The sequence below is a fragment of the Oncorhynchus keta genome, chromosome 3 (genome assembly GCF_023373465.1).
Source record: "Oncorhynchus keta strain PuntledgeMale-10-30-2019 chromosome 3, Oket_V2, whole genome shotgun sequence".
Taxonomy (NCBI): domain Eukaryota; kingdom Metazoa; phylum Chordata; class Actinopteri; order Salmoniformes; family Salmonidae; genus Oncorhynchus; species Oncorhynchus keta.
Genome location: NC_068423.1, coordinates 33,394,722 through 33,508,363, shown reverse-complemented (window position 1 = coordinate 33,508,363; position 113,642 = coordinate 33,394,722). Strand labels below are relative to the sequence as shown.

General features: G+C 46.1%; 1 protein-coding gene and 1 long non-coding RNA gene across 4 annotated transcripts; both read left to right on the top strand.

Moving 5' to 3' along the window:
• Nucleotides 1–3,159: 3,159 nt before the first annotated feature.
• Nucleotides 3,160–83,252, top strand: b3galnt2 (beta-1,3-N-acetylgalactosaminyltransferase 2). Its single transcript, XM_052496802.1, is given in 13 exon segments — nucleotides 3,160–3,429; nucleotides 13,467–13,602; nucleotides 15,631–15,731; nucleotides 23,770–23,969; nucleotides 43,216–43,311; nucleotides 43,402–43,512; nucleotides 43,906–43,988; nucleotides 49,345–49,527; nucleotides 70,202–70,327; nucleotides 79,143–79,302; nucleotides 80,830–80,886; nucleotides 83,098–83,158; nucleotides 83,161–83,252. Coding segments are annotated over 13 exon segments (1,494 nt in total). The 5' UTR covers nucleotides 3,160–3,326; the 3' UTR covers nucleotides 83,238–83,252.
• A 475-nt stretch (nucleotides 83,253–83,727) lies between these two features.
• LOC127915929 (uncharacterized) lies at nucleotides 83,728–86,733 on the top strand. 3 transcript variants are annotated; one of them, XR_008092970.1, is made up of 8 exons: nucleotides 83,728–83,763; nucleotides 84,534–84,677; nucleotides 84,822–84,869; nucleotides 85,422–85,589; nucleotides 85,734–85,829; nucleotides 86,118–86,333; nucleotides 86,430–86,549; nucleotides 86,598–86,733. It is a non-coding gene; the product is annotated as an uncharacterized LOC127915929 (long non-coding RNA). The 3 variants fall into 3 exon arrangements; XR_008092971.1 differs by lacking the exons at nucleotides 83,728–83,763; nucleotides 84,534–84,677 and adding an exon at nucleotides 84,470–84,485 and having other exon boundaries at nucleotides 84,750–84,869; XR_008092972.1 differs by lacking the exons at nucleotides 83,728–83,763; nucleotides 84,534–84,677; nucleotides 84,822–84,869 and adding exons at nucleotides 84,927–84,989; nucleotides 85,230–85,301.
• The last annotated feature ends 26,909 nt before the right edge of the window (nucleotides 86,734–113,642 follow it).

Sequence of the window (113,642 nt, the reverse complement as noted above, 5' to 3'; positions counted from 1 at the left end):
CTGTAATGCCCTTTGGGTCCTGGTCAAAATAGTGCACTACTTTAGACCAGAGCCCTATGTAATGCCCTATGGGTCCTGGTCAAAATAGTGCACTGTTAAGGGAATAGGTTGCCATTTGGGAAACATGCATGGATTTCATGTCTCAAACATGAACTTTGCACGAATTTATTTCTGACTGAAGAATCTTATGATGAGAAATATTGCCTATTTGAATGTCTTTGTTCCAAACGGCACCTTATTCCCTATGGGCCCTGGTCAAAAGCAGAGGACTATAAAGGGAATCGAGTGCCATTTGGGATCCAACAATGTATAGATTATGGGTGCTTTACTTAATGCACATATTGTGTAGAGGTTTGGTTGCTTTAGACGCGCAGCTGTGCAAATCAATGGAATTACTTATTTTAAAAATAAAATGTATAAATTAATTGCAGGCTTTGTATTTACCCCGTAGCTGGATCAACATGTATTAAATGAAATGGCAACCCAAGTGGCCTGTGGTCCCTTTCTCTATCATATATTTGATTATTTCAATTCATGCACAGGACCAGTCAAAAGTCTGGACACACCTACTCATTTAAGGGTTTTTCTTTATTTTGTAAAACTATTTTCTACATGGTTGAATAGTGAAGACATCACAACTATGAAATAACACACATGGGAATCATTGTTTACAAAAATATATATATTTCACCTTTATTTAACCAGGTAGGCTAGTTGAGAACACCTTTATTTAACCAGGTAGGCTAGTTGAGAACACCTTTATTTAACCAGGTAGGCTAGTTGAGAACACCTTTATTTAACCAGGTAGGCTAGTTGAGAACACCTTTATTTAACCAGGTAGGCTAGTTGAGAACACCTTTATTTAACCAGGTAGGCTAGTTGAGAACACCTTTATTTAACCAGGTAGGCTAGTTGAGAACAAGTTCTCATTTACAACTGTGACCTGGCCAAGATAAAGCATAGCAGTGCGACAAAAACAACACAGAGTTACACATGGAGTAAACAAACGTATAGTCAATAACACAGTAGAAAAATCTATATACAGTGTGTGCAAACTGAGTAAAGAGGTAAGGCAATAAATAGGCCAATAGTGGTGAAGTCATTACAATTTAGCAATTAACACTGGAGTGATATATGTGCAGGTGAGGATGTGCAAGTAGAAACACTGGTGTGCAAAAGAGCAAAAACAACACAGTTACACATGGAATAAACAAAACATACAATACAGTATACAAATCTATATACAGTATTTGCAAATGAGGATAAGAGAGATAAGGAAATAAATGGGCCATGGTGGCGAAGTAATTACAATACAGCAATTAAACACTGGAATGGTAGATGTGCAGAAGATGAATGAGCAAGTAGAGATACTGGGGTACAAAGGAGCAAGATAAATAAATAAATACAGTATGGGGATGAGGTAGTTGGATGGGCTATTTACAGATGAGCTATGTGCAGTGATCTGTGAGCTGCTCTGACAGCTGGTGCTTAAAGCTAGTGAGGGAGATATGAGTCTCCAGCTTCAGACATTTTTTGCAGTTCATTCCAGTCATTGGCAGCAGAGAACTGGAAGGCGAGGCGGCCAAAGGAGGAATTGGCTTTGGGGATGACCAATGAGATATACCTGCTGGAGCGTGTGCTACGGGTGAGTGTTGCTATGGTGACCAGTGAACTGAGATAAGGGTGGACTTTACCTAGCAGAGACTTGTAGATGACCTGGAGCCAGTGGGTTTGGCAACGAGTATGAAGCGATGGCCAGCCAACGACAGTGTACAGGTCGCAGTGGTGGGTAGTATATGGTAGCACTGTGATAAACTGCATCCAATTTGTTTAGTAGAGTGATGGAAGCTATTTTATAGATGACATCGCCGAAGTGGAGGATCGGTTGGACGGTCAGTTTTACGAGGGTAAAAAAAAAAGTGTTAAAACAAAACAAAATATATTCTATATTTAAGATTGTTCAAAGTAGCCACCCTTTGTGATGATGACAGCTTTACACACTTGTGGCATTTTCTCAACCAGCTTCATGAGGTAGTCACTTGGAATGCATTTCAATTAACAGGTGTGCCTTGTTAAATGTTAATTTGTGAAACGTCTTTCCTTCTTAATGTGTTTGAGCCAATCAGTGGTGTTGTGACAAGGTAGGGGTGGTATACAGAAGACCAAGTCCATATTATGGCAAGAACAGCTCAAATAAGCAAAGAGAAATGACAGTCCATCATTACTTCAAGACATGAAGGTCAGTCAATACGGATAATGACAACTTTGAACGTTACTTCGTGCAGTTGCAAAAACCATCAAGCACTATGATGAAACTGGCTCTCATGAGGACCGCCACAGGAAAGGAAGACCCAGAGTTACCTCTGCTGCAGAGGATAAGTTCATTAGAGAGTTAACTGGCTCTCATGAGGACCACCACAGGAAAGGAAGACCCAGATTTACCTCTGCTGCAGAGGATAAGTTCATTAGAGTTAACTGCACCTTAGATTGCAGTTAACTCTAAAGGAGACTTGCTTGGGACTTGATTGGGCCAGTCTGTATAAGGGTTATTTGATCAAGGAGAGTGATGGAGTACTGCATCAGATGACCTGGCCTACTCAATCACCTGACCTCAACCCAATTTAGATGGTTTGGGATGAGATGGACCGCAGAGTGAAGGAAAAGCAGCCAAGAAGTGCTCAGAATATTTGGGAACTCCTTCAAGACTGTTGGGAAAGCATTCCAGGTGAAGCTGGTTGAGAGAATGCCAAGACTGTGCAAAGCTGTCATCAAGGCAAAGGGTGACTACTTTGAAGAATCTAAAATATATTTCTATTTGTTTAACACTTGTTTTGGTTAATACATGTCTACATATGTGTCATTTCATAGTTTTGATGTCTTCACTATTATTCTACAATGTAGAAAATAGTCAAATAAAGAAACCCCCTTGAATGAGTAGCTCTATCCAAACGTTTGCCTGGTACTGTATATACATGTGACAATACTAGCAATGCTTAAAGATCAGTAATAGCCTATGTGGAAATCTCAATGATAAAATAAGATCACAGGACAGCTCCCAGTTGTACAAATATTTTTTGTTTTAGCGACCTGTGGCGTAATGACTACAGTACTTCATATCCCAGAGAACATAGCGGTTCGATGTCTGCACTTCCATTGGTTGAATGACCATCGTCATCAGAACAGGAGCGGAGGCAGACACGAGACATTTAGCACACAAATGTACAGGAGGCACGTACCGTTTTATGCTACACACAGATAACATCACTACCGGATCCAGTTTATAGCCAACCCGTTAACCGTTGGAATCTCCACCAAGCGATCCGTCCATGCGAAGCCGAGCCTTGCTTCTAGTTCCGTGTGTTGTCGCGGTAGTGGTGCACTTCTGGTTGTGGACAAACAGAGCGACCATCTCGTTGGAGAAAGATTCCGGTACAGTAATGTTTTCTTCAGTCAACTTTTTATCTAGCTGTGTTGAAACCGCTCATTGGAATATACATTGTTTAGTTGGACTAGAAAAGTATAAAACTATACTGAAAATGTTTATACTGTATTTAGTCTCGTGGGTTTCGAGACCACGTCTTTATAACAATTTTAAATAGTGATGAGACCAGAATCACACTCACAAAATAAAAGGTTCCTGGAGTATCCTTTAGGGGTTGAAACTGGGGGGGGACACAAGTTCTACAAATAACCCCTTTTAATTGTTCCTCGAAGAACCTTTTGGGGTTACCCCCCCCCCCCTCGCCTATTATAGTTATTAATAATAATACGCACAACACCATATTTTAGTTCTCCGTTTTTATTAGGATTTTAGTGGCATAGCAGAATTACATCAATGGCAATATGAGGTAGACTCCCAGCAGAGCCTCAAGTCCAATGGGTATATCCTCTGCCGTGTTTGATGTTAATGTTCTCCGTATCCACAGCCAGAATGATTTTTGCAGTGCATGGTAATCGAATAGGTTTCCTGTTTATATTCAGCAGAGGTGTAGGGAGGGTGAAGTCTGTGCATTCTAAAAATAGTAGTTGTACAGATGATTAGCAAAACCATGCACACAACAGTATTCATACCGTGGTTTTTGTAGTGAATGTGAAACTGTTTTGCTAATGGTTTTCATACACTTACCTTGTCCATAATGTTGCAGAGGCCTGTGGGATATTATTTCAAGAGGTGAGGGAGGAGGATGGTACATGTGATCTGCATAGTATACCAATAGACACACCTTTGTATACCTCCTCGTCTGTATACCTACAGACACAAGAGTAGTTCAGCTATCTGCACCCAATACAGCTAACCGTCAACATGTTCTTATAGACTACATTTTCTTAACTCTTTGTTGATTGATATCCATTGAATTGTGTCCATTTCACTGTTTTTTTTTTTTTAGAAAGATAGATGGTGTCATCACAAAACAATATTGATTTAATGGTTTGTCGAGATCTGTGTGGAAGAACTTGACTGGCCTGCACAGAGCCCTGACCTCATTTGATCTAATCCCTTTGGGATGAGTCGGATTGCTGAATTCCAGATTCGCAGAGATCAGCCCGAGGTTTATTGGCAAGAATACAATTCAGTACTTTGCTAAAAGTTGCCCAGAATCAAGTTTTGTCCAATTTCTGAAGATAGGGTGGTCATATTGTTATGATGTTTTCAGGGCTGATGTAGAACACATATTCAGATAAAAGTAAAAAGGATACATTCAAATGTGGATTTATACAAATTGGGCACTTAATATGCAAATCAGGCACTTAATATGCAAATCAGGCACTTAATATGCAAATCAGGCAGTGTGGAATACAGTAATTTATGGTAGGGTGGTCATATTTTCTGTTATTTCCTTCCACAAACAAATAGAACATTGTACAGCATAAAAACATTGAGCATGACATCCAGACAGACATATCCTCCAACATATCACACATACAGTCAAATAGTATCTCACAAGCTACAGTACAGAACTAAATGGGTTCACAAGCTACAGTTCAGAACTAAATGGGTTCACAAGCTACAGTTCAGAACTAAATGGGTTCACAAGCTACAGTTCAGAACTAAATGGGTTCAGTTCAGAACTAAATGGGTTCAGTTACAGAACTAAATGGGTTCACAAGCTACAGTACAGAACTAAATGGGTTCACAAGCTACAGTTCAGAACTAAATGGGTTCACAAGCTACAGTTCAGAACTAAATGGGTTCACAAGCTACAGTTCAGAACTAAATGGGTTCACAAGCTACAGTTCAGAACTAAATGGGTTCACAAGCTACAGTTCAGAACTAAATGGGTTCACAAGCTACAGTTCAGAACTAAATGGGTTCACAAGCTACAGTACAGAACTAAATGGGTTCACAAGCTACAGTACAGAACTAAATGGGTTCAGAACTAAATGGGTACAGTACAGAACTAAATGGGTTCACAAGCTACAGTTCAGTAAAGAACTAAATGGGTTCACAAGCTACAGTACAGAACTAAATGGGTTCACAAGCTACAGTTCAGAACTAAATGGGTTCACAAGCTACAGTACAGAACTAAATGGGTTCACAAGCTACAGTACAGAACTAAATGGGTTCACAAGCTTCAAATGGGTTCACAAGCTACAGAAACTAAATGGGTTCAAAAGCTACAGTACAGAACTAAATGGGTTCACTAAATGGGTTCACAAGCTAGTTCAGACAAATGGGTACAGAAGAACTAAATGGGTTCACAAGCTACAGTACAGAACTAAATGGGTTCACAAGCTACAGTACAGAACTAAATGGGTTCACAAGCTACAGTACAGAACTAAATGGGTTCACAAGCTACAGTACAGAACTAAATGGGTTCACAAGCTACAGTACAGAACTAAATGGGTTCACAAGCTACAGTACAGAACTAAATGGGTTCACAAGCTACAGTACAGAACTAAATGGGTTCACAAGCTACAGGACAGAACGAAATGGGTTCACAAGCTACAGTACAGAACTAAATGGGTTCACAAGCTTCACAAGCTACAGGACATAACTAAATGGGTTCACAAGCTACAGTACAGAACGAAATGGGTTCACAAGCTACAGTACAGAACTAAATGTGTTCACAAGCTACAGTACAGAACTAAATGTGTTCACAAGCTACAGTACAGAACTAAATGTGTTCACAAGCTACAGTACAGAACTAAATAGGTTCACAAGCTACAGTACAGAACTAAATGTGTTCACAAGCTTCACAAGCTACAGTACAGAACTAAATGGGTTCACAAGCTACAGTACAGAACTAAATGGGTTCACAAGCTTCACAAGCTACAGTACAGAACTAAATGGGTTCACAAGCTACAGTACAGAACTAAATGTGTTCACAAGCTTCACAAGCTACAGTACAGAACTAAATGGGTTCACAAGCTACAGTACAAAACTAAATGGGTTCACAAGCTACAGTACAGACCTAAATGTGTTCACAAGCTACAGTACAGAACTAAATGGGTTCACAAGCTTCACAAGCTACAGTACAGAACTAAATGTGTTCACAAGCTTCACAAGCTACAGTACAGAACTAAATGGGTTCACAAGCTGCAGTACAAAACTAAATGGGTTCACAAGCTACAGTACAGACCTAAATGTGTTCACAAGCTACAGTACAAAACTAAATGGGTTCACAAGCTACAGTACAAAACTAAATGGGTTCACAAGCTACAGTACAAAACTAAATGGGTTCACAAGCTACAGTACAAAACTAAATGGGTTCACAAGCTACAGTACAAAACTAAATGGGTTCACAAGCTACAGTACAGACCTAAATGTGTTCACAAGCTACAGTACAGAACTAAATGGGTTCACAAGCTACAGTACAGAACTAAATGGGTTCACAAGCTACAGTACAGAACTAAATGGGTTCACAAGCTACAGTACAGACCTAAATGTGTTCACAAGCTACAGTACAGAACTAAATGGGTTCACAAGCTACAGTACAGAACTAAATGGGTTCACAAGCTACAGTACAGAACTAAATGGGTTCACAAGCTACAGTACAGAACTAAATGGGTTCACAAGCTACAGTACAGACCTAAATGTGTTCACAAGCTACAGTACAGAACTAAATGGGTTCACAAGCTACAGTACAAAACTAAATGGGTTCACAAGCTACAGTACAGACCTAAATGTGTTCACAAGCTACAGTACAAAACTAAATGGGTTCACAAGCTACAGTACAGACCTAAATGGGTTCACAAGCTACAGTACAGAACTAAATGGGTTCTAAATGGGTTCAAGCTACAGTACAGAACTAAATGGGTTCACAAGCTACAGTACAAAACTAAATGGGTTCACAAGCTACAGTACAAAACTAAATGGGTTCACAAGCTACAGTACAAAACTAAATGGGTTCACAAGCTACAGTACAAAACTAAATGGGTTCACAAGCTACAGTACAGACAGAACTAAATGTGTTCACAAGCTACAGTACAGACCTAAATGTGTTCACAAGCTACAGTACAGAACTAAATGGGTTCACAAGCTACAGTACAGAACTAAATGGGTTCACAAGCTACAGTACAGAACTAAATGGGTTCACAAGCTACAGTACAGAACTAAATGGGTTCACAAGCTACAGTACAGAACTAAATGGGTTCACAAGCTACAGTACAGAACTAAATGGGTTCACAAGCTACAGTACAGAACTAAATGGGTTCACAAGCTTCAGTACAGAACTAAATGGGTTCACAAGCTACAATACGAAACTAAATGGGTTCACAAGCTACAGTACGAAACTAAATGGGTTCACAAGCTACAGTACAAAATTAAATGGGTTCACAAGCTACAGTACAGAACTAAATGTGTTCACAAGCTACAGTACAGACCTAAATGTGTTCACAAGCTACAGTACAGAACTAAATGGGTTCACAAGCTACAGTACAAAACTAAATGGGTTCACAAGCTACAGTACAGAACTAAATGGGTTCACAAGCTACAGTACAGAACTAAATGGGTTCACAAGCTACAGTACAGACCTAAATGTGTTCACAAGCTACAGTACAGAACTAAATGGGTTCACAAGCTACAGTACAAAACTAAATGGGTTCACAAGCTACAGTACAAAACTAAATGGGTTCACAAGCTACAGTACAGACCTAAATGTGTTCACAAGCTACAGTACAGACCTAAATGTGTTCACAAGCTACAGTACAGACCTAAATGTGTTCACAAGCTACAGTACAGAACTAAATGGGTTCACAAGCTACAGTACAGACCTAAATGGGTTCACAAGCTACAGTACAGAACTAAATGGGTTCACAAGCTACAGTACAAAACTAAATGGGTTCACAAGCTACAGTACAAAACTAAATGGGTTCACAAGCTTCACAAGCTACAGTACAGACCTAAATGGGTTCACAAGCTACAGTACAAAACTAAATGGGTTCACAAGCTACAGTACAAAACTAAATGGGTTCACAAGCTACAGTACAGAACTAAATGGGTTCACAAGCTACAGTACAGAACTAAATGTGTTCACAAGCTTCACAAGCTTCAGTACAGACCTAAATGGGTTCACAAGCTACAGTACAGAACTAAATGGGTTCACAAGCTACAGTACAGAACTAAATGGGTTCACAAGCTTCAGTACAGAACTAAATGGGTTCACAAGCTACAGTACAGACCTAAATGGGTTCACAAGCTACAGTACAGACCTAAATGGGTTCACAAGCTACAGTACAAAACTAAATGGGTTCACAAGCTACAGTACAGACCTAAATGTGTTCACAAGCTACAGTACAGAACTAAATGGGTTCACAAGCTACAGTACAGAACTAAATGGGTTCACAAGCTACAGTACATTTACATTTAAGTCATTTAGCAGACGCTCTTATCCAGAGCGACTTACAAATTGGTGCATTCACCTTATGACATCCAGTGGAACAGCCACTTTACAATAGTGTTCACAAGCTACAGTACAGAACTAAATGGGTTCACAAGCTACAGTACAAAACTAAATGGGTTCACAAGCTTCACAAGCTACAGTACAGACCTAAATGGGTTCACAAGCTACAGTACAAAACTAAATGGGTTCACAAGATACAGTACAGACAGACCTAAATGGGTTCACAAGCTTCAGTACAAAACTAAATGGGTTCACAAGCTACAGTACAAAACTAAATGGGTTCACAAGCTACAGTACAAAACTAAATGGGTTCACAAGCTACAGTACAGACCTAAATGTGTTCACAAGCTACAGTACAGAACTAAATGGGTTCACAAGCTACAGTACAGAACTAAATGTGTTCACAAGCTTCACAAGCTTCAGTACAGACCTAAATGGGTTCACAAGCTTCAGTACAGACCTAAATGGGTTCACAAGCTACAGTACAGAACTAAATGGGTTCACAAGCTACAGTACAGAACTAAATGGGTTCACAAGCTACAGTACAGAACTAAATGGGTTCACAAGCTACAGTACAGACCTAAATGGGTTCACAAGCTACAGTACAGAACTAAATGTGTTCACAAGCTTCACAAGCTTCAGTACAGACCTAAATGGGTTCACAAGCTACAGTACAGAACTAAATGGGTTCACAAGCTACAGTACAGAACTAAATGGGTTCACAAGCTACAGTGCAGACCTAAATGTGTTCACAAGCTACAGTACAGACCTAAATGGGTTCACAAGCTACAGTACAGAACTAAATGGGTTCACAAGCTACAGTACAGAACTAAATGGGTTCACAAGCTACAGTACAGAACTAAATGGGTTCACAAGCTACAGTACAGAACTAAATGGGTTCACAAGCTACAGTACAGACCTAAATGGGTTCACAAGCTACAGTACAGACCTAAATGGGTTCACAAGCTACAGTACAGAACTAAATGGGTTCACAAGCTACAGTACAGAACTAAATGGGTTCACAAGCTACAGTACAGACCTAAATGGGTTCACAAGCTATAGTACAGAACTAAATGGGTTCATTAGACCCATTAGAGATGTAAACTGACCTGTTAGAGATGTAAACTGACCCGTTAGAGATGTAAACTGACCCGTTAGAGATGTAAACTGACCAGTTAGAGATGTAAACTGACCAGTTAGAGATGTAAACTGACCAGTTAGAGATGTAAACTGACCCGTTAGAGATGTAAACTGACCCGTTAGAGATGTAAACTGACCAGTTAGAGATGTAAACTGACCAGTTAGAGATGTAAACTGACCAGTTAGAGATGTAAACTGACCCGTTAGAGATGTAAACTGACCCGTTAGAGATGTAAACTGACCCGTTAGAGATGTAAACTGACCCGTTAGAGATGTAAACTGACCCGTTAGAGATGTAAAGATGTAAACTGACCCGTTAGAGATGTAAAGATGTAAACTGACCAGTTAGAGATGTAAACTGACCAGTTAGAGATGTAAACTGACCCGTTAGAGATGTAAACTGACCCGTTAGAGATGTAAACTGACCCGTTAGAGATGTAAACTGACCCGTTAGAGATGTAAACTGACCCGTTAGAGATGTAAACTGACCGGTTAGAGATGTCAGAGATGTAAACTGACCCGTTAGAGATGTAAACTGACCCGTTAGAGATGTAAACTGACCCGTTAGAGTTGTAAACTGACCCGTTAGAGTTGTAAACTGACCCGTTAGAGTTGTAAACTGACCCGTTAGAGCTGTAAACTGACCCGTTAGAGATGTAAACTGACCCGTTAGAGATGTAAACTGACCCGTTAGAGATGTTAGAGATGTAAACTGACCCGTTAGAGATGTAAACTGACCCGTTAGAGATGTCAGAGATGTAAACTGACCCGTTAGAGATGTAAATTGACCCACTAGAGATGTGAACTGACCCGTTAGAGATGTTAGAGATGTAAACTGACCCGTTAGAGATGTAAACTGACCCGTTAGAGATGTAAACTGACCGGTTAGAGATGTCAGAGATGTAAACTGACCCGTTAGAGATGTAAACTGACCCGTTAGAGATGTAAACTGACCCGTTAGAGTTGTAAACTGACCCGTTAGAGTTGTAAACTGACCCGTTAGAGATGTAAACTGACCCGTTAGAGATGTAAACTGACCCGTTAGAGATGTCAGAGATGTAAACTGACCCGTTAGAGATGTAAACTGACCCGTTAGAGATGTAAACTGACCCGTTAGAGATGTGAACTGACCCGTTAGAGATGTTAGAGATGTAAACTGACCCGTTAGAGATGTAAACTGACCCGTTAGAGATGTCAGAGATGTAAACTGACCCGTTAGAGATGTAAACTGACCCATTAGAGATGTGAACTGACCCGTTAGAGATGTTAGAGATGTAAACTGACCCGTTAGAGATGTAAACTGACCCGTTAGAGATGTAAACTGACCGGTTAGAGATGTCAGAGATGTAAACTGACCCGTTAGAGATGTAAACTGACCCGTTAGAGTTGTAAACTGACCCGTTAGAGTTGTAAACTGGCCCGTTAGAGCTGTAAACTGACCCGTTAGAGATGTAAACTGACCCGTTAGAGATGTAAACTGACCCGTTAGAGATGTCAGAGATGTAAACTGACCCGTTAGAGTTGTAAACTGACCCGTTAGAGATGTAAACTGACCCGTTAGAGATGTAAACTGACCGGTTAGAGATGTCAGAGATGTAAACTGACCCGTTAGAGATGTAAACTGACCCGTTAGAGATGTAAACTGACCCGTTAGAGATGTGAACTGACCCGTTAGAGATGTTAGATGTAAACTGACCCGTTAGAGATGTAAACTGACCCGTTAGAGATGTCAGAGATGTAAACTGACCCGTTAGAGATGTAAACTGACCCATTAGAGATGTGAACTGACCCGTTAGAGATGTTAGAGATGTAAACTGACCCGTTAGAGATGTAAACTGACCCGTTAGAGATGTAAACTGACCGGTTAGAGATGTCAGAGATGTAAACTGACCCGTTAGAGATGTAAACTGACCCGTTAGAGTTGTAAACTGACCCGTTAGAGTTGTAAACTGGCCCGTTAGAGCTGTAAACTGACCCGTTAGAGATGTAAACTGACCCGTTAGAGATGTAAACTGACCCGTTAGAGATGTAAACTGACCGGTTAGAGATGTCAGAGATGTAAACTGACCCGTTAGAGATGTAAACTGACCCGTTAGAGATGTAAACTGACCCGTTAGAGATGTAAACTGACCCGTTAGAGATGTAAACTGACCCGTTAGAGATGTAAACTGACCCGTTAGAGATGTAAACTGACCCGTTAGAGATGTAAACTGACCCGTTAGAGATGTCAGAGATGTAAACTGACCCGTTAGAGATGTAAACTGACCCGTTAGAGATGTAAACTGACCCGTTAGAGATGTAAACTGACCCGTTAGAGATGTAAACTGACCCGTTAGAGATGTAAACTGACCCGTTAGAGATGTAAACTGACCCGTTAGAGATGTGAACTGACCCGTTAGAGATGTCAGAGATGTAAACTGACCCGTTAGAGATGTAAACTGACCCGTTAGAGATGTAAACTGACCCGTTAGAGATGTTAGAGATGTAAACTGACCCGTTAGAGATGTAACCTGACCCGTTAGAGATGTAAACTGACCCGTTAGAGATGTCAGAGATGTAAACTGACCCGTTAGAGATGTAAACTGACCCGTTAGAGATGTAAACTGACCCGTTAGAGATGTAAACTGACCCGTTAGAGATGTAAACTGACCCGTTAGAGATGTAAACTGACCCGTTAGAGATGTGAACTGACCCGTTAGAGATGTTAGAGATGTAAACTGACCCGTTAGAGATGTAAACTGACCCGTTAGAGATGTTAGAGATGTAAACTGACCCTTTAGAGATGTGAACTGACCCGTTAGAGATGTTAGAGATGTAAACTGACCCGTTAGAGATGTAAACTGACCCGTTAGAGATGTAAACTGACCCGTTAGAGATGTGAACCGACCCGTTAGAGATGTGTAAACTGACCCGTTAGAGATGTAAACTGACCCGTTAGAGATGTTAGAGATGTGAACTGACCCTTTAGAGATGTGAACTGACCCGTTAGAGATGTTAGAGATGTAAACTGACCCGTTAGAGATGTGAACTGACCCGTTAGAGATGTTAGAGATGTAAACTGACCCGTTAGAGATGTAAACTGACCCGTTAGAGATGTAAACTGACCCGTTAGAGATGTAAACTGACCGGTTAGAGATGTCAGAGATGTAAACTGACCCGTTAGAGATGTAAACTGACCCGTTAGAGATGTAAACTGACCCGTTAGAGATGTGAACTGACCCGTTAGAGATGTAAACTGACCCGTTAGAGATGTAAACTGACCTGTTAGAGATGTAAATCTCGTCATAAGCAGCAAACTCTCCTCTCCCGCTGGTGGTAGGACTTCATAGCCATCTGCTTTAGGAATTTATTTTCCAGGTTTGAATATAATGTAGACTAGGTGAAGTTTTAAAATGGACTGTCTATACATGGTTCACATTTGACATACCCCCCCTTTCCCTTTACCATGCATTTACCTGTATGGTGATGATTTAAACTTAACAGATGAGGACTCGGCAGCATCTCCCTGTGGTGAGGTGCTGGTGGGGGTGTTGTCTGCCAGACATCACTATGATCTCAGACAGGCTATAAGAGAGACGTGGTTGGGATACCTCCGGGACCATACACACTACCAACGCAGGTATGGACCATAGATGTACCCTACATGTGTGTTTATATACATTGGTCTGAGTGGGGATACTGGTCAAAAGTAGTCCACTAATATAAGGGACAGGGTCCCATTTGGGATACAGACGTAATTATCTATACATGTGTGATACAGAGGGAGCGAGATGACCTTTTAGCAAACCATAGTAACCATGGTAACTGAAGAGAAGTGCCTTGGGAAATGATGTGTCTGAAATGGCACCCCATTCCCTACATAGTGCACTACTTTAGACCAGAGGCCTATGTAACCCTATGTCCTATATAGTGCACTACTTTAGACCAGAGGCCTATGTAACCCTATGTCCTATATAGTGCACTACTTTAGACCAGAGGCCTATGTAACCCTATGTCCTATATAGTGCACTACTTTAGACCAGAGGCCTATGTAACCCTATGTCCTATATAGTGCACTACTTTAGACCAGAGGCCTATGTAACCCTATGTCCTATATAGTGCACTACTTTAGACCAGAGGCCTATGTAACCCTATGTCCTACATAGTGCACTACTTTAGACCAGAGGCCTATGTAACCCTATGTCCTATATAGTGCACTACTTTAGACCAGAGGCCTATGTAACCCTATGCCCTATATAGTGCACTACTTTAGATCAGGGCCCTATGGCACCTTATTCCCTATATAGTGCACTACTTTAGTCCAGAGGCCTATGTAACCCTATGCCCTATATAGTGCACTACTTTAGATCAGGGCCCTATGGCACCCTATTCCCTATATAGTGCACTACTTTAGACCAGAGGCCTATGTAACCCTATGCCCTATATAGTGCACTACTTTAGACCAGAGGCCTATGTAACCCTATGTCCTACATAGTGCACTACTTTATTTTATACATTTCCCAAAATGTCATTATGGGGTATTGTGTAGATTTTAAAACTTTCTTTATCAATTTTAGAATGAGGCTGTAACATAAAAGAAAAGGTGTGGATAAGGTCAAGGGGTCTGAATACTTTCTGGATGCTCTGTACCAATTGGAAGCCTGTAACTCATCAGAGGTGCTAGAATAAGTGGAGGGGTGACTGTTTATATGGTGTTATGTTACAGGTATAGTGTTGTGTTACAGGTATAGTGTCATGGTGGTAATAGTGTTGTGTTTCAGGTATAGTGTTATGGTGGTAATAGTGTTGTGTTTCAGGTATAGTGTCATGGTGGTAATAGTGTTGTGTTACAGGTATAGTGTTATGGTGGTAATAGTGTTGTGTTACAGGTATAGTGTCATGGTGGTAATAGTGTTGTGTTTCAGGTATAGTGTCATGGTGGTAATAGTGTTGTGTTTCAGGTATAGTGTCATGGTGGTAATAGTGTTGTGTTACAGGTATAGTGTTATGGTGGTAATAGTGTTGTGTTACAGGTATAGTGTTGTGTTTCAGGTATAGTGTCATGGTGGTAATAGTGTTGTGTTACAGGTATAGTGTTATGGTGGTAATAGTGTTGTGTTACAGGTATAGTGTCATGGTGGTAATAGTGTTGTGTTACAGGTATAGTGTCATGGTGGTAATAGTGTTGTGTTACAGGTATAGTGTCATGGTGGTAATAGTGTTGTGTTTCAGGTATAGTGTCATGGTGGTAATAGTGTTGTGTTACAGGTATAGTGTCATGGTGGTAATAGTGTTGTGTTACAGGTATAGTGTCATGGTGGTAATAGTGTTGTGTTACAGGTATAGTGTCATGGTGGTAATAGTGTTGTGTTTCAGGTATAGTGTCATGGTGGTAATAGTGTTGTGTTACAGGTATAGTGTCATGGTGGTAATAGTGTTGTGTTACAGGTATAGTGTCATGGTGGTAATAGTGTTGTGTTACAGGTATAGTGTCATGGTGGTAATAGTGTTGTGTTACAGGTATAGTGTCATGGTGATAATAGTGTTGTGTTACAGGTATAGTGTTGTGTTTCAGGTATAGTGTCATGGTGGTAATAGTGTTGTGTTACAGGTATAGTGTTATGGTGGTAATAGTGTTGTGTTTTACTGTGGTCTTGTTGTGTTTCAGGGTCCAGGTGAAGTTTATCATTGGGAAACATGGCTGTCCCATTCCAGAGGAGGACAGAGAGGATCCCTACTCATGTTCCCTCTTGAACCTCACAGACCCAGGTAGGACCCTCACAACCCCCAGGTAGGCCCTCACAACCCCCCAGGTAGGACCTCACAACCCCCCCACCAGGTAGGCCCTCACAAGGTGACATGATGATCGAGATGCTCCTTTATAATAAATATCTGGGGTCTTATTCTGGTGACATGATGATCTAGATGCTCCTTTATAATAAATATCTGGGGTCTTATTCAGGTGAGATGATGATCTAGATGCTCCTTTATAATAAATATCTGGGGTCTTATTCAGGTGAGATGATGATCTAGATGCTCCTTTATAATAAATATCTGGGGTCTTATTCAGGTGACATGATGATCTAGATGCTCCTTTATAATAAATATCTGGGGTCTTATTCTGGTGACATGATGATCTAGATGCTCCTTTATAATAAATATCTGGGGTCTTATTCAGGTGACATGATGATCGATGCTCCTTTATAATAAATATCTGGGCTCTTATTCAGGTGAGATGATGATCGAGATGCTCCTTTATAATAAATATCTGGGCTCTTATTCAGGTGAGATGATGATCGAGATGCTCCTTTATAATAAATATCTGGGGTCTTATTCAGGTGACATGATGATCGATGCTCCTTTATAATAAATATCTGGGCTCTTATTCAGGTGAGATGATGATCGAGATGCTCCTTTATAATAAATATCTGGGGTCTTATTCAGGTGACATGATGATCGATGCTCCTTTATAATAAATATCTGGGCTCTTATTCAGGTGAGATGATGATCGAGATGCTCCTTTATAATAAATATCTGGGGTCTTATTCAGGTGACATGATGATCGATGCTCGACAAGTACAAATATTCTCTCTCTCGTCTATAATAATCCGTTTTACAGTGGACTGATGAACATCAAGGCTTGTAGAGATACTTTTGTAACCCTTTCCAGCTTTATGCAAGTCAACAATTATTAATTTTAGGTCTTCTGAGATCTCTTTTGTTCGAGGCATGGTTCACATCAGGCAATGCTTCTTGTGAATAACAAACTCACATTTTGTGAGTTTATTTTATTTTTATATGGCAGGGCAGCTCTAACCAACATCTCCAATCTCGTCTCGTTGATTGGACTCCAGGTTAACTGACTCCTGACTCCAATTAGCTTTTGGAGAAGTCATTAGACTAGGAGGGGTTCACATACTGTTTCCAACCTACACTGTGAATGGTTATGTATTCAATTATAGACGAGAAAGAAGTTAAAGCAGATTATGTTTTGTCTATTGTTGTGACTTAGATGAAGATCAGATTCAACATGTTTATGTTCCTGTGATATTCACCATGATATTCACCGTGATATTCAACATGATATTCACCGTGATATTCACCATGATATTCACCATGATATTCACCATGATATTCAACATGATATTCACCATGATATTCAACATGATATTCACCGTGATATTCACCGTGATATTCACCATGATATTCACCATGATATTCACCATGATATTCACCATGATATTCACCATGATATTCAACATGATATTCACCATGATATTCACCATGATATTCAACATGTTTATGTTCCTGTGATATTCAACATGATATTCACCATGATATTCAACATGATATTCACCGTGATATTCACCGTGATATTCACCATGATATTCACCATGATATTCACCATGATATTCACCATGATATTCACCGTGATATTCACCGATATTCACCATGATATTCAACATGATATTCAACATGATATTCAACGTGATATTCACCGATATTCACCGTGATATTCAACGTGATATTCACCATGATATTCAACATGATATTCACCGTGATATTCAACATGATATTCACCGTGATATTCAACATGATATTCAACATGATATTCACCATGATATTCACCATGATCAACATGATATTCAACATGATATTCACCATGATATTCACCATGATATTCACCATGATATTCAACGTGATATTCACCGTGATATTCACCGTGATATTCACCGTGATATTCACCATGATATTCACCATGATATTCACCGTGATATTCAACCATATTCACCATGATATTCACCATGATATTCACCATGATATTCACCATGATATTCACCATGATATTCAACATGATATTCAACATGATATTCACCGATATTCACCGTGATATTCAACGTGATATTCACCATGATATTCACCATGATATTCAACATGATATTCAACATGATATTCACCATGATATTCAACCACCATGATATTCAACATGATATTCACCATGATATTCACCATGATATTCAACATGATATTCACCATGATATTCAACATGATATTCACCATGATACCATGATATTCACCATGATATTCACCATGATATTCACCATGATATTCACCATGATATTCAACATGATATTCACCATGATATTCAACATGATATTCACCATGATACCATGATATTCACCATGATATTCACCGTGATATTCACCATGATATTCACCATGATATTCACCATGATATTCACCATGATATTCAACATGATATTCAACATGATATTCACCATGATATTCAACATGATATTCACCGTGATATTCAACATGATATTCAACATGATATTCACCATGATATTCACCGATCAACATGATATTCAACATGATATTCACCATGATATTCACCATGATCAACATGATATTCAACATGATATTCACCATGATATTCAACCACCATGATATTCACCGATATTCACCATGATATTCACCATGATATTCAACCACCATGATATTCACCATGATATTCAACATGATATTCAACATGATATTCACCATGATATTCACCATGATATTCACCATGATATTCACCATGATATTCACCATGATATTCACCATGATATTCAACATGATATTCAACACAATTTGAAAGCAGTTTGCTCCAGGAAAAGCAGATTATAATTCATGGACATTTTGCAGAGCATTCGAAAGTATTCAGACCCCTTTTCCTTCTTCCACATTCTGTTACGTTACAGCCTTATTCTACAATGGATTCAATTACATGTTTTCCTCGTCAATCTACACACAATACCCCATTAAATGTGCAAATAAACATCGTATTATGTCAGTATTCAGCCCCTTTGTTATGAGACTTGAAAATGGGCTCCGGTGCATCCTGTTTCTATTGATCATCCTTGAGATGTTTCTACAACTTGATTTGGAGTCCACCTGTGGTACATTCAATTGATTGGACATGATTTGGAAAGGCACACACCTGTCTATATAAACTCCACGAGGGCGAAAGAGATTGTTCAGTAGAGCTCAGAGACAGGATTGTGTTGCTTATGTTTGCATAAAACTATATCCCATAATGACAAAACAAAAAACAGGTTTTTAGAAATGTAAACTGAAATATCACATTTAACATACGTATTCAGACTCTTTACTCAGTACTTTGTTGAAGCACAAAGTGATTATAGCCTGGAGTCTTCTTGGGTATGACGCTACAAGCGTGGCACACCTGTATTTGGGAAGCTGTCAGGTTGGATGGGGGCGTCGCTGCAGATATTTTCAGGTCTCCCCAGAGATGTTAGATCGGGTTCTGGCTGGGCCACTTAAGTACATTCACAGCTGCGTGGTCTTGGCTGTGTGTTTCGGGTCGTTGTCCTGTTTGAAGGTAAACCTTCACCCCAGTCTCAGGTCCTGAGCGCTCTGGAACAGGTTTTCATCAAGGATCTTTCTGTACATCTTACCCTCAATCCTGACTAGTATCCCAGTCCCTGCTGCTGGAAAACATCCCCACAGCATGATGCTGCCACCAACACCATGCTTCACCATAGGGATGGTGCCAGGTTTCCTCCAGATGTGACGCTTGGCATCCAGGCCAAAGAGTTCAATCTTGTTTCTCATGGTCAGAATACTTTAGTGTCTTTTGTGTCTTTAGACAAACTCCAAGCGGACTGTCATGTTCCTTTTACTGAGGAGTGGCTTCCATCTGGCCACTCTACCATAAAGGCCTGATTGGTAGAGTGCTGCAGAGATGGTTGTCCTTCTGCAAGGTTCTCCCATCTCCACAGATGAGCTCTGAACTCCCTGACCAAGGCCCTTCTCCCCCGATTACTCAGTTTAGCCGGGCAGCCAGCTCTAGGAAGAGTCTTGGTGGTTCCAAACTTCTTCCATTTAAGAATGACAGAGGCCACTGTGTTCTTGGGGACATTCAATGCTGCAGACATTTCCCCCAGATCTGTGCCTCGACACAATCCTCTCAGTCTCTGAGCTCTACGGATAATTCCTTCGACCTCATGACTTGGTTTTTACTCTGACATGCTGTCAACTGTGGGACCTTTATATAGACAGGTGTGTGCCTTTCCAAATCATGTCCATTCAGTTGAATTTACCACAGGTGGACTCCAAATCAAGTTGTAGAAACATCTCAAGGATGATCAATGGAAACAGGATGCAGCTGAGCTCAATTTCGAGTCTCATAGCAAAGTGTCTGAGGACTTAAGTAAATAAGGTATCCGTTTTTATTTTTAGTACATTTGCCAAAATGTGTAAAAATGTGTTTTTGCTTTCGTGTGTAGATTGATGAACCGTATTGATTTCATCTATTTTAAGTCTGTAACGTAACAAAGTCAAGGGGTCTGAATACTTTCCAGAATGCCTTGTATAATAAACTTGCTACCTTTCAGTGTTTTTGGGTGTGGGGTTGGGCTGTTCCTTATCTTCTCTGGCTTTGTCTCTCTCTCCCTCCGCTCTGTCACTCTCTCCTCCGCTCTGTCACTCTCTCCCTCCGCTCTGTCACTCTCTCCCTCCGCTCTGTCTCTCTCTCCCTCCGCTCTGTCTCTCTCTCTCCCTCCGCTCTGTCTCTCTCTCCCTCCGCTCTGTCTCTCTCTCCCTCCGCTCTGTCTCTCTCTCCCTCCGCTCTGTCTCTCTCTCCCTCCGCTCTGTCTCTCTCTCCCTCTGCTCTGTCTCTCTCTCCCTCCGCTTTGTCTCTCTCTCCCTCTGCTTTGTCTCTCTCTCCCTCTGCTTTGTCTCTCTCTCCCTCCGCTCTGTCTCTCTCTCCCTCCGCTCTGTCTCTCTCTCCTCTGCTCTGTCTCTCTCTCCCTCCGCCCTCTCTCTCTCTCCCTCCGCTTCACTCTCTCTCTCCCCTCCGCTCTGTCTCTCTCTCTCCCTCCGCTCTGTCTCTCTCTCCCTCTGCTTTGTCTCTCTCTCCCTCTGCTCTGTGTCTCTCTCCCTCTGCTCTGTCTCTCTCTCCCTCCGCTCTGTCTCTCTCTCCCTCCGCTCCGTCTCTCTCTCCCTCCGCTCTGTCTCTCTCCCTCTGCTCTGTCTCTCTCTCCCTCCGCTCCGTCTCTCTCTCCCTCCGCTCTGTCTCTCTCTCCCTCCGCTCTGTCTCTCTCTCCTCCGCTCTGTCTCTCTCTCCCTCCGCTCTGTCTCTCTCTCCCTCCGCTCTGTCTCTCTCTCCCTCCGCTCTGTCTCTCTCTCCCTCCGCTCTGTCTCTCTCTCCCTCCGCTCTGTCTCTCTCTCCCTCTGCTTTGTCTCTCTCCCTCTGCTCTGTCTCTCTCTCCCTCCGCTCTGTCTCTCTCTCCCTCCGCTCTGTCTCTCTCTCCCTCTGCTCTGTCTCTCTCTCCCTCCGCTCTGTCTCCCTCCGCTCTCCTCTCTCTCCCTCCGCTCTGTCTCTCTCTCCCTCCGCTCTGTCTCTCTCCTCTGCTTTGTCTCTCTCTCCCTCTGCTCTGTGTCTCTCTCCCTCTGCTCTGTCTCTCTCTCCCTCCGCTCTGTCTCTCTCTCTCCTCCGCTCTGTCTCTCTCTCCCTCCGCTCTGTCTCTCTCTCCCTCCGCTCTGTCTCTCTCTCCCTCTGCTTTGTCTCTCTCTCCCTCTGCTCTGTCTCTCTCTCCTCCGCTCTGTCTCTCTCCCCTCTGCTCTGTCTCTCTCTCCCTCCGCTTTGTCTCTCTCTCCCTCCGCTCTGTCTCTCTCTCCCTCCGCTCTGTCTCTCCCCTCCGCTCTGTCTCTCTCTCCTCCGCTCTGTCTCTCTCTCCCTCCGCTCTGTCTCTCTCTCCTCCGCCCTCTCTCTCTCTCCCTCCGCTCTCCTCTCCTCCGCTCTGTCTCTCTCTCCCTCCGCTCTGTCTCTCTCTCCCCTGCTTTGTCTCTCTCTCTCTTTGTCTCTCTCTCCCTCTGCTCTGTGTCTCTCTCCCTCCGCTCTGTCTCTCTCCCTCCGCTCTGTCTCTCTCCCTCCGCTCTGTCTCTCTCTCCTCCGCTCTGTCTCTCTCTCCCTCTGCTTTGTCTCTCTCTCCCTCTGCTCTGTCTCTCTCCCCTCCGCTCTGTCTCTCTCCCTGCTCTGTCTCTCTCTCCCCTCCGCTTTGTCTCTCCCCTCCGCTCTGTCTCTCTCTCCCTCCGCTCTGTCTCTCTCTCCCTCCGCTCTGTCACTCTCTCCCTCCGCTCACTCCCTCCGCTCTGTCTCTCTCCCTCCGCTCTGTCTCTCTCGCTCTGTCTCTCCGCTCTCTCTCTCTCCGCTCTGTCTCTCTCTCCCTCCGCTCTGTCTCTCTCCGCTCTGTCTCCCTCCGCTCTGTCTCTCTCTCCCTCCGCTCTGTCTCTCTCTCCCTCTGCTCTGTCTCTGTCTCCCTCCGCTCTCTCTCTCTCCCTCCGCTCTGTCTCTCTCTCCCTCCGCTCTGTCTCCTCCCTCTGTCTGTCTCTCTCTCCCTCCGCTCTGTCTCTCTCTCCGCTCTGTCTCTCTCCCTCCGCTCTGTCTCTCTCTCCCTCCCGCTCTGCTCTGTCTGTCTCTCTCCCTCTGCTCTGTCTCTGTCTGTCTCTCTCTCCCTCCGCTCTGTCTCTCTCTCCCTCCGCTCTGTCTCTCTCTCCCTCTGTCTCTCTCTCCTCTGCTTTGTCTCTCTCTCCCTCCGCTCTGTCTCTCTCTCCCTCCGCTCTGTCTCTCTCTCCCCCTCTGCTTTGTCTCTCTCTCCTCTGCTCTGTCTCTCTCTCCCTCTGCTCTGTCTCTCTCTCCCTCCGCTCTGTCTCTCTCTCCCTCCGCTCTGTCTCTCTCCCTCCGCTCTCTCTCTCCCTCCGCTCTGTCTCTCTCTCCCTCTGCTCTGTCTCTCTCTCCCTCTGCTCTGTCTCTGTTTGTCTCTCTCTCTCCCTCCGCTCTGTCTCTCTCTCCCTCCGCTCTGTCTCTCTCTCCCTCTGCTTTGTCTCTCTCTCCCTCTGCTCTGTCTCTTGTCTGTCTCTCTCTCCCTCTGCTCTGTCTCTCTCTCCCTCCGCTCTGTCTCTCTCTCCCTCCGCTCTGTCTCTCTCTCCCTCCGCTCTCTCTCTCCTCCGCTCTGTCTCTCTCTCCCTCCGCTCTGTCTCTCTCTCCCCGCTCTGTCTCTCTTCCGCTCTGTCTCTCTCTCCCTCCGCTCTGTCTCTCTCTCTCCCTCCGCTCTGTCTCTCTCTCCCCTCTGCTCTGTCTCTCTCCCCCGCCGCTCTGTCTCTTCTCGCTCTCTCTCTCCTCTCTCTCTCTCTGTCTGTCTCTCTCTCCCTCCGCTCTGTCTCTCTCTCCTCCGCTCTCTCTCTCCTCCGCTCTGTCTCTCTCTCCCTCCGCTCTGTCTCTCTCTCCTCCGCTCTGTCTCTCTCTCCCTCCGCTCTGTCTCTCTCCCTCCGCTCTGTCTCTCTCTCCCTCCGCTCTGTCTCTCTCTCCCTCTGCTTTGTCTCTCTCTCCCTCTGCTCTGTCTCTCTCTCTCCCTCCGCTCTGTCTCTCTCTCCTCCGCTCTGTCTCTCTCCCTCCCGCTCTGTCTCTCTCTCCCTCTGCTTTGTCTCTCTCTCCCTCTGCTCTGTCTCTCTCTCCCTCCGCTCTGTCTCTCTCTCTCCTCCGCTCTGTCTCTCTCTCCCTCCGCTCTGTCTCTCTCTCCTCCGCTCTGTCTCTTCTCCCTCCGCTCTGTCTCTCTCTCTCCCTCTGCTTTGTCTCTCTCTCCCTCTGCTTTGTCTCTCTCTATCCCTCTGCTTTGTCTCTCTCTATCCCTCTGCTTTGTCTCTCTCTATCCCTCTGCTTTGTCTCTCTCTATCCCTCTGCTTTGTCTCTCTCTCCCTCTGCTTTGTCTCTCTCTCTCTCCCTCTGCTTTGTCTCTCTTTCTCAGCTCCAGGACAGGATAAGGAGATGGAGCTGGTGGAGTTGTCTGACCCGTCTGTCCTTGTCCCTGGGGAGGTCTCCTCTGTGGCCCTGGACTTTAAGGTCCTCCACCCCCTCGTCATCACCAGGTTGGGGGTGTTCCCTACTGGACCTCACATGGAGATAGAGGGGAATGTCACCGTCAGGCTGCTGCAGCTGGAACAACAGGTAGTGTGGAGGCTAGCAGTAGAACAGCAGAACCCAACAGTAGAACAGCAGAACCCAGCAGTAGAACAGCACAACCCAACAGTAGAACAGCAGAACCCAACAGTAGAACAGCAGAACCCAACAGTAGAACAGCAGAACCCAGCAGCAGAACCATAGAACCCAACAGCAAAACCCAACAGTGGAGGAGTAGAACCCTAGAAGAGTAGAACCCTAGCGCAGTAGAGTAGAACCCTAGCGCAGTAGAGTAGAACCCTAGCGCAGTAGAGTAGAACCCTAGCGCAGTAGAGTAGAACCCTAGCGCAGTAGAGTAGAACCCTAGAGCAGTAACCATAGAACAGTATAACCCAACAGTAGAACCCTAGAAGAGTAGAACCCAACAGAACAGTAGACCACAGATCAAGGATAATGTCACCATCAGGCTGTGAGTGAAGTCCTACTGTATAAATCATAATCACCACAGTTGTGATGGATACGGGTAGTTTCGGTACAATTTTATAAATGCCGACAGACAATTTGTTCGTTCGACATGATGGGATCTTTTTGTGTTAAAATGAATTATGTTTTCGCTTTGTCATTATTGTGTGTGTGTGTGTGTGTGTGTGTGTGTGTGTGTGTGTGTGTGTGTGTGTGTGTGTGGATTGCTGAGGATTGTATTATCCATTGTAGAATAAGTCTGTAACGTTACAATGAGGGAAAAAGTCCAGGGGTCTGAATACCTACCGAAGGCACTGTACATACAGCATTGTATATGGTTTATATACAGCATTGTATATGGTTTATATACAGCATTGTATATGGTTTATATACAGCATTGTACATGGTTTATATACAGCATTGTATATGGTTTATATACAGCATTGTATATGGTTTATATACAGCATTGTATATGGTTTATATACAGCATTGTACATGGTTTATATACAGCATTGTACATGGTTTATATACAGCATTGTATATGGTTTATACAGCATTGTACATGGTTTACATACAGCATTGTACATGGTTTATATACAGCATTGTACATGGTTTATATACAGCATTGTATATGGTTTATATACAGCATTGTATATAGTTTATATACAGCATTGTACATGGTTTATATACAGCATTGTATATGGTTTATATACAGCATTGTACATGGTTTATATACAGCATTGTATATGGTTTATATACAGCATTGTATATGGTTTATATACAGCATTGTACATGGTTTATATACAGCATTGTACATGGTTTATATACAGCATTGTACATGGTTTATATACAGCATTGTACATGGTTTATATACAGCATTGTACATGGTTTATATACAGCATTGTACATGGTTTATATGCAGCATTGTACATGGTTTATATGCAGCATTGTACATGGTTTATATGCAGCATTGTACATGGTTTATATACAGCATTGTACATGGTTTATATACAGCATTGTACATGGTTTATATACAGCATTGTACATGGTTTATATACAGCATTGTACATGGTTTATATACAGCATTGTACATGGTTTATATACAGCATTGTATATGGTTTATATACAGCATTGTACATGGTTTATATACAGCATTGTACATGGTTTATATACAGCATTGTACATGGTTTATATACAGCATTGTACATGGTTTATATACAGCATTGTACATGGTTTATATACAGCATTGTATATGGTTTATATACAGCATTGTACATGGTTTATATACAGCATTGTATATGGTTTATATACAGCATTGTACATGGTTTATATACAGCATTGTATATGGTTTATATACAGCATTGTACATGGTTTATATACAGCATTGTACATGGTTTATATACAGCATTGTACATAGTTTATATACAGCATTGTACATAGTTTATATACAGCATTGTACATAGTTTACATACAGCATTGTACATGGTTTATATACAGCATTGTATATGGTTTATATACAGCATTGTACATGGTTTATATACAGCATTGTACATGGTTTATATACAGCATTGTACATGGTTTATATACAGCATTGTACATGGTTTATATACAGCATTGTACATGGTTTATATACAGCATTGTACATGGTTTATATACAGCATTGTACATGGTTTATATACAGCATTGTACATGGTTTATATACAGCATTGTACATGGTTTATATACAGCATTGTACATGGTTTATATACAGCATTGTACATGGTTTATATACAGCATTGTACATGGTTTATATACAGCATTGTATATGGTTTATATACAGCATTGTATATGGTTTATATACAGCATTGTACATGGTTTATATACAGCATTGTACATGGTTTATATACAGCATTGTACATTTTATATACAGCATTGTACATGGTTTATATACAGCATTGTACATGGTTTATATACAGCATTGTACATGGTTTATATACAGCATTGTACATGGTTTATATACAGCATTGTACATGGTTTATATACAGCATTGTACATGGTTTATATACAGCATTGTACATGGTTTATATACAGCATTGTACATGGTTTATATACAGCATTGTACATGGTTTATATACAGCATTGTACATGGTTTATATACAGCATTGTATATGGTTTATATACAGCATTGTATAGGGTTTATATACAGCATTGTACATGGTTTATATATGGTTTATATACAGCATTGTATAGGGTTTATATACAGCATTGTACATGGTTTATATATGGTTTATATACAGCATTGTACATGGTTTATATACAGCATTGTACATGGTTTATATACAGCATTGTTTTTATATACAGCATTGTACAGGGTTTATATACAGCATTGTACATGGTTTATATACAGCATTGTACATGGTTTATATACAGCATTGTACATGGTTTATATACAGCATTGTATAGGGTTTATATACAGCATTGTATAGGGTTTATATACAGCATTGTATAGGGTTTATATACAGCATTGTACATGGTTTATATACAGCATTGTATATGGTTTATATACAGCATTGTACATGGTTTATATACAGCATTGTATATGGTTTATATACAGCATTGTATAGGGTTTATATACAGCATTGTATATGGTTTATATACAGCATTGTATAGGGTTTATATACAGCATTGTATATGGTTTATATACAGCATTGTATATGGTTTATATACAGCATTGTATATGGTTTATATACAGCATTGTATAGGGTTTATATACAGCATTGTATAGGGTTTATATACAGCATTGTATAGGGTTTATATACAGCATTGTATAGGGTTTATATACAGCATTGTATATGGTTTATATACAGCATTGTATATGGTTTATATACAGCATTGTATATGGTTTATATACAGCATTGTATATGGTTTATATACAGCATTGTATATGGTTTATATACAGCATTGTATAGGGTTTATATACAGCATTGTATAGGGTTTATATACAGCATTGTATAGGGTTTATATACAGCATTGTATATGGTTTATATACAGCATTGTATAGGGTTTATATACAGCATTGTACATGGTTTATATACAGCATTGTATATGGTTTATATACAGCATTGTACATGGTTTATATACAGCATTGTACATGGTTTATATACAGCATTGTATAGGGTTTATATACAGCATTGTACATGGTTTATATACAGCATTGTATATGGTTTATATACAGCATTGTACATGGTTTATATACAGCATTGTATATGGTTTATATACAGCATTGTACATGGTTTATATACAGCATTGTATATGGTTTATATACAGCATTGTATATGGTTTATATACAGCATTGTATATGGTTTATATATGTTTATATACAGCATTGTATATGGTTTATATATGGTTTATATACAGCATTGTATATGGTTTATATACAGCATTGTACATGGTTTATATACAGCATTGTACATGGTTTATATACAGCATTGTACATGGTTTATATACAGCATTGTACATGGTTTATATACAGCATTGTATAGGGTTTATATACAGCATTGTACATGGTTTATATACAGCATTGTATATGGTTTATATACAGCATTGTACATGGTTTATATACAGCATTGTATAGGTTTATATACAGCATTGTATGGTTTATATACAGCATTGTATATGGTTTATATACAGCATTGTATATAGTTTATATACAGCATTGTACATGGTTTATATACAGCATTGTATATGGTTTATATACAGCATTGTATAGGGTTTATATACAGCATTGTATATGGTTTATATACAGCATTGTATATGGTTTATATACAGCATTGTATATGGTTTATATACAGCATTGTATATGGTTTATATACAGCATTGTATATGGTTTATATACAGCATTGTACATGGTTTATATACAGCATTGTACATGGTTTATATACAGCATTGTATAGGGTTTATATACAGCATTGTACATGGTTTATATACAGCATTGTATATGGTTTATATACAGCATTGTACATGGTTTATATACAGCATTGTACATGGTTTATATACAGCATTGTATATGGTTTATATACAGCATTGTATATGGTTTATATACAGCATTGTATATGGTTTATATACAGCATTGTATAGGGTTTATATACAGCATTGTACAGGGTTTATATACAGCATTGTATATGGTTTATATAGCATTGTATAGTGTTTATATACAGCATTGTATATGGTTTATATACAGCATTGTATAGGGTTTATATACAGCATTGTATAGGGTTTATATACAGCATTGTACATGGTTTATATACAGCATTGTACATGGTTTATATACAGCATTGTACATGGTTTATATACAGCATTGTACATGGTTTATATACAGCATTGTACATGGTTTATATACAGCATTGTACATGGTTTATATACAGCATTGTACATGGTTTATATACAGCATTGTACATGGTTTATATACAGCATTGTACATGGTTTATATACAGCATTGTACATGGTTTATATACAGCATTGTACATGGTTTATATACAGCATTGTATATGGTTTATATACAGCATTGTACATGGTTTATGTACAGCATTGTACATGGTTTATATGCAGCATTGTATATGGTTTATATACAGCATTGTACATGGTTTATATACAGCATTGTACATGGTTTATATACAGCATTGTACATGGTTTATATACAGCATTGTACATGGTTTATATACAGCATTGTACATGGTTTATATACAGCATTGTACATGGTTTATATACAGCATTGTACATGGTTTATATACAGCATTGTACATGGTTTATATGCAGCATTGTACATGGTTTATATACAGCATTGTATATGGTTTACATACAGCATTGTATATGGTTTATATACAGCATTGTATATGGTTTATATACAGCATTGTATATGGTTTATATACAGCATTGTATAGGGTTTATATACAGCATTGTATATGGTTTATATACAGCATTGTATATGGTTTATATACAGCATTGTATATGGTTTATATACAGCATTGTATATGGTTTATATATGGTTTATATACAGCATTGTATATGGTTTATATACAGCATTGTATAGGGTTTATATACAGAATTGTATAGTTTATATACAGCATTGTATAGGGTTTATATACAGCATTGTATAGGGTTTATATACAGAATTGTATAGGGTTTATATACAGCATTGTACATGGTTTATATACAGCATTGTATAGGGTTTATATACAGCATTGTACATGGTTTATATACAGCATTGTATATGGTTTATATACAGCATTGTACATGGTTTATATACAGCATTGTATAGGGTTTATATACAGCATTGTACATGGTTTATATACAGCATTGTATATGGTTTATATACAGCATTGTACATGGTTTATATACAGCATTGTATATGGTTTATATACAGCATTGTACATGGTTTATATACAGCATTGTATAGGGTTTATATACAGCATTGTATATGGTTTATATACAGCGTTGTATTGTTTATATGGTTTATATACAGCATTGTATATGGTTTATATATGCATTGTAGCATTGGGTTTATATACAGCATTGTACATGGTTTATATACAGCATTGTACATGGTTTATATACAGCATTGTACATGGTTTATATACAGCATTGTACATGGTTTATATACAGCATTGTACATGGTTTATATACAGCATTGTATATGGTTTATATACAGCATTGTACATGGTTTATATACAGCATTGTATATGGTTTATATACAGCATTGTACATGGTTTATATACAGCATTGTATATGGTTTATATACAGCATTGTATATGGTTTATATACAGCATTGTATATGGTTTATATACAGCATTGTATAGGGTTTATATGTAGCATTGGTGTTTATATACAGCATTGTATAGTGTTTATATACAGAATGGTTTATATACAGCATTGTATAGGGTTTATATACAGCATTGTATATGGTTTATATACATATACAGCATTGTACATGGTTTATATACAGCATTGTACATGGTTTATATACAGCATTGTACATGGTTTATATACAGCATTGTACATGGTTTATATACAGCATTGTATATGGTTTATATACAGCATTGTATATGGTTTATATATGGTTTATATACAGCATTGTATATGGTTTATATGCAGCATTGTATATGGTTTATATACAGAATTGTATAGGGTTTATATACAGCATTGTATATGGTTTATATACAGCATTGTATAGGGTTTATATACAGAATTGTACATGGTTTATATACAGCATTGTACATGGTTTATATATGGTTTATATTCAGCATTGTATATGGTTTATATATGGTTTATATACAGCATTGTATATGGTTTATATACAGCATTGTATAGGGTTTATATACAGCATTGTATAGGGTTTATATACAGCATTGTATAGGGTTTATATACAGCATTGTATATGGTTTATATACAGCATTGTATATGGTTTATATACAGCATTGTACATGGTTTATATACAGCATTGTACATGGTTTATATACAGCATTGTACATAGTTTATATACAGCATTGTATATGGTTTATATACAGCATTGTATAGGGTTTATATACAGCATTGTACATGGTTTATATATGGTTTATATACAGCATTGTATAGGGTTTATATACAGCATTGTACATGGTTTATATATGGTTTATATACAGCATTGTACATGGTTTATATACAGCATTGTACATGGTTTATATACAGCATTGTACATGGTTTATATACAGCATTGTACATGGTTTATATACAGCATTGTACATGGTTTATATACAGCATTGTACATGGTTTATATACAGCATTGTACATGGTTTATATACAGCATTGTACATGGTTTATATACAGCATTGTACATGGTTTATATACAGCATTGTACATGGTTTATATACAGCATTGTACATGGTTTATATACAGCATTGTACATGGTTTATATACAGCATTGTACATGGTTTATATACAGCATTGTATATGGTTTATATACAGCATTGTATAGGGTTTATATACAGCATTGTATAGGGTTTATATACAGCATTGTATAGGGTTTATATACAGCATTGTATATGGTTTATATACAGCATTGTACATGGTTTATATACAGCATTGTACATGGTTTATATACAGCATTGTACATGGTTTATATACAGCATTGTACATGGTTTATATACAGCATTGTACATGGTTTATATACAGCATTGTACATGGTTTATATACAGCATTGTACATGGTTTATATACAGCATTGTACATGGTTTATATACAGCATTGTACATGGTTTATATACAGCATTGTACATGGTTTATATGCAGCATTGTACATGGTTTATATAGCATTGTACATTGTTTATATGGCATTTATATACAGCATTGTACATGGTTTATATACAGCATTGTATATGGTTTATATACAGCATTGTATAGGGTTTATATACAGCATTGTACATGGTTTATATATGGTTTATATACAGCATTGTATAGGGTTTATATACAGCATTGTACATGGTTTATATATGGTTTATATACAGCATTGTATAGGGTTTATATACAGCATTGTATAGGGTTTATATACAGAATTGTATAGGGTTTATATACAGCATTGTATATGGTTTATATACAGCATTGTATAGGGTTTATATACAGGTATAGGGTTTATATACAGCATTGTACATGGTTTATATACAGCATTGTATAGGGTTTATATACAGCATTGTACATGGTTTATATGCAGCATTGTATATGGTTTATATACAGCATTGTACATGGTTTATATACAGCATTGTATATGGTTTATATACAGCATTGTACATGGTTTATATACAGCATTGTATATGGTTTATATACAGCATTGTATATGGTTTATATACAGCATTGTATATGGTTTATATACAGCATTGTATATGGTTTATATACAGCATTGTATATGGTTTATATACAGCATTGTATATGGTTTATATACAGCATTGTATATGGTTTATATATGGTTTATATACAGCATTGTATATGGTTTATATATGGTTTATATACAGCATTGTATATGGTTTATATACAGCATTGTATATGGTTTATATACAGCATTGTATATGGTTTATATACAGCATTGTATATGGTTTATATACAGCATTGTATATGGTTTATATACAGCATTGTACATGGTTTATATACAGCATTGTATATATATACAGCATTGTATATGGTTTATATACAGCATTGTACATGGTTTATATACAGCATTGTACATGGTTTATATACAGCATTGTACATGGTTTATATACAGCATTGTATAGGGTTTATATACAGCATTGTATAGGGTTTATATACAGAATTGTATAGGGTTTATATACAGCATTGTATAGGGTTTATATACAGCATTGTATATGTTTATATACAGCATTGTATAGTGTTTATATACAGAATTGTATAGGTTTATATACAGCATTGTATAGGGTTTATATACAGCATTGTATATGGTTTATATACAGCATTGTACATGGTTTATATACAGCATTGTACATGGTTTATATACAGCATTGTACATGGTTTATATACAGCATTGTACATGGTTTATATACAGAATTGTATAGGGTTTATATACAGCATTGTATATGGTTTATATATGGTTTATATACAGCATTGTATATGGTTTATATGCAGCATTGTATAGGGTTTATATACAGAATTGTATAGGGTTTATATACAGCATTGTATAGGGTTTATATACAGCATTGTATAGGGTTTATATACAGCATTGTACATGGTTTATATACAGCATTGTACATGGTTTATATATGGTTTATATTCAGCATTGTATATGGTTTATATATGGTTTATATACAGCATTGTATATGGTTTATATGCAGCATTGTATAGGGTTTATATACAGCATTGTATAGGGTTTATATACAGCATTGTATAGGGTTTATATACAGCATTGTATAGGGTTTATATACAGCATTGTACATGGTTTATATACAGCATTGTACATGGTTTATATACAGCATTGTACATGGTTTATATACAGCATTGTACATGGTTTATATACAGCATTGTACATGGTTTATATACAGCATTGTATATGGTTTATATACAGCATTGTATATGGTTTATATACAGCATTGTATATGGTTTATATACAGCATTGTATATGGTTTATATACAGCATTGTATAGGGTTTATATACAGCATTGTATATGGTTTATATACAGCATTGTATATGGTTTATATACAGCATTGTACATGGTTTATATACAGCATTGTACATGGTTTATATACAGCATTGTATATGGTTTATATACAGCATTGTATATGGTTTATATACAGCATTGTATATGGTTTATATACAGCATTGTATATGGTTTATATATGGTTTATATACAGCATTGTATATGGTTTATATACAGCATTGTATATGGTTTATATACAGCATTGTACATGGTTTATATACAGCATTGTATATGGTTTATATACAGCATTGTATATGGTTTATATACAGCATTGTATATGGTTTATATACAGCATTGTACATGGTTTATATACAGCATTGTACATGGTTTATATACAGCATTGTACATGGTTTATATACAGCATTGTATATGGTTTATATACAGCATTGTATAGGGTTTATATACAGCATTGTACATGGTTTATATATGGTTTATATACAGCATTGTATATGGTTTATATACAGCATTGTACATGGTTTATATACATCATTGTATATGGTTTATATACAGCATTGTACATGGTTTATATATGGTTTATATACAGCATTGTATAGGGTTTATATACAGCATTGTACATGGTTTATATATGGTTTATATACAGCATTGTACATGGTTTATATACAGCATTGTACATGGTTTATATACAGCATTGTACATGGTTTATATACAGCATTGTATATGGTTTATATACAGCATTGTATAGGGTTTATATACAGCATTGTACATGGTTTATATATGGTTTATATACAGCATTGTATAGGGTTTATATACAGCATTGTACATGGTTTATATATGGTTTATATACAGCATTGTACATGGTTTATATACAGCATTGTACATGGTTTATATACAGCATTGTACATGGTTTATATACAGCATTGTACATGGTTTATATACAGCATTGTATATGGTTTATATACAGCATTGTATATGGTTTATATACAGCATTGTATATGGTTTATATACAGCATTGTATATGGTTTATATACAGCATTGTATATGGTTTATATACAGCATTGTATATGGTTTATATACAGCATTGTATATGGTTTATATACAGCATTGTACATGGTTTATATACAGCATTGTACATGGTTTATATACAGCATTGTACATGGTTTATATACAGCATTGTACATGGTTTATATACAGCATTGTACATGGTTTATATACAGCATTGTACATGGTTTATATACAGCATTGTATATGGTTTATATACAGCATTGTACATGGTTTATATACAGCATTGTATATGGTTTATATACAGCATTGTACATGGTTTATATACATTGTACATGGTTTATATACAGCATTGTATATGGTTTATATACAGCATTGTACATGGTTTATATACAGCATTGTACATGGTTTATATACAGCATTGTACATGGTTTATATACAGCATTGTATATGGTTTATATACAGCATTGTATATGGTTTATATACAGCATTGTACATGGTTTATATACAGCATTGTATATGGTTTATATACAGCATTGTACATGGTTTATATACAGCATTGTACATGGTTTATATACAGCATTGTACATGGTTTATATACAGCATTGTACATGGTTTATATACAGCATTGTACATGGTTTATATACAGCATTGTACATGGTTTATATACAGCATTGTACATGGTTTATATACAGCATTGTACATGGTTTATATACAGCATTGTATATGGTTTATATACAGCATTGTATATGGTTTATATACAGCATTGTACATGGTTTATATACAGCATTGTACATAGTTTATATACAGCATTGTACATGGTTTATATACAGCATTGTACATGGTTTATATACAGCATTGTACATGGTTTATATACAGCATTGTACATGGTTTATATACAGCATTGTACATGGTTTATATACAGCATTGTACATGGTTTATATACAGCATTGTACATGGTTTATATACAGCATTGTACATGGTTTATATACAGCATTGTACATGGTTTATATACAGCATTGTATAGGGTTTATATACAGCATTGTACATGGTTTATATACAGCATTGTATATGGTTTATATACAGCATTGTACATGGTTTATATACAGCATTGTACATGGTTTATATACAGCATTGTATATGGTTTATATACAGCATTGTACATGGTTTTATATACAGCATTGTACATGGTTTATATACAGCATTGTACATGTTTATATACAGCATTGTACATGGTTTATATACAGCATTGTACATGGTTTATATACAGCATTGTACATGGTTTATATACAGCATTGTACATGTTTATATATGGTTTATATACAGCATTGTACATGGTTTATATATGGTTTATATACAGCATTGTACATGGTTTATATATTGTACATGGTTTATATATGGTTTATATACAGCATTGTACATGGTTTATATACAGCATTGTACATGGTTTATATGCAGCATTGTATAGGGTTTATATACAGCATTGTACATGGTTTATATACAGCATTGTACATGGTTTATATACAGCATTGTACATGGTTTATATACAGCATTGTACATGGTTTATATACAGCATTGTACATGGTTTATATACAGCATTGTATATGGTTTATATACAGCATTGTATAGGGTTTATATACAGCATTGTACATGGTTTATATATGGTTTATATACAGCATTGTATAGGGTTTATATACAGCATTGTACATGGTTTATATATGGTTTATATACAGCATTGTATAGGGTTTATATACAGCATTGTATAGGGTTTATATACAGCATTGTATAGGGTTTATATACAGCATTGTATATGGTTTATATACAGCATTGTACATGGTTTATATACAGCATTGTACATGGTTTATATACAGCATTGTACATGGTTTATATACAGCATTGTATATGGTTTATATACAGCATTGTATAGGGTTTATATACAGCATTGTACATGGTTTATATACAGCATTGTATAGGGTTTATATACAGCATTGTACATGGTTTATATACAGCATTGTACATGGTTTATATACAGCATTGTACATGGTTTATATACAGCATTGTATAGGGTTTATATACAGCATTGTACATGGTTTATATACAGCATTGTATTGTACATGGTTTATATACAGCATTGTACATGGTTTATATACAGCATTGTACATGGTTTATATACAGCATTGTACATGGTTTATATACAGCATTGTACATGGTTTATATACAGCATTGTATATGGTTTATATACAGCATTGTACATGGTTTATATACAGCATTGTATATGGTTTATATACAGCATTGTATATGGTTTATATACAGCATTGTACATGGTTTATATATGGTTTATATACAGCATTGTATAGGGTTTATATACAGCATTGTACATGGTTTATATACAGCATTGTACATGGTTTATATACAGCATTGTACATGGTTTATATACAGCATTGTACATGGTTTATATACAGCATTGTATATGGTTTATATACAGCATTGTACATGGTTTATATACAGCATTGTACATGGTTTATATACAGCATTGTACATGGTTTATATACAGCATTGTACATGGTTTATATACAGCATTGTACATGGTTTATATACAGCATTGTATATGGTTTATATACAGCATTGTATAGGGTTTATATACAGCATTGTACATGGTTTATATATGGTTTATATACAGCATTGTACATGGTTTATATACAGCATTGTATATGGTTTATATACAGCATTGTATAGGGTTTATATACAGCATTGTACATGGTTTATATATGGTTTATATACAGCATTGTATAGGGTTTATATACAGCATTGTACATGGTTTATATATGGTTTATATACAGCATTGTATAGGGTTTATATACAGCATTGTATATGGTTTATATACAGCATTGTATAGGGTTTATATACAGCATTGTATATGGTTTATATACAGCATTGTACATGGTTTATATACAGCATTGTATATGGTTTATATACAGCATTGTACATGGTTTATATATGGTTTATATACAGCATTGTATAGGGTTTATATACAGCATTGTACATGGTTTATATATGGTTTATATACAGCATTGTATATGGTTTATATACAGCATTGTACATGGTTTATATATGGTTTATATACAGCATTGTACATGGTTTATATATGGTTTATATACAGCATTGTATAGGGTTTATATACAGCATTGTATATGGTTTATATACAGCATTGTACATGGTTTATATATGGTTTATATGCAGCATTGTACATGGTTTATATACAGCATTGTACATGGTTTGTATATGGTTTATATACAGCATTGTACATGGTTTATATATGGTTTATATACAGCATTGTACATGGTTTATATACAGCATTGTATATGGTTTATATACAGCATTGTACATGGTTTATATACAGCATTGTACATGGTTTATATACAGCATTGTACATGGTTTATATACAGCATTGTACATGGTTTATATACAGCATTGTACATGGTTTATATACAGCATTGTACATGGTTTATATACAGCATTGTATATGGTTTATATACAGCATTGTACATGGTTTATATACAGCATTGTACATGGTTTATATACAGCATTGTATATGGTTTATATACAGCATTGTATAGGGTTTATATACAGCATTGTACATGGTTTATATATGGTTTATATACAGCATTGTATAGGGTTTATATACAGCATTGTACATGGTTTATATATGGTTTATATACAGCATTGTACATGGTTTATATACAGCATTGTACATGGTTTATATACAGCATTGTACATGGTTTATATACAGCATTGTACATGGTTTATATACAGCATTGTATATGGTTTATATACAGCATTGTACATGGTTTATATACAGCATTGTACATGGTTTATATATGGTTTATATGCAGCATTGTACATGGTTTATATACAGCATTGTACATGGTTTATATACAGCATTGTACATGGTTTATATACAGCATTGTACATGGTTTATATACAGCATTGTACATGGTTTATATACAGCATTGTACATGGTTTATATACAGCATTGTACATGGTTTATATACAGCATTGTATAGGGTTTATATACAGCATTGTACATGGTTTATATACAGCATTGTACATGGTTTATATGCAGCATTGTACATGGTTTATATACAGCATTGTACATGGTTTATATACAGCATTGTACATGGTTTATATACAGCATTGTACATGGTTTATATACAGCATTGTACATGGTTTATATACAGCATTGTATATGGTTTATATACAGCATTGTACATGGTTTATATACAGCATTGTACATGGTTTATATATGGTTTATATACAGCATTGTACATGGTTTATATACAGCATTGTATATGGTTTATATACAGCATTGTATATGGTTTATATATGGTTTATATGCAGCATTGTACATGGTTTATATACAGCATTGTACATGGTTTATATACAGCATTGTACATGGTTTATATACAGCATTGTACATGGTTTGTATATGGTTTATATACAGCATTGTACATGGTTTATATATGGTTTATATACAGCATTGTACATGGTTTATATACAGCATTGTATATGGTTTATATACAGCATTGTACATGGTTTATATACAGCATTGTACATGGTTTATATACAGCATTGTACATGGTTTATATACAGCATTGTATATGGTTTATATACAGCATTGTACATGGTTTATATACAGCATTGTACAGGGTTTATATACAGCATTGTATATGGTTTATATACAGCATTGTATATGGTTTATATACAGCATTGTATAGGGTTTATATACAGCATTGTACATGGTTTATATACAGCATTGTACATGGTTTATATGGTTTATATGCAGCATTGTACATGGTTTATATACAGCATTGTACATGGTTTATATACAGCATTGTATATGGTTTATATACAGCATTGTACATGGTTTATATACAGCATTGTATATGGTTTATATACAGCATTGTACATGGTTTATATACAGCATTGTACATGGTTTATATATGGTTTATATGCAGCATTGTACATGGTTTATATACAGCATTGTATATGGTTTATATACAGCATTGTACATGGTTTATATACAGCATTGTACATGGTTTATATACAGCATTGTACATGGTTTATATACAGCATTGTACATGGTTTATATACAGCATTGTACATGGTTTATATACAGCATTGTATAGGGTTTATATACAGCATTGTACATGGTTTATATACAGCATTGTACATGGTTTATATACAGCATTGTACATGGTTTATATACAGCATTGTACATGGTTTATATACAGCATTGTATATGGTTTATATACAGCATTGTATATGGTTTATATACAGCATTGTACATGGTTTATATACAGCATTGTACATGGTTTATATACAGCATTGTATATGGTTTATATACAGCATTGTATATGGTTTATATACAGCATTGTATAGGGTTTATATACAGCATTGTACATGGTTTATATATGGTTTATATACAGCATTGTATAGGGTTTATATACAGCATTGTATATGGTTTATATACAGCATTGTATATGGTTTATATATGGTTTATATGCAGCATTGTACATGGTTTATATACAGCATTGTACATGGTTTATATACAGCATTGTACATGGTTTATATATGGTTTATATGCAGCATTGTACATGGTTTATATACAGCATTGTACATGGTTTATATACAGCATTGTACATGGTTTATATATGGTTTATATGCAGCATTGTACATGGTTTATATACATTGTATAGGGTTTATATACAGCATTGTATATGGTTTATATACAGCATTGTACATGGTTTATATACAGCATTGTATAGGGTTTATATACAGCATTGTATAGGGTTTATATATAGCATTGTGTATGGTTTATATACAGCATTGTATATGGCTAGTGAACTTGAGGTGGTTGATGGAGCGGCTTTTATTGGTAGACAGGAAGTGTTTGTATTGCCTTAAATCTAGTATTAAATCCATGGCAGAATATTTCATATCTCCATGTTTGTTGATTAGTAATGTTGTGTTTCCAGGTCTATAAAACATATACAATGTAGCTGTTCGTGGACTCGGGGTGTAGCTGTTCGTGGTCTCGGGGTGTAGCTGTTCGTGGTCTCGGGGTGTAGCTGTTCGTGGACTCGGAGTGTAGCTGTTCGTGGACTCGGAGTGTAGCTGTTCGTGGACTCGGAGTGTAGCTGTTCGTGGACTCGGAGTGTAGCTGTTCGTGGACTCGGAGTGTAGCTGTTCGTGGACTCGGAGTGTAGCTGTTCGTGGACTCGGAGTGTAGCTGTTCGTGGACTCGGAGTGTAGCTGTTCGTGGTCTCGGGGTGTAGCTGTTCGTGGTCTCGGGTGTAGCTGTTCGTGGTCTCGGGGTGTAGCTGTTCGTGGTCTCGAGTGTAGCTGTTCGTGGTCTCGGAGTGTAGCTGTTCGTGGTCTCGGAGTGTAGCTGTTCGTGGTCTCGGAGTGTAGCTGTTCGTGGTCTCGGAGTGTAGCTGTTCGTGGTCTCGGGGTGTAGCTGTTCGTGGTCTCGGGGTGTAGCTGTTCGTGGTCTCGGGTGTAGCTGTTCGTGGTCTCGGGGTGTAGCTGTTCGTGGTCTCGGGGTGTAGCTGTTCGTGGTCTCGGGTGTAGCTGTTCGTGGTCTCGGGGTGTAGCTGTTCGTGGTCTCGGGGTGTAGCTGTTCGTGGTCTCGGGTGTAGCTGTTCGTGGTCTCGGGTGTAGCTGTTCGTGGTCTCGGGGTGTAGCTGTTCGTGGTCTCGGGGTGTAGCTGTTCGTGGTCTCGGGTGTAGCTGTTCGTGGTCTCGGGTGTAGCTGTTCGTGGACTCGGAGTGTAGCTGTTCGCGGACTCGGGGTGTAGCTGTTCGCGGACTCGGAGTGTAGCTGTTCGCGGACTCGGGTGTAGCTGTTCGCGGTCTCGGAGTGTAGCTGTTCGCGGACTCGGAGTGTAGCTGTTCGCGGACTCGGAGTGTAGCTGTTCGCGGACTCGGAGTGTAGCTGTTCGCGGACTCGGAGTGTAGCTGTTCGCGGACTCGGAGTGTAGCTGTTCGCGGACTCGGAGTGTAGCTGTTCTCTGAGTTGAGGCTGTCCGCCAGATAACTTATTGAATGTCAAACTCCTGCTGGTGGTAGGAATTTATAGAGCTGAGGGAAAGCAAAACATATCAAGCAGAGGAATATTTTTCTGTACTGAGCAGTAGACCAGCAGCAGTAGACCAGCAGCAGCAGTAGACCAGCAGCAGCAGTAGACCAGCAGCAGCAGTAGACCAGCAGCAGCAGTAGACCAGCAGCAGTAGACCAGCAGCAGCAGTAGACCAGCAGCAGTAGTAGACCAGCAGCAGTAGTAGACCAGCAGCAGCAGACCAGCAGCAGAGACCAGCAGCAGCAGTAGACCAGCAGCAGTAGACCAGCAGCAGTAGAACCAGCAGCAGTAGACCAGCAGCAGTAGACCAGCAGCAGCAGTAGACCAGCAGCAGCAGTAGACCAGCAGCAGCAGTAGACCAGCAGCAGTAGACCAGCAGCAGCAGTAGACCAGCAGCAGTAGTAGACCAGCAGCAGTAGTAGACCAGCAGCAGCAGACCAGCAGCAGCAGACCAGCAGCAGCAGTAGACCAGCAGCAGTAGACCAGCAGCAGCAGTAGACCAGCAGCAGCAGACCAGCAGCAGCAGTAGACCAGCAGCAGTAGACCAGCAGCAGTAGAACCAGCAGCAGTAGAACCAGCAGCAGCAGAGACCAGCAGCAGCAGTAGAACCAGCAGCAGCAGACCAGCAGCAGTAGACCAGCAGCAGTAGACCAGCAGCAGCAGTAGAACCAGCAGCAGTAGACCAGCAGCAGTAGACCAGCAGCAGCAGTAGAACCAGCAGCAGTAGACCAGCAGCAGTTGACCAGCAGCAGTAGTAGAACCAGCAGCAGTAGGACCAGCAGCAGTAGAACCAGCAGCAGTAGAACCAGCAGCAGCAGTAGACCAGCAGCAGTAGACCAGCAGCAGTAGACCAGCAGCAGTAGACCAGCAGCAGCAGTAGAACCAGCAGCAGTAGAACCAGCAGCAGTAGAACCAGCAGCAGCAGTAGACCAGCAGCAGTAGAACCAGCAGCAGTAGAACCAGCAGCAGTAGAACCAGCAGCAGTAGAACCAGCAGCAGCAGTAGACCAGCAGCAGTAGACCAGCAGCAGTAGAACCAGCAGCAGCAGTAGACCAGCAGCAGCAGACCAGCAGCAGTAGAACCAGCAGCAGCAGTAGAACCAGCAGCAGCAGTAGAACCAGCAGCAGTAGAACCAGCAGCAGTAGAACCAGCAGCAGCAGTAGAACCAGCAGCAGTAGACCAGCAGCAGCAGTAGAACCAGCAGCAGCAGTAGAACCAGCAGCAGTAGACCAGCAGCAGCAGTAGACCAGCAGCAGTAGAACCAGCAGCAGTAGAACCAGCAGCAGCAGTAGAACCAGCAGCAGTAGAACCAGCAGCAGCAGTAGACCACCAGCAGCAGTAGAACCAGCAGCAGTAGAACCAGCAGCAGCAGTAGACCACCAGCAGCAGTAGACCAGCAGCAGTAGAACCAGCAGCAGTAGACCAGCAGCAGTAAGGCTCTAGAATAGTAGAGCGTACTGGATACAGAAGGTGAATCTCCAGAGTGTGTTGTTGATTCCTCAACCACCTCCTCTGTGTGTGGTAGGAGGCAGTGGTGACGGCCTGCTTCAGCCCGCTCAGTCCTGGGACAAGTCTGAACGGTGTGTGGCACAAACCAGTGGAGTGGTTCATTCTGCCCAAGGTGAGGTTTATGTCATGGTAAAGTCTCTAAACAGAGAATACTAATAGGGAATTGTCTGACTGGACTGTCGTGTCCTTCTCTCCTGTCCAGGGCTTTGAGGGGACTCTGGTCTGGGAGAGTCCTGACTTAGCTGGTCTGACTACGGTCAACACATCCCGGGTGAAGCTGAACAACGGGGGAGGAGTCCTCAAGTTTTCCTCTGTACCTTAATAGCTTCCCATTCGTTTTCACAGATATGCTACACTTTGTGTTTGTTCAATAGTCTTTAAAATATGACAATAGCTAAATCTAGCAATATTCCACAGTTAAATCTCCTGCAAATGTTCATGTGACAGAAATGTATCGTCTCCAATCTCTCTCCTGTGTGTCGACTCTCTCTCTCTCTCTCTCTCTCTCTCTCTCTCTCTCTCTCTCTCTCTCTCTCTCTCTCTCTCTCTCTCTCTCTCTCTCTCTCTCTCTCTCTCTCCTGTGTGTCGACTCTCTCTCTCTCTCTCTCCTGTGTGTCGACTCTCTCTCTCTCTCTCCTGTGTGTCGACTCTCTCTCTCTCTCCTGTGTGTCGACAATCTCTCTCTCTCCTGTGTGTGATGTTACAGATCGATGAGGGGACGTTGCCTCACAGGAGTGCTCTGGGCTTCCCAGGGTTGGCTGGAGGGTTCACCTTCAGAATCCATGGTGAGTCCAGTCCAATGGCGTGTGACTTCAGAACCAATCAATATATCCATTCATGGTCTTTGTGTTTAGACCAATCAATATATGAGACATGGTGAGAAAGAGAAGAGTTCATGCAGAAAATAAACAGAAGTAGTGCACTATATAGGGAATAGGGTGCCATAGGGCTCTGGTCTAAAGTAGTGCACTATATAGGGAATAGGGTGCCATAGGGCTCTGGTCTAAAGTAGTGCACTATATAGGGAATAGGGTGCCATAGGGCTCTGGTCTAAAGTAGTGCACTATATAGGGAATAGGGTGCCATAGGGCTCTGGTCTAAAGTAGTGCACTATATAGGGAATAGGGTGCCATAGGGCTCTGGTCTAAAGTAGTGCACTATATAGGGAACAGGGTGCCATAGGGCTCTGGTCTAAAGTAGTGCACTATATAGGGAATAGGGTGCCATAGGGCTCTGGTCTAAAGTAGTGCACTATATAGGGAACAGGGTGCCATAGGGCTCTGGTCTAAAGTAGTGCACTATGTTTATTTTTATTTAACCTTTATTTAACCAGGTAGGCTAGTTGAGAACAAGTTCTCATTTACAACTGCGACCTGGCCAAGATAAAGCATAGCAGTGTGAACAGACAACAACACAGAGTTACACATGGAGTAAACAATTAACAAGTCAATATCACAGTAGAGAAAAAAAAGAGTCTATATACATTGTGTGCAAAAGGCATGAGGAGGTAGGCGAATAATTACAATTTAGCAGATTAACACTGGAGTGATAAATTATCAGATGGTCATGTACAGGTGGAGATATTGGTGTGCAAAAGAGCAGAAAAGTAAATAAATAAAAACAGTATGGGGATGAGGTAGGTGAAAATGGGTGGGCTATTTACCGATGGACTATGTACAGCTGCAGCGATCGGTTAGCTGCTCAGATAGCTGATGTTTAAAGTTAGTGAGGGAAATAAGTCTCCAACTTCAGTGATTTTTGCAATTCGTTCCAGTCACAGGCAGCAGAGTACTGGAAGGAAAGGCGGCCAAATGAGGTGTTGTTATCTATTCTCTCATTGTTTCTCCTAGACATGGTCTGTCTGTCTGTATGTTATCTATTCTCTCATTGTTTCTCCTAGACATGGCCTGTCTGTCTGTATGTTATCTATTCTCTCATTGTTTCTCCTCCTAGACATGGCCTGTCTGTATGTCTTCTATTCTCTCATTGTTTCTCCTAGACATGGCCTGTCTGTCTGTATGTTATCTATTCTCTCATTGTTTCTCCTAGACATGGTCTGTCTGTCTGTATGTTATCTATTCTCTCATTGTTTCTCCTCCTAGACATGGCCTGTCTGTCTGTATGTTATCTATTCTCTCATTGTTTCTCCTAGACATGGCCTGTCTGTCTGTATGTTATCTATTCTCTCATTGTTTCTCCTAGACATGGCCTGTCTGTCTGTATGTTATCTATTCTCTCATTGTTTCTCCTCCTAGACATGGCCTGTCTGTATGTCTTCTATTCTCTCATTGTTTCTCCTCCTAGACATGGCCTGTCGGTATGTCTTCTATTCTCTCATTGTTTCTCCTCCTAGACATGGCCTGTCTGTCTGTATGTTATCTATTCTCTCATTGTTTCTCCTAGACATGGCCTGTCTGTCTGTATGTTATCTATTCTCTCATTGTTTCTCCTAGACATGGCCTGTCTGTCTGTATGTTATCTATTCTCTCATTGTTTCTCCTCCTAGACATGGTCTGTCTGTATGTCTTCTATTCTCTCATTGTTTCTCCTCCTAGACATGGTCTGTCTGTATGTCTTCTATTCTCTCATTGTTTCTCCTCCTAGACATGGCCTGTCGGTATGTCTTCTATTCTCTCATTGTTTCTCCTCTAGACATGGCCTGTCTGTCTGTATGTTATCTATTCTCTCATTGTTTCTCCTCCTAGACATGGCCTGTCTGTCTGTATGTTATCTATTCTCTCATTGTTTCTCCTCCTAGACATGGCCTGTCTGTCTGTATGTCTTCTATTCTCTCATTGTTTCTCCTCCTAGACATGGTCTGTCTGTCTGTATGTTATCTATTCTCTCATTGTTTCTCCTCCTAGACATGGCCTGTCTGTCTTGTCTGTATGTTATCTATTCTCTCATTGTTTCTCCTCCTAGACATGGCCTGTCTGTCTGTATGTTATCTATTCTCTCATTGTTTCTCCTCCTAGACATGGCCTGTCTGTCTGTATGTTATCTATTCTCTCATTGTTTCTCCTAGACATGGCCTGTCTGTCTTGTCTGTATGTTATCTATTCTCTCATTGTTTCTCCTAGACATGGCCTGTCTGTCTGTATGTTATCTATTCTCTCATTGTTTCTCCTAGACATGGTCTGTCTGTATGTTATCTATTCTCTCATTGTTTCTCCTCCTAGACATGGCCTGTCTGTCTGTATGTTATCTATTCTCTCATTGTTTCTCCTAGACATGGCCTGTCTGTCTGTATGTTATCTATTCTCTCATTGTTTCTCCTCCTAGACATGGCCTGTCTGTATGTCTTCTATTCTCTCATTGTTTCTCCTCCTAGACATGGCCTGTCGGTATGTCTTCTATTCTCTCATTGTTTCTCCTCCTAGACATGGCCTGTCTGTCTGTATGTTATCTATTCTCTCATTGTTTCTCCTAGACATGGCCTGTCTGTCTGTATGTTATCTATTCTCTCATTGTTTCTCCTAGACATGGCCTGTCTGTCTGTATGTTATCTATTCTCTCATTGTTTCTCCTAGACATGGCCTGTCTGTCTGTATGTTATCTATTCTCTCATTGTTTCTCCTCCTAGACATGGTCTGGCTGTATGTCTTCTATTCTCTCATTGTTTCTCCTCCTAGACATGGTCTGTCTGTATGTCTTCTATTCTCTCATTGTTTCTCCTCCTAGACATGGCCTGTCGGTCTGTATATGTCTTCTATTCTCTCATTGTTTCTCCTCCTAGACATGGCCTGTCTGTCTGTATGTTATCTATTCTCTCATTGTTTCTCCTCCTAGACATGGCCTGTCTGTCTGTATGTTATCTATTCTCTCATTGTTTCTCCTCCTAGACATGGCCTGTCTGTCTGTATGTCTTCTATTCTCTCATTGTTTCTCCTCCTAGACATGGTCTGTCTGTCTGTATGTTATCTATTCTCTCATTGTTTCTCCTCCTAGACATGGCCTGTCTGTCTTGTCTGTATGTTATCTATTCTCTCATTGTTTCTCCTCCTAGACATGGCCTGTCTGTCTGTATGTTATCTATTCTCTCATTGTTTCTCCTCCTAGACATGGCCTGTCTGTCTGTATGTTATCTATTCTCTCATTGTTTCTCCTAGACATGGCCTGTCTGTCTGTATGTTATCTATTCTCTCATTGTTTCTCCTCCTAGACATGGCCTGTCTGTATGTTATCTATTCTCTCATTGTTTCTCCTCCTAGACATGGCCTGTCTGTCTGTATGTTATCTATTCTCTCATTGTTTCTCCTAGACATGGCCTGTCTGTCTGTATGTTATCTATTCTCTCATTGTTTCTCCTAGACATGGCCTGTCTGTCTGTATGTTATCTATTCTCTCATTGTTTCTCCTCCTAGACATGGCCTGTCTGTCTGTATGTTATCTATTCTCTCATTGTTTCTCCTAGACATGGCCTGTCTGTCTTGTCTGTATGTTATCTATTCTCTCATTGTTTCTCCTCCTAGACATGGCCTGTCTGTCTGTATGTTATCTATTCTCTCATTGTTTCTCCTCCTAGACATGGCCTGTCTGTCTGTATGTTATCTATTCTCTCATTGTTTCTCCTAGACATGGCCTGTCTGTCTTGTCTGTATGTTATCTATTCTCTCATTGTTTCTCCTAGACATGGCCTGTCTGTCTGTATGTTATCTATTCTCTCATTGTTTCTCCTAGACATGGCCTGTCTGTCTGTATGTTATCTATTCTCTCATTGTTTCTCCTAGACATGGCCTGTCTGTCTGTATGTTATCTATTCTCTCATTGTTTCTCCTCCTAGACATGGCCTGTCTGTCTGTATGTTATCTATTCTCTCATTGTTTCTCCTAGACATGGCCTGTCTGTCTTGTCTGTATGTTATCTATTCTCTCATTGTTTCTCCTCCTAGACATGGTCTGTCTGTCTGTATGTCTTATATTCTCTCATTGTTTCTCCTAGACATGGTCTGTCTGTATGTTATCTATTCTCTCATTGTTTCTCCTAGACATGGCCTGTCTGTCTGTATGTCTTATATTCTCTCATTGTTTCTCCTAGACATGGTCTGTCTGTATGTTATCTATTCTCTCATTGTTTCTCCTAGACATGGCCTGTCTGTCTGTATGTTATCTATTCTCTCATTGTTTCTCCTAGACATGGCCTGTCTGTCTGTATGTTATCTATTCTCTCATTGTTTCTCCTCCTAGACATGGCCTGTCTGTCTGTATGTCTTCTATTCTCTCATTGTTTCTCCTAGACATGGCCTGTCTGTCTGTATGTCTTATATTCTCTCATTGTTTCTCCTAGACATGGTCTGTCTGTCTGTATGTTATCTATTCTCTCATTGTTTCTCCTAGACATGGCCTGTCTGTCTGTATGTTATCTATTCTCTCATTGTTTCTCCTAGACATGGCCTGTCTGTCTGTATGTTATCTATTCTCTCATTGTTTCTCCTAGACATGGCCTGTCTGTCTGTATGTTATCTATTCTCTCATTGTTTCTCCTAGACATGGCCTGTCTGTCTGTATGTTATCTATTCTCTCATTGTTTCTCCTAGACATGGCCTGTCTGTCTGTATGTTATCTATTCTCTCATTGTTTCTCCTCCTAGACATGGTCTGTCTGTCTGTATGTTATCTATTCTCTCATTGTTTCTCCTCCTAGACATGGTCTGTCTGTCTGTATGTTATCTATTCTCTCATTGTTTCTCCTCCTAGACATGGCCTGTCTGTATGTCTTCTATTCTCTCATTGTTTCTCCTCCTAGACATGGCCTGTCGGTATGTCTTCTATTCTCTCATTGTTTCTCCTCCTAGACATGGCCTGTCTGTCTGTATGTTATCTATTCTCTCATTGTTTCTCCTAGACATGGCCTGTCTGTCTGTATGTTATCTATTCTCTCATTGTTTCTCCTCCTAGACATGGCCTGTCTGTCTGTATGTTATCTATTCTCTCATTGTTTCTCCTCCTAGACATGGTCTGTCTGTATGTCTTCTATTCTCTCATTGTTTCTCCTCCTAGACATGGCCTCCCTGTATGTCTTCTATTCTCTCATTGTTTCTCCTCCTAGACATGGCCTGTCGGTATGTCTTCTATTCTCTCATTGTTTCTCCTCCTAGACATGGCCTCCCTGTATGTCTTCTATTCTCTCATTGTTTCTCCTCCTAGACATGGCCTCCTGTGGGAGGTGCTGCATGGCCGACAGGGGCGGATCCAGAGTCACGGCACCAGACTGCAGATGGAGGACAGGTCTCTGGAGCAGGAGGGTCTGCGATATGGAGACATAGTGTTTGTGGATGTAGTAGATACATACAGGAACGTGCCTTCTAAACTACTGCAGTTCTACAAGTGGTACGTACCCAGTGTGACTGGTCTAACTTCGCAACTACACTGCGAGAGTCGCTGTTTCCTCTGTTATCGTAGTTTTTGTCCTGCTATACCAGTAACATGGAAATGGACAGAAATCGTATAGTTTGGCTCTGCTGCTCGGGCTGCTCTGGGCTGCTCTGGGCTGCTCGGGGCTACTCTGGGCTGCTCTGGGCTACTCTGGGCTGCTCTGGGCTACTCTGGGCTGCTCTGGCTACTCGGGGCTGCACGGGGCTGCTCTGGGCTACTCGGGGCTACTCGGGCTGCTCTGGGCTACTCGGCTGCTCTGGGCTACTCGGCTGCTCTGGCTACTCGGGGCTGCTCTAGGCTACTCGGGGCTACTCGGGCTGCTCTGGGCTACTTGGGCTGCTCTGGGCTACTCTGGGCTGCTCTGGGCTACTCGGGGCTGCTCTGGGCTGCTCGGGGCTACTGGGCTGCTCTGGGCTACTCTGGGCTGCTCTGGGCTACTGGGCTACTCGGGGCTACTCGGGCTGAACAGGGCTGCACGGGGCTACTCAGGGCTACTCGGGCTGCTCGGGCTGCTCTGGGCTACTCTGGGCTGCTCTGGGCTACTCGGGCTGCTCTGGGCTACTCGGGGCTGCTCGGGCTGCTCTGGCTGCTCTGGGCTGCTCTGGGCTACTCTGGCTGCTCTGGGCTACTCGGGCTGCTCTGGGCTACTCGGGCTGCTCTGGGCTACTCGGGGCTGCTCTGGGCTACTCGGGCTGCACTGGGCTGCTCGGGCTACTGGCTGCTCTGGGCTGCTCTGGGCTGCTCTGGGCTGCTCTGGGCTACTCGGGGCTGCTCTGGGCTGCTCTGGGCTACTCGGGGCTGCTCTGGGCTACTCTGGGCTGCTCTGGGCTACTCTGGGCTGCTCTGGGCTACTCGGGGCTGCTCGGGCTGCTCGGGGCTGCTCGGGCTGCTCGGGGCTACTCGGGCTGCTTGGGGCTACTCGGGGCTGCTCGGGGCTACTCGGGCTGCTCTGGGCTACTCGGGCTGCTCGGGCTGCTCTGGGCTGCTGTACATCTATTCTTAAGCCTCTTGCACACCAAGGACGATTTTCTCTTCCAAAAATATTTGCATGAACTTGGTGAGGATTTATTTTACATTTTTATGATGGTCCTTCGCTGGAAGACAGTTTCTCAATTTCACCATTGATGTGAAAGCAGGAAACAGAGTCCTTCTGGAGCGACACCATTGACGTGAAAGCAGGAAACAGACTCCTTCTGGAGCGACACCATTGACGTGAAAGCAGGAAACAGAGTCCTTCTGGAGCGACACCATTGACGTAAAAGCAGCCATAAAGGAAGTCTTTGTGTCAATGATTGAAAGGAAACCGAGTCCTTCAGTAGCCTGACGCTACTGTCCCCAGCCTGACGCTCCTATCTCCAGCCTGACGCTACTGTCCCCAGCCTGACGCTACTGTCCCCAGCCTGACGCTACTATCCCCAGCCTGACGCTCCTATCTCCAGCCTGACGCTACCATCCCCAGCCTGACGCTACCATCCCCAGCCTGACGCTACCATCCCCAGCCTGACGCTACCGTCCCCAGCCTGACGCTACCGTCCCCAGCCTGACGCTACCGTCCCCAGCCTGACGCTACCGTCCCCAGCCTGACGCTACCGTCCCCAGCCTGACGCTACCGTCCCCAGCCTGACGCTACTGTCCCCAGCCTGACGCTTTACTGTCCCCAGCCTGACGCTACTGTCCCCAGCCTGACGCTACCGTCCCCAGCCTGACGCTACCGTCCCCAGCCTGACGCTACTGTCCCCAGCCTGACGCTACCGTCCCCAGCCTGACGCTACCGTCCCCAGCCTGACGCTACTGTCCCCAGCCTGACGCTACTATCTCCAGCCTGACGCTACTATCCCCAGCCTGACGCTATTATCCCCAGCCTGACGCTACCATCCCCAGCCTGACGCTACCGCCCCAGCCTGACGCTACCGTCCCCAGCCTGACGCTACCGTCCCCAGCCTGACGCTACCGCCCCCAGCCTGACGCTACCGTCTCCAGCCTGACGCTACTATCCCCAGCCTGACGCTACCATCCCCAGCCTGACGCTACTATCTCCAGCCTGACGCTATTATCCCCAGCCTGACGCTACCATCCCCAGCCTGACGCTACTGTCCCCAGCCTGACGCTACTGTCCCCAGCCTGACGCTACTGTCCCCAGCCTGACGCTACTATCTCCAGCCTGACGCTACTATCCCCAGCCTGACGCTACTATCCCCAGCCTGACGCTACCATCCCCAGCCTGACGCTACCGCCCCCAGCCTGACGCTACCGTCCCCCAGCCTGACGCTACCGTCCCCCAGCCTGACGCTACCGTCCCCAGCCTGACGCTACCGCCCCAGCCTGACGCTACCGTCCCCAGCCTGACGCTACTATCCCCAGCCTGACGCTACCATCCCCAGCCTGACGCTACCATCCCCAGCCTGAGGCTACTATCCCAGCCTATCCCCAGCCTGACGCTACCGTCCCCAGCCTGACGCTACCGTCCCCAGCCTGACGCTACCGTCCCCAGCCTGACGCTACCGTCCCCCAGCCTGACGCTACCGTCCCCAGCCTATCCCCAGCCTGACGCTACCGTCCCCAGCCTATCCCCAGCCTGACGCTACTATCCCCAGCCTGACGCTACTGTCCCCAGCCTGACGCTACTGTCCCCAGCCTGACGCTATTGTCCCCAGCCTGACGCTACTGTCCCCAGCCTGACGCTACTATCCCCAGCCTGACGCTACTATCTCCAGCCTGACGCTACTATCTCCAGCCTGACGCTACCATCCCCAGCCTGGCGCTACCGTCCCCAGCCTGACGCTACCATCCCCAGCCTGACGCTACTATCCCCAGCCTATCCCCAGCCTGACGCTACTATCCCCAGCCTGACGCTACTGTCCCCAGCCTGACGCTACCATCCCCAGCCTGACGCTACCATCCCCAGCCTGACGCTACCATCCCCAGCCTGACGCTACCATCCCCAGCCTGACGCTACCATCCCCAGCCTGACGCTACCGTCCCCAGCCTGACGCTACCGTCCCCAGCCTGACGCTACCGTCCCCAGCCTGACGCTTCACCGTCCCCAGCCTGACGCTACCGTCCCCAGCCTGACGCTACCGTCCCCAGCCTGACGCTTACCGTCCCCAGCCTGACGCTACCGTCCCCAGCCTGACGCTACCGTCCCCAGCCTGACGCTCCTATCTCCAGCCTGACGCTACCATCCCCAGCCTGACGCTACCATCCCCAGCCTGACGCTACCATCCCCAGCCTGACGCTACTATCCCCAGCCTGACGCTACTGTCCCCAGCCTGACGCTACTGTCCCCAGCCTGACGCTACTGTCCCCAGCCTGACGCTACTGTCCCCAGCCTGACGCTACCGTCCCCAGCCTGACGCTACCGTCCCCAGCCTGACGCTCCTATCTCCAGCCTGACGCTCCTATCTCCAGCCTGACGCTACTATCTCCAGCCTGACGCTACTATCTCCAGCCTGACGCTACTATCTCCAGCCTGACGCTACTGTCTCCAGCCTGACGCTACCGCCCCAGCCTGACGCTACCGTCCCCAGCCTGACGCTACCGTCCCCAGCCTGACGCTTACCGCCCCCAGCCTGACGCTACCGTCCCCAGCCTGACGCTCCTATCTCCAGCCTGACGCTACCATCCCCAGCCTGACGCTACCATCCCCAGCCTGACGCTACCATCCCCAGCCTGACGCTACCATCCCCAGCCTGACGCTACCATCCCCAGCCTGACGCTACCATCCCCAGCCTGACGCTACCATCCCCAGCCTGACGCTACCATCCCCAGCCTGACGCTACTATCCCCAGCCTGACGCTACCGTCCCCAGCCTGACGCTACCGTCCCCAGCCTGACGCTACCGTCCCCAGCCTGACGCTACCGTCCCCAGCCTGACGCTACCGTCCCCAGCCTGACGCTACCGTCCCCAGCCTGACGCTACCGTCCCCAGCCTGACGCTACCGTCCCCAGCCTGACGCTACCACCCCAGCCTGACGCTACCGTCCCCAGCCTGACGCTACCGCCCCAGCCTGACGCTACCGTCCCCAGCCTGACGCTACCGTCCCCAGCCTGACGCTACCGTCCCCAGCCTGACGCTCCTATCTCCAGCCTGACGCTACCATCCCCAGCCTGACGCTACCATCCCCAGCCTGACGCTACCATCCCCAGCCTGACGCTACCATCCCCAGCCTGACGCTACCATCCCCAGCCTGACGCTACCATCCCCAGCCTGACGCTACTATCCCCAGCCTGACGCTACTATCCCCAGCCTGACGCTACTGTCCCCAGCCTGACGCTACTGTCCCCAGCCTGACGCTACTGTCCCCAGCCTGACGCTACTGTCCCCAGCCTGACGCTACCGTCCCCAGCCTGACGCTACCGTCCCCAGCCTGACGCTACCGTCCCCAGCCTGACGCTCCTATCTCCAGCCTGACGCTCCTATCTCCAGCCTGACGCTACTATCTCCAGCCTGACGCTACTATCTCCAGCCTGACGCTACTATCTCCAGCCTGACGCTACCATCCCCAGCCTGACGCTACCATCCCCAGCCTGACGCTACCATCCCCAGCCTGACGCTACCATCCCCAGCCTGACGCTACCATCCCCAGCCTGACGCTACCATCCCCAGCCTGAGGCTACTATCCCCAGCCTATCCCCAGCCTGACGCTACTATCCCCAGCCTGACGCTCCTGTCCCCAGCCTGACGCTACCATCCCCGCCTGATGCTGCCATCCCCGCCTGACGCTACTATCCCCAGCCTGACGCTACTATCCCCAGCCTGACGCTACTATCCCTGCCTGACGCTACAGCTGAAAACTGTTGTTCTGATTAAAGCAACTATCCCCAGCCTGACGCTACTATCCCCAGCCTGACGCTACCATCCCCAGCCTGACGCTACCATCCCCAGCCTGACGCTACCATCCCCAGCCTGACGCTACCATCCCCAGCCTGACGCTACTATCCCCAGCCTGACGCTACTATCCCCAGCCTGACGCTACTGTCCCCAGCCTGACGCTACTGTCCCCAGCCTGACGCTACTGTCCCCAGCCTGACGCTACTGTCCCCAGCCTGACGCTACCGTCCCCAGCCTGACGCTACCGTCCCCAGCCTGACGCTACCGTCCCCAGCCTGACGCTACCGTCCCCAGCCTGACGCTCCTATCTCCAGCCTGACGCTCCTATCTCCAGCCTGACGCTACTATCTCCAGCCTGACGCTACTATCTCCAGCCTGACGCTACTATCTCCAGCCTGACGCTACCATCTCCAGCCTGACGCCACCGTCCCCAGCCTGACGCTACCGTCCCCAGCCTGACGCTACCGTCCCCAGCCTGACGCTACCGTCCCCAGCCTGACGCTACCGTCCCCAGCCTGACGCTACCGTCCCCAGCCTGACGCTCCTATCTCCAGCCTGACGCTACCATCCCCAGCCTGACGCTACCATCCCCCGCCTGACGCTACCATCCCCAGCCTGACGCTACCATCCCCAGCCTGACGCTACCATCCCCAGCCTGACGCTACCGTCCCCAGCCTGACGCTACCGTCCCCAGCCTGACGCTACCGTCCCCAGCCTGACGCTACCGTCCCCAGCCTGACGCTACCGTCCCCAGCCTGACGCTACCGTCCCCAGCCTGACGCTACCGTCCCCAGCCTGACGCTACCGTCCCCAGCCTGACGCTACCGTCCCCAGCCTGACGCTACCGTCCCCAGCCTGACGCTACCATCCCCAGCCTGACGCTACCATCCCCAGCCTGACGCTACCATCCCCAGCCTGACGCTACCATCCCCAGCCTGACGCTACTATCCCCAGCCTGACGCTACCATCCCCAGCCTGACGCTACCGTCCCCAGCCTGACGCTACCGTCCCCAGCCTGACGCTACCGCCCCAGCCTGACGCTCCCATCTCCCAGCCTGACGCTACCATCCCCAGCCTGACGCTACTATCCCCAGCCTGACGCTACCATCCCCAGCCTGACGCTACCATCCCCAGCCTGACGCTACCATCCCAGCCTGACGCTACCATCCCCAGCCTGACGCTACCGTCCCCAGCCTGACGCTACCGTCCCCAGCCTGACGCTACCGTCCCTGTAGCCTGACGCTACCGTCCCCAGCCTGACGCTACCGTCCCCAGCCTGACGCTACCGTCCCCAGCCTGACGCTCCTATCTCCAGCCTGACGCTACCATCCCCAGCCTGACGCTACCATCCCCAGCCTGACGCTACCATCCCCAGCCTGACGCTACCATCCCCAGCCTGACGCTACCGCCCCAGCCTGACGCTACTGTCCCCAGCCTGACGCTACTGTCCCCAGCCTGACGCTACTGTCCCCAGCCTGACGCTACTGTCCCCAGCCTGACGCTACCGTCCCCAGCCTGACGCTACCGTCCCCAGCCTGACGCTACCGTCCCCAGCCTGACGCTACCGTCCCCAGCCTGACGCTACCGTCCCCAGCCTGACGCTCCTATCTCCAGCCTGACGCTCCTATCTCCAGCCTGACGCTCCTATCTCCAGCCTGACGCTCCTATCTCCAGCCTGACGCTACTATCTCCAGCCTGACGCTCCTATCTCCAGCCTGACGCTCCTATCTCCAGCCTGACGCTACTATCTCCAGCCTGACGCTACTATCTCCAGCCTGACGCTACTATCTCCAGCCTGACGCTACTATCTCCAGCCTGACGCTACCGTCCCCAGCCTGACGCTACCGTCCCCAGCCTGACGCTACCGTCCCCAGCCTGACGCTACCGTCCCCAGCCTGACGCTACCGTCCCCAGCCTGACGCTCCTATCTCCAGCCTGACGCTCCTATCTCCAGCCTGACGCTACCGTCCCCAGCCTGACGCTACCATCCCCAGCCTGACGCTACTATCCCCAGCCTGACGCTACCATCCCCAGCCTGACGCTACCATCCCCAGCCTGACGCTACTATCCCCAGCCTGACGCTACTATCCCCAGCCTGACGCCACTGTCCCCAGCCTGACGCTACTGTCCCCAGCCTGACGCTACTGTCCCCAGCCTGACGCTACTGTCCCCAGCCTGACGCTACCGTCCCCAGCCTGACGCTACCGTCCCCAGCCTGACGCTACCGTCCCCAGCCTGACGCTCCTATCTCCAGCCTGACGCTCCTATCTCCAGCCTGACGCTACTATCTCCAGCCTGACGCTACTATCTCCAGCCTGACGCTACTATCTCCAGCCTGACGCTACTATCTCCAGCCTGACGCTACTATCTCCAGCCTGACGCTACTATCTCCAGCCTGACGCTACTGTCTCCAGCCTGACGCTACCGTCCCCAGCCTGACGCTACCGTCCCCAGCCTGACGCTACCGTCCCCAGCCTGACGCTACCGTCCCCAGCCTGACGCTACCGCCCCAGCCTGACGCTCCTATCTCCAGCCTGACGCTACCGTCCCCAGCCTGACGCTTACCGTCCCCAGCCTGACGCTACCGTCCCCAGCCTGACGCTACCGTCCCCAGCCTGACGCTCCTATCTCCAGCCTGACGCTACCATCCCCAGCCTGACGCTACCATCCCCAGCCTGACGCTACCGTCCCCAGCCTGACGCTACCGTCCCCAGCCTGACGCTACCGTCCCCAGCCTGACGCTACCGTCCCCAGCCTGACGCTACCGTCCCCAGCCTGACGCTACCGTCCCCAGCCTGACGCTACCGTCCCCAGCCTGACGCTACCGTCCCCAGCCTGACGCTACCGTCCCCAGCCTGACGCTACCGTCCCCAGCCTGACGCTACCGTCCCCAGCCTGACGCTACCGTCCCCAGCCTGACGCTACCGTCCCCAGCCTGACGCTACCGTCCCCAGCCTGACGCTTACCGTCCCCAGCCTGACGCTACCGTCCCAGCCTGACGCTACCGTCCCCAGCCTGACGCTACCGTCCCCAGCCTGACGCTACCGTCCCCAGCCTGACGCTACCGTCCCCAGCCTGACGCTACCGTCCCCAGCCTGACGCTACCGCCCCCAGCCTGACGCTACCGTCCCCAGCCTGACGCTACCGTCCCCAGCCTGACGCTACCGTCCCCAGCCTGACGCTACCGTCCCCAGCCTGACGCTCCCATCTCCAGCCTGACGCTCCTATCTCCAGCCTGACGCTACTATCTCCAGCCTGACGCTACCATCCCCAGCCTGACGCTACCATCCCCAGCCTGACGCTACCATCCCCAGCCTGACGCTACCATCCCCAGCCTGACGCTACCATCCCCAGCCTGACGCTACCATCCCCAGCCTGACGCTACCATCCCCAGCCTGAGGCTACTATCCCCAGCCTATCCCCAGCCTGACGCTACTATCCCCAGCCTGACGCTACCGTCCCCAGCCTGACGCTACCGTCCCCAGCCTGACGCTACCGTCCCCAGCCTGACGCTACCGTCCCCAGCCTGACGCTACTGTTCCCAGCCTGACGCTACTGTTCCCAGCCTGACGCTACTGTTCCCAGCCTGACGCTACCGTCCCCAGCCTGACGCTACCGTCCCCAACCTGACGCTACCGTCCCCAGCCTGACGCTACCGTCCCCAGCCTGACGCTACCGTCCCCAGCCTGACGCTACCGTCCCCAGCCTGACGCTACCGTCCCCAGCCTGACGCTACCGTCCCCAGCCTGAGGCTACCGTCCCCAGCCTGACGCTACCATCCCCAGCCTGACGCTACTATCCCCAGCCTGACGCTACTATCCCCAGCCTGACGCTACTATCCCCAGCCTGACGCTACTATCCCCAGCCTGACGCTACTATCCCCAGCCTGACGCTACTATCCCCAGCCTGACGCTCCTGTCCCCAGCCTGACGCTACCATCCCCCGCCTGATGCTGCCATCCCCCGCCTGACGCTACTATCCCCGCCTGACGCTACTATCCCCAGCCTGACGCTACTATCCCTGCCTGACGCTACAGCTGAAAACTGTTGTTCTGATTAAAGCAACTATCCCCAGCCTGACGCTACTATCCCCAGCCTGACGCTACTATCTCCAGCCTGACGCTACCATCCCCAGCCTGAGGCTACTATCCCCAGCCTATCCCCAGCCTGACGCTACTATCCCCAGCCTGACGCTACCGTCCCCAGCCTGACGCTACCGTCCCCAGCCTGACGCTACCATCCCCAGCCTGACGCTACCATCCCCAGCCTGACGCTACTATCCCCAGCCTGACGCTACTATCCCCAGCCTGACGCTACTGTCCCCAGCCTGACGCTACTGTCCCCAGCCTGACGCTACTGTCCCCAGCCTGACGCTACTGTCCCCAGCCTGACGCTACCGTCCCCAGCCTGACGCTACCGTCCCCAGCCTGACGCTACCGTCCCCAGCCTGACGCTACCGTCCCCAGCCTGAGGCTACCGTCCCCAGCCTGACGCTACTATCCCCAGCCTGACGCTACTATCCCCAGCCTGACGCTACTATCCCCAGCCTGACGCTACTATCCCCAGCCTGACGCTACTATCCCCAGCCTGACGCTACTATCCCCAGCCTGACGCTACTATCCCCAGCCTGACGCTCCTGTCCCCAGCCTGACGCTACCATCCCCGCCTGATGCTGCCATCTCCCGCCTGACGCTACTATCCCCAGCCTGACGCTACTATCCCCAGCCTGACGCTACTATCCCCAGCCTGACGCTACTATCCCCTGCCTGACGCTACAGCTGAAAACTGTTGTTCTGATTAAAGCAACTATCCCCAGCCTGACGCTACCATCCCCAGCCTGACGCTACCATCCCCAGCCTGACGCTACCATCCCCAGCCTGACGCTACTATCCCCAGCCTGACGCTACTGTCCCCAGCCTGACGCTACTGTCCCCAGCCTGACGCTACTGTCCCCAGCCTGACGCTACTGTCCCCAGCCTGACGCTACTGTCCCCAGCCTGACGCTACCGTCCCCAGCCTGACGCTACCGTCCCCAGCCTGACGCTACCGTCCCAGCCTGACGCTACCGTCCCCAGCCTGACGCTACCGTCCCCAGCCTGACGCTACCGTCCCCAGCCTGACGCTCCTATCTCCAGCCTGACGCTCCTATCTCCAGCCTGACGCTACCGTCCCCAGCCTGACGCTACTATCCCCAGCCTGACGCTACCATCCCCAGCCTGACGCTACCATCCCCAGCCTGACGCTACCATCCCCAGCCTGACGCTACTGTCCCCAGCCTGACGCTACCGTCCCCCAGCCTGACGCTACCGTCCCCAGCCTGACGCTACCGTCCCCAGCCTGACGCTACACCGTCCCCAGCCTGACGCTACCGTCCCCAGCCTGACGCTACCGTCCCCAGCCTGACGCTACCGTCCCCAGCCTGACGCTACGTCCCCAGCCTGACGCTACCGTCCCCAGCCTGACGCTACCGTCCCCAGCCTGACGCTACCGCCCCAGCCTGACGCTACCGTCCCCAGCCTGACGCTACCGTCCCCAGCCTGACGCTACCGTCCCCAGCCTGACGCTACCGCCCCCAGCCTGACGCTACCGTCCCCAGCCTGACGCTACCATCCCCAGCCTGACGCTACCATCCCCAGCCTGACGCTACCATCCCCAGCCTGACGCTACCATCCCCAGCCTGACGCTACCATCCCCAGCCTGACGCTACTATCCCCAGCCTGACGCTACTGTCCCCAGCCTGACGCTACTGTCCCCAGCCTGACGCTACTGTCCCCAGCCTGACGCTACTGTCCCCAGCCTGACGCTACTGTCCCCAGCCTGACGCTACCGTCCCCAGCCTGACGCTACCGTCCCCAGCCTGACGCTACCGCCCCCAGCCTGACGCTACCGTCCCCAGCCTGACGCTACCGTCCCCAGCCTGACGCTACCGTCCCCAGCCTGACGCTACCGTCCCCAGCCTGACGCTCCTATCTCCAGCCTGACGCTCTTATCTCCAGCCTGACGCTACTATCTCCAGCCTGACGCTACCATCCCCAGCCTGACGCTACCATCCCCAGCCTGACGCTACCATCCCCAGCCTGACGCTACCATCCCCAGCCTGACGCTACCATCCCCAGCCTGACGCTACCATCCCCAGCCTGACGCTACCATCCCCAGCCTGACGCTACCATCCCCAGCCTGAGGCTACTATCCCCAGCCTATCCCCAGCCTGACGCTACTATCCCCAGCCTGACGCTACCGCCCCAGCCTGACGCTACCGTCCCCAGCCTGACGCTACCGTCCCCAGCCTGACGCTACCGTCCCCAGCCTGACGCTACCGTTCCCAGCCTGACGCTACCGTTCCCAGCCTGACGCTACTGTTCCCAGCCTGACGCTACCGTCCCCAGCCTGACGCTACCGTCCCCAGCCTGACGCTACCGTCCCCAGCCTGACGCTACCGTCCCCAGCCTGACGCTACCGTCCCCAGCCTGACGCTACCGTCCCCAGCCTGACGCTACCGCCCCCAGCCTGACGCTACCGTCCCCAGCCTGAGGCTACCGTCCCCAGCCTGACGCTACCATCCCCAGCCTGACGCTACTATCCCCAGCCTGACGCTACTATCCCCAGCCTGACGCTACTATCCCCAGCCTGACGCTACTATCCCCAGCCTGACGCTACTATCCCCAGCCTGACGCTATTATCCCCCAGCCTGACGCTACTATCCCCAGCCTGACGCTCCTGTCCCCAGCCTGACGCTACCATCCCCGCCTGACGCTGCCATCCCCCGCCTGACGCTACTATCCCCCGCCTGACGCTACTATCCCCTGCCTGACGCTACAGCTGAAAACTGTTGTTCTGATTAAAGCAACTATCCCCAGCCTGACGCTACTATCCCCAGCCTGACGCTACTATCTCCAGCCTGACGCTACCATCCCCAGCCTGAGGCTACTATCCCCAGCCTATCCCCAGCCTGACGCTACTATCCCCAGCCTGACGCTACCGTCCCCAGCCTGACGCTACCGTCCCCAGCCTGACGCTACCATCCCCAGCCTGACGCTACCATCCCCAGCCTGACGCTACCATCCCCAGCCTGACGCTACTATCCCCAGCCTGACGCTACTATCCCCAGCCTGACGCTACTGTCCCCAGCCTGACGCTACTGTCCCCAGCCTGACGCTACTGTCCCCAGCCTGACGCTACCGTCCCCAGCCTGACGCTACCGTCCCCAGCCTGACGCTACCGTCCCCAGCCTGAGGCTACCGTCCCCAGCCTGACGCTACTATCCCCAGCCTGACGCTACTATCCCCAGCCTGACGCTACTATCCCCAGCCTGACGCTACTATCCCCAGCCTGACGCTACTATCCCCAGCCTGACGCTACTATCCCCAGCCTGACGCTACTATCCCCAGCCTGACGCTACTATCCCCAGCCTGACGCTCCTGTCCCCAGCCTGACGCTACCATCCCCCGCCTGATGCTGCCATCCCCCGCCTGACGCTACTATCCCCAGCCTGGCGCTACTATCCCCAGCCTGACGCTACTATCCCCAGCCTGACGCTACTATCCCCTGCCTGACGCTACAGCTGAAAACTGTTGTTCTGATTAAAGCAACTATCCCCAGCCTGACGCTACCATCCCCAGCCTGACGCTACCATCCCCAGCCTGACGCTACCATCCCCAGCCTGACGCTACTATCCCCAGCCTGACGCTACTGTCCCCAGCCTGACGCTACTGTCCCCAGCCTGACGCTACTGTCCCCAGCCTGACGCTACTGTCCCCAGCCTGACGCTACTGTCCCCAGCCTGACGCTACCGTCCCCAGCCTGACGCTACCGTCCCCAGCCTGACGCTACCGTCCCCAGCCTGACGCTACCGTCCCCAGCCTGACGCTACCGTCCCCAGCCTGACGCTACCGTCCCCAGCCTGACGCTACCGTCCCCAGCCTGACGCTACCGTCCCCAGCCTGACGCTACCGTCCCCAGCCTGACGCTACCGTCCCCAGCCTGACGCTACTATCTCCAGCCTGACGCTACTATCCCCAGCCTGACGCTACCATCCCCAGCCTGACGCTACTATCCCCAGCCTGACGCTACCATCCCCAGCCTGACGCTACCATCCCCAGCCTGACGCTACCGTCCCCAGCCTGACGCTACCGTCCCCAGCCTGACGCTCCTATCTCCAGCCTGACGCTACCATCCCCAGCCTGACGCTACCATCCCCAGCCTGACGCTACCATCCCCAGCCTGACGCTACCGTCCCCAGCCTGACGCTACCGTCCCCAGCCTGACGCTACCGTCCCCAGCCTGACGCTACCGTCCCCAGCCTGACGCTACCGTCCCCAGCCTGACGCTACCGTCCCCAGCCTTACGCTACCGTCCCCAGCCTGACGCTCCTATCTCCAGCCTGACGCTACCATCCCCAGCCTGACGCTACCATCCCCAGCCTGACGCTACCATCCCCAGCCTGACGCTACCATCCCCAGCCTGACGCTACTATCCCCAGCCTGACGCTACTATCCCCAGCCTGACGCTACTGTCCCCAGCCTGATGCTACTGTCCCCAGCCTGACGCTACTGTCCCCAGCCTGACGCTACTGTCCCCAGCCTGACGCTACCGTCCCCAGCCTGACGCTACCGTCCCCAGCCTGACGCTCCTATCTCCAGCCTGACGCTCCTATCTCCAGCCTGACGCTACTATCTCCAGCCTGACGCTACTATCTCCAGCCTGACGCTACTATCTCCAGCCTGACGCTACCGTCCCCAGCCTGACGCTACCGTCCCCAGCCTGACGCTACCGTCCCCAGCCTGACGCTACCGTCCCCAGCCTGACGCTACCGTCCCCAGCCTGACGCTCCTATCTCCAGCCTGACGCTACCATCCCCAGCCTGACGCTACCATCCCCAGCCTGACGCTACCATCCCCAGCCTGACGCTACCATCCCCAGCCTGACGCTACCATCCCCAGCCTGACGCTACTATCCCCAGCCTGACGCTACCATCCCCAGCCTGACGCTACCGTCCCCAGCCTGACGCTACCGTCCCCAGCCTGACGCTACCGTCCCCAGCCTGACGCTACCGTCCCCAGCCTGACGCTACCGTCCCCAGCCTGACGCTACCGCCCCAGCCTGACGCTACCGTCCCCAGCCTGACGCTACCGTCCCCAGCCTGACGCTACCGTCCCCAGCCTGACGCTCCTATCTCCAGCCTGACGCTACCATCCCCAGCCTGACGCTACCATCCCCAGCCTGACGCTACCATCCCCAGCCTGACGCTACCATCCCCAGCCTGACGCTACCATCCCCAGCCTGACGCTACCATCCCCAGCCTGACGCTACTATCCCCAGCCTGACGCTACTATCCCCAGCCTGACGCTACTGTCCCCAGCCTGACGCTACTGTCCCCAGCCTGACGCTACTGTCCCCAGCCTGACGCTACCGTCCCCAGCCTGACGCTACCGTCCCCAGCCTGACGCTACCGTCCCCAGCCTGACGCTACCGTCCCCAGCCTGACGCTACCGTCCCCAGCCTGACGCTACCGTCCCCAGCCTGACGCTCCTATCTCCAGCCTGACGCTCCTATCTCCAGCCTGACGCTACTATCTCCAGCCTGACGCTACTATCTCCAGCCTGACGCTACTGTCTCCAGCCTGACGCTACTGTCTCAGCCTGACGCTGTCCCCAGCCTGACGCTACCGTCCCCAGCCTGACGCCCGTCCCCAGCCTGACGCTACCGTCCCCAGCCTGACGCTACCGTCCCCAGCCTGACGCTACCGTCCCCAGCCTGACGCTACCGTCCCCAGCCTGACGCTCCTATCTCCAGCCTGACGCTACCATCCCCAGCCTGACGCTACCATCCCCAGCCTGACGCTACCATCCCCAGCCTGACGCTACCATCCCCAGCCTGACGCTACCGTCCCCAGCCTGACGCTACCGTCCCCAGCCTGACGCTACCGTCCCCAGCCTGCCTGGTCCCCAGCCTGACCCTACGCTACCGTCCCCAGCCTGACGCCTGCCTGGCGCTACCGTCCCCAGCCTGACGCTACCGTCCCCCAGCCTGACGCTCCGTCCCCAGCCTGACGCTACCGTCCCCAGCCTGACGCTACCGTCCCCAGCCTGACGCTACCGTCCCCAGCCTGTCCCCCCCAGCCTGGCGCTACCGTCCCCAGCCTGACGCTACCGTCCCCAGCCTGACGCTACCGTCCCCAGCCTGACGCTACCGTCCCCAGCCTGACGCTACCGTCCCCAGCCTGACGCTACCGTCCCCAGCCTGACGCTTACCGTCCCCAGCCTGACGCTCCTACCAGCCTGACGCTCCCCCCAGCCTGACGCCAGCCTGGCCTACCATCCCCAGCCTCCCCCTCAGCCTGACGCTACCATCCCCAGCCTGACGCTACTTCCTGTACTATCCCCAGCCTGACGCTACCTATCCCCAGCCTGACGCTACCATCCCCAGCCTGACGCTACTGTCCCCAGCCTGACGCTACTGTCCCCAGCCTGACCTACCGTCCCCAGCCTGACGCTACCGCCCCCAGCCTGACGCTACCGTCCCCAGCCTGACGCTACCGGCCCCCAGCCTGACGCCTTATCTCCAGCCTGACGCTATCCCCAGCCTCCCCAGCCTGACGCTACCATCCCCAGCCTGACGCTACCATCCCCAGCCTGACGCTACCATCCCCAGCCTGACGCTACCATCCCCAGCCTGACGCTACCATCCCCAGCCTGACGCTACCATCCCCAGCCTGACGCTACTATCCCCAGCCTGACGCTACTCCCCAGCCTGACGCTACCATCCCCAGCCTGACGCTACCATCCCCAGCCTGAGGCTACTATCCCCAGCCTATCCCCAGCCTGACGCTACTATCCCCAGCCTGACGCTACCGTCCCCAGCCTGACGCTACTGTCCCCAGCCTGACGCCCGTCCCCAGCCTGACGCTACCGTCCCCAGCCTGACGCTCCTATCTCCAGCCTGACGCTACGCTCCCAGCCTGATCTCCAGCCTGACGCTACTAGCCATCCCCAGCCTGACGCTACCGCCCCAGCATCCCCAGCCTGACGCTACCATCCCCAGCCTGACGCTACCATCCCCAGCCTGACGCTACCACGCTACCGTCCCCAGCCTGACGCTACCAGCCTGGCCCCCCAGCCTGACGCTACCATCCCCAGCCTGACGCTACCATCCCCAGCCTGACGCTACCATCCCCAGCCTGACGCTACCATCCCCAGCCTGAGGCTACTATCCCCAGCCTGATCCCCAGCCTGACGCTACTATCCCCAGCCTGACGCTACTGTCCCCAGCCTGACGCTACTGTCCCCAGCCTGACGCTACCGTCCCCAGCCTGACGCTACCGTCCCCAGCCTGACGCTACCGTCCCCAGCCTGACGCTAGCTACCGTCCCCAGCCTGAAAACTGCTACTGTTCCCAGCCTGACGCTACTGTCCCCAGCCTGACGCTACTGTTCCCAGCCTGACGCTACCGTCCCCAGCCTGACGCTACTATCCCCAGCCTATCCCCAACCTGACGCTACTATCCCCAGCCTGACGCCCGTCCCCAGCCTGACGCTACCGTCCCCAGCCTGACGCTACCGTCCCCAGCCTGACGCTGTCCCCAGCCTCTGTCCCCAGCCTGACGCTACCGTCCCCAGCCTGACGCTACCGTCCCCAGCCTGACGGCTACCGTCCCCAGCCTGACGCTACTATCCCCAGCCTGACGCCACTATCCCCAGCCTGACGCTACTATCCCAGCCTGACGCTACTATCCCCAGCCTGACGCTACCATCCCAGCCTGACTATCCCCCAGCCTGACGCTACTATCCCCAGCCTGACGCTACTGTCCCCAGCCTGACGCTACTGTCCCCAGCCTGACGCTACTACCATCCCCGCCTGACGCTACTGTCCCCAGCCTGACGCTACTATCCCCAGCCTGACGCTACTATCCCTGCCTGACGCTACTATCCCCCAGCCTGACGCTACTATCCCTGCCTGACGCAACTATCCCCAGCCTGACGCTATTATCCCCAGCCTGACGCTACTATCCCCAGCCTGACGCTGCCTGATCCCCAGCCTGACTACTATCCCCAGCCTATCCCCAGCCTGACGCTACTCCCCCCAGCCTGACGCTACCTCCCCAGCCTGACGCTACTGCCTGACGCTACCGTCCCCAGCCTGACGCTACTGCCTGACGCTACCCAGCCTGGCTACTCCCCAGCCTGACGCTCCGAGCCTGACGCGCCCCAGCCTGACGCTGTCCCCAGCCTGACGCTATCCCCAGCCTATCCCAGCCTGACGCTACTATCCCCAGCCTATCCCCAGCCTGACGCTACTATCCCCAGCCTGACGCTACTATCCCCAGCCTGATGCTACTGTCCCCAGCCTGACGCTACTGTCCCCAGCCTGACGCTACTGTCCCCAGCCTGACGCTCCTATCTCAGCCTGACGCTCCTATCTCAGCCTGACGCTACTGTCTCAGCCTGACGCTACTGTCTCAGCCTGACGCTACTGTCCCCAGCCTGACGCTACATCCCCAGCCTGACGCTACTATCCCCAGCCTATCCCCAGCCTGACGCTACTATCCCCAGCCTGACGCTACTGTTCCCAGCCTGACGCTACTGTTCCCAGCCTGACGCTACTGTTCCCAGCCTGACGCTACTGTTCCCAGCCTGACGCTACCGTCCCCAGCCTGACGCTACCGTCCCCAGCCTGACTACCGTCCCCAACCTGACGCTACCGTCCCCAGCCTGACGCTACCGTCCCCAGCCTGACGCTACCGTCCCCAGCCTGACGCTACCGTCCCCAGCCTGAGGCTACCATCCCCAGCCTGACGCTACTATCCCCAGCCTGACGCTACTATCCCCAGCCTGACGCTACTATCCCCAGCCTGACGCTACTATCCCCAGCCTGACGCTACTATCCCCAGCCTGACGCTACTATCCCCAGCCTGACGCTACTATCCCCAGCCTGACGCTACTATCCCCAGCCTGACGCTACCGTCCCCCGCCTGCGCTACCATCCCCCGCCTGACGCTGCCATCCCCCGCCTGACGCTACTATCCCCAGCCTGACGCTACTATCCCCAGCCTGACGCTACTATCCCTGCCTGACGCTACAGCTGAAAACTGTTGTTCTGATTAAAGCAACTATCCCCAGCCTGACGCTACTATCCCCAGCCTGGCGCTACTATCTCCAGCCTGACGCTACCATCCCCAGCCTGAGGCTACTATCCCCAGCCTATCCCCAGCCTGACGCTACTATCCCCAGCCTGACGCTACCGTCCCCAGCCTGACGCTACCGTCCCCAGCCTGACGCTACCGTCCCCAGCCTGACGCTTACCGTCCCCAGCCTGACGCTACCGTCCCCAGCCTGACGCTACCGTCCCCAGCCTGACGCTACCGTCCCCAGCCTGACGCTACCGTCCCCAGCCTATCCCCAGCCTGACGCTACCGTCCCCAGCCTATCCCCAGCCTGACGCTACTATCCCCAGCCTGACGCTACTATCCCCAGCCTGACGCTACTGTCCCCAGCCTGACGCTACTGTCCCCAGCCTGACGCTACTGTCCCCAGCCTGACGCTCCTATCTCAGCCTGACGCTCCTATCTCCAGCCTGACGCTACTGTCTCCAGCCTGACGCTACTGTCTCCAGCCTGACGCTACTGTCCCCAGCCTGACGCTACTGTCCCCAGCCTGACGCTACTGTCCCACAGCCTGACGCTACTGTCCCCAGCCTGACGCTACTGTCCCCAGCCTGACGCTACCATCCCCAGCCTGACGCTACCATCCCCAGCCTGACGCTTACCATCCCCAGCCTGACGCTACCATCCCCAGCCTGACGCTACCATCCCCAGCCTGACGCTACCATCCCCAGCCTGACGCTACTATCCCCAGCCTATCCCCAGCCTGACGCTACTATCCCCAGCCTGACGCTACTGTTCCCAGCCTGACGCTACTGTTCCCAGCCTGACGCTACTGTTCCCAGCCTGACGCTACTGTTCCCAGCCTGACGCTACTGTTCCCAGCCTGACGCTACCGTCCCCAGCCTGGCGCTACAGTCCCCAACCTGACGCTACCGTCCCCAGCCTGACGCTACCGTCCCCAGCCTGACGCTACCGTCCCCAGCCTGACGCTACCGTCCCCAGCCTGACGCTACCGTCCCCAGCCTGACGCTACCATCCCCAGCCTGACGCTACCATCCCCAGCCTGACGCTACTATCCCCAGCCTGACGCTACTATCCCCAGCCTGGCGCTACTATCCCCAGCCTGACGCTACTATCCCCAGCCTGACGCTACTATCCCCAGCCTGACGCTCCTGTCCCCAGCCTGACGCTACCATCCCCCGCCTGATGCTGCCATCCCCCGCCTGACGCTACTATCCCCAGCCTGACGCTACTATCCCTGCCTGACGCTACAGCTGAAAACTGTTGTTCTGATTAAAGCAATAAAATTGGCCTTCTTTAGACTAATTGAGTATCTAGAGTATCAGCATTTGTGGGTTCCATTACAGGTTCAAAATGGCCAGAAACAAAGACCTTTCTTCTGAAACTCGTCAGTCTATTCATGTTCTGAGAAATTAAGACTACTCCATGGGAGAAATTGCCAAGAAACTGAAGATCAGGTAGAACACTGTGTACTACTCCCTTCACAGAACAGAGCAATCTGGCTCTAACCAGAATAGAAAGAGGAGTGGGTCGCCCCGGTGCACAATTGAGCAAGAGGACAAGTACGACGAGTGCCTAGTTTGTGAAACAGACATCTCACAAGTCCTCAACTGGCAGATTTATTAAATAGTACCCGCAAAACACCAATCTCAACGTCAACAGTGAAGAGGCGACTCAGGGATGCTGACCTGCTAGGCAGAGTTGCAAAAAAGCTAAATAACAGGAAGATTGGAAAAAAAGTGTTATGGACAGACAAAAGTTTTGAGGTGTTCGGATCACAAAGAAGAACATTCGTGAGATGCAGAAAAGATGCTGGAGGAGTGCTTGACGCAATCTGTCAAGCATGGTGGAGGCAATGTGATGGTCTGGGGGTGCTTCGGTGGTGGTAAAGTGGGAGATTTGTACAGGGTCAAAGAGACCTTGATGAAGGAAGGCCATTTTGCAACGCCATGCCAATTTCCTCCTACAACAGGACAATGACCCAAAGCACAGCTCCAAACTATGCAATAACTATTTAGGGAAGAAGCAGTCAGCTGGTATTCTGTCTGTGCTTGCCACTCCATTATAGTCACTGGATCTCAACCCTATTGAACTGTTGTGGGAGCAGCTTGACCACATGGTACGTAATAAGTGCCCATCAAGCCAATCCAACTTGTGGGAGGTGTTTCAGGAAGCATGGGAGTGGCCAGCACAGACACCGGATCTCAACCCTATTGAGCTGTTGTGAGAACAGCTTGACAGTATGGTGCGTAGTGCCCATCAAGCCAATCCAATTCAAGCCAATCCAACTTGTGGGAGGTGTTTCAGGAAGCATGGGGTGAAATCTCTTCAGATTACCTCAACACATTGACAACTAGAAGGCCAAAGGTCTGCAAGGCTGTAATTGCTGCAAATGGAGGATTCTTTTACGAAAGAGAAGGTTGAAGGACAAAAATTATTTTATTTATTATTATTTATAACCTTGTCAACTTCTTGACTATATTTCTTATTGGTTTTGCAACTCATTTCATGTATGTTTTCATGGATAACAAGGACATTTCTAAGTGACCCCAAATTTTTGAATGGTAGTGTGGTTATGTTGTCTGACAGGTGAGTTAATTCATGATCTGTTGTCTGATAGGTGGGTTAATTCATGATCTGTTGTCTGATAGGTGGGTTGATAACTCCTGCTGTTTTACAGGTCGGTGGGAAACGCTGCGTTTGATCTGCTCCTGAAGACGGATGATGATTGTTATATTGACGTGGACAAGGTTTTAATGAAGATCGACCACAAGGGCCTGAAGAGAGACAACTTCTGGTGGGGAAAGTGAGTACTGTACAGATACAGTGTGGTAGACTGTGTCTGGATACGTTGACACGGCCTGGTAGACTGTGTCTGGATACGTTGACACGGCCTGGTAGACTGTGTCTGGATCGTTGACACGGCGTGGTAGACTGTGTCTGGATACGTTGACACGGCGTGGTAGACGGTGTCTGGATACGTTGACACGGCGTGGTAGACTGTGTCTGGATACGTTGACACGGCGTGGTAGACTGTGTCTGGATACGTTGACACGGCGTGGTAGACTGTGTCTGGATACGTTGACACGGCGTGGTAGACTGTGTCTGGATACGTTGACACGGCGTGGTAGACTGTGTCTGGATACCGACACGGCGTGGTAGACGGTGTCTGGATACGTTGACACGGCGTGGTAGACTGTGTCTGGATACCGACACGGCGTGGTAGACTGTGTCTGGATACGTTGACACGGTGTGGTAGTTGACGGTGTCTGGATGTGTCTGGACGGACACGGCGTGGTAGACTGTGTGGATACTGGGACTGTGTCTGGACGTTGACACGGCGTGGTAGACGTGGGATAGACTGTGTCTGGATACGTTGACACGGCGTGGTAGACTGTGTCTGGATACGTTGACACGGCGTGGTAGACTGTGTCTGGATACGTTGACACGGCGTGGTAGACTGTGTCTGGATACGTTGACACGGCGTGGTAGACTGTGTCTGGATACGTTGACACGGCGTGGTAGACTGTGTCTGGATACGTTGACACGGCGTGGTAGACTGTGTCTGGATACGTTGACACGGGCGTGGTAGACTGTGTCTGGATACGTTGACACGGCGTGGGTAGACTGTGTGTGTCTGGATACGTTGACACGGCGTGGTAGACTGTGTCTGGATACGTTGACACGGCGTGGTAGACTGTGTCTGGATACGTTGACACGGCGTGGTAGACTGTGTCTGGATACGTTGACACGGCGTGGTAGACTGTGTCTGGATACGTTGACACGGCGTGGTAGACTGTGTCTGGATACGTTGACACGGCGTGGTAGACTGTGTCTGGATACGGACACGGCGTGGCAGACTGTGTCTGGATACGGACACGGCGTGGTAGACTGTGTCTGGATACGTTGACACGGCCTGGTAGACTGTGTCTGGATACGTTGACACGGCGTGGTAGACGGTGTCTGGATACCGACACGGCGTGGTAGACTGTGTCTGGATACCGACACGGCGTGGTAGACTGTGTCTGGATACGTTGACACGGCGTGGTAGACTGTGTCTGGATACCGACACGGCGTGGTAGACTGTGTCTGGATACGTTGACACGGCGTGGTAGACTGTGTCTGGATACGTTGACACGGCGTGGTAGACTGTGTCTGGATACGGAGACGGCGTGGTAGACTGTGTCTGGATCGTTGACACGGCCTGGTAGACGGTGTCTGGATACGTTGACACGGCGTGGTAGACTGTGTCTGGATACGTTGACACGGCGTGGTAGACTGTGTCTGGATACGTTGACACGGCGTGGTAGACTGTGTCTGGATACGTTGACACGGCGTGGTAGACTGTGTCTGGATACGTTGACACGGCGTGGTAGACTGTGTCTGGATACGTTGACACGGCGTGGTAGACTGTGTCTGGATACCGACACGGCGTGGTAGACTGTGTCTGGATACGTTGACACGGCCTGGTAGGCGGTGTCTGGATACGTTGACACGGCGTGGTAGACTGTGTCTGGATACGTTGACACGGCGTGGTAGACTGTGTCTGGATACGTTGACACGGCGTGGTAGACTGTGTCTGGATACGTTGACACGGCGTGGTAGACTGTGTCTGGATACGTTGACACGGCGTGGTAGACGGTGTCTGGATACGTTGACACGGCGTGGTAGACTGTGTCTGGATGACGGACCTGTGCGGCGTGGTAGACTGTGTCTGGATACGGACACGGCGTGGTAGACTGTGTCTGGATACGTTGACACGGCGTGGTAGACTGTGTCTGGATACGTTGACACGGCGTGGTAGACTGTGTCTGGATACGTTGACACGGCCTGGTAGACTGTGTCTGGATACCGACACGGCGTGGTAGACTGTGTCTGGATACCGACACGGCGTGGTAGACGGTGTCTGGATACGTTGACACGGCCTGGTAGACGGTGTCTGGATACGTTGACACGGCGTGGTAGACTGTGTCTGGATACGTTGACACGGCCTGGTAGACTGTGTCTGGATACGTTGACACGGCGTGGTAGACTGTGTCTGGATACGTTGACACGGCGTGGTAGACTGTGTCTGGATACGTTGACACGGCGTGGTAGACTGTGTCTGGATACGTTGACACGGCGTGGTAGACTGTGTCTGGATCGTTGACACGGCGTGGTAGACTGTGTCTGGATACGTTGACACGGCCTGGTAGACTGTGTCTGGATACGTTGACACGGCGTGGTAGACTGTGTCTGGATACCGACACGTGGTAGACTGTGTCTGGATACGTTGACACGGCGTGGTAGACTGTGTCTGGATACGTTGACACGGCGTGGTAGACTGTGTCTGGATACGTTGACACGGCGTGGTAGACTGTGTCTGGATACGTTGACACGGCGTGGTAGACTGTGTCTGGATACGTTGACACGGCGTGGTAGACTGTGTCTGGATACGTTGACACGGCGTGTAGACTGTGTCTGGATACGTTGACACGGCGTGGTAGACTGTGTCTGGATACGTTGACACGGCGTGGTAGACTGTGTCTGGATACGTTGACACGGCCTGGTAGACTGTGTCTGGATACGGACACGGCGTGGTAGACTGTGTCTGGATACGTTGACACGGCGTGGTAGACTGTGTCTGGATACGTTGACACGGCGTGGTAGACTGTGTCTGGATACGGACACGGCGTGGTAGACTGTGTCTGGATACGTTGACACGGCGTGGTAGACTGTGTCTGGATACGTTGACACGGCGTGGTAGACTGTGTCTGGATACGTTGACACGGCGTGGTAGACTGTGTCTGGATACGTTGACACGGCGTGGTAGACTGTGTCTGGATACGGACACGGCGTGGTAGACTGTGTCTGGATACCGACACGGCGTGGTAGACTGTGTCTGGATACGTTGACACGGCGTGGTAGACTGTGTCTGGATACGTTGACACGGCGTGGTAGACTGTGTCTGGATACGTTGACACGGCGTGGTAGACTGTGTCTGGATACGGACACGGCGTGGTAGACTGTGTCTGGATACGTTGACACGGCGTGGTAGACTGTGTCTGGATACGTTGACACGGCGTGGTAGACTGTGTCTGGATACGTTGACACGGCGTGGTAGACTGTGTCTGGATACGTTGACACGGCGTGGTAGACTGTGTCTGGATACGTTGACACGGCGTGGTAGACTGTGTCTGGATACGTTGACACGGCGTGGTAGACTGTGTCTGGATACGTTGACACGGCGTGGTAGACTGTGTCTGGATACGTTGACACGGCGTGGTAGACTGTGTCTGGATACGTTGACACGGCGTGGTAGACTGTGTCTGGATACGTTGACACGGCGTGGTAGACTGTGTCTGGATACGTTGACACGGCGTGGTAGACTGTGTCTGGATACGTTGACACGGCGTGGTAGACTGTGTCTGGATACGTTGACACGGCGTGGTAGACTGTGTCTGGATACGTTGACACGGCGTGGTAGACTGTGTCTGGATACGTTGACACGGCGTGGTAGACTGTGTCTGGATACGTTGACACGGCGTGGTAGACGGTGTCTGGATACGTTGACACGGCGTGGTAGACTGTGTCTGGATACGTTGACACGGCGTGGTAGACTGTGTCTGGATACGTTGACACGGCGTGGTAGACTGTGTCTGGATACGTTGACACGGCGTGGTAGACTGTGTCTGGATACGTTGACACGGCGTGGTAGACTGTGTCTGGATACGTTGACACGGCGTGGTAGACTGTGTCTGGATACGTTGACACGGCGTGGTAGACTGTGTCTGGATACGTTGACACGGCGTGGTAGACTGTGTCTGGATACGTTGACACGGCGTGGTAGACTGTGTCTGGATACGTTGACACGGCGTGGTAGACTGTGTCTGGATACGGACACGGCGTGGTAGACTGTGTCTGGATACGTTGACACGGCGTGGTAGACTGTGTCTGGATACGTTGACACGGCGTGGTAGACTGTGTCTGGATACCGACACGGCGTGGTAGACTGTGTCTGGATACCGACACGGCGTGGTAGACTGTGTCTGGATACGTTGACACGGCGTGGTAGACTGTGTCTGGATACCGACACGGCGTGGTAGACTGTGTCTGGATACGTTGACACGGCGTGGTAGACTGTGTCTGGATACGTTGACACGGCGTGGTAGACTGTGTCTGGATACGTTGACACGGCCTGGTAGACTGTGTCTGGATACGTTGACACGGCGTGGTAGACTGTGTCTGGATACGTTGACACGGCCTGGTAGACTGTGTCTGGATACGTTGACACGGCGTGGTAGACTGTGTCTGGATACGTTGACACGGCGTGGTAGACTGTGTCTGGATACGTTGACACGGCGTGGTAGACTGTGTCTGGATACGGACACGGCGTGGTAGACTGTGTCTGGATACGTTGACACGGCGTGGTAGACTGTGTCTGGATACGTTGACACGGCGTGGTAGACTGTGTCTGGATACCGACACGGCGTGGTAGACGGTGTCTGGATACGTTGACACGGCGTGGTAGACTGTGTCTGGATACGTTGACACGGCGTGGTAGACTGTGTCTGGATACCGACACGGCGTGGTAGACTGTGTCTGGATACGTTGACACGGCGTGGTAGACTGTGTCTGGATACGTTGACACGGCGTGGTAGACTGTGTCTGGATACGTTGACACGGCGTGGTAGACTGTGTCTGGATACGTTGACACGGCGTGGTAGACTGTGTCTGGATACGTTGACACGGCGTGGTAGACTGTGTCTGGATACGGTGACACGGCGTGGTAGACTGTGTCTGGATACGTTGACACGGCGTGGTAGACTGTGTCTGGATACGTTGACACGGCGTGGTAGACTGTGTCTGGATACGTTGACACGGCCTGGTAGACTGTGTCTGGATACGTTGACACGGCGTGGTAGACTGTGTCTGGATACGTTGACACGGCGTGGTAGACTGTGTCTGGATACGTTGACACGGCGTGGTAGACTGTGTCTGGATACGTTGACACGGCGTGGTAGACTGTGTCTGGATACCGACACGCGTGGTAGACGGTGTCTGGATACCGACACGGCGTGGTAGACTGTGTCTGATACGTTGATACGGCGTGGTAGACTGTGTCTGGATACGTTGACACGGCGTGGTAGACGGTGTCTGGATACGTTGACACGGCGTGGTAGACTGTGTCTGGATACGTTGACACGGCGTGGTAGACTGTGTCTGGATACGTTGACACGGCGTGGTAGACTGTGTCTGGATACGTTGACACGGCGTGGTAGACTGTGTCTGGATACCGACACGGCGTGGTAGACTGTGTCTGGATACGTTGACACGGCGTGGTAGACTGTGTCTGGATACGTTGACACGGCGTGGTAGACTGTGTCTGGATACGTTGACACGGCGTGGTAGACTGTGTCTGGATACGTTGACACGGCGTGGTAGACTGTGTCTGGATACGTTGACACGGCGTGGTAGACTGTGTCTGGATACGTTGACACGGCGTGGTAGACTGTGTCTGGATACGTTGACACGGCGTGGTAGACTGTGTCTGGATACGTTGACACGGCGTGGTAGACTGTGTCTGGATACCGACACGGCGTGGTAGACTGTGTCTGGATACGTTGACACGGCGTGGTAGACTGTGTCTGGATACGTTGACACGGCGTGGTAGACTGTGTCTGGATACCGACACGGCGTGGTAGACTGTGTCTGGATACGTTGACACGGCGTGGTAGACTGTGTCTGGATACGTTGACACGGCGTGGTAGACTGTGTCTGGATACGTTGACACGGCGTGGTAGACTGTGTCTGGATACGTTGACACGGCGTGGTAGACTGTGTCTGGATACGTTGACACGGCGTGGTAGACTGTGTCTGGATACGGACACGGCGTGGTAGACTGTGTCTGGATACGTTGACACGGCGTGGTAGACTGTGTCTGGATACGTTGACACGGCGTGGTAGACTGTGTCTGGATACGTTGACACGGCGTGGTAGACTGTGTCTGGATACGTTGACACGGTGTGGTAGACTGTGTCTGGATACGTTGACACGGCGTGGTAGACTGTGTCTGGATACGTTGACACGGCGTGGTAGACTGTGTCTGGATACGTTGACACGGCGTGGTAGACTGTGTCTGGATACGTTGACACGGCGTGGTAGACGGTGTCTGGATACGGGCACGGCGTGGTAGACTGTGTCTGGATACGTTGACACGGCGTGGTAGACTGTGTCTGGATACCGACACGGCGTGGTAGACTGTGTCTGGATACGTTGACACGGCGTGGTAGACTGTGTCTGGATACGTTGACACGGCGTGGTAGACTGTGTCTGGATACGTTGACACGGCGTGGTAGACTGTGTCTGGATACGTTGACACGGCCTGGTAGACTGTGTCTGGATACGTTGACACGGCCTGGTAGACTGTGTCTGGATACGTTGACACGGCGTGGTAGACTGTGTCTGGATACGTTGACACGGCGTGGTAGACTGTGTCTGGATACGGACACGGCGTGGTAGACTGTGTCTGGATACGTTGACACGGCGTGGGTAGACTGTGTCTGGATACGTTGACACGGCGTGGTAGACTGTGTCTGGATACGTTGACACGGCGTGGTAGACTGTGTCTGGATACGTTGACACGGCGTGGTAGACTGTGTCTGGATACGTTGACACGGCGTGGTAGACTGTGTCTGGATACGTTGACACGGCGTGGTAGACTGTGTCTGGATACGTTGACACGGCGTGGTAGACTGTGTCTGGATATGTTGACACGGCGTGGTAGACTGTGTCTGGATACGTTGACTGTGTCTGGACGTTGACACGCGTGGTAGACTGTGTCTGGATACGTTGACACGGCGTGGTAGACTGTGTCTGGATACGTTGACACGGCGTGGTAGACTGTGTCTGGATACGTTGACACGGCGTGGTAGACTGTGTCTGGATACGGACACGGCGTGGTAGACTGTGTCTGGATACCGACACGGCGTGGTAGACTGTGTCTGGATACCGACACGGCGTGGTAGACTGTGTCTGGATACGTTGACACGGCGTGGTAGACTGTGTCTGGATACCGACACGGCGTGGTAGACTGTGTCTGGATACCGACACGGCGTGGTAGACTGTGTCTGGATACGTTGACACGGCGTGGTAGACTGTGTCTGGATACGGACACGGCGTGCTAGACAGTGTTCAGTAGGAGTGCTGATCTAGGATCTAGTATCCTTTGAAGTGGTTAGAGAGTTGGGCGGCAGGTAGCCTAGTGGTTAGAGCGTTGGGCGGCAGGTGGCCTAGTGGTTAGAGCGTTGGGCGGCAGGTGGCCTAGTGGTTAGAGAGTTGGGCGGCAGGTGGCCTAGTGGTTAGAGAGTTGGGCGGCAGGTGGCCTAGTGGTTAGAGCGTTGGGTGGCAGGAGGCCTGGTGGTTAGAGAGTTGGGCGGCAGGTGGCCTAGTGGTTAGAGCGTTGGGCGGCAGGTGGCCTAGTGGTTAGAGAGTTGGGCGGCAGGTGGCCTAGTGGTTAGAGAGTTGGGCGGCAGGTGGCCTAGTGGTTAGAGAGTTGGGCGGCAGGTGGCCTAGTGGTTAGAGCGTTGGGTGGCAGGAGGCCTAGTGGTTAGAGAGTTGGGCGGCAGGTGGCCTAGTGGTTAGAGCGTTGGGTGGCAGGTGGCCTAGTGGTTAGAACATTGGGCGGCAGGTGGCCTAGTGGTTAGAGAGTTGGGCGGCAGGTGGCCTAGTGGTTAGAGCGTTGGGTGGCAGGAGGCCTAGTGGTTAGAGCGTTGGGTGGCAGGAGGCCTAGTGGTTAGGCGTTGGGCGGCAGGTGGCCTAGTGGTTAGAGCGTTGAGCCAGTAACCGAAAGGTTGCTGGATTCAATCCCGACATGACAAGGTAAAAATCTGTCGTTCTGCCCCTGAACAAGGCAGTTAACCCACTGTTCCCCTGAACAAGGCAGTTAAACCACTGTTCCCTGAACAAGGCAGTTAAACCACTGTTCCCCTGAACAAGGCAGTTAAACCACTGTTCCCGGTAGGACGTCATTGTACATAGGAGTTTGTTCTTAACTGACTTGCCTAGTTAAATGAAGGTTTAAACCAGGGGAAAACTGCCTACAGCCTAGACAGATAGTTCTCCAGACTCATTTTGCTCAGAGCAGCTCCTAGTTAGATAAATTCTAAGTGTCTTTCTGTCTGCCTGCCTGTTGGTCTGTTGTTCTTCCTACTGTTAGACAGCTAGGTGGTGGACCACATTGGGAAGTGTGTCTGCCTGCCTGCCTGCCTGCCTGCCTGTCTGTCTGTCTGTCGTTCTTCCTACTGTGAGACAGCTAGGTGGTAGACCACATTGGGAAGTGTCTGTCTGTCTGTCTGTCTGTTGTTCTTCCTACTGTTAGACAGCTAGGTGGTGGACCACATTGGGAAGTGTCTGTCTGTCTGTCTGTTGTTCTTCCTACTGTTAGACAGCTAGGTGGTGGACCACATTGGGAAGTGTCTGTCTGTCTGTCTGTCTGTTGTTCTTCCTACTGTTAGACAGCTAGGTGGTGGACCACATTGGGAAGTCTGTCTGTCTGATGTTCTTTCTTTCCCAGTTTCCGTCAGAGCTGGGCGGTGGACCGCATTGGGAAGTCTGTCTGTCTGATGTTCTTTCTTTCCCAGTTTCCGTCAGAGCTGGGCGGTGGACCGCATTGGGAAGTGGCAGGAGCTAGAATACGCCAGTCCAGCCTACCCGGCCTTCGCCTGCGGCTCGGGCTACGTGGCCTCCAGGGACCTCGTCCAATGGCTGGCCAGCAATGCAGAGCAACTCAAGGCCTACCAGGTACACGGCACCAAACACTTTCAAAAGAAAGGAGGACCAAGGCCCTCTTCATATAATTAATTAAAATGCCTTTATTAGTATGGCATGTTCAATAGAAACAAGGTTTTAGAAATCTGGGGGTGATTTCTCACCCTTCCTGTAGGGTTGTGATTGGTCCATTTGCTGTCATCTAGTGGACATTTTGACCAATTGCCCTCAGCTATTTTTTTAAATTTTACCTTTATTTAACCAGGTAGGCTAGTTGAGAACACCTTTATTTAACCAGGTAGGCTAGTTGAGAACACCTTTACTTAACCAGGTAGGCTAGTTGAGAACACCTTTACTTAACCAGGTAGGCTAGTTGAGAACAAGTTCTCATTTGCAACTGCGACCTGGCCAAGATAAAGCATAGCAGTGTGAACAGACAACACAGAGTTACACATGGAGTAAACAATTAGCAAGTCAATAACACAGTAGAAAAAAATGGGCAGTCTATATACATTGTGTGCAAAAGGCATGAGGAGGTAGGCGAATAATTACAATTTTACAAAGCAGATTAACACTGGAGTGATAAATGATCAGATGGTCATGTGCAGGTAGAGATACTGGTGTGCAAAAGAGCAGAAAAGTAAATAAATAAAAACAATATGGGGATGAGGTAGGTAAAATGGGTGGGCTATTTACCAATAGACTATGTACAGCTGCAGCGATCGGTTAGCTGCTCAGATAGCTGATGTTTGAAGTTGGTGAGGGAGATAAAAGTCTCCAACTTCAGCGATTTTGCAGTTCGTTCCAGTCACAGGCAGCAGAGTACTGGAACGAAAGGCGGCCGAATGAGGTGTTGGCTTTAGGGATGATCAGTGAGATACACCTGCTGGAGCGCGTGCTACGGATGGGTGTAGCCATCGTGACCAGTCAGTGAACTGAGATAAGGCGGAGCTTTACCTAGCATGGCCTTGTAGATGACCTGGAGCCAGTGGGTCTGGCGGCGTTTAGACTGCTGTTGTTCATGTTTTGCTTTGTTCTAGTGGACTATGGAATATATAGCTTTCTGATTCTTGACACTTCTCCCAGTCATATTTAAGGTTAGAACTACCTTTCTAAGTGTTCTAATACTTCTAGCTTGGAGTTGTATCTTTATGATAACATAGCTACAGTATTTAACTTTTTAATGTGGATAGTATTGCTTACTGGGTGTGTCCATTCAATTTTGTAACCACTCCCTCTTCTAATTAGGGCTAATTGGAAAAGAGGTTCACAAGAGGACATTGTGTTATTTCTTTGTACTCCCTGACGAAGGCCATGCAGCCGAAACGCATCGGATTTTTAAAACTTTGTTTCTATTGAACATGACATACTAATAAAGGCATTTTAATTCATTATATGAAGAGGGCCTTGGTCCTCCTTTTCTTTATGATGACCAATTCACCCCTTTTACTAAAGAGCACCTTCTGTCTACCACAATGTACTATTGTGTACCTTCCTTCTCTTTCTACCAGAAAAGCAAGGCACCATTGGAGACTCATAATGTGTTACGTTTTGTTTCAGGGGGAAGATGTGAGCATGGGGATCTGGATGGCTGCTGTTGGACCACAGAAATACCAGGTAAAGAACCAGATGACACTAGTATAGTAGAAATACCAGGTAAAGAACCAGATGACACTAGTATAGTAGAAATAGCAGGTAAAGAACCAGATGACACTAGTATAGTAGAAATACCAGGTAAAGAACCAGATGACATGACTATAGTAGAAATACCAGGTAAAGAACCAGATGACACTAGTATAGTAGAAATACCAGTTAAAGAACCAGATGACACTAGTATAGTAGAAATAGCAGGTAAAGAACCAGATGACACTAGTATAGTAGATATACTAGGTAAAGAACCAGATGACACTAGTATAGTAGAAATACCAGGTAAAGAACCAGATGACACTAGTATAGTAGAAATAGCAGGTAAAGAACCAGATGACACTAGTATAGTAGAAATACCAGGTAAAGAACCAGATGACATGACTATAGTAGAAATACCAGGTAAAGAACCAGATGACACTAGTATAGTAGAAATACCAGTTAAAGAACCAGATGACACTAGTATAGTAGAAATACCAGGTAAAGAACCAGATGACACTAGTATAGTAGATATACTAGGTAAAGAACCAGATGACACTAGTATAGTAGAAATACCAGGTAAAGAACCAGATGACACTAGTATAGTTGAAATACCAGGTAAAGAACCAGATGACACTAGTATAGTAGAAATACCAGGTAAAGAACCAGATGACACTAGTATAGTTGAAATACCAGGTAAAGAACCAGATGACACTAGTATAGTTGAAATACCAGGTAAAGAACCAGATGACACTAGTATAGTAGAAATACCAGTTAAAGAACCAGATGATACTAGTATAGTAGACATAGCAGGTAAAGAACCAGATGACACTCGTATAGTAGAAATACCAGGTAAAGAACCAGATGACACTAGTATAGTAGAAATACCAGGTAAAGAACCAGATGACACTAGTATAGTAGAAATAGCAGGTAAAGAACCAGATGACACTAGTATAGTAGAAATACCAGGTAAAGAACCAGATGACATGACTATAGTAGAAATACCAGGTAAAGAACCAGATGACACTAGTATAGTAGAAATACCAGGTAAAGAACCAGATGACACGACTATAGTAGAAATACCAGGTAAAGAACCAGATGACACTAGTATAGTAGAAATACCAGGTAAAGAACCAGATGACACTAGTATAGTAGAAATACTAGGTAAAGAACCAGATGACACTAGTATAGTAGAAATACCAGGTAAAGAACCAGATGACACTAGTATAGTAGATATACTAGGTAAAGAACCAGATGACACTAGTATAGTAGAAATACCAGGTAAAGAACCAGATGACACTAGTATAGTTGAAATACCAGGTAAAGAACCAGATGACACTAGTATAGTAGAAATACCAGGTAAAGAACCAGATGACACTAGTATAGTTGAAATACCAGGTAAAGAACCAGATGACACTAGTATAGTTGAAATACCAGGTAAAGAACCAGATGACACTAGTATAGTAGAAATACCAGTTAAAGAACCAGATGATACTAGTATAGTAGACATAGCAGGTAAAGAACCAGATGACACTCGTATAGTAGAAATACCAGGTAAAGAACCAGATGACACTAGTATAGTAGAAATACCAGGTAAAGAACCAGATGACACTAGTATAGTAGAAATACTAGGTAAAGAACCAGGTGACACTAGTATAGTAGAAATACCAGGTAAAGAACCAGATGACACTAGTATAGTAGAAATACCAGGTAAAGAACCAGATGATACTAGTATAGTAAAAATACTAGGTAAAGAACCAGATGACACTAGTATAGTAGAAATACCAGGTAAAGAACCAGATGACACTAGTATAGTAGAAATACCAGGTAAAGAACCAGATGACACTAGTATAGTAGAAATACAAGGTAAAGAACCAGATGACACTAGTATAGTAGAAATACAAGGTAAATAACCAGATTACAAAAGTATAGTAGAAATACCAGGTAAAGAACCAGATTACACTAGTATAGTAGAAATACCAGGTAAAGAACCAGATGACACTAGTATAGTAGACATAGCAGGTAACATAGTGTGGTAGCCTACCTGAAAACAGTCACCCTAACCAACAAGCTCGTGTTATTCTTGTCTTTCACCTTGGTTGTTAACACGAATGCCAGTTAGCATTGATAGACCTTAATAAACCTAACCCTAATTGTCTGACTGTTGTCTGATGGTTGTTGTTGTTGTTGTTGCTGTCTCCCCAGGATGCAGGCTGGCTGTGTGAGAAGGACTGCTACCAGGACATGCTGTCGTCGCCCCAACACTCCCCGAGGAGCTCCGCTCGCTCTGGGCTAGGAAGAGGGCCTGTGGGGACCCCTGTGGATGTCCCTGGGGACACAGCTAACGTTAGCTAACAGTCTGGGAAGGTAGTTAGCTAACAGTCTGGGAAGGTAGTTAGCTAACAGTCTGGGAAGGTAGTTAGCTAACAGTCTGGGAAGGTAGTTAGCTAACAGTCTGGGCAGGTAGTTAGCTAAAAGTCTGGGAAGGTAGTTAGCTAAAAGTCTGGGAAGGTAGTTAGCTAACAGTCTGGGAAGGTAGTTAGCTAACAGTCTGGGAAGGTAGTTAGCTAACAGTCTGGGAAGGTAGTTAGCTAACAGTCTGGGAAGGTAGTTAGCTAACAGTCTGGGAAAGTAGTTAGCTAACAGTCTGGGAAAGTAGTTAGCTAACAGTCTGGGAAAGTAGTTAGCTAACAGTCTGGGCAGGTAGTTGGCTAACAGTCTGGGCAGGTAGTTGGCTAACAGTCTGGGAAGGTAGTTAGCTAACAGTCTGGGAAGGTAGTTAGCTAAAAGTCTGGGAAGGTAGTTAGCTAACAGTCTGGGAAGGTAGTTAGCTAACAGTCTGGGAAGGTAGTTAGCTAACAGTCTGGGAAGGTAGTTAGCTAACAGTCTGGGACGGTAGTTAGCTAACAGTCTGGGAAGGTAGTTGGCTAACAGTCTGGGAAGGTAGTTGGCTAACAGTCTGGGAAGGTAGTTAGCTAACAGTCTGGGAAAGTAGTTAGCTAACAGTCTGGGCAGGTAGTTGGCTAACAGTCTGGGCAGGTAGTTGGCTAACAGTCTGGGCAGGTAGTTGGCTAACAGTCTGGGAAGGTAGTTAGCTAACAGTCTGGGAAGGTAGTTAGCTAACAGTCTGGGAAGGTAGTTAGCTAACAGTCTGGGAAGGTAGTTAGCTAACAGTCTGGGAAGGTAGTTAGCTAACAGTCTGGGGGACGGTAGTTAGCTAACAGTCTGGGACGGTAGTTAGCTAACAGTCTGGGACGGTAGTTAGCTAACAGTCTGGGACGGTAGTTAGCTAACAGTCTGGGCAGGTAGTTGGCTAACAGTCTGGGCAGGTAGTTGGCTAACAGTCTGGGCAGGTAGTTGGCTAACAGTCTGGGCAGGTAGTTGGCTAACAGTCTGGGAAGGTAGTTAGCTAACAGTCTGGGAAGGTAGTTAGCTAACAGTCTGGGCAGGTAGTTAGCTAACAGTCTGGGAAGGTAGTTAGCTAACAGTCTGGGAAAGTAGTTGGCTAACAGTCTGGGCAGGTAGTTGGCTAACAGTCTGGGCAGGTAGTTGGCTAACAGTCTGGGCAGGTAGTTGGCTAACAGTCTGGGCAGGTAGTTAGCTAACAGTCTGGGCAGGTAGTTAGCTAACAGTCTGGGCAGGTAGTTAGCTAACAGTCTGGGCAGGTAGTTAGCTAACAGTCTGGGCAGGTAGTTAGCTAACAGTCTGGGAAGGTAGTTAGCTAACAGTCTGGGAAGGTAGTTAGCTAACAGTCTGGGAAGGTAGTTAGCTAACAGTCTGGGAAGGTAGTTAGCTAACAGTCTGGGACGGTAGTTAGCTAACAGTCTGGGAAGGTAGTTGGCTAACAGTCTGGGAAGGTAGTTAGCTAACAGTCTGGGAAGGTAGTTAGCTAACAGTCTGGGAAGGTAGTTAGCTAACAGTCTGGGAAGGTAGTTAGCTAACAGTCTGGGAAAGTAGTTAGCTAACAGTCTGGGCAGGTAGTTGGCTAACAGTCTGGGCAGGTAGTTGGCTAACAGTCTGGGCAGGTAGTTGGCTAACAGTCTGGGAAGGTAGTTAGCTAACAGTCTGGGAAGGTAGTTAGCTAACAGTCTGGGAAGGTAGTTAGCTAACAGTCTGGGTAGGTAGTTAGCTAACAGTCTTGGACGGTAGTTAGCTAACAGTCTGGGACGGTAGTTAGCTAACAGTCTGGGACGGTAGTTAGCTAACAGTCTGGGACGGTAGTTAGCTAACAGTCTGGGCAGGTAGTTGGCTAACAGTCTGGGCAGGTAGTTGGCTAACAGTCTGGGCAGGTAGTTGGCTAACAGTCTGGGCAGGTAGTTGGCTAACAGTCTGGGAAGGTAGTTAGCTAACAGTCTGGGAAGGTAGTTAGCTAACAGTCTGGGCAGGTAGTTAGCTAACAGTCTGGGAAGGTAGTTAGCTAACAGTCTGGGAAAGTAGTTGGCTAACAGTCTGGGCAGGTAGTTGGCTAACAGTCTGGGCAGGTAGTTGGCTAACAGTCTGGGCAGGTAGTTGGCTAACAGTCTGGGCAGGTAGTTAGCTAACAGTCTGGGCAGGTAGTTAGCTAACAGTCTGGGCAGGTAGTTAGCTAACAGTCTGGGCAGGTAGTTAGCTAACAGTCTGGGCAGGTAGTTAGCTAACAGTCTGGGAAGGTAGTTAGCTAACAGTCTGGGAAGGTAGTTAGCTAACAGTCTGGGAAGGTAGTTAGCTAACAGTCTGGGAAAGTAGTTAGCTAACAGTCTGGGCAGGTAGTTGGCTAACAGTCTGGGCAGGTAGTTGGCTAACAGTCTGGGCAGGTAGTTGGCTAACAGTCTGGGAAGGTAGTTAGCTAACAGTCTGGGAAGGTAGTTAGCTAACAGTCTGGGAAGGTAGTTAGCTAACAGTCTGGGAAGGTAGTTAGCTAACAGTCTGGGAAGGTAGTTAGCTAACAGTCTGGGAAGGTAGTTAGCTAACAGTCTGGGACGGTAGTTAGCTAACAGTCTGGGACGGTAGTTAGCTAACAGTCTGGGACGGTAGTTGGCTAACAGTCTGGGCAGGTAGTTGGCTAACAGTCTGGGCAGGTAGTTGGCTAACAGTCTGGGAAGGTAGTTAGCTAACAGTCTGGGAAGGTAGTTAGCTAACAGTCTGGGAAGGTAGTTAGCTAACAGTCTGGGAAGGTAGTTAGCTAAAAGTCTGGGAAGGTAGTTAGCTAAAAGTCTGGGAAGGTAGTTAGCTAACAGTCTGGGAAGGTAGTTAGCTAACAGTCTGGGAAGGTAGTTAGCTAACAGTCTGGGAAGGTAGTTAGCTAACAGTCTGGGAAGGTAGTTAGCTAACAGTCTGGGAAGGTAGTTAGCTAACAGTCTGGGAAGGTAGTTAGCTAACAGTCTGGGAAGGTAGTTAGCTAACAGTCTGGGCAGGTAGTTAGCTAACAGTCTGGGAAGGTAGTTAGCTAACAGTCTGGGAAAGTAGTTGGCTAACAGTCTGGGCAGGTAGTTGGCTAACAGTCTGGGCAGGTAGTTGGCTAACAGTCTGGGCAGGTAGTTGGCTAACAGTCTGGGCAGGTAGTTAGCTAACAGTCTGGGCAGGTAGTTAGCTAACAGTCTGGGCAGGTAGTTAGCTAACAGTCTGGGCAGGTAGTTAGCTAACAGTCTGGGCAGGTAGTTAGCTAACAGTCTGGGAAGGTAGTTGGCTAACAGTCTGGGAAGGTAGTTAGCTAACAGTCTGGGAAGGTAGTTAGCTAACAGTCTGGGAAGGTAGTTAGCTAACAGTCTGGGAAAGTAGTTAGCTAACAGTCTGGGCAGGTAGTTGGCTAACAGTCTGGGCAGGTAGTTGGCTAACAGTCTGGGCAGGTAGTTGGCTAACAGTCTGGGAAGGTAGTTAGCTAACAGTCTGGGAAGGTAGTTAGCTAACAGTCTGGGAAGGTAGTTAGCTAACAGTCTGGGAAGGTAGTTAGCTAACAGTCTGGGAAGGTAGTTAGCTAACAGTCTGGGAAGGTAGTTAGCTAACAGTCTGGGACGGTAGTTAGCTAACAGTCTGGGACGGTAGTTAGCTAACAGTCTGGGACGGTAGTTGGCTAACAGTCTGGGCAGGTAGTTGGCTAACAGTCTGGGCAGGTAGTTGGCTAACAGTCTGGGAAGGTAGTTAGCTAACAGTCTGGGAAGGTAGTTAGCTAACAGTCTGGGAAGGTAGTTAGCTAACAGTCTGGGAAGGTAGTTAGCTAAAAGTCTGGGAAGGTAGTTAGCTAAAAGTCTGGGAAGGTAGTTAGCTAACAGTCTGGGAAGGTAGTTAGCTAACAGTCTGGGAAGGTAGTTGGCTAACAGTCTGGGAAGGTAGTTAGCTAACAGTCTGGGAAGGTAGTTAGCTAACAGTCTGGGAAGGTAGTTAGCTAACAGTCTGGGAAGGTAGTAACCTGTTCACTGCAAACAAGAGCCTTGTTGAACACAACTCTAGGTGTCATCGTCTCAGTAGGATTGCTGATCTAGGAACAGGTCCCTCCTGTCCGTGTTAACTTATTAATTATGATCTAAAAGGCTAAGCTGATCCTAGACCAGCACTCCGAGACGCTTGACACATACAGCCCTAGGTCTCTACAGAGTACAAAACATTAGGAACACCTTCCTAATATTGAGTTGCACCTGTTCAAAAGCACTTAACATTTTTGTCTTGCCCATTCACCCTCTGAACTGCACACATACGCAATCCATGTCTCAAATATATCAAGGCTAAAAAATCCTTCTTCAACCCGTCTCCTCTCCTTCATCTACATGTCTCCTCTCCTTCATCTACATGTCTCCTCCCCTTCATCTACATGTCTCCTCCCCTTCATCAACATGTCTCCTCTCCTTCATCTACATGTCTCCTCTCCTTCATCTACATGTCTCCTCTCCTTCATCTACATGTCTCCTCTCCTTCATCTACATGTCTCCTCTCCTTCATCTACATGTCTCCTCTCCTTCATCTACATGTCTCCTCCCCTTCATCTACATGTCTCCTCCCCTTCATCTACATGTCTCCTCCCCTTCATCTACATGTCTCCTCCCCTTCATCTACATGTCTCCTCTCCTTCATCTACATGTCTCCTCCCCTTCATCTACATGTCTCCTCTCCTTCATCTACACTGATTGAAGTGGATTTAACAAGTGACATCAATAAGGGATCATAGCTTTCACCTGGATTCACCTGTTTATCCTGTCAAGGTAAGAGCAGGTATTCCTAATGTTTTGTACACTGAGGACTTCAGTGATTGACGGGGACAATGGATACTGGTTTCTGAACAGTGACATTTCCTGTCAAAAGGCAGGATACCGGCGTAACCAAATGTAAAGTGCTGAATGATGTGGGAGAGACACAGATGACCATGTTACGTTTCATTCTACTGGTGTTATTTAGTCAATTATTCTCCCAAGCTACTCCTCATCGCCAAGCCTCGTCACTATTTGTAGATTTCAAACCAACACCGAATTTGTCCCACATGACCCCCTATATTACCCATCTAGTGCGCTAGTTTAGACCAGAGCCCCCTATATTACCCATCTAGTGCACTAGTTTAGACCAGAGCCCCCTATATTACCCATCTAGTGCACTAGTTTAGACCAGAGACCCCTATATTACCCATCTAGTGCACTAGTTTAGACCAGAGACCCCTATATTACCCATCTAGTGCACTAGTTTAGACCAGAGCCCCCTATATTACCCATCTAGTGCGTTAGTTTAGACCAGAGCCCCTATATTACCCATCTAGTGCACTAGTTTAGACCAGAGCCCCCTATATTACCCATCTAGTGCACTAGTTTAGATGTATTTGGGACACGGACAGGGTTTGTGAAACGATGTACAGTACTATACCAACCCATTGGTGGTGTTATTGTATTGTCAGGCACCACATACAGACTGTAATCCAATTTCACCTGAGATCTCAATGAATTTGTTCAACACATTTTTATAGATATGTGGAAGAACTCTAGATGAATGTAATGTGCAGTCTCAAATGGCACCCCAATACCTAGCTAGTGCACTACTTTTGACCAGAGCCCTACTTAATAGAGGGAATATAGTCCCATTTGGGACAGCGATTCAGGATCAATTGAGCACATTCCAGATTGATCAATAAAAAACATCACCTCTCAGAAACAATGGTTTTCTTTGTTCATTAATTTCATGAATGTATATTTGTTTACTGGCCCTGCAATTTAAATCAAGTAGCACTGATGATTGGTGACTGGTGATTGGTGACTGGTGATTGGTGACTGGTGATTGGGGACTGGTGATTGTGGACTGGTGATTGTGGACTGGGGACTGGTGACGTGATTGGGGACTGGTGACTGGTGATTGATTGGTGACTGGTGATTGTGGACTGGTGATTGTGGACTGGTGACTGGGGATTGTGGACTGGTGATGTGACTGGGGACTGGTGACTGGTGATTGGGGACTGGTGACTGGTGATTGGGGACTGGTGATTGGTGATTGGTAATTGGTGACTGGTGATTGTGGACTGGTGACTGGTGATTGTGGACTGGTGACTGGTGATTGGTGACTGGTTATTGTGGACTGGTGATTGGGGACTGGTGATTGGGGACTGGTGATTGGGGACTGGTGATTGGGGACTGGTGATTGGGGACTGGTTATTGGGGACTGGTGATTGGGGACTGGTGATTGGGGACTGGTGATTGGGGACTGGTGATTGGGGACTGGTGATTGGGGACTGGTGATTGGGGACTGGTGATTGGGGACTGGTGACTGGTGATTGTGGACTGGTGATTGGGGACTGGTGATTGGGGACTGGTGATTGGGGACTGGTGATTGGGGACTGGTGATTTGGGGACTGGTGATTGGGGACTGGTGACTGGTGATTGGGGACTGGTGATTGGGGACTGGTGATTGGGGACTGGTGATTGGGGACTGGTGATTGGGGACTGGTGATTGGTGACTGGTGACTGGTAATTGTGGACTGGTGACTGGGGACTGGTGATTGCTGATTGGGGACTGGTGATTGGGGACTGGTGACTGGTTATTGGGGACTGGTGATTGGGGACTGGTGATTGGGGACTGGTGACTGGTGACTGGTGACTGGTGATTGGGGACTGGTGACTGGGGACTGGTGATTGGTGACTGGGGACTGGTGATTGGGGACTGGTGACTGGGGACTGGTGACGTGATTGGGGACTGGTGATTGGGGACTGGTGATTGGGGACTGGTGATTGGGGACTGGTGATTGGGGACTGGTGATTGGGGACTGGGGACTGGTGACTGGTTATTGGGGACTGGTGGCTGGTTATTGAGGACTGGTGATTGGGGACTGGTGACTGGTTATTGGGGACTGGTGATTGGGGATTGGTGATTGGGGACTGGTGACTGGTTATTGGGGATTGGTGACTGGTGATTGGTGATTTTGGGGCTGGATCCAAATAGTACCCTATCTCCTATATAGTGCACTACTTTTTAAAATATTTTTTTACCAGAGTTGTATGGGGCCTAGTAGTGTACAATATAGGGAATAGGGTGCCATTTGGCTTCTTTGCCTTGCTTAAGGGCTGATGGACAGATGTTTCACCTAGTCGGCTCAGGGATTCGAACCAGCGGCCCTTGGGTTACACCGTGTGTAAACCCCAATGTCGAGAGTCTCTTAGATGATTGTGGTAGTCCGTACTGTCAGGCTACCGCAACTCCACCAGGACACCACTGGGGTCACACTGCCTGACTTCCAGGACACCTACAACACCAGTTGTCGCAGGAAGGGCCAAGAAGATCATCAAGGACCTGAGCCAACGCCGCTTGCATCACTCTGACGCCGGCAGTACAGGAACATCATGGCTAACAGACTGGTCAATAGCTTCTACCCCCCGACCATCAGGTTGCTGAATAGACACTACTAGCTTCTACCTCCAGACCATCAGGTTGCTGAATAGATATAATACTAGCTTCTACCCCCAGACCATCAGGCTGCTGAATAGACACTACTAGCTTCTACCCCAGACCACCAGGTTGCTGAATAGACACTACTAGCTTCTACCCCCAGACCACCAGGTTGCTGAATAAACACTACTAGCTTCTACGTCCAGACCACCAGGTTGCTGAATAGACACTACTAGCTTCTACCCCCAGACCATCAGGTTGCTGAATAGATACTTCTAGCTTCTACCTCCAGACCATCAGGTTGCTGAATAGACACTACTAGCTTCTACCCCCAGACCACCAGGTTGCTGAATAAACACTACTAGCTTCTACGTCCAGACCACCAGGTTGCTGAATAGACACTACTAGCTTCTACCCCCAGACCATCAGGTTGCTGAATAGATACTTCTAGCTTCTACCCCCAGACCACCAGGTTGCTGAATAGACACTACTAGCTTCTACCCCCAGACCACCAGGTTGCTGAATAGACACTACTAGCTTCTACCCCCAGACCACCAGGTTGCTGAATAAACACTACTAGCTTCTACCCCCATACCACCAGGTTGCTGAATAGACACTACTAGCTTCTACCCCCAGACCACCAGGCTGCTGAATATATATACTACTAGCTTCTACCCCCAGACCACCAGGTTGCTGAATAAACACTACTAGCTTCTACCTCCATACCATCAGGTTGCTGAATAGATACTACTAGCTTCTACCCCAGACCATCAGGCTGCTGAATATATATACTACTAGCTTCTACCCCCAGACCACCAGGTTCCTGAATAGATACTACTAGCTTCTACCCCCAGACCATCAGGTTGCTGAATAGATACTTCTAGCTTCTACCCCAGACCACCAGGTTGCTGAATAAACACTACTAGCTTCTACCACCAGGCTGCTGAATAGACACTACTAGCTTCTACCCCCAGACCACCAGGTTGCTGAATAAACACTACTAGCTTCTACCTCCAGACCACCAGGTTCCTGAATAGATACTACTAGCTTCTACCCCCAGACCACCAGGTTGCTGAATAGACACTACTAGCTTCTACCCCCCAGACCACCAGGTTGCTGAATAGACACTACTAGCTTCTACCTCAGACCATCAGGCTGCTGAATATATATACTACTAGCTTCTACCTCCAGACCATCAGGCTGCTGAATAGACACTACTAGCTTCTACCTCAGACCATCAGGCTGCTGAATATATATACTACTAGCTTCTACCCCCAGACCACCAGGTTGCTGAATAGATACTACTAGCTTCTACCCCCAGACCATCAGGTTGCTGAATAGATACTTCTAGCTTCTACCCCCAGACCATCAGGCTGCTGAATAGACACTACTAGCTTCTACCCCCAGACCACCAGGTTGCTGAATAGACACTACTAGCTTCTACCCCCAGACCACCAGGTTGCTGAATAGACACTACTAGCTTCTACCCCCAGACCACCAGGTTGCTGAATAGACACTACTAGCTTCTACCCCCAGACCACCAGGTTGCTGAATAGACACTACTAGCTTCTACCCCCAGACCACCAGGTTGCTGAATAAACACTACTAGCTTCTACCTCCAGACCATCAGGTTGCTGAATAGATACTACTAGCTTCTACCCCCAGACCATCAGGCTGCTGAATAGACACTACTAGCTTCTACCTCAGACCATCAGGCTGCTGAATATATATACTACTAGCTTCTACCCCAGACCATCAGGTTGCTGAATAGATACTACTAGCTTCTACCCCCAGACCATCAGGTTGCTGAATAGATACTACTAGCTTCTACCCCCAGACCACCAGGTTGCTGAATAGATACTACTAGCTTCTACCCCCAGACCATCAGGTTGCTGAATAGATACTTCTAGCTTCTACCCCCAGACCACCAGGTTGCTGAATAGACACTACTAGCTTCTACCCCCGGACCATGTCCCAGGACTACCTGACATGAGGACTCCTTGCTGTCCCCAGTCCACCTGGCCATGCTCCTGCTCCAGTTTCAACTGACCTGAGCCCTAGGACCGTGCCCCAGGACTACCTGACATGAAGGCTCCTTGCTGTCCCCAGTCCACCTGACTGTGCTGCTGCTCCAGTTTCTACCTCCAGACCATCAGGTTGCTGAATAGACACTACTAGCTTCTACCCCCAGACCACCAGGTTGCTGAATAGACACTACTAGCTTCTACCCCAGACCACCAGGTTGCTGAATAAACACTACTAGCTTCTACCCCCAGACCATCAGGCTGCTGAATAGACACTACTAGCTTCTACCTCAGACCATCAGGCTGCTGAATATATATACTACTAGCTTCTACCCCCAGACCACCAGGTTCCTGAATAGATACTACTAGCTTCTACCCCAGACCATCAGGTTGCTGAATAAACACTACTAGCTTATACCCCCAGACCACCAGGTTCCTGAATAGATACTACTAGCTTCTACCCCCAGACCACCAGGTTGCTGAATAAACACTACTAGCTTCTACCCCCAGACCACCAGGTTGCTGAATAAACACTACTAGCGTCTACCCCCAGACCACCAGGTTGCTGAATAAACACTACTAGCTTCTACCCCCAGACCATCAGGCTGCTGAATAAACACTACTAGCTTCTACCTCCAGACCACCAGGTTGCTGAATAAACACTACTAGCTTCTACCCCCAGACCACCAGGTTGCTGAATAAACACTACTAGCTTCTACCTCCAGACCATCAGGTTGCTGAATAGATACTACTAGCTTCTACCCCCAGACCATCAGGCTGCTGAATAGACACTACTAGCTTCTACCTCAGACCATCAGGCTGCTGAATATATATACTACTAGCTTCTACCCCAGACCACCAGGTTGCTGAATAGATACTACTAGCTTCTACCCCAGACCATCAGGTTGCTGAATAGATACTACTAGCTTCTACCCCCAGACCACCAGGTTGCTGAATAGATACTACTAGCTTCTACCCCCAGACCATCAGGTTGCTGAATAGATACTTCTAGCTTCTACCCCCAGACCATCAGGCTGCTGAATAGACACTACTAGCTTCTACCTCCAGACCACCAGGTTGCTGAATAGACACTACTAGCTTCTACCCCAGACCACCAGGTTGCTGAATAAACACTACTAGCTTCTACCCCCAGACCATCAGGCTGCTGAATAGACACTACTAGCTTCTACCCCCAGACCACCAGGTTGCTGAATAGACACTACTAGCTTCTACCCCCAGACCACCAGGTTGCTGAATAAACACTACTAGCTTCTACCTCCAGACCATCAGGTTGCTGAATAGATACTACTAGCTTCTACCCCAGACCATCAGGCTGCTGAATAGACACTACTAGCTTCTACCTCAGACCATCAGGCTGCTGAATATATATACTACTAGCTTCTACCCCCAGACCACCAGGTTCCTGAATAGATACTACTAGCTTCTACCCCCAGACCATCAGGTTGCTGAATAAACACTACTAGCTTCTACCCCCAGACCACCAGGTTCCTGAATAGATACTACTAGCTTCTACCCCCAGACCACCAGGTTGCTGAATAAACACTACTAGCTTCTACCCCAGACCACCAGGTTGCTGAATAAACACTACTAGCGTCTACCCCAGACCACCAGGTTGCTGAATAAACACTACTAGCTTCTACCCCCAGACCATCAGGCTGCTGAATAAACACTACTAGCTTCTACCTCCAGACCACCAGGTTGCTGAATAAACACTACTAGCTTCTACCCCCAGACCATCAGGCTGCTGAATAGACACTACTAGCTTCTACCTCCAGACCATCAGGTTGCTGAATAGATACTACTAGCTTCTACCCCAGACCATCAGGCTGCTGAATAGACACTACTAGCTTCTACCTCAGACCATCAGGCTGCTGAATATATATACTACTAGCTTCTACCCCCAGACCACCAGGTTGCTGAATAGATACTACTAGCTTCTACCCCAGACCATCAGGTTGCTGAATAGATACTACTAGCTTCTACCCCAGACCACCAGGTTGCTGAATAGATACTACTAGCTTCTACCCCCAGACCATCAGGTTGCTGAATAGATACTTCTAGCTTCTACCCCCAGACCATCAGGCTGCTGAATAGACACTACTAGCTTCTACCTCCAGACCACCAGGTTGCTGAATAGACACTACTAGCTTCTACCCCCAGACCACCAGGTTGCTGAATAAACACTACTAGCTTCTACCCCCAGACCATCAGGCTGCTGAATAGACACTACTAGCTTCTACCCCAGACCACCAGGTTGCTGAATAGACACTACTTGCTTCTACCCCCAGACCACCAGGTTGCTGAATAGACACTACTAGCTTCTACCCCCAGACCATCAGGCTGCTGAATAGACACTACTAGCTTCTACCTCAGACCATCAGGCTGCTGAATATATATACTACTAGCTTCTACCCCCAGACCACCAGGTTCCTGAATAGATACTACTAGCTTCTACCCCAGACCACCAGGTTCCTGAATAGATACTACTAGCTTCTACCCCCAGACCACCAGGTTCCTGAATAGATACTACTAGCTTCTACCCCCAGACCACCAGGTTGCTGAATAAACACTACTAGCTTCTACCCCCAGACCACCAGGTTGCTGAATAAACACTACTAGCGTCTACCCCCAGACCACCAGGTTGCTGAATAAACACTACTAGCTTCTACCCCCAGACCATCAGGCTGCTGAATAAACACTACTAGCTTCTACCTCCAGACCACCAGGTTGCTGAATAAACACTACTAGCTTCTACCCCCAGACCACCAGGTTGCTGAATAAACACTACTAGCTTCTACCTCCAGACCATCAGGTTGCTGAATAGATACTACTAGCTTCTACCCCAGACCATCAGGCTGCTGAATAGACACTACTAGCTTCTACCTCAGACCATCAGGCTGCTGAATATATATACTACTAGCTTCTACCCCAGACCACCAGGTTGCTGAATAGATACTACTAGCTTCTACCCCCAGACCATCAGGTTGCTGAATAGATACTACTAGCTTCTACCCCAGACCACCAGGTTGCTGAATAGATACTACTAGCTTCTACCCCCAGACCATCAGGTTGCTGAATAGATACTATAGCTTCTACCCCCAGACCACCAGATTGCTGAATAGACACTACTAGCTTCTACCCCCAGACCACCAGGTTGCTGAATAAACACTACTAGCTTCTACCCCCAGACCACCAGGTTGCTGAATAAACACTACTAGCTTCTACCCCAGACCATCAGGCTGCTGAATAAACACTACTAGCTTCTACCTCCAGACCATCAGGTTGCTGAATAGACACGACTAGCTTCTACCTCCAGACCACCAGGTTGCTGAATAAACACTACTAGCTTCTACCCCCAGACCACCAGGCTGCTGAATAAATACTACTAGCTTCTACCTCCAGACCATCAGGCTGCTGAATAGATACTACTAGCTTCTACCTCCAGACCACCAGGTTGCTGAATAAACACTACTAGCTTCTACCCCCAGACCACCAGGTTACTGAATAAACACTACTAGCTTCTACCCCAGACCATCAGGCTGCTGAATAAACACTACTAGCTTCTACCCCAGACCATCAGGCTGCTGAATAAACACTACTAGCTTCTACCTCCAGACCATCAGGTTGCTGAATAGACACGACTAGCTTCTACCTCCAGACCACCAGGTTGCTGAATAAACACTACTAGCTTCTACCCCAGACCATCAGGCTGCTGAATAGATACTACTAGCTTCTACCTACAGACCATCAGGCTGCTGAATATATATACTACTAGCTTCTACCCCAGACCATCAGGTTGCTGAATAGATACTACTAGCTTCTACCCCAGACCATCAGGTTGCTGAATAGATACTACTAGCTTCTACCCCAGACCACCAGGTTGCTGAATAGATACTACTAGCTTCTACCCCCAGACCATCAGGTTGCTGAATAGATACTTCTAGCTTCTACCCCCAGACCACCAGGTTGCTGAATAGACACTACTAGCTTCTACCCCCGGACCATGTCCCAGGACTACCTGACATGAGGACTCCTTGCTGTCCCCAGTCCACCTGGCCATGCTCCTGCTCCAGTTTCAACTGACCTGAGCCCTAGGACCGTGCCCCAGGACTACCTGACATGAAGGCTCCTTGCTGTCCCCAGTCCACCTGACTGTGCTGCTGCTCCAGTTTCTACCTCCAGACCATCAGGTTGCTGAATAGACACTACTAGCTTCTACCCCAGACCACCAGGTTGCTGAATAGACACTACTAGCTTCTACCCCCAGACCACCAGGTTGCTGAATAAACACTACTAGCTTCTACCTCCAGACCATCAGGTTGCTGAATAGATACTACTAGCTTCTACCCCCCATCAGGCTGCTGAATAGACCTAGCTTCTACCTCAGACCATCAGGCTGCTGAATATATATACTACTAGCTTCTACCCCAGACCACCAGGTTCCTGAATAGATACTACTAGCTTCTACCCCCAGACCATCAGGTTGCTGAATAAACACTACTAGCTTCTCCCCCAGACCACCAGGTTCAGGTAATAAACACTACTAGCTTCTACCCCCAGACCACCAGGTTGCTGAATAAACACTAGCTTCTACCCCCAGACCACCAGGTTGCTGAATAAACACTACTAGCTTCTACCCCAGACGTCTGACCCCCAGACCACCAGGTTGCTGAATAAACACTACTAGCTTCTACCCCCAGACCATCAGGTTGCTGAATAAACACTACTAGCTTCTACCTCCAGACCACCAGGTTGCTGAATAAACACTACTAGCTTCTACCCCCAGACCACCAGGTTGCTGAATAAACACTACTAGACCATTCTACCCCCCAGACCATCAGGCTGCTGAATAAACACTACTAGCTTCTACCTCCAGACCACCAGGTTGCTGAATAAACACTACTAGCTTCTACCCCCAGACCACCAGGTTGCTGAATAGATACTACTAGCTTCTACCTCCAGACCATCAGGTTGCTGAATAGATACTACTAGCTTCTACCCCCCAGACCACCAGGTTCTGAATAGATACCCCCAGACCATCAGGTTGCTGAATAGATACTACTAGCTTCTACCCCAGACCATCAGGCTGCTGAATAGATACTACTAGCTTCTACCTCCAGACCACCAGGTTGCTGAATAGACACTACCCTACCCCAGACCACCAGGTTGCTGAATAAACACTACTAGCTTCTACCCCCAGACCATCAGGCTGCTGAATAGACACTACTAGCTTCTACCCCCAGACCACCAGGTTGCTGAATAGATACTACTAGCTTCTACCCCCAGACCATCAGGTTGCTGAATAAATACTACTAGCTTCTACCTCCAGACCATCAGGTTGCTGAATAGATACTACTAGCTTCTACCCCCAGACCATCAGGCTGCTGAATAGACCTACAGACCACCAGGTTGCTGAATAGATACTACTAGCTTCTACCCCAGACCATCAGGTTGCTGAATAAACCTACTAGCTTCTACCCCCAGACCATCAGGTTGCTGAATAGACACTACTACTTCTACCCCCAGACCACCAGGTTCTGAATAGACACTACTAGCTTCTACCCCCAGACCACCAGGTTGCTGAATAGACACTACTAGCTTCTACCCCAGACCACCAGGTTGCTGAATAAACACTACTAGCTTCTACCCCAGACCATCAGGTTGCTGAATAAACACTACTAGCGTCTACCCCCAGACCACCAGGTTGCTGAATAAACACTACTAGCTTCTACCCCCAGACCATCAGGCTGCTGAATAAACACTACTAGCTTCTACCTCCAGACCACCAGGTTGCTGAATAAACACTACTAGCTTCTACCCCAGACCATCAGGCTGCTGAATAAACACTACTAGCTTCTGACCTCCAGACCATCAGGTTGCTGAATAGATACTACTAGCTTCTACCCCCAGACCATCAGGCTGCTGAATAGACACTACTAGCTTCTACCTCAGACCATCAGGTTGCTGAATATATATACTACTAGCTTCTACCCCAGACCACCAGGTTGCTGAATCAGATGAATATATATACTACTAGCTTCTACCCCCAGACCACCAGGTTGCTGAATAGATACTACTAGCTTCTACCCCAGACCACCAGGTTGCTGAATAGATACTACTAGCTTCTACCCCAGACCATCAGGTTGCTGAATAGATACTTCTAGCTTCTACCCCCAGACCATCAGGCTGCTGAATAGACACTACTAGCTTCTACCTCCAGACCACCAGGTTGCTGAATAGACACTACTAGCTTCTACCCCCAGACCACCAGGTTGCTGAATAAACACTACTAGCTTCTACCCCCAGACCATCAGGCTGCTGAATAGACACTACTAGCTTCTACCCCAGACCACCAGGTTGCTGAATAGACACTACTTGCTTCTACCCCCAGACCACCAGGTTGCTGAATAGACACTACTAGCTTCTACCCCCAGACCATCAGGCTGCTGAATAGACACTACTAGCTTCTACCTCAGACCATCAGGCTGCTGAATATATATACTACTAGCCTACCCCCAGACCACCAGGTTCCTGAATAGATACTACTAGCTTCTACCCCAGACCACCAGGTTCCTGAATAGATACTACTAGCTTCTACCCCAGACCACCAGGTTCCTGAATAGATACTACTAGCTTCTACCCCAGACCACCAGGTTGCTGAATAAACACTACTAGCTTCTACCCCCCAGACCACCAGGTTGCTGAATAAACACTACTAGCGTCTACCCCCAGACCACCAGGTTGCTGAATAAACACTACTAGCTTCTACCCCAGACCATCAGGCTGCTGAATAAACACTACTAGCTTCTACCTCCAGACCACCAGGTTGCTGAATAAACACTACTAGCTTCTACCCCAGACCACCAGGTTGCTGAATAAACACTACTAGCTTCTACCTCCAGACCATCAGGTTGCTGAATAGATACTACTAGCTTCTACCCCAGACCATCAGGCTGCTGAATAGACACTACTAGCTTCTACCTCAGACCATCAGGCTGCTGAATATATATACTACTAGCTTCTACCCCCAGACCACCAGGTTGCTGAATAGATACTACTAGCTTCTACCCCCAGACCATCAGGTTGCTGAATAGATACTACTAGCTTCTACCCCAGACCACCAGGTTGCTGAATAGATACTACTAGCTTCTACCCCCAGACCATCAGGTTGCTGAATAGATACTTATAGCTTCTACCCCAGACCACCAGGTTGCTGAATAGACACTACTAGCTTCTACCCCCAGACCACCAGGTTGCTGAATAAACACTACTAGCTTCTACCCCAGACCACCAGGTTGCTGAATAAACACTACTAGCTTCTACCCCCAGACCATCAGGCTGCTGAATAAACACTACTAGCTTCTACCTCCAGACCATCAGGTTGCTGAATAGACACGACTAGCTTCTACCTCCAGACCACCAGGTTGCTGAATAAACACTACTAGCTTCTACCCCAGACCACCAGGCTGCTGAATAGATACTACTAGCTTCTACCTCCAGACCATCAGGCTGCTGAATAGATACTACTAGCTTCTACCTCCAGACCACCAGGTTGCTGAATAAACACTACTAGCTTCTACCCCCAGACCATCAGGCTGCTGAATAAACACTACTAGCTTCTACCCCCAGACCATCAGGCTGCTGAATAAACACTACTAGCTTCTACCCCAGACCATCAGGCTGCTGAATAAACACTACTAGCTTCTACCTCCAGACCATCAGGTTGCTGAATAGACACGACTAGCTTCTACCTCCAGACCACCAGGTTGCTGAATAAACACTACTAGCTTCTACCCCAGACCATCAGGCTGCTGAATAGATACTACTAGCTTCTACCTACAGACCATCAGGCTGCTGAATAGATACTACTAGCTTCTACCTCCAGACCACCAGGTTGCTGAATAAACACTACTAGCTTCTACCTCCAGACCACCAGGTTGCTGAATAAACACTACTAGCTTCTACCCCCAGACCACCAGGTTACTGAATAAACACTACTAGCTTCTACCCCCAGACCATCAGGCTGCTGAATAAACACTACTAGCTTCTACCCCCAGACCATCAGGCTGCTGAATAAACACTACTAGCTTCTACCTCCAGACCATCAGGTTGCTGAATAGACACGACTAGCTTCTACCTCCAGACCACCAGGTTGCTGAATAAACACTACTAGCTTCTACCCCCAGACCATCAGGCTGCTGAATAGATACTACTAGCTTCTACCTACAGACCATCAGGCTGCTGAATAGATACTACTAGCTTCTACCTCCAGACCACCAGGTTGCTGAATAAACACTACTAGCTTCTACCCCCAGACCATCAGGCTGCTGAATAAACACTACTAGCTTCTACCCCCAGACCATCAGGTTGCTGAATATATATATACTACTAGCTTCTACCCCCAGACCACCAGGTTGCTGAATATATATATACTACTAGCTTCTACCCCCAGACCACCAGGTTGCTGAATAGATACTACTAGCTTCTACCCCCAGACCACCAGGCTGCTGAATAGATACTACTAGCTTCTACCCCCAGACCATCAGGCTGCTGAATAGACACTACTAGCTTCTACCCCCAGACCATCAGGCTGCTGAATATATATATATATACTACTAGCTTCTACCCCAGACCACCAGGCTGCTGAATAGACACTACTAGCTTCTACCCCCAGACCATCAGGTTGCTGAATAGATACTACTAGCTTCTACCCCCAGACCATCAGGTTGCTGAATAGATACTACTAGCTTCTACCCCCAGACCATCAGGCTGCTGAATATATATACTACTAGCTTCTACCCCAGACCATCAGGTTGCTGAATAGATACTACTAGCTTCTACCCCAGACCATCAGGTTGCTGAATAGATACTACTAGCTTCTACCCCCAGACCATCAGGCTGCTGAATATATACTACTAGCTTCTACCCCAGACCATCAGGTTGCTGAATAGATACTACTAGCTTCTACCCCAGACCATCAGGTTGCTGAATAGATACTACTAGCTTCTACCCCCAGACCATCAGGTTGCTGAATAGATACTACTAGCTTCTACCCCCAGACCATCAGGTTGCTGAATAGATACTACTAGCTTCTACCCCCAGACCATCAGGCTGCTGAATAGATACTACTAGCTTCTACCCCAGACCATCAGGCTGCTGAATATATACTACTAGCTTCTACCCCCAGACCATCAGGTTGCTGAATAGACACTACGAGCTTCTATCCCCAGACCATCAGGTCGGCCACCAATTGTGCAAGTTCTCCCACTTAAAAAGATGAGAGGCCTGTAATTGTCATCATATGTACACTTCAACTATGACAGACAAAATGACAACAAAAAAATCCAGAAAATCACATTGTAGGATTTTTATGGATTTATTTTCAAGTTATGGTGGAAAATAAGTATTTGGTCAACGACAAAAGTTTCTCAATACTTTGTTATATACCCTTTGTTGGCAATGACGAAGGTCAAACGTTTTCTGTAAGTCTTTCAGTGTGTGAAAACTCAAGGTTATATATGTATATCTATGTGTGTATTAGAACAGTAAACAAGTCATTATATTAAAAACTGGTTACCAACATTATAAACTGGTTCCCAACATTATAAACTGGTTCCCAACATTATTAGAACAGTAAACAAGTCATTATATTATAAACTGGTTCCCAGCATTATAAACTGGTTACCAACATTATTAGAACAGTAAACAAGTCATTATATTATAAACTGGTTACCAACATTATAAACTGGTTACCAACATTATTAGAACAGTAAACAAGTCATTATATTATAAACTGGTTACCAACATTATAAACTGGTTACCAACATTATTAGAACAGTAAACAAGTCATTATATTATAAACTGGTTCCCAACATTATAAACCGATTACCAACATTAACTGGTTCCCAACATTATAAACTGGTTCCCAAAATTATTAGAACAGTAAACAAGTCATTATATTATAAACTGGTTACCAACATTATTAGAACAGTAAACAAGTTATTATATTATAAACTGGTTCCCAACATTATAAACTGGTTACCAACATTATTAGAACAGTAAACATGTCATTATATCATAAACTGGTTACCAACATTATAAACTGGTTACCAACATTATAAACTTGTTATCAACATTATTAGAACAGTAAACAAGTCATTATATTATATACTGGTTCCCAACATTATAAACTGGTTCCCAACATTATAAACTGGTTCCCAACATTATAAACTGGTTACCAACATTATTAGAACAGTAAACATGTCATTATATTATAAACTGGTTACCAACATTATAAACTGGTTACCAACATTATAAACTGGTTCCCAACATTATAAACTGGTTACAAACATTATTAGAACAGTAAACAAGTCATTATATTATGAACTGGTTACCAACATTATAAACTGGTTACCAACATTATAAACTTGTTATCAACATTATTAGAACAGTAAACAAGTCATTATATTATAAACGGGTTACCAACATTATAAACTGGTTACCAACATTATTAGAACAGTAAACAAGTCATTATATTATAAACTGGTTCCCAACATTATAAACTGGTTACCAACATTATTAGAACAGTAAACAAGTAATTATATTATAAACTGGTTCCCAACATTATAAACTGGCTACCAACATTATTAGAACAGTAAACAAGTCATTATATTATAAACTGGTTCCCAACATTATTAGAACAGTAAACAAGTCATTATATTATAAACTGGTTACCAACATTATTAGAACAGTAAACAAGTCATTATATTATAAACTGGTTACCAACATTATAAACTGGTTACCAACATTATAAACTGGTTACCAACATTATTAGAACAGTAAACAAGTAATTATATTATAAACTGGTTCCCAACATTATAAACTGGTTACCAACATTATTAACTGGTTACCAACATTATTAGAACAGTAAACAAGTCATTATATTATAAACTGGTTACCAACATTATAAACTGGTTACCAACATTATAAACTGGTTACCAACATTATTAGAACAGTAAACAAGTCATTATATTATAAACTGGTTACCAACATTATTAGAACAGTAAACAAGTCATTATATTATAAACTGGTTACCAATATTATTAGAACAGTAAACAAGTCATTATATTATAAACTGGTTACCAACATTATAAACTGGTTACCAACATTATTAGAACAGTAAACAAGTCATTATATTATAAACTGGTTACCAATATTATTAGAACAGTAAACAAGTCATTATATTATAAACTGGTTACAAACATTATAAACTGGTTACCAACATTATAAACTGGTTACCAACATTATTAGAACAGTAAACAAGTCATTATATTATAAACTGGTTACCAACATTATTAGAACAGTAAACAAGTCATTATATTATAAACTGGTTACCAATATTATTAGAACAGTAAACAAGTCATTATTTTATAAACTGGTTACCAACATTATAAACTGGTTACCAACATTATAAACTGGTTACCAACATTATTAGAACAGTAAACAAGTCATTATATTATAAACTGGTTACCAACATTATTAGAACAGTAAACAAGTCATTATATTATAAACTGGTTACCAATATTATTAGAACAGTAAACAAGTCATTATATTATAAACTGGTTACCAACATTATTAGAACAGTAAACATGTCATTATATTATAAACTGGTTACCAACATTATAAACTGGTTACCAACATTATAAACTGGTTCCCAACATTATAAACTGGTTACCAACATTATTAGAACAGTAAACAAGTCATTATATTATAAACTGGTTACCAACATTATACACTTGTTATCAACATTATTAGAACAGTAAACAAGTCATTATATTATAGACTGGTTCCCAACATTATAAACTGGTTACCAACATACCTTAAGGGAAGAATTCGGCAGTACCTGTATGGTTAGTGAGAAAGTCCATATTGCAAATGTACGGTCCCTTACTAGACGTCCGAAATCGTTTGTAAAATTCGCGGACGGCGTCGGGCCGAGCGGCAGGGCCGGACCTACCAGGAAGTCATCAAATGAACGTTGTCGGACATTCGGTTTCCGTTTTACAAAAATAATAAGATTTATGTCATTTTTCCCATGTCCCGGAAATTCCCACAAGAGGGCATAAGCAATCATATGGCTATTGCTACAAAACATCACGATTCACGACGGGGCCTTATCTCGAAAACTGAAAATATTTAGAAGCCGAAACTCGGTGAGCGTAGGGGCGGCATAATGGGCAGTTGGCCCCGAACAAGATGGCGTCTAGGCCTCAACGGTTTTTGAGTTATGGCCATTTATCTGGGATTAAAGGTCCAAAATGAAAATAGAGAAATTATTTTTCCACTTCACGTCAAAGTCAAGGAGCCTCCGGTGTCAATAAAAAAGAACCAGCCATTTATCTATCGTCATTTAAGAGAAATCGTACAACGACACCTTGGTGATGTTCACGGATAGGTGTTTTTTTTTTTTTTTTTCAACGGTTACAGATCCAGTTGCAGGTTGTTCTTACGAATCTTTTTAAAGTGTGCTGCGGAGCTCTGCGAGATTTCTGTGATTTTCTATGATTTTCTGAAATAACACACACTCACTAAACCCTCCGTAAATAACTCAGTTCTTAACGTAAAGACTTAAAACTCGGGATTCTGTAAAGGCATACCCCAATCATGATATGAGTTTATTTATAGCTTCCTGTGCCAACCGGAAGTGCCTTTAATGGTGTCACAGTGGCAGTTTCCATGGGTTAAAAAGGTCAGATCTTTTCAAAACTTCATATGTGTGACTAGGTAACCCTCGTGAACTGTAAATCAGTCATTTCTCCCAGCAGATGTCAAAGAAAAGCTCTCACACGCACACACAGCAAGGATGGAGTGAAAAAGTGTGGTTCTTAAAGACACAGAGAGCAGGCAATGGCATAAACATAATAATCTCTAGGCCGTGCCGAGTTCAACGAGATATCCCGCTTGACCGTAGCTCGCTCGGTCTAAGCGCAGCGACCATTAGAAAATTAGGCCCAAAATGAAGCCTGCCCCACAACGTCATTTGCTTTTGGGTGACAGTGAGAGAACCGTTAGGGTGAGAAGCACAATTCGACCTCAGGTACGTTCCTGAGGTCCTCCCGATCCGTGCAATCCTAACCTTGACCGTGTGGCATTAACCCTTAACAGTTAAAATAAGGTGTTTACTTCAAACAGTTTGCATTGACTTCTCTCCCCATAGGAATACATTGCCTGCACCCCTAAATTCAACCTGAAGCCTATGTGGGTTATGAATGACTTATGAACCTGTCTTCTATGACAGTCCATCAGACCACTATGAGGTCTACCTGTGCCAATTATAAGCTTCCTGAAGCAACCGGAAGTGGTTGAAATCACCTTATCAGTGTTGATCCATACACTGCATGCAGTTTGATAGACATAGTGCATTCAACCCTGTGTAGATCAGTCAATTCTTAACTTAAAGACTTAAAACTCAGGATTCTGTAAGTGGCTATGTCAATCAAGACATGTGTTTACTTATAGCTTCCTGTGCCAACCGGAAGTGCCTTTAATTGGGTCACACTGTCTGTTTTGAAGGGTTAGAAAAGTCACATCTCTCCAAAACTTCATATGTGTGACCAGGTAACCCTCCTAAACTGTAAATCAGTCATTTCTCCCAGCAGATGTCAAAGAAAAGCTCTCACACGCACACACAGCAAGGATGGAGTGAAAAAGTGTGGTTCTTAAAGACACAGAGAGCAGGCAATGGCATAAACATAATGTCTAGGCCGTGCCGAGTTCAACGAGATATCCCGCTTGACCGTAGCTCGCTCGGTCTGAGCGCAGCGACCATTAGAAAAGTAGGCCCAAAATGAAGCCTGCCCCACAACGTCATTTGCTTTTGGGTGACAGTGAGAGAACCGTTAGGGTGAGAAGCACAATTCGACCTCAGGTACGTTCCTAAGGTCCTTCCGATCCGTGCAAGCCTAACGTTGACCGTGTGGCATTAACCCTTAATAGTTAAAAGAAGGTGTTTACTTCAAATAGTTTGCATTGATTTCTCTCCCCATAGGAATACATTGCCTGCACCCCTAAATTCAACCTGAAGTCTATATGGGTTATGAATGCCGTATGAACCTGTCTTTGGTAACAGTCCATCAGGCCAGTATGAGGTCTACCTGTGTTGATTCTAGGCTTCCTGGACCAACCGGAAGTGGTTAAAATCACCCTAAAATTGTTTTTCCATTACCTGCCTGCAGTTTGATAGACATAGTGCATTCAACCCTGTGTAAATCAGTCAATTCTTAACGTAAGGACTTAAAACTCAGGATTCTGTAAGTTTCTATGTCAATCAAGACATGGGTTTACTTATAGCTTCCTGTGCCAACCGGAAGTGCCTTTAATGATGTCACAGTGGCAGTTTCCAAGGGTTAAAAAGGTCAGATCTTTTCAAAACTTCATATGTGTGACTAGGTAACCCTCATGAACTGTAAATCAGTCATTTCTCCCAACAGATGTCAAAGAAAAGCTCTCACACGCACACACAGCAAGGCTGGAGTGAAAAAGTGCGGTTCTCAAAGACACAGAGAGCAGGCAATGGCATAAACATAATCTCTAGGCCGTGCCGAGTTCAACGAGATATCCCGCTTGACCGTAGCTCGCTCGGTCTGAGCGCAGCGACCATTAGAAAAGTAGGCCCAAAATGAAGCCTGCCCCACAACGTCATTTGCTTTTGGGTGACAGTGAGAGAACCGTTAGGGTGAGAAGCACAATTCGACCTCAGGTACGTTCCTAAGGTCCTTCCGATCCGTGCAAGCCTAACGTTGACCGTGTGGCATTAACCCTTAATAGTTAAAAGAAGGTGTTTACTTCAAATAGTTTGCATTGACTTCTCTCCCCATAGGAATACATTGCCTGCACCCCTAAATTCAACCTGAAGTCTATATGGGTTATGAATGCCGTATGAACCTGTCTTTGATAACAGTCCATCAGGCCAGTATGAGGTCTACCTGTGTTGATTCTAGGCTTCCTGGACCAACCGGAAGTGGTTAAAATCACCCTAAAAGTGTTTTTCCATTACCTGCCTGCAGTTTGATAGACATAGTGCATTCAACCCTGTGTAAATCAGTCAATTCTTAACGTAAGGACTTAAAACACAGGATTCTGTAAAAGCATAGCCCAGTGAGGATATGTGTTGACTTATAGCTTCCTGTGCCAACCGGAAGTGCCTTAATTGGTGTCTCAGGGGCTGTTTCGAGGGGTTAAAAAAGTCAGATCTGTCCAAAACTTCATATGTGTGATTAGGCAACCCCCATGAACTGTAAATCAGTCATTTTTCCCATAAAATTTCAAAGGAAAACTAAATCACACAGACACACAACTTGGAAGGAGGGACGTATTGGGGGTTGTAGAGACAGACAGTGCCTCCAATAGTTAGCTTTGTTCGAGCTAAAAAAGAACCGTCAGACCTAGAGTTCCGAAACTTTAGAAACCTGTTCTAGACCTCGGGTCGATAGTGCGTGGTGAGTTAGGTGGCTCTAGAAGGTTCTCGGACCGAGAAATAGCCTCGTACATTTGCAATGATTTCAATTCATTTTGACCATTACGAAAATGGCGACATTTAGAAAAGTCTCAGAGACACAAGACTAGGTGCATTGGAACCGGCTCGGCCCATAGAGACGGACCCCAACGTTTCGGTCCGATAGCTCATTCAAGGACCCCATAGCAAGGCATGGAAAAAGTGGATTTTCAGCACCAATTAGGGTTTTACTCGGGCACCGAAGGACCTATCGAGCCGAAACTCGGGATTCGGGGTCGCCTCACATAGGCCTTCACATAATGTCTGACCTGGACCCGCAGCTAGAACGTAACTATGTGTTTTACGTTTTTATTATGTTTTAAACTAAAGGCGCTGTGAATTATGGGCCTGCTCTGACATATATGATAGTTGGCTTCTAAATGAGTTGGAAAAAGTGGGTTTGGTGTCAATTGGTATCAGTTTGGTGTCAAAATGACATCTAATTGACTGATGGACACTGACTTGCTAGTTGACTTTTGTACATTAGCAATATGTTTAAACGGAGAGGGACCATCACCAAAAGTGACATTCTGAAATCAACCCTAACGAGCCATGGAGATGAACCAGAATCACTGCCCAGCTATCCCGAGTTCATCGGGCCAGTCAATTTCACATTCCTGCAGGATTTTTATAGCATGACAAATTCGTGATGGTACCTGCCCATTGAACCATATTGCAAATGCACAGTGACTTTGCAAAAGTGAGAAAACATAAACAAATGGACATGATGAAATCAACACAACGAGTGATGGAAATGTACAACTATCACTGCTCAGCCATCCTGTGTTCATCAGACCAGTCAATTTTGCATTTTTGAGCATGTCAAATTTCATATGGTAAATGCACATTGAAACATATTGCAAATGCGCGCGCACTTGCAATATGATTCTATAGTGTAAAAACATCACCTAATGGACATGATGAAATCAACACAACGAGTGATGGAAATGTACAACTATCACTGCTCGGCCATCCTGTGTCCATCAGACCAGTCAATTTTGCATTTTTGAGCATGTCAAATTTCATATGGTAAATGCACATTGAAACATATTGCAAATGCGCGCGCACTTGCAATATGATTCTATAGTGAAAAAACATCACCTAATGGACATGATGAAATCAACACAACGAGTGATGGAAATGTACAACTATCACTGCTCGGCCATCCTGTGTCCATCAGACCAGTCAATTTTGCATTTTTGAGCATTTCAAATTTCATATGGTAAATGCACATTGAAACATATTGCAAATGCGCGCGCACTTGCAATATGATTCTATAGTGTAAAAACATCACCTAATGGACATGATGAAATCAACACAACGAGTGATGGAAATGTACAACTATCACTGCTCGGCCATCCTGTGTCCATCAGACCAGTCAATTTTGCATTTTTGAGCATGTCAAATTTCATATGGTAAATGCACATTGAAACATATTGCAAATGCGCGCACTTTGCAATATGATTCTATAGTGAAAAAACATCACCTAATGGACATGATGAAATCAACACAACGAGTGATGGAAATGTACAACTATCACTGCTCGGCCATCCTGTGTTCCCATCAATTTTGCATTAATATCAGAATGACCGGTAAATGCATTCACAACCATATTTTCATTTTTGGGTTACCAGGTGCCTATTTTCAATCACCAGTTGCAAACATCATCCATCAGAATGATTTTAAACAGTCCATAAAGCACTCAGGACTGCCCCCATAGATAGAGGGCCGTCCTAGGGTACTCCCATAGCGGGCATGGATAATAGAGTCCCGGTAAATGCATTTACAACCATATTTTAATTTTTGGGTTACCAGTTGCACAACAATGCACGTGCATTTGCAATATGATTCTATAGTGAAAAAACATCACCTAATGGACATGATGAAATCAACACAACAAGTGATGGAAATGTACAACTATCACTGCTCGGCCATCCTGTGTTCATCAGACCAGTCAATTTCACATTCCTGCATTTTTTATAGCATGACAAATTCGTGATGGTACCTGCCCATTGAACCATATTGCAAATGCACAGTGACTTTGCAAATGATTCTATAGTGAAAAACATAAACAAATGGACATGATGAAATCAACACAACAGGTGATGGAAATGTACAACTATCACTGCTCAGCCATCCTGTGTTCATCAGACCAGTCAATTTTGCATTTTTGAGCATGTCAAATTTCATATGGTAAATGCACATTGAAACATATTGCAAATGCGCGCGCACTTGCAATATGATTCTATAGTGAAAAAACATCACCTAATGGACATGATGAAATCAACACAACGAGTGATGGAAATGTACAACTATCACTGCTCGGCCATCCTGTGTCCATCAGACCAGTCAATTTTGCATTTTTGAGCATTTCAAATTTCATATGGTAAATGCACATTGAAACATATTGCAAATGCGCGCACTTGCAATATGATTCTATAGTGTAAAAACATCACCTAATGGACATGATGAAATCAACACAACGAGTGATGGAAATGTACAACTATCACTGCTCGGCCATCCTGTGTCCATCAGACCAGTCAATTTTGCATTTTTGAGCATGTCAAATTTCATATGGTAAATGCACATTGAAACATATTGCAAATGCGCGCGCACTTGCAATATGATTCTATAGTGAAAAAACATCACCTAATGGACATGATGAAATCAACACAACGAGTGATGGAAATGTACAACTATCACTGCTCGGCCATCCTGTGTTCCCATAGCGGGCATTAATATCAGAATGACCGGTAAATGCATTCACAACCATATTTTCATTTTTGGGTTACCAGGTGCCTATTTTCAATCACCAGTTGCACAACATGATATCCATCAGAATATTTTAAACAGTCCATAAAGCACTGAGGACTGCCCCAACATAGATGATGGCCGTGTAGGGTATCCCTGCGGGCATGGATAATAGGAGTCCAGTAAATGCATTTACAACCATATTTTAATTTTTGGGTTACCAGTTGCACAACAATGCACGTGCATTTGCAATATGATTCTATAGTGAAAAAACATCACCTAATGGACATGATGAAATCAACACAACAAGTGATGGAAATGTACAACTATCACTGCTCGGCCATCCTGTGTTCATCAGACCAGTCAATTTCACATTCCTGCAGGATTTTTATAGCATGACAAATTCATGATGGTACCTGCCCATTGAACCATATTGCAAATGCACAGTGACTTTGCAAAAGTGAGAAAACATAAACAAATGGACATGATGAAATCAACACAACAGGTGATGGAAATGTACAACTATCACTGCTCAGCCATCCTGTGTTCATCAGACCAGTCAATTTTGCATTTTTGAGCATGTCAAATTTCATATGGTAAATGCACATTGAAACATATTGCAAATGCGCGTGCACTTGCAATATGATTCTATAGTGAAAAAACATCACCTAATGGACATGATGAAATCAACACAACGAGTGATGGAAATGTACAACTATCACTGCCCGGCCATCCTGTGTTCCCATAGCGAGCATTAATATCAGAATGACCGGTAAATGCATTTACAACCATATTTTTATTTTTGGGTTACCAGTTGCACAACAATGCACGTGCATTTGCAATATGATTCTATAGTGAAAAAACATCACCTAATGGACATGATGAAATCAACACAACGAGTGATGGAAATGTACAACTATCACTGCTCGGCCATCCTGTGTCCATCAGACCAGTCAATTTTGCATTTTTGAGCATGTCAAATTTCATATGGTAAATGCACATTGAAACATATTGCAAATGCGCGCGCACTTGCAATATGATTCTATAGTGTAAAAACATCACCTAATGGACATGATGAAATCAACACAACGAGTGATGGAAATGTACAACTATCACTGCTCGGCCATCCTGTGTCCATCAGACCAGTCAATTTTGCATTTTTGAGCATGTCAAATTTCATATGGTAAATGCACATTGAAACATATTGCAAATGCGCGCGCACTTGCAATATGATTCTATAGTGTAAAAACATCACCTAATGGACATGATGAAATCAACACAACGAGTGATGGAAATGTACAACTATCACTGCTCGGCCATCCTGTGTCCATCAGACCAGTCAATTTTGCATTTTGAGCATGTCAAATTTCATATGGTAAATGCACATTGAAACATATTGCAAATGCGCGCGCACTTGCAATATGATTCTATAGTGTAAAAACATCACCTAATGGACATGATGAAATCAACACAACGAGTGATGGAAATGTACAACTATCACTGCTCGGCCATCCTGTGTCCATCAGACCAGTCAATTTTGCATTTTTGAGCATGTCAAATTTCATATGGTAAATGCACATTGAAACATATTGCAAATGCGCGCGCACTTGCAATATGATTCTATAGTGTAAAAACATCACCTAATGGACATGATGAAATCAACACAACGAGTGATGGAAATGTACAACTATCACTGCCCGGCCATCCTGTGTTCCCATAGACCAGTCATTAATATCAGAATGACCGGTAAATGCATTTACAACCATATTTTTATTTTTGGGTTACCAGTTGCACAACAATGCACGTGCATTTGCAATATGATTCTATAGTGAAAAAAACATCACCTAATGGACATGATGAAATCAACACAACGAGTGATGGAAATGTACAACTATCACTGCTCGGCCATCCTGTGTTCCCATAGCGGGCATTAATATCAGAATGACCGGTAAATGCATTCACAACCATATTTTCATTTTTGGGTTACCAGGTGCCTATTTTCAATCACCAGTTGCACAACATGCGTATCCATCAGAATATTTTAAACAGTCCATAAAGCACTCAGGACTGCCCCCATAGATGAGGGCCGTAGTAGGGTACTCCCATAGCGGGCATGGATAATAGGAGTCCCGGTAAATGCATTTACAACCATATTTTAATTTTTGGGTTACCAGTTGCACAACAATGCACGTGCATTTGCAATATGATTCTATAGTGAAAAACATCACCTAATGGACATGATGAAATCAACACAACAAGTGATGGAAATGTACAACTATCACTGCTCGGCCATCCTGTGTTCATCAGACCAGTCAATTTCACATTCCTGCAGGATTTTTATAGCATGACAAATTCGTGATGGTACCTGCCCATTGAACCATATTGCAAATGCACAGTGACTTTGCAAAAGTGAAAAACATAAACAAATGGACATGATGAAATCAACACAACAGGTGATGGAAATGTACAACTATCACTGCTCAGCCATCCTGTGTTCATCAGACCAGTCAATTTTGCATTTTTGAGCATGTCAAATTTCATATGGTAAATGCACATTGAAACATATTGCAAAT